A 121,538-nucleotide genomic window follows, 5' to 3' on the forward strand; every position below is an offset into this window, starting at 1 on the left:
CCATTATTGATTGAGCATCCAAATCACTCTGACACAGAGAAGCAGCCTTTATTTACAACCCTGGTGTAAAGCTTCAGGAAAGGAGTTGTAGAGATAGTATTCCACACCTAAACTTTTCGTTTCCAAGGAAACATCACTCCTGAGCTCATTCTAACACTTTAACCTGACACTGACCATGGGAGCCCTCTTTTGCTATCAGCCTGTCAAAATACTGTTTCATTCACATTTTGTCTCCACGCTTCCCTCAAATCCTGTATTAACTCTATACTTTATCTGGTCCTCTAGTATATAGCCTCCCTTAGTGTAATGGGTTAATAAACCTGTTTGTCAGATTACCGGTCTGTGGATGGGCTAAGACGGCATCATAATCGACCAGAGACTTGTGGATTTCCAGAATCCTATCATAACAATCTAGATAGTATGAGGGATACGACTATACAACTGTGGCAAGGGGTTGTTCAGTCACTAAGTTGTGCCCAACTCTTTGCGACTCCATGGACTGCAGCATACCAGGCTTCCCTGTCCTTCACCAACTCCCAGAGTTTGCTTAAACTCATGGCCATTGAGTCACTGATATTATCTAACCATCTCATCCTCTGGGGGAAAGATTAACAAATTTATACTTGAAATTTGGGCTTTCTAGGTGACTCAGTGAGTAAAGAAACTGCCTGCAATGCAGGAGACACAGGTTTGAACCCTGGGTAGGAAGATCTCCTGGAGGAGGGCAGGGCAACCCATTTCAGTGTTCCTGCCTGGAGAATCCCATAGACAGAGGAGCCTGGCAGCCTACAGTCCATGGGGTCACAAGGAGTCAGATATGACTGAAGATGAGCACACATGCACAAACCTGAAGTTTAGTTTCTTACTAAATCTAGCCATTTGTTAGCTTGAAATTTGATTCCATGCTGAATTAAAATGACTGAAATGTGAAAATAGCCCTTAAAGAAACTTAAAGTCTCATACAAAAAAAATAAGATACATGGCAAGCATTTAGAGAGAAAAACTTCCCTAAATAAGTGTTTGATCTAACAGAGTTAGCAACCCCAGAGGGCTAAATCCCTGGCCAATTCATACAATTCTGTAAGACCCAGCTCGAGCCTTACCTCCTCTCCAGAGCTGTCCCGAGTCCTTCCTTTTCCATACTCTGGTGTTACATCTGTGCCATGGCACACACCACACAATACTGTGATTGCTTGGTTACCTGTTTTCCCTGTTCATCTCAACTCGTTGAGAGCAGGTCCTTGTTCGTAAATTCCTAGCACCTGACACAATCCCAGGCAGAGAGGAGCTCAGTTAATGTTGATGAGCCAACAAATGAAGAGGAGACTGGGAGCAAGAAAACCGATTGGCAAGTGGTAGTAATGGTTCAAAAGGGATAGAAATGACCTGAAGCGTGACTAGAAGGAAATGATAGATAAATGTGGGACATTTGAAAGGAAGATTAAAAAAAAAAAAGATTTGTTAGTTAAGTGGAAGTGGAAAACAAAGAAAAATTTTAAATCTCAAAACTACACAGGAAGTGGATATCACAACCGGAATAAAGGAATCCTAGACTATTTTGCTGAGCTTTTTTGGTTTTGATTTTTTTTCTTTTTTTGTTCTGTGCAGTATGTGGGATCTTAGTCTCCTAAGGATGGAACCCGTGCCCCCTGCAGTGGAAGCTCAGAGTCTTACCAGCTGGACCTCCAGGGAAGTCCCTATTCAGCTTTAGAAAAGCACATTTCTCAAGGTCCTAGGACAGTCCAGGGTGCTTTCAGACATTCAGAATTAGAGTCAAGGCTCAGAATACACTGGGAACCATTAACATTGAGGCAAACTCTAAAAAGTGGATGAACTCTCCCCTGAGGAAGAGACTATGCACTGACTGGTTGAAGGACTGAAACTTGGAGAATGAAGTGTTCTAGAGGAAAAGAAGCAAAAAAGACAACAGAAGGAACACATTCACAGTATGCTGGACACCAGTGGAGACGGGCTGCCTGCGGGTAACAGGAAGACAACCCAAGAAAGTCACCTGAAAAACCGTAACAACTTGAAGTTCAGCACGATAGTGAGTTATAAAATACAACAGTTGCTTACATCACTGGCTTTCCTCCAGCTGTTACCTGTGAGAAAATATAATGGACAAAAGATCCAATTTTCAATGGCAAAAACCAAACAAAAATACCTGGCAGTAAACTTTGAAAATGTGTGGTAATTTTTACTAATTTACAAAGACCAAGAGATTTTAATAATGAAGAGATGCGGTAGATGGGAAACATGATAAAATGAAATGTTAGTGTCCTCCAAATGGACACATTAAATAACAATTTAAAGCCAGAATAAATTGCAAGTGGACCAATGAGGTATTTGAAAAATAAAGAAAAAACAGATAAAAGCAGCATAAATAGGGAGAAATGGAGAACATTTTCTAGGCATAATCCCAAAAAGGACTTAAAAAGAAAGGATTGACAGTTAAGACTATGAACAAACCTGATCCTAGAGTCCAAGCCACACAGCTCAGGCCTTTAAAATGTCCTTTTCAGTCCTTGGATCTGTGATCATTACAATCCCCCCTTCCCCACCCACCACAAACACGCACCACACCAACCCCACTGCCAACCCTGGCCTGAGCAGATGAATCATCTGTAAGGACTCACCAAGGATCTTCACAGTCCCATTCTAGATAGATCAACACTGCAGATTTTCAACTTCCAAAACCACTCTCAAAGCCTTGTGATACAGCTAGCCCTCAGCTCTGGCTGAGAAATAGGATCAAGAGAAAAAAACAACCAGGCCACAGCTGCTGCTGCTAAGCCAAAAGCCAAGATTTGACACCACTAGTGTTTGGGCTGAGGCTGTTTTGGCCCTAGAAGTAACAGCAACACACCCCACCTGACCAAAAGTAGAGACCAAAAGCAGGAGAAAGACAGTAGCAAGTACAAAACCTATTAGGGTTTATGTTCAAATGTTCTCTGGCTTGTTTTTTCCTTGGCCATTAAAAAAAAAAAAAAAAAAAGTCTATCATAGTGGTTCTCAACTTTCAGAGTGCATCAGAATCACCTGGAAGGCTTTTGTAAAAAGATAGCTGGGTCCCACCCCCACACACCCCCGCCAAGTTTCTGACTTAGTTGGTTTGGAGTAGAACCTGAAGGTTTGCATGTCTACAGGTGAATTAAATCAAATTCTAAAACATGTCAAACCAGTGACTTCCTTAATGGTCTAGTAGCTAAGACTCCATGCTCTCATTGCAGGAGGCCAGGGTTCAATTCCTGGTCAGGGAACTAGAGCCCACATGCCAAAACTAAAAAAGATCCAGAATGCTAAAACTAAGAGCTGGCACAGCCAAACAAATAAATACTAAAAAAAGAAAAAAAAGACAGACATGGAGGAAAGCTATGTGCACATGTGTCTGTATGTTTAAATAATCACTTTATATTAAATCAATTATACCAGAAGTGTTTTTCAGGTACTTAGCCCTATGGTAGGTAATATCTTTTCCAGGTAGATCTAAATTTATTATGACTAAATAGAGGAATTCCTTGGTGGCCCAGTGGTTAGGACTCTGCTTTCACTGCCGAGGGCCTGGGTTCAATCCGTGGTTGGGAAACTAAGATCACAAAAGCCCCACAGGGTGGTCAAAATGAAGAAATAAATAGAGTTACAAATATTTCATATAAATGTGTGAATTTTAATTGTCTAGTTATGACTATCGGAGAAGGCAATGGCAGCCCACTCCAGTATTCTTGCCTGGAAAATCCCATGGATGGAGGAGCCTGGTAGACCGCATACAGTCCATGGGGTCGCAAAGAGTCAGACACAACTGAGCGACTTCACTTTCACTTTTCACTTTCATGCACTGGAGAAGGAAATGGCAACCCACTCCAGTGTTCTTGCCTGGAGAACCCCAGGGATGGGGGAACCTGGTGGGCTGCTGTCTATGGGGTCACACAGAGTCGGACACGACTGAAGTGACTTAGCAGCAGCAGCAGTTACAACTATAATGTGTATCATAGAGATATCACTTACATATGTCTCAAATCTTACTAACCAATAAAAATTAATAATACTGGGACTTCCCTGGCAGGCCAGTGGTTAAGACTCCACATTTCCACCACAGGGGGCATGAGTTCGATCCCTGGTCAGAGAACATGGCCACATGCCATGTGCCATGGCCAAAATCCAAAATAATAATACCTACCTTAGTTTACTATGCTTTATAAAACCATAGATGTTAACACAAAAAAAGCAATTCAGAATTATGATTAAAGGGGGCATTTGCCTTTTTATTAAAAAAGCAATTGCTCCTTCAATAGCTGAATGACTAAAACTGTAATACATCCAGAAAATGAAATGTAAAAGGAATGACCTACTGACACATGCAATGATTTGGATGGATCTCAGGGCATTTACATTGAGTGAAAAAAAAAATTCTCAAAAGACTATGTATTGTATGAGTCCATTTAGATAAATTCCTCAAAATGGTAAAATTACAGATATGGAGAATAGATTATTAACTACCAGGGTCTAAAAATAATACTCGAATGCCAGGTAGATAGATCCATAAGCAGGCAGCATGAGGGAGAGCTTTGTGGTAATGGAATAGGTCTGTTTCTTGATAGCACTGATGGTTACAGGAATCTATACACTTGATAAAATGACACAGAACTATACATGTATGTTGCACCAATGTCCATTTCTTGGCTTTGATACTGTACTATATCCATATAAGATAGAAGCATTGGGAAACTGGGTAAAGAATACATGGAACTCTCTATACTATTTTTGCAACTTCCTATGAATCTACAATTGTATAAAAATTAAAGTTAAGAAAAAAAAAGGGAAGTCGGGAATTCCCTGACAGTCCCATGGTTAGGACTTGGTGCTTTAACTGCCATGGTCCAGGGTTCAATCCTTGGTAGGGAACTAAGATCCTGCAAGCCACATGGTAGAGTGAAAAAAACAAAAAAAAGAAAGAAAAAAGTTAAAAAGCAGCTGCATATCTATATAACAAATTTAGAAAGCAATTTTTTTTAAAGAGACAATTTAGGGGCTTCCCTGGTGGCTCAGTGGTGAAGAATCACCTGCCAATGCAGGAGACACGGGTTTGATCCCTGGTCCAGGAGAATCCCACATGCGCTGAAGCAACTAAGTCTGTGCGCCACAACTATTGAGCCTATGCTCTAGAGCCCAGGAACTGCAACTACTGAACCCATGTACCCCAGAGCCCAGGCCCGCAAGAGAAGCCACCACACTGCAACAGAGTAGCCCCTGCTCACTACAAGTAGACAAAAGCCAGCACAACAAGGAAGACCCAGCACAGCCAAAAAATAGACCATTTAAATAATAAAAATCATTAGTTACCTAGGAATTGTTCAGTCACTAAACCATGTCTGACTCTTGCAACCCCATGGACTCCCTGTCCTCCCAGTTTGGTCAGATTCATGTCTATTGAATCAGTGACGCTATCTAACCATCTCATCCTCTGCTGCCCCCTTCTCCTTTACCTTCAATCTTTCCCAGCATCCGGGTCTTTTCCAAAGAGTACCTGGAGCTGACTGTGGCTCAGATCATGAGCTCCTTATAACCTACAAAATAAGTCTTTTTAAAAGGTATTCAAGAGTGGCATGTAAAAAATTATAAAACTTCATTGAAACATAAGTGGAGCAATATCATGTTCATTGATAGGAAGATTCAATATTGTAAAGATGTCAATTTCTTTAACATGACCTAAAGATTAAATGAATTTCCAATTAAGATCTCAAACAGGTTTACAGAACTTTTACTAGTTGCTTCTAAAATGTAATAGCATGACTTACCATAAAGCCACAGAAATGAACATGGTACACTGCATTGGTACAAAACCACCAACCAATAAAACCAAATGGAGAGCCCAGAAGTAGATCCATGCACACTTGGAAATTTGATAAGACAGAGATGCCATTTAGGTCACTGGAGAAAGAATGGACTTTTCCATAAAGAGTGCTAAGTATCCACAAGGAAAAAAGGAATCAGTGATAGATAAAATAATTAGATATGAGTAGATATTTTGGAAACATTTCAAAGAAAATAGAGAATATCTGTGACCTCAGGGTTAAGAGAAAGCTATTAAACAAGACATAAAAAGTGTTAACCATAAAATGACAAATTCGACCATCTTAAAAGACCCTTTTTTTCATTAAAAGAAACTATGAGGAAGGTGAAATGAGAGCCACAAAATGAGAGAAAGTATTTGCAATATATCACTCACAAAAGTCTGCTACCCACAATGTATTTTTAAATTTATTTTTAAAAGTAAAATAAAAAACAGATAATAATCAGGAAAATAAAATTAAAATTGCAATGGAGAATTGGTAAAAATAAATATTTAGATTGGTAAAAATTAAATTTGTGAAGTACTGACAAGAATGAAGATTCTTATGGGAAGTTTGGGAGATTCTCAAATGGAATTTCTCTCTTTTTTTTAACGAATCCTGGCTCTGAGTCTTTTTTTTTGTTTGTTTGTTTGTGTCGGGTCTTCATTGCTGCACAGGCTTTTGTCTGTTTGGTGAGCAGCGGAGCTACTCTTCAGTTGCAGGCTTCTCATTGCAGTGGCTTCTCTTGTTTTTGTTTTTTTTTTATTTAATTACAGTTTTATTTTTCAAAATGTACAGTTGGTGGGACCTGTTCATGCATCTTCACCAGCAGCTAGGGCATTTCCACCCTTGGTGTGTCTGCTGTAAATCACTTGAGCTCTGTGCTTTGAAACCAGTTTAATAAGTCCTTTACTAAGGAGTTCCCGAAGGGCTGCCCTGGCCAGGGAACCACGAATCTGCAGTCTCTCGGAGACGGCAGCTGGAGTTACAAGCTTAGAGTTGGCAACTTCTTTACAGAGTTTGTCACATGTTGCTTTGTCAAACAAGACTAGGTTATTGAGCTTGTCCCGAACTTTGCCTTTGGACCACTTCTTTTTGGCCTTGCCCCCAGATTTGTTCACTGGATCTTTGTCTTTCTTGGTCGACTTTCCGGCATCTCTCTTCTTCTTCTTGTCCTTGGGCGGCATAGCGAAGCCCAGAGAGCAGCTGCGACAACTGCCGCCTCGCTAAGATGTCAGACAGAAAGGCTGCGGCGGCTTCTCTCGTTGCAGAGCACAGGCTCGGGGCACGCGGGCTCGGTAGTTGATGCTCCCAGTCTCTAGAGCACAGACAGGCTCAACAGTTGTGGCACATGGGCTTAGTCACTCCTCGCCAGGTGGGATCTTTCCAGATCAGGGATTGAACCCATGTCTCCTGCACTGGCAGGCAGATTCTTCACCACTGAGCCACCAGGGAAGCCTATTAAATGGAATTTCTTTTGTTTCCCTCGTGGATGTAAATTGGTATAACTATTGTGGAAAATGATTTGGCACCAGCCTGAAAACTAAACATTCACATACAGTATAACATACAATTAACACTCCCAGATTTAACCTTAAAATTCTTGGAAATATCCATCAAGAAATGTGTATAAGAATGTTCAAAGCGTCAATGTTTTTAACAGCAAAATAGGAAGAAAAACAAACCAAATATCCATCTGCAGTAAAGTAACTCTTCTTCTCAATGGGGAGGTTTCAGCTCAAATACCACTTAATTAGGCCTTCTCCAAGCTCTATTTAAATTTAACACACACACTCTCTTATAGTAGCTACCCCCTTAGTTTCACATCAAATCACAACTCCCAGTTACCATCTAAAGTCAGTGCATTTTTTTTTAAAGGTCGTCTTCTCACGGTGGACAGTAAACTTCATGAAAAGAACATGTGTCCTTTCTTACTCTGTATGTCTAGGCCTTAGCACAGAGTAACACTGAAAATAAAAAGGAAGGTGAAAGAGAAATCAAAAAAAGAGGGGGGATAGTGAGGTGGAAAAAGAAGAGTTCATTGAAAACTCACCTACCAAAACAGAAACAGACTCACAGACATAGAGAACTGATTTGCAGTGTTAAGGAGAAGGGGAAAGGGGGAAGGATGGGTTGGGAGGCTGGAGTTAGCAAAGGCAACTATTATATATAGAATAAACAAGGTCCTACTGCACAACACAGGGAACTATATCCAAAATTCTATAAGAAACCATAATGGATTAGAATACCTATCTATGTATCTGAATCACACTGCTATAGAGCAGAGTACAATATTGTACATCAACTCTACTTCCATAAAATTAGGTGGTTTTTTTTTTAAAAACAGTTCATTGAGATCTCAGACAAAAAGGGAAAGGGAAGCCAAGTTATAGAATCTTCCACATGAAATGGAGCAACTCTGTATCTGGAAAGTATGCTCATCATTTGAAGAAGGACAGAAGAAAGACAAGACTTCGTAAAACAGGAAGAAAAAATCAAAATTGTGGGAGGAGGATCTGGAGGGTACAGAGTAATTCAAAATTGTTTCCGCTTTTGAGCTTAAGGTCTTACTCTTGCTATCTGAGGGGTGGGAGGGCAGCATATTCCCATTGGAAGACAGTAGGAAAAAAGATTTACCTTAATTGAAGTGTGATTTATCATCAAGTTTGCTATTGCATAAAATAAAGGATGACAATTGTTATGGGCTTAATTGTATCTTCTCAAAATGCGTATGTTGAAATCCGAACCCCTGGCGCATCATAACGTGACTGTGCTTGTAGACAGGATCTGTACTGAGGTAATTACCATAAAATGAGGTCACATAGGTAGGCCCTAATCCATTATAGCTGCTTTCCTTATTAAGAAGAGATGAGGACAGACCTGCATACACACAGAGAAAAGTCACGTGAAAACACAGTAAGAAGGTAGCCTTCTGCTAGTCAGGGAAAGAAGACTCAAAACAAAAACAAAAAACCAAACCTGCTGACCTTGATCTTGAGCTTTCCACCTCCTAAACTGTCAGAAAATACATTTGTTGTTTAAGCCACCCAGTTTGTGGTATTTTGTTGTGGCAGCCCTGGCAATACATCACTCTGAATAAATACTACTCTGCCTAGAACTGCTTTAATGCAAAAGAAATTTTCCTGTGCTTCCCTAGGTCCCATTAGCCAACACCTATTAAAAGATGATAAAAATCTGTCATGCTATTAAGAATTATTGAAATTGCTTAATTACCTGAGTATGGGATGTTGATAAACTACTGCCAACTTTCTGTTCCCTTACTGATCTATAGGAAGACTCAATCAAATCCAATTTATCCATTTCATACTGCAGGCAGGAAGCCCAGGGCCTGCAAGCTTTTCCAGAAATGAAAACATACAAGAAAATGCCTGAGATCTAGGCATGAAAAGGGCAGACACCAATTTAAGAAAATTAAACTACAAAATTAAAAAATGTTCCATTAAATTCATATATAAACTTAATTTTTCATTTTAAAACATATAAATTTCCTTATATTTGAAAATAATTAGTACGTCAGATTTTTACATTTCTCAAGAATTCTCACATATACATGACTGCTTAAACCGCGTATCAAATCATTAATGAGTCAACACAATCAATTAATTTCCAAAACAAGGGTAATCCATGCAGAAAGTTTTTTGAGAAAAGATATTCAACATTGGATATGCGTACATCTTAATATTTGATGACACGGGGTAGGGTCTCCCTTTTCTCCTTCCATTCCCTAACTGCCTGCCTCCTTCATTTCCAAATTACATAACAGTTCAGAGGAGGGTGGCAGTGACCCCTGCAAGGGAGGGCTAGGGGACTGTGAGGACGAGACATCTACGGGTAAGGAGGATACGGGGCTCAGAAAAGAAGCAATCACAGGAACTTCCCTGGTGATCCAGTGGTTAAGAAACTGCAATGCTTCCACTGCAGGGGACAAAGGGTTCATGAATGATACACGTGGAAACACAAAACAGAAGCATAGATACATCCTGGCAGGAGGCTTCTAGAGAGCAGCACCTGGCCTACATCCAGCAAGAAAACAGCAACCTCAGTCCCACAACCTCACAACTTGCAGTAGCTTGGAAGCGCAGCAGTTAGTGAAATCTTCCCTGGGCAAGTCTTCAGATGAGAATACAACCTGGCCAACAACTGAATTACAACCTTCTTGGACCCTCAGTAGAAGATACTACTAAGCCATGCCCAGACTCCTGACACAATGATAGTAGGACAGAAAGAGATCTTACAAAGCTACAGTAAGACAAATACAAGGTTAAAATAAGTAGACTAGTAGTGTTATTCTCTAATGTATTATCTGGCAATATGTTGAAACATTTAAAAGTATATACACTGAAACACTTAAAAGCATATATATTGAAACATTTAAAAGTATACGTATTGCTTTCAACTGGATTTTTGTTGCTCAGTCATGTCCATTCCTTGCAACCTCACAGACTGCAATAGGCCAGGCTTCCCTGTCCTTCACTATCTCCTGGAGTTTGCTCAAACTCATGTCCACTGAGTCGATGATGCCATCCAACCATTTCATCCTCTGTCACCGCTTCTCCTCCTGCCCTCAATCTTTCCCAGCATCAGGGTCTTTTCAAATGAGTCAGCTCTTTGCATCAGGTGGTCAAAGTATTGGAGTTTCAGCTTCAACATCAGTCCTTCCAATGAATAGTCAGGGTTGATGTCCTTTAGGGTTGACTGATTTGATCTCTGTGCAGTCCAAGGGACTCTCAAGAGTCCTCCAGCACCACAATTCAACTGGATAGATATCAGCATATCACAAAAATGATCAACTATGATATTAAGACACCAGAAATTTCCTAGAAGCAAATTCTTTATCATTCTTCTGCCTCCATCCAATTCCTACAAACACCACACTATCACTGGTTCCAGTTCGCCTTATGTGTAGCCTTTTAGAAAGTGCAAAAGGCAGGGAGGTGGAAAGGATGTTTTCCCTCCTGGAGACATATCGTTCTCTGAGGAAGAAAGCAGAAGTCCCCCTCAAGCTCTGTTGAGCCCTGACCTCTGTGGAAAAATCACTGCTCTTCTCTAATCTTATCCTGATTTTTTTTCACTCTATCACATCTCTATTAAAATAACAAGAGGACCCTGAGCTTCCTAATGTTGTTTTTGGAAAGAGTCCAATCATATTTTTTTTAAAAAGCTAAAATGTACAGATGCCTACACTGCAATTTCCTCCAAGCTGCCACTAGTGGTTTTTCTATTATTAAAAGCAAAAACAAAACATATCATGGTTGCTTGCAACAGTAATTCTGAAATAAATGGTAGCACAAGAGACAGCAACAGAATTTTTAAGTCTAAAGCTAGAGGGTGAGTATGCTCTTCCTTACCACAAATTTCTATTTTACTATGTTAACTCATTAAGTTTAGAATACTCGTAAGTACCATCCTTCTAACGAAAGACCTATGTTAATTACCCAAGGCACCCCCATACTAACTCTACCTAATTTTAACAGTTACTAAATATTGTTCACTCTATCCTATGGGATAGAAGAGAAATAAACATACTTCTAAGCAAAAAAATATAGACAGAAGTGAGGAAACAGTTTCCAGTTTAAGTACACCAAGGGTATATCCAAAATAGAAAATAAAAGTAGCACTCTGAAACAAAAGTTACCTGTAACTCTAGAACATTTTAATTCTATAGAACTTTAATAAATAAAAGGCCCCAGTTTCCAAGTATCTATCAAAAAAAGGAATGAATAATGAATCCCATCGGAACTGGGGAAATTTTCTTTTTCTTTAAAGGAAGTGGAGGGATGAAAGCAGATAACCATTTTCTTTCAAAAAGATAGACAAAACACTGCTTCCTCAAATAACCACTCAGAATGTCACTTGAGATGAGTATGCAGGAAGAATACAACTGTATTTTGCTTTGTATACAGTATTGGGCAATTAAATGCCAACTTAGCTATTTAGGAATGGCTTGCTAAAACGTTGAAAAAATGGAAGACTTCATCCTTGTCATAGACTGCCACTTCAGTGGAACATTCGGTGCACATGACTGGGTGATAGATTTCTTCCACATCTGTCTCTGCCTCCTCCGCAGCACCTTCTTGGTTAGACTTCATCTTCTTATGGCCTCGCCTTTTCTTCCTGTTCTCTGGGGGTTTGTATCTCAGAATCTCTTCCTTGTTGACAGAACAATTCATTACAAACATTGCTCTATATTGAGTTTTATATGATTCATGCCTAAGAGGAAAATGAAACGGAGAATTTGGATTTATGTTCTATTTTAATAGTTACACATTTAGATAAAAATTTAAGACTATCAAAAACTTACTGAAATACCAACCAAAGTTAAAACATGAGAACAAAACAAGAAATTAAAAAACTATTAAGAGTTATTTTAAGAATAAGAAGGGACCTGTTACAAAAATAGATAATAAAGAATGAATATATTCTATTGCTCTAAAGCTAACTTTTACCTCAGTAAAAAAAGTTTTTGATTTGCTCTTCCAACACAGAAAGAGAAGAAAAGTTGTTGGAAACTTGAGAGGTAATGTTTAAAAAATCTTTGACTGCATCTTTTCCTGTTGTGGCCTGAGACTCTGCCCTCCTCTCATTACAGGTGGTGCCATTCTGGTCACTATTTTAGTAAAAGCTACAGTTTTAAAAGCTTAAAGAGCATCTGACTTTATAATGTCCATTCTTGGCTTCACTCCAATAGTCTAAAGAATAAATAATGCTTTCTTTGTTCTCCTCAAATAACTTAATGTTTTCCTACTTTCCTTGACTTAGCAAGTTACTTTCCTTTTCTCCCCCTTAAACCTCATACAACAGAAATATCTATTCGGCTAAAAACAGGAGTCAAGTTATGCCTCCACTGGTTCTAAACGCTGATCTTATCCTCTTCCACCAACCACCAGGCTGGTGCTTCTTTAGGTGAGACCATAAAAATTACATTTATACTCCACCATATTGGAATTCTGTATTCATAGGGAACACAATTTTTACCAAGACCAATTTCTACTGTTAGATCATGAAGCAACTTCTTTTGGGTATAGGAATCCTGTAACATAGCAGCATGGTTTAATTTAAAAGAGAAGCAACAAGTACAAAGGTACTTTACTTTTTCTTTATTTCCTATTCTAGGTGTCAATTTATATACAAAAAGCTTAAGAGTTCAAATGGAGAGTACAAAAATTCATTGTTGCAGATGATCAGAAACCTCAAATTAGCTAGTCAGAGTAAAACTACATCTGGCTACTCAGTGACTAGAACAAATCTACCACCTGCATCATCATTTAGTTTGATGTTCTAAATCATTAACCTGATTTAGAACATGGACTAAGACATTTATAAGGCTACTGGAAAAAAAAGGAGAGGAAAAGGGCAAGAGTATATATGGATTAATAGAATGAAGGGGTTAAAAAAAATACATGATCTTCTCAATTGATGCATCAAAAGCATTTGAAAAATTCAACACTTTCATAATAAAAACACCCAAAAACTAATAGAAGGAAACCTCCTCAATATAATAAAGGCCATATATGAAAAATTCATAGCTAACATCATACTCAATGATGAAAGACAAAACTTTTCCTCTAAGACAAGGAACAAGACAAAAAATACCTGATTTCATCACTTCTATCCAACTTGAAAGTTACAATAAGTGCAATTAGGTAAGAAAAAGAAATAAAAGGCATCCAAACTGGAAAGGAAGAAGTAAAATCTTCTCTGTTCACAGATGACATGATATTATATGTTTAAAGTTCTATAAAGATTACACAAAAAACTATCAGAGCTAATAAATAAATGCAGCAAAGTTGCAGAGTGCAAAATGAAGACATAAAAATCTGCTGTTTCTATACACTAGCAAAGAACAATCCAAAAGGAAAGTAGAATAGAGATTACCAGAGGCTGGGATAGGTAGGGATGGAGAATGGTGACTTACTATCTAATGGGGAAACAGTTTCTGTCTGGAGTGATGAAAAAATTCAGGAAATGGAGAGTCATGATGGCTGTACAACTGTAACTGTAGTTCATGTCACTGAATTGCACACTGGAAGTCAGGTACACACTGCTATATTTAACACGGATAACCAACAAGGACCTATTGTATATAGCACAGGGAACTCTGCTCAACCTTATGTGCAAGCCTGGATGGGAAGGGGTTTGGGGAAGATTGGATGAATATATGTATATGGCTGAGTCCCTTCGCTATTCATCTGAAACTACCACAATATCGTCAATCAGCTTTACCCCAAAACAAAATAAAAAGTTTAAAGTTAAAAAAAAAAAAAGGTTAAAACAGGCAACAAGATAAGAGTGTCCATTCTCACCACTCCTATTCAATATATTTCTAGAAATCTTAGTCCAAGCAATCAGGTTTAAAAAAGAAAAGGTAACCAAACAGAAAAGAAAGAAGTAAAATTGTCCCCGTTTCCAGATGACATGATCTTATGTATACAAAACTCTAAAGATTCCAACAAGAAAATGTTAGAACTAATAAATTTAGTAAAGATTCAGGATACAAAAGCAAACAACAAAAATCTGTTGCATTTTCACTAACAACAAACTGAGAAATTAAGAAAACAATGTTATTCACAATAAAAATAATAAAATACTTAGGAATAAATTTAACCAAGGAGGTGAAGGATCTATACACTGAAAACTATGACAGTGATGAAAGAAAGTGAAGAAAACACAAATAAATGTAAAGATATCCCATGCTCATATTCTGGAAGAATTAATACTGCTACAATGTCTATGCTACCCAAAGCCATTTTATAGATTCAATGCAAACCCTATCAAAATTCCAATGGCATTTTTCATAAAGACATAAAAAAATCTAAAATTTGTACAGAACCATAAAAGACCTCAAATAGCCAAAACAATCTTGAGAAAGAAGAACAAAGCTAGAGGCATCACACTTCCTGATTTCTAACTATGCTACAAAGCTATAGCAATCAAAACAGTATGGGACTGGCATTAAAAAAAAACAGACTCATTGATCAACAGAACAGAACCAAGAGCCCAGAAATAAACCCATGGATATACCATAAACTAATATGTGGCAAGGGAGTGAAGAATATTCAATGGGGAAAAGACAATCTCTTCAATAAATGGTATTGGGAAAACTGGATATTCATAGGCAAAAAAATGAAATTGGATCCTTAACTTACACCACACACAAAAATTAATTTGAAATAAAGACTAAAATTTAAAATTGAAAAACTCCTAAAAGAAAACATAAAAAATAGCTCCTTAACACTGGTCTTGGCAATGTTTTGGAGCTGACACCTAAGGCACAAGCCACAAAAGCAAAAATAAGCAAACGGAACTACATCAACCTAAAAAACTTCTGCACAGCAAAGAAACAATCAACAAAATAAAAAGGCAACCTATGGAATGGGAAAAAATATTAGGAAATCATGTATCTGATAAGGGGTTAATTTCCAAAATATACAAGGAGCTCAATATGAAAAATCCAATTAATAAGTGGGCAAAGAACTTGAATAGACATTTTTCCAAAAAAGACATACAAATGGCTAATGGGTACACAAAAAGGTACTCACTATCACAAACCATCAGGGAACTACGTATCAAAACTACTGTAAGATTATCACCTCAAAACTACAGTAAGATATCACCTCATAGAATAGATATCATCAAAAAGACAAGAGAACAAAAGTGAACCCTTGCGTACTATTGGTAGGAATGTAAATTGATACAGCCACCATGAGAAACAGTACAGAGGCGCTTCAAAAAGTTAAAAGTAGAACTGTCATATGATCTAGCAATTCCACTGTTGGGAATGTACACAAAGGAATGAAAACACTGTCTCAAAGAGATACCTGAGCCCTCGCCTCAGCCAGGTGATCAAGGTCAGCATTAACAGCCACACATCATGTTGATAGCCTGTTGCCTATGATGTAGTGTGATGAAAATGGCACTTTACTTCAGTGCTCTTCCTCCCAAAAACCCATCACAGCATTATTTACAACAGCCAAGATGTGGAAACAACATACATGTCCATCAATCGATGAATGAATAAAGAAAAAAAGGTATATACACACAATAGAATATTAATCAGCCATGAAAAAGAAAAAAATCCTGCCATTTGTAACAACATGGATGAAGCCTGAAGGAATTATACCAAGTGAAATAAGGCAGAAAGAGAAAGACAAATAGTGTATGACCTCACTTACATGTGGAAATTGAAAAAAACAAACAAACAACTGAACTCATAAAGTTGGTGGGGGAGGATAGGTAGATGAAGGTGGTCAAAAGATACAAACTTCCAGTTAAAATGATTACGCTCTGGAAATGCATGCACAGCATGATGACTATAGTTAACAACGTGCTGCGCTTAGTTGTGTGTGTGTGTGTGCGTGCATGTGTGTGTGTGTGCGTGTGTGCACGTGCGCGCTTAGTTGCTCAGTCATGTCTGACTCTTTGCAATCGCATGGACTGTAACCCACCAGGCTCCTTTGTCCATAGGGATTCTCCAGGTAAGAACAGAGTGGGTTACCATGACCTCCTCCTGGGGATCTTCCTAACCCAGGGATCGAACTCAAGTCTCCCACTGTATTACATACTTAAAAAATGCTGAGAGTAGATCTTAAAAGTTTTCACCACCAAAAAAAGGGAACTATGTGAGGTGATGGCTGTTAACTAAGCTTATTGTGGTAATCACCCTGCAATATATTTGAATATCTAATCATTACACTGTATACTGTATATCTAAAGCTTATATAATGGTATATGTCAATTACATCTCAATAAAGCTGGGAAAACATTTTTTTTAATTCTTAAATGGTCTAGCTGACAATAAATTGAATATTCAAATGAAATACTCTTACAGCAACATTTTTAAATGCTTAAAAATAGTAAATTTTATATTATCACAACAGAAAAAAAATGAGTCTATTTGAGAGATTTCATCATCCTACAACATATATGCAGTTTTACTGAATCCTTATCAGCACTGGCAAGTACTTTATTAAAAAAGCTAGTCAAAAAAAAAAAAAGCTAATCAGACTACATATAACCAAAATTATTTGTATAAAGATTAGTCAAGCAGCACAAGGGACATATGAGGACAGAACTTTATCAGAATTCCTAAGTACGTCAAAAGTCTGTTTCAGATTTAAACGAGGACCACCAAGGTTGTATCTCCACGTGTGTGTGTTTGTGTGTATGTGTGTGTATGTGTGTGTGTATGCATGTGTGTGTATGTGTGTATGTGTGTGTGTGTGCGTGCGCACATGTGTGTGTGTTTGTGCGCGCGCGCGCGTGTGTGTGTGTGTGTGTGTGTCGTCACCCTTTATCAGTTACCTCTGGCAATCAAGACACAGTGTAGTCATGCAGGCAGGGCAATTCAAGACAGCGTCGCTGTTCGGAACAGGCTGCTGCTGTTGACGTGGTCGGTGCATTCCAAAACCATGGTACCTAGAACAGAAAAAGAGAGACGAAGGGTGAAGCACATTAAACCCAGATCTTCCTTTCTAATGGCACTTTCCAATAAAAGAAACCAGAACCCTTTAGAGAAATGGTTAATTCTAGGAATGAGGCACGTAAGGTAGACCTGGAACATTCTGTAGTGCCAGAAAGTAAGGCAGTGCCCCAAAAGAAAAAACAAAACCAAAAATCCACGAGACAAGTATGTTAAAGGGGCACAGGAGCCAACTCAAAGAGCCCCTGATGACTGAAATCAAAACAATTAGAGCACTGAAATAAAATAGTGTTAAATTATAAGCAAAGTATAAATAAATACCCATGACTCCATGCTGACATAAATGACTTAATATGTAAATAAATGGGGGAGAACAGACACATCTCCCATATGTAAGAACTACAAATAATTTATGAAGATACTCTCCCCTCAAGGAGGTGGAACATAACTCCAGACTCCTTAAGTCTAGACTAAATATAATGACATCCTTCCAAACAGAAGGTACAGAAAGGTGTGGAAAGAGTAACTTTACAGCTAAGGAACTAAATCATGTTTGATAGTATGTACCCTCGATACGAAGTGATGAAAATGGCACTTTACCTCTGTGGTCTTTCTCCCCAAAATCTCTAGTTCCAGTCTGGTCATGAGAAAAGCATTAGATAAATTCCAATAGGGGAGCCTCCCACAATATTCCTGATCCATGCTCCTCAAAACTGTTAGTCATCAAAACCAAGGAAAGTCTGAGAAACTCATAGCCAAGAAAAGCCTCAGTAGACATAACAACTAAATGTAACATGGTATGCCAGATGGGCTCTTGGAAGAGAAAATGGATATTAGAATAAAAACTAAGGAAATCTGGGAATTCCCTGACAGTCCAATGGTCAGGACTCCAGTAGTCAGGTCATCTTGCTATTGGTGGGGGGGAGTAATAAGGAAATTCTCTGTATTACCAGCTGCATTTTTCTGTAAATCTAGAATTATTCTAAAAAAGTTTACTAATTAAACACACACACATCAATAAAGCTACTTTTAAAAAGCGAGTACCGTAAGCTCTAAGTGCCTAAGAATCTTCCTCTGTTTTGTCCCCTTCTGTATTTCAAGAGTCTGAAACAGTGTCTGGGATATAGTAAGTGCTCAACAAATATGTGCTGATTGAAAAAATAAAGTATGAATCTACTCACGAAGACACTAAAGTATAAAAGGATATATTCTTAAAAGGGGCTTATGGAAAGAAAAAAAAGGGGGGGCTTATGGGAAACTTCAAAAAACTGAACTGCAAAACACAAAATCACTTGGCATTACTTTCTAAACTCTTTTATGTGGGGAAAAATACTGAGAACATGTGGTATATATTTCATAATTGTTGTTAAATACCTCCAAATGCTTGAAAATTTTCAAACCCCAAGAAAATAACTAAATTATTCATTCAACAGATAGTGAGTATCCATATGACAATGTGCAAGATGCTTGGGATACAGCACTGAACAAGACAGGTATGATCACTGTCCCTGTGGTGCTTAAAATGTACTGAATTCACTACCTGAAGAGGGTTTCTGTGGTCCTAAAAGGCAACTACTGCTTGACATAGGAATGTGAGTAAGATACTAAAATGTTACTTCTCAAGATTATGTAACAATGAAAATACATTCCATCTTAAGTCACTGACAACGTATGTTACCAGAATCAGGAGCTAGATCATAAGCCCCTTAATTATTTCAACAGCACTTGTAGCACTTAAAATGTTCATTTCACACTGTAGGTGTGAAAACTACTCTTCACATAAATGCAAGAGGCAGCTTTAAGTGGTGCATGGGTGAAACTGGGAGAGGAAAAAAAGACAAAGTAGGAGGGTGGAAGCTAAAAGGTGGTGCACAAAGACCCACACAGCATCACATTCCCTCTGGACTGGACAACATCCTGGGCCCCACCCTCGATGAATCAAAACCTCCTAGAGCAGGACTCAAGGGTTTGCATTTCACTCTCACCAGGAGATTCTGAAGCTCAGGCAGGCTAGGGTAACATTAGGTAACAGTGATAAGCTTTCAGCTTTCATTTTTATGATAAATCGATCTTTATGAAATCAAATTTGAAAGAGAGTATGGTTTTCTCTTGGAATGATGGAAATGGTTTGAAATAAACATAGGCAGTGGTTGCACACCTAATGTTCACACACTGTGAACACACTAAATGCCACTGAACTGTTAACTTCAAAATGGTTAACATTATGTCATGTGTTTTACCTCAACTTTAAAAAGTCAAATTTGTAAACATGATTCAAGTATTCAAATAGAAAACATAACATCCACTCTTAATCCACATAAACTCTTTTACTTTTGGCCATGCTGAGGCATGCAGGATCTCAGTTCTCCAACCAGGAATCGAACCTCAGCACCCTGCAGTGGAAACATGGAGTCCTGACCACCGGACCCCCAGGGAATTTCCTACATGAACTTTTAATCTCTAAGTAATTTTATATTGCTTATTTGAAAAAAGTCAGGTTTGTTTCTTGAAGGCAGAGACTTGATTAGCTACAGCAGTTTGAATTCAACAACAGTTTTTACAAAATAAATGGTCTAAAGAATGTATACATGTATATAACTGAGTCACTTTCCTGCAGCAGAGATTGGCATAACATTGTAAATCAACTATATTGTTGCTGTTCAGTCGCTGAGTCGTGTTCAGCTCTTTGTGACCCCATGGACTGCAGCACGCCAGGCTTCCCTGTCTTTCACTATCACCCAGAGTTTGCTCAGATTCAAGTCCATTGAGTCCATGATGCTATATTTCAAATAAAAATAAATAACCAATGGCCTGACTGAAATTTGCTTTTCATTTTCAAAATATTCAGTAGTTTTTCTCTCAAACTTTCTTTATGCAAGTCTGCATATCGAACCCGGGTCTCCTGCATTCCAGGCAGATCCTTTACCATCTTAGCCACCAGCAAAGCCTCTATGAACATACACACATACACTCAAAATGTGTACAGTGAAAATCATCTTTTAATCATTTTCCCTAAAGATTTGAAATATTAAATTTCTTACCCTCGTCTCTGTGCATCAACCCAGGCCTGATCTCTGTTATCTTTTTCAGGATCATATAGTAATTCATCATTTGTTGGAATTCTGTGTTGTTTCTTCTTTTTTTTCTTGGTCTCTTGTGCTAATTTTGAAAATGTTAAGAATATGGCTAAGTAGCATGTCTTAAAATTCACACCTCTTTTACACAAAATGAAGAATCCTTTTTCCTAAGGTATACATTTTTTCTATTTTCCTAAAAAAAATTTTTTTAAACTACTCCTCCAAATAAAGTTCAGAACCGAGTTCAAATAATGAGAAGTCAAGAGTCTCAAAAAAGCCACTCAAATCAAGTCAAGAATAGACACTAATTTTTTTTTTTTTTTGCTGCACTGCTTGGCTTACAGAATCTTAGCTCCCAGACCAGGGATCAAACCCAGACTTCTAGAAGTGGAAGCATGGAATCTCAACCACTGGACCACCAGGGAATTCCTTAGAAACTATTTTTGATGTCTTAAATTTTCCATAAGTTCTCATATATAAAATGCTACTGAAATCACAACAAAAATGAGGTGGGGGGGGGGGAACCACTAAGATCATCTACATACACTAGACCTACCTGAGCAGGTCAGTATTTATGCAACAATATATAAAAATATAAAATCATTTCTTTACCTTATAAATATGTATGTATTCCATCATAACTACTGATATAATTTAGTTTTATATTGTCATTATATTAAACTTTACTCAAAATTTACACAAAATCAGGGGCTTCCCTGGTGGTCCAGTGGTTAAGAATCTGCCTTGCAACGCAAGAAACACCACTTCCATCCCTCATCTGGGAAGATCCCACATGCCACAGAGCAACTAAAGCCTCAGCCCGCTGCCTAGAGCCTATGCTCCACAACAAGAGAAGCCACTGCAATAAGAAGCCCACTACCACAACCAAGAGTAGCCCCTGCTTGCCGCAACTAGAGAAAGCCTGCATGCAGCAACGAAGACACACTACAGCCCCCAAAAAATAAATTTTAATTTATATAAAATCAATTTCAAAGAACAGAGAGGTTTATTTTTTTTAAAAAAGCAACAACTTAGGGAAAATTCTACAAGAGAGTAAAATCTAGAAACTATCTGCAGTTGTGAAAGCAAATGCTACTGTGCTAAAGGACCCTGAAGGAAAAGGAGGCCGAGAGCCTTCAGGAGAGAGATACTGAGTCAGGACTCTCTTCCTCTCCCCAGATGTGCCTCTGCACGCCGCCCTAGTCCCAGGTCCTCAAGTGTGTGTTTCCACCTGTTCTATGTACAATCCTGCTTTTGTTTTCACATCAACTGCCTGCAATTTCTTAAAAGATAAAACTCAAAGGGAAAACCTAATATCAAATTGCTAGGTAAAACGTCTTTCATAAAATATAACTGCTAAACCTGGTAAACGTGTTCCTTACCTGCTTTGTCTTCATCTTCAGAATCAGAATCAAAATATATATTGTCATAGTACTTCGTCGGAGCTGTTCCAACTATCCCATCTCCTGAAGACCCTAGTCAAACCATAAAAGAAATTTAAAGACTGAAACATGCAGAATTGACAAGATAGAAAACTCCATACATTCTTCCATCACTTCAAACTGCTATCGGCTCATTCCCAATCTCATTTCAGTGGAAAAATACTTTCACGTCAATGACTTACTGGAGTCAGTGACTTACTGGATTTCTGTGCCCTATGCAATTACAGAGAACTTCTCATCCTTGAATAAGTGTTCCAAATCATGAGAAAATTATTCTCCTTCCCTTGCCATAAAGAGACTGAAAGCACATGTGATAATGATAAAAGCACATCTAATTAAACAAAACAGCCATATTTTCAAGTTACCAGTATAGATATCTCTACCTTTCAGCCATGCAGTCTACTGTAGAGAACAGGAAATAAACATCTTGTTTGAAGGGACTTTAGAAAAAAGCAGATAAGCGCTCTACAAAGAGTCAGGAGGAATGAGCCAAGGACATGTCCCTCCTCTCCTCAGTCATGCCCAGTGCCATGACATTACCTACACTTACGTCATCATACGCCTGCACCCCTAATTCTTCCTCTTAATTAATATCTGCCTTTGCTTTTATCATTATCATATATGCTTTCAATTCTTAACAGTTAATATACAGAATAACAACATGGAAACCAATGCAGAGGAGTCCTACTTTCACAAACAGTTTTCAAGTCAGGTACATTTTACATAACAGACTATGCATCAAAATCAAGTGTATTTCATTACTTACTAAAATAAGACAGGAATTTGTGGTGACACATTACTCAATCTGCTCTATCAGTGCTATATAACCTAAAAAGTACTCCTATAAGTTAATGTGTCTTTCTTTCTTTATCCTAGGGTAAAAAGTACAACAGGAAATCATATAAGTAAACAACGCTTAACAGTCTCTTTCCAGCACCACAGGAAAATTCTGCACTAGCAATGAAAGAAAACTACACTCAGGTTGCCAAGTGCATGTATCCATTCACTCAAGATGTGTTTACTGGGCTCTGACTGAAAGTGCTGGGGACACAACAGAACGCAAAAAGGCTCTCAGCCATGATGGAGCTTAGAAAAACATCTATGTGAAAAGCTAACTCAAAGTTTACCTGCTTCTAGAGAAGATAACTTGTCCTCCATTGTTTTTATGGTAGAATTTAACTCAGCTTCCATTTCTTTTTCAAATTCATCTTCACTAGAGGATTCACTTTCCCCAGTAAGGCATTCTCTGATAAGTTTTCGTTTTTGGTCAGGAGTTCCATGTAAAAGCACATCCACCTCATCTTCAGAACTAGAACACATTTAAATCACAAAGAACATGAATATTAAAGTATTAAAATAACTTAAAACACCTATCATTCCACTGCCCAACAATTTTAAGTTTTATAAGGTTGCATTGGATTCAGCTGTCATTACATCCAGCTCTTCTCACTTCAACCATTTCTGCATATTTCCAAACATAGTTTTTAATATCTGCATACCGTTTCCTCTTACAGATGCGGTATAGTTATTTGTCCTTGCTATTAAACACATACAATGAATAGCTCTGTATATATAATTTTGCTTCTATTGATTTCCTTAGGTTAAATGTCTAAAATTAGACACAAACATATTTCTGACTTCTGGAATTATCACATTACTTTCCAAGTGTATTGCACCAATTCATAATTCCATCAGCAATGAAAATTTTACTGGGCATTTGTTTTAAACTCTGGACACTTAAATAAAACTTAATATATATAACAGACAGCTAATATATCCACACAAAATGTTAACAGACAGTAAGCAAATATCACAGTTTAAAAGGCACAATGCTACAGAGAACTATAAAAAGAGAGAGAGAGACCTAAATTATATTCCAAATTCTCCTGAGCAATTTATGCCAATTTGGCCTTTTGTGCCTGGGTCTCCCCATCAATAGCAGTATGGAATTAAACCAGGTATCAGAAGAAATGAAATGTTATCAAGATGAAATGCCTAAGACATTTCTAATACAGTCAATAGTACATATATAATGTTCAATTATTCATGGTGTGATGAACAGTTACAGACTATTCATGGGTTTTGCTTCACTATTTTTCTCATCTATTAACACACCAGAAGGAGGTAAGTAAGAATAATACAACTCATGCCAATCAATTTTGCTAATGACAGAGGCCTTATTCAGATTTAATCCCAAGAAAATTCCCCATCCTGACTAGCATGCTCCCTTTCTTCATCACCTCTATATTCACTCATGTTCTCTGCCTGGACCACCATGGCCTAAGGATCTCCAGGTCTCAAAACTCTTCTGCTTCCTTCCACCCTGAACCCTGAGGCCAGCATGTTATTCCTAAAGAACTCTTATCACATCACTCAGTCAGTCAGTTCAGTCGCTCAGTCGTGTCCGACTCTTTGCGACCCCGTGAATCGCAGCACGCCAGGCCTCCCTGTCCATCACCAACTCCCGGAGTTTACTCAAGCTCATGTCCATCGAGTCGGTGATGCCATCCAGCCATCTCACCCTCTGTCGTCCCCTTCTCCTCCTGCCCCCAATCCCTCCCAGCATCAGGGTCTTTTCCAGTGAGTCAACTCTTTGCATGAGGTGGCCAAAGTATTGGAGTTTCAGCTTCAGCATCAGTCCTTCCAATGAACACCCACGACTGATCTCCTTTAGGATGGACTGGATGGATCTCCTTGCAGTCCAAGGGACTCTCAAGAGTCTTCTCCAACACCACAGTTCAAAAGCATCAATTTTTTGGCGCTCAGCTTTCTTCACAGTCCAACTCTCACATCCATACATGACCACTGGAAAAAGCATAGCCTTGACTAAACGGACCTTTGTTGGCAAAGTAATGTCTCTGCTTTTTAATATGCTATCTAGGTTGGTCATAACTTTCCTTCCAAGGAGTAAGCGTCTTTTAATTTCATGGCTGCAGTCACCATCTGCAGTGATTTTGGAGCCCAAAGAAATAAAGTCTGACACTGTTTCCACTGTCTCCCCATCTAATTTCCCATGAGGTGATGGGACCAGATGCCATGATCTTAGTTTTCTGAATGTTGAGCTTTAAGCCAACTTTTTCACTCTCCTCTTTCACTTTCATCAAGAGGCTTTTTAGTTCTTCTTCACTTTCTGCCATAAGGGTAGTGTCATCTGCATATCTGAGGTTATTGATATTTCTCCCAGCAATCTTGATTCCAGCTTGTGCTTCTTCCAGCCCAGCGTTTCTCATGATGTACTCTGCATATAAGTTAAATAAGCAGGGTGACAATATGCAGCCTTGACGTACTCCTTTTCCTATTTGGAATCAGTCTGTTGTTCCATGTCCAGTTCTAACTGTTGCTTCCTGACCTGCATACAGGTTTCTCAAGAGGCAGGTCAGGTGGTCTGGTATTCCCATCTCTTTCAGAATTTTCCACAGTTTATCGTGATCCGCACAGTCGAAGGCTTTGACGTAGTCAATAAAGCAGAAATAGATGTTTTTCTGGAACTCTCTTGGTTTTTTGATGATCCAGCATATGTTGGCAATTTGATCTCTGGTTCCTCTGCCTTTTCTAAAACCAGCTTGAACATCTGGAAGTTCTCGGTTCACGTATTGCTAAAGCCTAGCTTGGATAATTTTGAGCATTACTTTACTAGCATGTGAGATGAGTGCAATTGTGCGGTAGTTTGAGTATTCTTTGGGATTGCCTTTCTTAGGGATTGGAATGAAAACTGACCTTTTCCAGTCCTGTGGCCACTGCTGAGTTTTCCAAATTTGCTGGCATATTGAGTGCAGCACTTTCACAGCATCATCTTTCAGGATTTGAAAGAGCTCAACTGTGCGGGGAGCGGCCTGAACCAAAAGGCTGACTCTGGGAGCTGCCTTGATCCTCCAGGGTCTGTTCGCAGACATAGCTCTCTGTCCCGCCACCCCTCTCTGGAATTTATTATCTAAGTTAAATCTTAACAGAACATTAGCAAGCCTTGAATGCACACATGATGCAGATGGATAAGCCTTTCTCGACCACCCTTAAGATAAACGGGATGCCCTTCTTAACCCTTGATGTTATCAGAGAGTTCTGGTGATTGTTATCTCAAAGTGATGTATATGGAAAAATATTTTCTCTTCTTAAGATTCTCTTCTTGGTTTAGTATAAATGTAACCCTGAGAAATAAAGAATCATCGCTGACTGCAGCGATCCTCTCGACCCCATCTGTTCTTTGTCTTTATTTCTTAGCCTAAAGGAATGCGTAGTGTTGCTCGCTGAAATCTTCCGGCTGGCCCGGCACAACTGGAATTCCATCACATCCACTAACTTTGTTCGTAGTGATGCTTTCTAAGGCCCACTTGACTTCACATTCCAGGATGTCTGGCTCTAGGTCAGTGATCACACCAAAAGTAGGAAGTCAAGAAACACCTGGAGTAACAGGCAAATTTGGCCTTGGAGTATGGAATGAAGCAGGACAAAGGCTAATAAGAGTTTTGCCAAAAGAACACACTGGTCATAGCAAACACTCTCTTCCAACGATACAAGAGATAACTCTACACATGGACATATAATCAGATTGATTATATTCTCTGCAGCCAAAGATGGAGAAGCTCTATACAGTCAGCAAAAACAAGACTGTGGCTCAGATCATGAACTCCTTATTGCCAAATTCAGACTTAAACTGAACAAAGTAGGGAAAACCACTAGACCATTCATGTATGACCTAAATCAAATCCCTTATGACTATACAGTGGAAGTGAGAAATAGATTTAAGGGACTAGATCTGATAGACAGATCTGAGAGCCTGATGAACTAAGGACGGAGGTTCGTGACATTGTACAGGAGACAGAGATCAAGACAATCCCCATGGAAAAGAAATGCAAAAAGGCAAAATGGTTGTCTGAGGAGGCCTTACAAATAGCTGTGAAAAGAAGAGAAGCGAAAAGCAAAGGAGAAAAGGAAAGATATCCCCATTTGAATGCAGAGTTCCAAAGAATAGCCAGGAGAGATAAGAAAGCCTTCCTCAGTGATCACATCACTACCCAAATCCAAAAGAAAATCATCCATGACCAAAACTTTGAGTACAGCATTCAAAAGAATCTTCCACAATCTGGTTTCAACTTATCTTTTCAGCCTTATCTTTCACTATTACCCTTGAACTACCACAGTACTCTTCAACTGGGGGCAATTTTGCCTCCTAGGGAACATCTGGCATAGCTAGAGATGTTTTTGATGGTCACAACCAGGACGTGGGAGGAGGGGTTACCGGCATCTAGTGACACATTTACTGCCTGCTGTAAAAGGTGCATTCTCCAGGCCCAAGTGGTCCTCGGCTATGACACCAACCCGCTGAACATGCAGCAGCCATCTGGGCCTCTCCAGGTAACTCCTATTGACAGGAGTTGCAAGCAAGAGCAACCAACACAAACATGCTGCTCAGACTGCTTGCTCTACTATGAGGTGCCTCTTACTCGGGAGACTCATGTGTCCTGCCAGCTTCCATGAAACAGTAACAGGCGATAAAGGATTCACTTTTAGATAGAGTAAAATCAAATCCTGACAGACATCTCTTAAACACCTAACACAATCTCCCTTTCGAAAACAAGCACTGTTTTCGCCTAATAACATTGTTTTGTTTTCAAAGTATTTATATTTACAGTTACCTTATCAGTTGCAACTATCACAGGAATATAAAGTCTCCTTATAAATATTTAACTGCATGGGAATTCCCTGGTGATCCAGTGGCTAGGACTCTGTGCTTCCACGGCTGGGGGCCCAGGTTCAATCCCCGGTTAGGGAACTAAGATCCCACAAACTGTGAGCCAAAGAAAAAGAAGGCATTTAACTACAAAAATGTAAATTGACTTAAAGAAAAATATTAAATAAGTAATAACAAGGGTGAATATGGGAATGATAATGGAAGAATAACTCAAGTTCAGGAAACACTGAAACCAATCAAACTGAATTACTAATTGAGGCCTACTTTCACAGACTGGGCCCATAAGTGAAACTCTTCATAAGGGAATCCTGGAATCCATCCTCACTTCCCACAACAGAAATCTTCACAGCAGTCTGATCTCCCATGCCTATAAACCCTCCCCAGGATAGTATGAGGAAGCACTGTGATTAAAAGAAAAACAGTTTCACAGAAAACTAGTCGGACAGAATATTTTAAAGTTTATGAACAGGATCTGCTGACAGCTTTAAAAATGGCTAAACTTGCCTGGAAATCTCTAGTCAACATAACTGCAAGTTTCCCTCAGGTAGGATTAATCGCTCCCTTCTGGAAATTCCCGTGGAACTTCATCTGTAACTATCCCAGATCATCTTTTTCTACAGCGCTCTTCTGCAATACACGTTTATTTCCCAGACATATGTCTCACAAGATACGTATCTATCTTATGTCACCTTACTTTACTATTAAACCTGTCGAAGACAATAATTTTATGTCTGATCTCTGTAGCCCACAGCAAGCATTCAATAGATGCTCAACAAAAAAAGAAAGAAAAAAAAAGGTTAATTATCCCCTAATTTCTGTCTATGGCAGTTTAACCTTCATGATGTTCAATTCACAGTAAGTGAATTGAATCCCAAGTGCCTCACAACTAACTCGCGATATGCTTGTTATACTTCCTTTTTATAAACGAGAAACCGACGATAAGGGACTCGCCCTCAGTCACAGTGCTGGTAAGCTGCATAAGCAGGATTCGACTTCACGGCTTTTGAATCTTATGCGTAATTCCAGAATACAGACTATAGCCCTTCCCTGCGCCAATTTCGATCCTGCCCCCCTCCCCACCCCCGTGACTGCAAGACCTCACCAGAACCCCCGGCGGAGTCCCACAGACGACAGCGGGGTGCAACAGGGTCCCGAACAACTGGACGGAGTATCCGCACGGGCCCGACAAGCGCAGCGAGTCGGGAGGCTGAGGTCTGACCTTGGTCCGAAGCCTCGGGGGCCGGGGAGAGGCAGGGGGACGCGGCGGGACAGGGGCCCACCTGCTCAAAGCCGGCTCCTCGTCGCTAGGCTCCTCAACTGCGTACGGGTCATAGTCGTCTTGGAGGCGGTTCATGGTGGCGGGCCCCTCCGAAACCATCCACAAGCGTCTGCACAGTAACTGTTTACTCCGCAGGTCCCTTCCCTAAAGTGCTCCGACACAACTTCCGCCCCAACTTCCGCCCGCACTTCCGAGTCCTTTATGCGCGCCTGCGCGGATATTCCCAGCGAAGGGCTGGTACGGCTGGCGGGTTCCGAAGTCCTGCTGCTGCCTTCGCAACAGGAATATGTTCCTACTTGGAACATAGGAAACCGCTGCCTTATTACTGGAAGTTGCAGTTAGCACCCTCATAAGTGGCAGTATGTGAGATGAACACTCTACATGCCGTGTTTCACGTAGTGACGTGAAAAAGCTGAAATCTATATGCTGAGGGACTTGTATCCTTAGATCAGGACCAGTAGATCTCCAGACACTAGCATTCGGCGTCCCTCGAATCTCGTCGCCTGAAACCCTTCTGCCTTTTTTTTTTTTTTCCTTCTGCCTTTTTTTCACATGCAACTGCCTTGCTTTCACTGTTCTCCCTTCTCAGTCTGAAATTCCGCCCTCGTCTGTCTTCCAAAAAGTTGCTAAGCTGTCATTACTTACTTCCTAATTTGCCTTTCTTGACCTCTTCTTAGTCCCGACCTTTTCTCAGCCCTTACCTTACACATCCGCTGGATGTGTGAGATCAGACAGATGACAGCGTCTTGACTGGGAGACCGTTTCTTCTGTTTCTCTACCAGCCTACACTCAAGTTTCTGCCCCCTTAAAGACAAGTGTCCCCTCTTAATGATCCAATTCAGATGACTACTCTGTCTTATTTAATCATTGCCCTTTCCTCTGATACTTCGTCGGATTTCCACTTGTTTGGCTAGATACCTCCGCTTGCTGCAATTCAATCAATGTAGCCCCAAACTGGCGCAGCATCATTCACCCCATTCCTATGCCTCAGCCAATAGCTACTTTTGACTCAATTGCTGCTTTTGCCACTTCCTGACGTCCTTAGAGTTGCCACAGACTGAAAGTCTTGGAATCGATTGGACTCCTTTGTCCCTCCTTTCCCGACAAAGGTCTGTCTAGTCAAAGCTGTGGTTTTTCCAGTGGTCATGTATGAATGTGAGAGTTGAACCCTAAAGAAAGCTGAGCGCCGAAGAAATGATGCTTCTGAACTGTGGTGTTGGAAAAAAACTCTTGAGAGAGTCCCTTAGACTGCGAGGAGATCAAACGAGTCCACCCTAAAGAAAATCAACCCCGAATGCTCATTGGAAAGACTGATGCTGAGGCTGAAGCTTCAATCCTTTGGCCACCTGATACAAAGAGCTGACCCATTGGAAAAGACCCTGATGCTGGGAAAGATTGAAGGCAGGAGGAAAAGCGGTGACAGAGGATGGTGAGATAGTTGGATGGCATCACCGACTCAATGGACATGAGTTTGAGCAACACTGGGAGACGGTGAGGGACAGGTAAGCCTGGCGTGCTGCAGTCCATGCGGTCGCAGAGTCGAGCACGACTGAAACAGTAAGTGATTTTATAGATATCATATTTGTCTTCCCCTGATCTGCTTTGTATAACCTCTAACACCTATTCAGTTCAGTTCAGTTCAGTCGTGTCTGACTCTTTGGGACCCCATGGACTGCAGCACCCCAGATATCCCCGTCCGACTCCGGAGGTTTACTCAAACTCCATGTCCATTGAGTCGGTGATGCCATCCAACCATCTCATCCTCTGTCGCCCCCTTCTCCTCCCGCCTTCAGTCTTTCCCAGCATCAGGGTCTTTTCCAATGAGTCAGTTTTTCCCATCAGGTGGCCAAAGTATTGCAGTTTCAGCTTCAGCAGCAGTCCTTCCGACGAAAGTTCAGGACTGATCTTCCTTAGGGTGAAGTCCAAGGGACTCTCAAGAGTCTCCTCCAACACCACAGTTCAATTCTTCGGCGCTCAGCTTTCTTTATGGTCCAACTCTCACATCCATACATGACTACCGGAAAAACCATGGCTTTGACTAGAGGGACCTTTGTTGGCAAAGTAATGTCTCTGCTTTTTAATGTGCTGTCTGGTTGGTCATAACTTTTCTTCCAAGGAGCAAGCATCATTCAATTTCTTGGCTGCAGTCACCATCTGCAGTGCCGGTCACTGTTCCCATTGTTTCCCCATCTATTTGCCATGAAGTGACAGGACCAGACGCCACGATCTTAGTTTTCTGAATGTTGAGTTTTAAGCCAACTTTTTCTGTCTTCTTTCACTTTCATCAAGAGGCTCTTTAGTTCTTCTTCGCTTTCTGCCATAAGGGTGGTGTCATCTGCATATCTGAGGTTATTGATATTTCTCTATTCCTTTCCCGATTTGGAACCAGTCTGTTGTTCCATGTCCAGTTCTAACTGTTGCTTCCTGACCTGCATACGGATTTCTCAAGAGGCAGGTCAGGTGGTCTGGTATTCCCCTCTCTCTCAGGATTTTCCAGAGTTCCTTGTGACCCACACAGTCAAAGGCTTTGGCATAGTCAATAAAGCAGAAGTAGATTGTTTTTCCTGGAACTCTTGCTTTTTCCGATGATCCAACCAACGGATGTTGGCAATCTGATCTCTGGCTCCTCTGCCTTTTCTAAGTCCAGCTTGCACAGCTGGAAGTTCAGGGTTCACTACTGCTGAAGCCTGGTTTGGAGAATTTTGAGCATTATTTTACTAGCCTGTGAGATGAGTGCCCTTGTGCGGTAGTTTGTGCATTCTTTGGCATTGCCTTTCTTTGGGATTGGAATGAAGACTGACCTTTATCCCGTCTTGCGGCCACTAGCTGAGTTTTCCGAATTTGCTATGCCAGCACGTTCACAGCATCATCTTTTAGGATTTGAAATAGCCCAACTGGAATTCCATCACCTCCACTAACTTTGTTCCTAGTGAAGGTTCCTGAGGCCCGCCGGACTTCCCATTCCCGGATGTCTGGGTCTAGATGAGTGATCACACCATCATGATTATTTGGGTCGGGAAGATCTTTTTTTTTTACTGTAAACGCCTACTCAAACTGCTGCAAACTCCACAGAGACACTTTTCCCACTTGCCCGGGTAATGCTGACCAAAAAACCCACACTAGTCTGGAAAATGATAAAGTTTTCTAAGCAAATTGGTCTCCCCTGGTGGCTCAGAGGTTAAAGCGTCTACCTGCAACGCGGGTTGAAACCTGGGTTCCGTCCCGGGGGGGGTCGGAACGATCTCCTGGAGAAAGAGATGCCACCCCACTGCAGTATTCTTGCCTGGAGAATCCCATGGACGGAGATGACGGGTGGACTACAGTCCATGGGGTCGCAGAATCAGACGCTGCCGAGCGACTTAACTTGCGAGGAAAACTAAGTACAACTGGAAACCCGACCCAAAAGACCCCAACAAAACCACAAAGAAGCGCAGCAGTCATAAAAGCCACTTGACCGGCTGTAGAAGCTTGCTGATGATACAGCTGTTCTTGTTTGGTCTGCTCTTCCATAAACCACGTTAATCAGGGGAAAGCGCGAACGCAGTCCCCCACTACCACAAATTATGCAGTCGAGTTTCCCACATTTGGGGAAATCGCAGGGGTCAGCACATCCGGAGTGCAATGGATAAGCCTCGCCCTGGGAAAACCACCTTCGTGATCATGGTATCTCCCCTGCCAGGTAAGTATGAGTTGCCTTCCACCCACCGCCCAGCACCCTCGAGCTCGTCTCACTTTAAACGCACGGTCACTTCCCTCGCACCACCTCCGCGCCCTCGGCCCGGCCTCGCCCACCCGGGGAACAACCTCAGGAACCTCCGCGTGGCCACACGCGGGACACCGAGGCCCGGGGGGAGCGGGCCCAGCAGGCTCTGCGCGCCGCTCATCTGCATACGCCACGCCCCCACGCCGGCTGTGTGACCAACCAATCCCCAAACTAGACAACTTCCCTTGAGGTTTCTGCGCCCCCGGGTCTGGGCGCGCCGCGAGAAGGCGCGACCTGCAGGCGCAGCCCGGGAAAACAGGAGTTCTGAGCGGCCGGAACCCCGCATTTGAGAGAGGGGCTGTGAGTCGCGGCTCCGTTCTAGTCTCACCTTCCGATTTTGTTTTCACAGCCAGACCGAACTCATCCCCACTGGGCATGGTTTTTATGAGGACCTTTCCCACCCCCGACCCCCATTAAATATTTAAGTAAGAAGATTTCCGCAGTCAATTTAAAAGCGATCGCTTTATTCGTAGTGTCTTCCTGAGGTGGCATCTCCATCAACTACTTCGACATATATCTGCTTCAAGATACACAACTAAACCAAGTGAAACTTAAAGGGAAAAAAAGTCAAGATTCTAACCTTGAAGAAAATAAACCACGGCAAGGTACAAACTTCTTCCACTTTGCAAGCAGTACAGTGCTTGAGTCAAGTATATAATACTGGCAAATACAAAGTTTTCCATTTTATTTTGCTGTTGCCCTGCGATTTGCAGGATCTAGGTTTCCCCACCAGCGACTGGGCCTCTGCTCCCTGAAGTGCAAGCACCATCGAAACTCTACCTGTCTGTCAAAATCCATTTGCAAGCAATGGGTGGGTCAGTAACTAGATAGAAAGATCCTTTAGGATTCCTTTCAGCCATGAGATGCTGCACTTAATGGTAACTCCAACTGTGCGATTGCTGTGATATCTTCCAGATTCTCCCTCTGCTTGCGCGCTCTGTGCTTTGAAATCTTGTAGGATAAGGTACTACTCACATGCTATATATTTCTCTGGTTTTATTAGTTTTTGGACTGTGCCTCTTGACTTGTGAGATCTTAGTTTTCCGACCAGGGACTGAACCCAGACCCACTGCCCTGAAAGGGAGGAGTCCTAACCACTGGACTGCCAGGGAACTCCCTTCCCTGGTTTTCAACTATTGTTCCACCCAACTCTCTTGGGAGGTACAATACTCTCCCATGAGTCACAATGACATGAAAGAGACACCTGTTAGGAAACCCATTTTTCTTTTTCTGAGAATTGTGGCCCTCCTCAGGGCCACAATTATATCCATATTCATTCTGATCCACAAAGTTATTACTTATTTACTCCCATAAACTTAAAACTAAGAATTAGAAATGCTAAAGAGTTGGTTTTGAGTCTAGGCCTGGTAACAGAACAAGTAAACTCAGGGGCTGAGCCTGTCAGTTTTTGGTGGTTACATGCGCTAATGCTCTAATGATAAACAAGCAAAGGGAAGCAGGAGTATGTAGCAAACTGAAACAAAGAGACTTTCCCTGACCCCCTTGTCAAACACTGGAAGCCCTCAACCCCAACCCTTCTCTCCATCGTGTCTTCTCTATCCCTTAATCCACTTTCCCCCTTCTACTTCATGTTACTTGTTTGCTTACTTCCGTCTCCCTCTTCCATTACTATATTGCTGCACAAAAATATCACCCCCCCAAAAAAAATCACCCCCAAAGTTAAGAGTTTTGAAACAAAAACACTCATCTATTTTCATCCAAATCTGCGCTTTGGGAAGGGATTTCTCTCTTCCCCAATGTCTGGGGTCACAGTTTGGGACTGAAACCTGTGTCCCTTTTACATGCATGGCTCTTGGCTTGTGGGATCTTACTTCTCCAACCAGGAACAGATTGGAGACAAAACTTTGGTCTTCTGTTGAAGGAGAGGATTGGTAGGCTGTGACCACTGGTCTTTGAGCTAGATTCAGGCAACCATTCCCCTGTCCTTGGAATGTACCCTCTGCCTACTACTCCCACAGTGGGAGCTCTCCCAAGGAAAAAAACCTTGAGGAAGTAAGGTGTTGTTGAGACCATCTGAACGGCATACCTGACAACCCAGTTAAGGCCTTTGTATACACTTTTAAGACTTGGCAGGCAGGGTTAGAGATCTACTCCTCTTTCAGCCACCCAAGACAATCTTAGTAAGTTCCCTTGCTTCTTAGACCTGCCATCTACCAATTTAGAGTGGCCTACCTCTATCTTTACTCTCTCCTTAGGGAGGGAGAAGAGTCAGGTTCTAAAGCAGCAGCTTCCTCACAACATGGCAGCCCCAGAGTTGTCAGCCTTCTTACTCACAGCTCAAGTCTGCCACACAAAGTTCTCAACACAGAAGGAAGATGCAAGGCTTCTGCTGACCTAACCTCAGAATCCCTGAAAGTCACCTGGGCCTCATTCTATTGATCAACCTAGTTGCTAAGATTCCAGGGGAGGGATAGATTCTCAGTAGGCAAAGTAGCTGGGATATAAAATGTCTCATTTACTATCTAAAAAATTGTTTGGAATTCCCAGACAGTCCAGTTGTTAGGACTCTGTGCTTGCACTTCAGGGAGCAGAGGCCCAGTCGCTGGTGGGGAAACCTAGATCCTGCAAATCGCAGGGCAACAGCAAAATAAAATGGAAAACTTTGTATTTGCCAGTATTATATACTTGACTCAAGCACTGTACTGCTTGCAAAGTGGAAGAAGTTTGTACCTTGCCGTGGTTTATTTTCTTCAAGGTTAGAATCTTGACTTTTTTTCCCTTTAAGTTTCACTTGGTTTAGTTGTGTATCTTGAAGCAGATATATGTCGAAGTAGTTGATGGAGATGCCACCTCAGGAAGACACTACGAATAAAGCGATCGCTTTTAAATTGACTGCGGAAATCTTCTTACTTAAATATTTAATGGGGGTCGGGGGTGGGAAAGGTCCTCATAAAAACCATGCCCAGTGGGGATGAGTTCGGTCTGGCTGTGAAAACAAAATCGGAAGGTGAGACTAGAACGGAGCCGCGACTCACAGCCCCTCTCTCAAATGCGGGGTTCCGGCCGCTCAGAACTCCTGTTTTCCCGGGCTGCGCCTGCAGGTCGCGCCTTCTCGCGGCGCGCCCAGACCCGGGGGCGCAGAAACCTCAAGGGAAGTTGTCTAGTTTGGGGATTGGTTGGTCACACAGCCGGCGTGGGGGCGTGGCGTATGCAGATGAGCGGCGCGCAGAGCCTGCTGGGCCCGCTCCCCCCGGGCCTCGGTGTCCCGCGTGTGGCCACGCGGAGGTTCCTGAGGTTGTTCCCCGGGTGGGCGAGGCCGGGCCGAGGGCGCGGAGGTGGTGCGAGGGAAGTGACCGTGCGTTTAAAGTGAGACGAGCTCGAGGGTGCTGGGCGGTGGGTGGAAGGCAACTCATACTTACCTGGCAGGGGAGATACCATGATCACGAAGGTGGTTTTCCCAGGGCGAGGCTTATCCATTGCACTCCGGATGTGCTGACCCCTGCGATTTCCCCAAATGTGGGAAACTCGACTGCATAATTTGTGGTAGTGGGGGACTGCGTTCGCGCTTTCCCCTGATTAACGTGGTTTATGGAAGAGCAGACCAAACAAGAACAGCTGTATCATCAGCAAGCTTCTACAGCCGGTCAAGTGGCTTTTATGACTGCTGCGCTTCTTTGTGGTTTTGTTGGGGTCTTTTGGGTCGGGTTTCCAGTTGTACTTAGTTTTCCTCGCAAGTTAAGTCGCTCGGCAGCGTCTGATTCTGCGACCCCATGGACTGTAGTCCACCCGTCATCTCCGTCCATGGGATTCTCCAGGCAAGAATACTGCAGTGGGGTGGCATCTCTTTCTCCAGGAGATCGTTCCGACCCCCCCCGGGACGGAACCCAGGTTTCAACCCGCGTTGCAGGTAGACGCTTTAACCTCTGAGCCACCAGGGGAGACCAATTTGCTTAGAAAACTTTATCATTTTCCAGACTAGTGTGGGTTTTTTGGTCAGCATTACCCGGGCAAGTGGGAAAAGTGTCTCTGTGGAGTTTGCAGCAGTTTGAGTAGGCGTTTACAGTAAAAAAAAAAGATCTTCCCGACCCAAATAATCATGATGGTGTGATCACTCATCTAGACCCAGACATCCGGGAATGGGAAGTCCGGCGGGCCTCAGGAACCTTCACTAGGAACAAAGTTAGTGGAGGTGATGGAATTCCAGTTGGGCTATTTCAAATCCTAAAAGATGATGCTGTGAACGTGCTGGCATAGCAAATTCGGAAAACTCAGCTAGTGGCCGCAAGACGGGATAAAGGTCAGTCTTCATTCCAATCCCAAAGAAAGGCAATGCCAAAGAATGCACAAACTACCGCACAAGGGCACTCATCTCACAGGCTAGTAAAATAATGCTCAAAATTCTCCAAACCAGGCTTCAGCAGTAGTGAACCCTGAACTTCCAGCTGTGCAAGCTGGACTTAGAAAAGGCAGAGGAGCCAGAGATCAGATTGCCAACATCCGTTGGTTGGATCATCGGAAAAAGCAAGAGTTCCAGGAAAAACAATCTACTTCTGCTTTATTGACTATGCCAAAGCCTTTGACTGTGTGGGTCACAAGGAACTCTGGAAAATCCTGAGAGAGAGGGGAATACCAGACCACCTGACCTGCCTCTTGAGAAATCCGTATGCAGGTCAGGAAGCAACAGTTAGAACTGGACATGGAACAACAGACTGGTTCCAAATCGGGAAAGGAATAGAGAAATATCAATAACCTCAGATATGCAGATGACACCACCCTTATGGCAGAAAGCGAAGAAGAACTAAAGAGCCTCTTGATGAAAGTGAAAGAAGACAGAAAAAGTTGGCTTAAAACTCAACATTCAGAAAACTAAGATCGTGGCGTCTGGTCCTGTCACTTCATGGCAAATAGATGGGGAAACAATGGGAACAGTGACCGGCACTGCAGATGGTGACTGCAGCCAAGAAATTGAATGATGCTTGCTCCTTGGAAGAAAAGTTATGACCAACCAGACAGCACATTAAAAAGCAGAGACATTACTTTGCCAACAAAGGTCCCTCTAGTCAAAGCCATGGTTTTTCCGGTAGTCATGTATGGATGTGAGAGTTGGACCATAAAGAAAGCTGAGCGCCGAAGAATTGAACTGTGGTGTTGGAGGAGACTCTTGAGAGTCCCTTGGACTTCACCCTAAGGAAGATCAGTCCTGAACTTTCGTCGGAAGGACTGCTGCTGAAGCTGAAACTGCAATACTTTGGCCACCTGATGGGAAAAACTGACTCATTGGAAAAGACCCTGATGCTGGGAAAGACTGAAGGCGGGAGGAGAAGGGGGCGACAGAGGATGAGATGGTTGGATGGCATCACCGACTCAATGGACATGGAGTTTGAGTAAACCTCCGGAGTCGGACGGGGATATCTGGGGTGCTGCAGTCCATGGGGTCCCAAAGAGTCAGACACGACTGAACTGAACTGAACTGAATAGGTGTTAGAGGTTATACAAAGCAGATCAGGGGAAGACAAATATGATATCTATAAAATCACTTACTGTTTCAGTCGTGCTCGACTCTGCGACCGCATGGACTGCAGCACGCCAGGCTTACCTGTCCCTCACCGTCTCCCAGTGTTGCTCAAACTCATGTCCATTGAGTCGGTGATGCCATCCAACTATCTCACCATCCTCTGTCACCGCTTTTCCTCCTGCCTTCAATCTTTCCCAGCATCAGGGTCTTTTCCAATGGGTCAGCTCTTTGTATCAGGTGGCCAAAGGATTGAAGCTTCAGCCTCAGCATCAGTCTTTCCAATGAGCATTCGGGGTTGATTTTCTTTAGGGTGGACTCGTTTGATCTCCTCGCAGTCTAAGGGACTCTCTCAAAAGAGTTTTTTTATGTCACTTATATGTGGAATCTAAAAAAAGGAAGTCAACTTATTCATAAAACAGAAACAATCACAAACAGAAAACAATGCTGGGCATCGAGGGGGAGTAGGGAGAAGAAGGGAAGGCAAAAGACAGGGGTAAGCTAGTAGTATGGGATTAATAGTTATAGAACACCAGAAAAAATAAATAAAAGCTTACTACATGGCACATTGAACTATATTCAATATCATGTAATAACTTATAATGGCAAGGAATCTCAACTGTAAACCTGAAATTAACACAAGGTTGTAAATCAACTAGTTTAATACATAAAAAATTTTTAAAAGAATGTGGAGGGAATTTCCTGGCAGTGCAGTGTTTAGGACTCCACGCTTTCACTGATGGGGCAAGACATCAATCCCTGGTCAAAGAACTAAGGTACCGAAAGCTGTGCAGCCCGAAAACAAAAAGAGCAGATTTTTTACATGTACAAGAGAACCCCCAAAGGAAGATGAATACCCCTAAAGTGGCTAAGTGGTTCTTTTTATTGGTCCTGGTTCCTTTTGCTGAAGAATGATATTTAGAGACCAAAATCTGGTTCCTCTTGATGAATACTGGTGTGTCACTGCTATTAAGTCCTGTACCTATTTTACTCAAGGATTATATTCCATTATTATCATTACCTTGATTTGGCAGTGGGACTCCTTTGAAACTGGCTCCTGTGCAGATGATGTGCCCCGAAATCAGTCATCATGCATTTCTTCATTTTTCCAGGCTTGCATTTTCCCCTACTAAGAGCCTCACCTCCGGTGGAAGCTGATGTGCCTCTCCGCCCTCCTGCCCACCATGACTTCATGTGGTAGCGAGGCTTCCTGCAGAGTGATGGAGAAGGCTATCAGGCTAAGAGCAATGAGCACATCCAGGCTTAACCAGGCCTGTAGGTATCCAGCCTTGGCTGCCCTCCTTCGCCCACCAACCCCGATTCCTGGGCATAAGTGGTTGCTTCCTTGGCAGAGGTCAAGCTTCTGTGGACTTCCTGGAGAGGGGGCTGGAATCCAGAGGGAGGGGCAGAGGGCACGGATGTCCAGGTTGGACTCTGCAAACATTTCAGATCCCACTGGGTGTGTGCCCACCACCCAAGACTGCTAGCCCACCCAGCAGAAGTCCTCCAGAGGCACAGCAAGCCACAGTGAAGAGGCCTTCCCTCAGCCCGGTGTTGCCACTCCCTGACCAGGCAGCGGGCACCTCTGCCCCTTTGAGGTTGGGGGGACAGTGCCTCAGAGTGCCCCTGCCAGTCTCTGTGCCACCCAGACCAGAAGGGTTGGCCATGCTGGTCACCAAAACCTACACCCCTTCCCACTTCTCCAAACCCAGGTCACCAAGGGTTGCACACCTCCACATCATTCAGGAATAAATCCAACAAAGGCCTAAGGTTCTTTCTTTTGGCCCCATCTGCTGGTCTTTACATATGGTATCATTTGAGGCTGGGGTCTCCGCAGCCGCAGAGCAACGCTCCCCCCCCCCCCTTTCTGGAAGGGCACCGTTCAGACTGCAGCGGCACAGCGCCCTAGGCCCAGGGAGACTCCAAAGACTCCAGGTCGGCACATGTCAGTTAGCAGTGGGACTATGAAAAGGGCTGAAACTAACAGGGGGGTGACCACAGGAGTTTGCCAGGAGAGGACAACAAAGCAGAAACACAGTCTCCAGTCTGATAGGCAGTTCAGTTCTGTTCAGGCGCTCAGTCGTGACGGACTCTTTGCAACCCCACGGACTGCAGCACACCAGGCTTCCCTATCAGCAACTTCGGAGCTTACTCAAACTCATGTCCATTGAGCCCGTGATGCCATCCAATCATCTCATCCTCTGTCTTCCCCTTCTCCTCCCCCCTTCAATCAGAATCAGAACCAAAAAAGGGCTTGTGGCCTCAGGGGTCGGGGACAGCAGCCCCAGGCCCCTGAGGTTTCAGAGAGCCACACTGCCATCGGCGTTCTGCTGAGAGTCCTCTGAGATGGACTCGAAGTGTAAGCAGAGTCTCCTGCGTTTCCCTCCCACAGGAAGGGAGGGAGAAAGTACCACTCCCTGCTGTTCTCTGTACCCACACCCAAACCAGTCTGTCCCCAAAGTGAAGCTGCTCCTTCTTGATGACAGTCCAGCCCATTTCCTTCTGGGTGCTCTCTCCACTTCCTCTTCTTTCTCCCAGTTTAGCCTTAAGGACCCAGCACTAAAGTTAGCCACCCGCTCAGAACCAGGTGGTCCGTGCAAGGAGGTGGATTTATGTGCCCCTCATGCTGGTATCTCCCCACCTGCCCCCATCCCACCCTCCACCCGTCTCCCTGCCATCAGCCCCCCTTGCTCCCGACTCCGGGCTCTCTGAGCTCCTGTCTGTGCTTTTGCTGTCATCTCTCCTCCATCAGATGTAGCAGAATGGTGGAGGCGCTTTTCCCACCCTTCTACACAGTGGGAGCAATCCTTGTTATTTCCACAGGAACTTGAACCTTCCAGCGGCTACAGGGATAGGTGCAAAGGCCTATGAAAGCTGAGGCTTCCCCGGGGGCCACCCGTGTCCTCAGACGGACAGGACACCTGAAGCAGCCGCCAAATTTCTCATCAGCACAGTCAGGCCCACTGAGAGCCCTGCTGACTTTTGCTCCTGCGGGCGTCTACTTCTACGTAGGAGCAGGGTTGGCAGTGGTTCGAAAGATCTCGGGGTGGCAGCTCTGCCCCGAGAGATGGTTGGGAAGGTTTCCTGTCTCCCCAAGTCTGCACCTGCAGAGACCATATGAAAGACAGGCACGGAGAGACAGAGGCTGGGAGGCTGGAAGACTGTGAGCTTCCTTGAGGGGCAGAGCCGGGGACTGAGCCGGCATTGAGGGGGTTTCAGGAAGGGTGCCCTGCTGTCCCTGACCCTGTGACGGCCTGGGTGCTTGTCGGCCTCGCTCCAGGGCTTTTGGTGCGCAGCAGCTGTTTGGAGGGCCTGGGCGGGAGTGGGGCCGGGGCGGGAGTGGGAAAGCGAAGAAAAGTGCAGAGGGCGTGGCCCGCGGCGGAAGCCACCGCGCTGCGGGCTTGTGTGCGGCCTGCGGGCAGGAGTCCCCAGGCCACGGCCAACGCGGGGCTCTGAGGGTCCCCCAAAGGCTTTCCCGCCTCTGGCCATGGAGGAAGGACGCTGCGCTGCCGCAGGGTGTCGGGCGGGGTAGAGGCGCCGGGGGCGGGGTGCCTTTCACTGGGGAGCAAAAGTAACCAGCACCTCCTTCGAGCCGGAATCGAACCAGCGACCTAAGGATGACCACACGTGTCGGATCTACAGTCCTCCGCTCTACCAGCTGAGCTATCGAAGGGTGCGCGCCACCAAGCGGCCGAGGACCTTCCTTTTTCCGGAAATGCCGCAACACGACACTGGGACGCTGGTAGGAAGCCCCTTTGAAGAGAGCCATGCGCGCGCCGCCAGGGCGCCGGGTGCGGGTGCGAGGACCCGTCAATCCTGCGGGGTGGCTGCGGCCCGGCCGTGCTGGTGGCTGGCATCCGGGCGGCGAGTTTCAAGACGCCTCGTGTTCTCTTCGCCGTCCCTCTTTCTGCAAGTGGGGACCACGGCCTGAAAGCTGGGAAGAGGTCTAGGGGAGAGGCGGCGAAATGGATGCGCTCGCGGGGTGCGGAAGGCCGAGCCGAGGAGACGGGCACAGCGGAGCCGGCTGCCAACCGCCTAGGCAGCCACCTGGGGCTCTTTAAGTGCCGTTAGTTAAAAATACTCCTTTGCTTAAAATTATATTTTTTTACTGTGGCACGTTGTGCCACCCTTCAAAGCCAGCATCATCTTGCCTGCATTCCGCAGGTCTCCCGTGGATCTCCCTGCTTTCTCTCTGCCACCTTTGCGGCCAGAGTGATTTTCTCTCCTTTCCTAGGAGTGTGGGGAAGAGGGGTGGGGGTGGGGTGTGGAGGATTTAGATGAAGCTGCTTCTCTTCTGAAAACTTCTGGTTCACTCAGACTTGAACCCTTACAAAGGTCTAGAAGACCCTCAGTTCTTGTCCCCATGCAGTCACCTCTCTCAGTTTCGGTACCACTCATAAATTTTGTTCTGTACTCACGACCTTCTTACTTTCTCCAGACACTGCTCTAACTGACCTTTTGCTAGGGATGCTCTTCCCAGACAGCCCCATGACCAGTCCCCTCCTCCCTCCAGGCTGCTCACATTGTTACCTTCTCCAGGGAGCCTCCCCTGACCATCGAAATCAACACAGCAACCTGCCTGCTTACAGCAATTCCCCATCTCCTTTCCTTCCTCGTTTTTTTCCCCCTTTTTTCATAGCTCTTAACACCCAACATACTAATTAATTTGCCTACTGTGACTATTGTCAGTTTTCTCCCACCTCCACACTCCTTTCTCTAAAATATGATATCTAAAACATCTGACGTACATCTGAAACTAACACAACGTTGTAAACAACTATGCTTCAATTAAAAAATAAATTATGAAAAAAATCCTCTCTGAGAAAGTCCAATACCTGACGCAGGCCCCTGTCATCCTTTTTCTGTCTTCCCTTTTTGGCCGCGCTATGCTGCATTTTAGTTCCCCGGCCAGGGTAACCCGTACCCCCCGCCTTGGGCGCTCGGAGTCTTAACCACTGAACCGCCAGGAAGGTCGCTTGAATGCCCTTTGTTACAGCATTCATTTAAAAGGGCTTGCAATTGTGAAGATGGTTCTCTTACAGCCCAGAGGGTCTCTCTCCAAGACTCGGAGCCATTCCTTTGAAATGTAAGCAAGAACGGTAGGGCCTGTGTCTCCCACTTTCTGTGCGAGGACCCATCCTAACCTCAGTAACTGCCCGCTGACAAACTCGGCCGGCCTGCCTCTCTGCTGACCAACTCTGTGGTTTTTCACTGCTGCCTCTTCTGAGTCCCCTCGCTCTCGTTCTCCCTTTAAAACGCTCCGACCCCCTCGCCCATTTCGGAATGGAGCTCGGTCAGCTCTTTCCCCTGCTGTCAGTATTCACTGAAGCAAGTCCGCTTTCACCACGTTCTCTGCGGTCTGCTGTGTTTCTCTTTGACCGAGTCAGATCGGAAAGGGCCAGAGGACACCTGGGGGGCCGCCCAGTGTGCACGCTGGGGCAGGGCACGGGGGTCGGGGGCGAGGCCCAAGGCTCCCGCGCTCCGGGAGCCCCCGCCTGATGCGGTGGAGTCGACCCCTCGCGCTATCACCTGGTTTTCTCTCTGCAACAGGACCCCGGGCTTTCCTTCCGGCATCACTAGGATAGGCTACATATCCCGAAGCACTTTCGTCCCTTTTACTTAAAAAGACACCGTGAAGAAACATTACCACGCTTTCCTATTAAGGCGGCTTTAGCGCTTAACGTCAACCGGCAAATAGGTCTTTCCTGAGCTTTCCATGACTAGAAGATGAGTTCAGACAGGCGAGGGCAAAAATGGGCTGACATTTTTTGCTGAAAGGAAGGTGAGACCAGACCCGAGCCCCGACCCACCCCCTCAACTGCGGCGCACCGCGAGCTCGCGTCTTCCCAGGTCCCCCCCGACTGGCCGCCACTCGCCCTCGCGCTCCCCTCACGAGCCACCGGCGAGTCTCGGGTGGGGTTAGTAGGTCCCGCGCCCCCACGTGGAAGAACAGGACATCCGGGACATCCCGGCAGGGGGCGTGGCGTATGCAGATGAGCGGCGCGCAGAGCCTGCTGGGCCCGCTCCCCCCGGGCCTCGGTGTCCCGCGTGTGGCCACGCGGAGGTTCCTGAGGTTGTTCCCCGGGTGGGCGAGGCCGGGCCGAGGGCCGCGCGGGGGCGGAGGGTGCGGAGGTGGTGCGAGGGAAGTGACCGTGCGTTTAAAGTGGGGCGAGCTCGAGGGTGCTGGGCGGTGGGTAGAAGGCAACTCATACTTACCTGGCAGGGGAGATACCATGATCACGAAGGTGGTTTTCCCAGGGCGAGGCTTATCCATTGCACTCCGGATGTGCTGACCCCTGCGATTTCCCCAAATGTGGGAAACTCGACTGCATAATTTGTGGTAGTGGGGGACTGCGTTCGCGCTTTCCCCTGATACTTATTGTTACAAAAGGTAGATGTAATTCTTTAGGTGTTGTTATGGCTTTCCCGTTTTGTTTTTTTTTTTTTAGGTTCACATACATCTTTATTAATCAAAAAGGGAACCACTACAATCAGTACATTTTTGCCAGTGAAAAATAAGTTTGTTTATTGCTGTAGCATAAAAATTCGTGCTTTGGGATTTGAGTGACTCCTGGAAGGCATTTTCTCTGCAAAAAAGGCTTTCCTGTTAAGTGTTTCTTCTTAAGTTTTGCTGAAAAAACATATTCTAATGCAATCTAACCTTGCAGTTTTTGAGCTACTTGAGATTTCATATAGTCGTGGTTTTTTTATTAGGGTTCTATGGACTACGTGTAGTAATGTTCCTTGGCAGGTTTTGCTCAAATTTCTTTTTGTTTATTGAATGGCTATCAGGTTATTTCCTGATGAGTCCGCTGTTTACATCAGGTGGACAAAGTATTGGAGCTTCAACATCAGCCTTTGCAATGAATATTTCGAATTGACATTTTTGGGGGTTGACTAGTCTGATCTCCTTGAGGTCCAAGAGATTCTCAAGAATTTTCTCTATCAACACAGTTAGAAAGCATCAGTTCTTTGGCGCTTGATCTTTCTTATGGTTTAATTCCCACATCTATAGATGACTAGGGGGAAAAAACATAGCTTTGACTATCCAGGCCTCTGTCAACAAAGTGATGTCTCAGCTTCTAAATACGCTGTCTAGGTTTGTCATTTGCTCTTTCCTTCCAAGGAGCAAACGTTTTAATTTTGTGGCTTCAGTCACCATCTCCAGCGATTTTGGAGCCCAAGAAAATAAAATCTGTCACTGTTTCCACTTTTCCCCCATCTATTTGCCCTGAAGTGATGGGACTGGGTGCCATGATCTTAGTTTTTTGAATGTTGGGTTTTATTTAAGTCAGCTTTTAGAGTTAACGTCTTATATTTAAGTCAAGTACTTATATTGACTGAAGCAAGTATATATTTTAAAATGTATATAGAACAGTCATTTTGCTGTACAGTAGACTGACACAACATTGTACTCCAATTAAAATTGTTTTGTGTCAAATTTAGCGCTTGAGTACATGGATTCAAGTTAGATTTACTTTGATATTATAAAAAGTAATGGAAGTGGTCTTGGTTTTGCCCTGCCAATCATCACCAATGACAGTTGTTCGACTTAAATACAAACCATGTCTGAGAGTGCAAAGTGGCATTGACTGGAAACATGTAACTGAAGGAATCATTACCTTTTCAGTACAGCTCAGTTCCAATGTCAGTTATTCCAGAAAATTTAAGTGTCAATTTTTTTCTCCCTTTCTTCTGACAACAGAGATGTAACTTCTCAGAAGATTGGCATTCTTCCCCATCTGTGTCAAAGGGTATGGTGGCTTGCTGCTTGATTTGTATATGCTTAACCTGAACTATCGGAGAAGGCAATGACACCCCACTCCAGTACTCTTGCCTGGAAAATCCCATGGACGGAGGAGCCTGGTGGGCTGCAGTCCACTGGGTCTCGAAGAGTCAGACACCACTGAAGTGACTTAGCAGTAGCAGCAGGAGCAACCTGAACTATGAATCTTTGGTGAACTTTATGTAAAATGTCAGTAAGTTATTTTGATGTGTGATCCTTTGTTCTGAAAAATATATGTGACTGTGCCTTCAACTTCTTTCTCAGAGCTTATCCTGGGTTATAGTCCTCAGTTTGACTACAATAAAATTCTTTTTTCTTTTTTTTCTCTTTTTTCTTCTTAATTTGATTGTCAAGTTTTGTTAATTGTTCTCTATCTCAAACTAAAAATGTGTCATTATTTGCTAAGGCTTAGCTCCATACATGGATTTGTCTCTGTGTGGAGGGCTTTTCCAGGGCAATATGAGATAGTCACTCTTTTTTTTTTTTTCTCTTTAGATAGTCACTCTTGGCCATCTTCTTTCAGGAGGTACATAGTTACCAAATTAGGGGCCTTTTTCTCCAAGGAGCTCCACCAACATGGCATCTATAGCACAGGGCATGATAGCCTTTAATATGCACAGTAGGTCTCCCCAGTAGGTTAAAAGGAGAAAATAAGAATACATGTTTCTCAAGCTTGTTCTATATGAGAACCATGGAGGAAAAGGAACAAGTAGAAAGGTCGCCCAAAAAACCAACAGTTTCTACTACACTATCACCAGATGGAAAGTAGAACATTTCCAAGAAATTGAAAAGTAGAACCAGTATCTATGAGAAAAGACAGGGCTATATTAGGCCAAAGAAAAGTTCTTGACACAACATGGTTTGGAGTCTGGATGGTCCATCCGTAAGAGAGCTGAAACCAAAGGTTAGACATAACAGCAAATCTGATCTGCGCCTGGATCTATACCAACACCTGCTGAGACATTTCAATCATCAAACTGCTGATGGAAATCCGTGGGGATACAGCTCTTCTGGGTACAGTGCTGTAATTTCTCCCAGCTTACCTTTGGCAGGAAAGGCTTCAGGAATACCCACTGACACGGTCTGGATGGTTCTTTAAAGATCTTAGTTCTGCCGCAGTCATGAGGGCTGACTTCCCTTGGTCAAGAGTACCCTGTGTGGCGGGTCACTGGGCCCCTAGTGTTCCTCCATCAAAGCCGCTGTCTTCTGGTTCCCTGCTGCAGCCAGCGCACACCCCCACAAGCAGGGCTGGTAACTGAGAGCACGCTGTGGAATACTTCTGCAAATTTGCGTGGGTCTTTCCTAGGGCACAGAAAAAGAAGCCTGTAAATGGTGAATATCAGCTGGTGAGAAGGGCATGTGGATTCCTATTGTTTTGCAGGGGGATAAGGAGAGTTGAGGGCTGGGTAGCTTTGCTGGCAATCTGATTAGGAAGGGCTGGTTTAACTCCCATCAAGAAAAGGAAAAAAAAAAGATATGACACATCAGTTTCTTTCCCCATGCTGGATTTATCAGCCTAACCTTTTTTGCTTGCCTTTTTCTAAGTAACTGATATGACTGCTCTCCATCCTGTGCCCTTCAGAGGGGACACAGTGTTTTATCTGAGTTCTCGGTTATCCCTGGATCATACATCTGAGTCATGTCTGCTGTCCTAACTACATGGTGTGTGTATGATAAGGGACTCTTGGAGGTGGAATTTGGACTGACATGAAGTGGACTCTAGGCTGGGCTGGAGAAACACAAATCCATGTTCTTGAACACAGCAGCTAAAGAAGTTGTGTCTTTGTCCACTTTCCCTCTTCTCTGGAGTTGATTTAAGGCTGGGAGGGATAAAGGGATGCTGGAGGCCCAGAGACAGCAGAGAAAAGAGGAAGAGGGTAAGAGAGTCCTGGGAAACAGAAACCATCATTCTCACATCCGTCTCCCATTGTTCTCAATCTTTCCTTCTACCCTAAAAAATTATTTAGTATTCCTCTTAGAATGATATTAATTCTTTCAGGACCATAATCCACTTGCTTGGGATGAGGCCCTTCTTAGAACCTGTACAAACACAAAAGAACCAAATTAAAGGAACCATCCACAGGCCACTGTAACACTGGATTCTCCTATGCATACCCATTCCAAACTAGAGAGAGACAGATGGAGAAATCAGACTTTAAAAAGCAAGACATGACCTGCAACAGATCTGGTTTCATATATATATACACACACCCGGGGGCTTCCCGGGTAGCTCAAACAGTAAAGAACCTGTCTGCAATGCAGGAGACTTGGGTTTGATTCCTGGAATGGGAAGATCCCTGGGAGAAGGAAATGGAAACCCACTTCAGTATTCTTGCCTGGAAAATCCCATGGACAGAGGAGCCTGGCAGGCTACAGTCCATAGGGTCACAAAGAGTTAGACACAACTGAGTGACTATATATGTGTGTGTGTGTGTGTATACACACAGACATATTTCTTTTACCTTCAATGCTAATAGTGATCCTGAGAATTGTAGAACCTATATTATCCATGCTTACTTAATATGTTGATATTGAAGCGGGTGGTTCCTCTAGCTAGAATTTGAAAAGAGCAGAGGGCTAAAAAAGGGCTTTTTTTTTTTTGCCACACCACATGGCATGCATAACTTCCCCTAACAGGGGTCGATCAAACCCATGCCCCCTGCACTGGAAGCATGGAGTCTTAACCACTTGACCACCAGGGAAGTCCTAAAAGGGAGACTTTTAAAAATAACTCAGGGTCTTTTCTTACCTGACTATTGTGAGACCACAAGATGTTTACCTGATTCAGTCAAGTCAAGAACCGCCAAACCAACCCTTGTCCTCGATGCCAGACCACTGAGAATACCATCTCCTGTCAAATCAGGGAATCCTCTCCACAAAGGTAGAAAGAAAGAAAACATTTTTACTGAAAAACTACTAAACCACATTGTAATGTGCATCACAAGATATGCACCAAATAGACTGCGAAGACAGGATATCACTCAGTTTGGGCTGCCATAATAAAACACCATGGACTGCCAGAGAGGTTTGAATAATAGGAACATTTCCCAGTTCGAGGAGCTGTAAATCCAAGACCAAGATATCGGGCAGCTTTGCTTTCTCATGAGGCCTCTCCTTGGCGTGCAGCTGTCCCTCACATCTCCAATTAAGGACACCAGTCATATTGAATTAGAGATCCACCTTTATGACCTCATTTTAATCTTAATTTACCTCCTTAAAGGCCCTGTCTCCAAATACAGTCACATGAGGGTTAGGGCCTCAACATTTGAATCTTGGGAATGATACAATTCACCCCATAACAATAAGAATGTTGCCTGTTACACAAGCAGGCAGATACAACTCATTACATATATGTCTTCAAGAACTTGTCCTCAATAGGAGGACTTGACAGCAGCATTTGCTACACAGTGCATCCTAAATTCAACTGGTAAGTGGAGTGGCCATCCATGTGCCTTTATCCAAAAGGAAATAAGACTCGTATCTCCGTGTCAAGCATGTCCTTACAACATGGAGCCAGCCACTATTTAGCTAAACCCCCTGAGGTAGAGGGAGATGGGACACTAACTACCTTCTTTAACGTTCACATTTCAAAAAGATGGCTTCAAAGGCCCAAGACAAACATTCTTAGGTTGCAACACCGACAAAAGATTTCTTTAGCTGTTAAAAACACTATGTATCTATATACCTCAAAAGGACAGAACAGGTATTTGCAAATTTTTTAAGAAATGGGGAGGACTTCCCTATTGGTCCAGGGGCTAAGATTCCACACTCCCAATTCAGGGGGTCTGGGTTCCATCCTACTCAGGGAACTAGACCCCACACACTGCAACAAGGATCCTGCCAGCCAAAAAACTAAGACTGGCACAGACAAAAACAAAAGAGTAAACAGTTTGAGAAAGAAGTAAATATCTTTCCCTTTCTTGCATAGGGGAATTTTTTTTTTTTTCTAATTTAGTATTCATCTTCCATTACACATGTCACATGTCCCAGTGCCTATGATGGCAGAGAGCCTGGGCCATAACCGACTTGGATGGTGAAGTGAGTGAAAGTCACTCAGTCGTGTCGGACTCTTTGTGACCCCGTGGACTATGCAGTCCATGGAAGTCTCCAGGCCAGAATACTGGAGTGGATAGCCTTTCCTTTCTCCAGGGGATCTTCCCAAGCCAGGGATCGAACCTAGGTCTCCCACATTGCAGGCAGATTCTTTACCAACTGAGCTATCAGGGAAGCCAGGATGGGAAAGGGCAACATTATCACTAGAGGAAAGGTCCATATCAGGATGGTGATTCCCTCTTACAATGGCAGTCTCCTGTTTCTTCCTGGGCAGTCAGGAGACTATACAGCATTTACGAAAAACCTTAGCAAATGGCCAGGGTCTTGCCTGGTCTTCTGAGTTCATCAGAAGCACAAGTCCCCTGTTTTGGAAGGGCCTCATAAACAGGCCTTTGCTGTCATCACATGCTTACATCTTGAGAGTGGGGATAATGCTGTCCCAGCCCCTTCCAAAAGCCTAGAATTTGTCCAGGACTGTGTATTAGATACTCTCTACCCGCCAACCCTCCAGGACAAGCAAATGACTGGCAACTTACAGAACCCGGTCCTATCCAATGAGTCCTTCCAAACCTCACAACCAAGTTATTAATCACCTGCAGCACCAGATTAGAACCTGTTCACCATCCACTCCTCTCCAGAGAAGCCAAGCCCACTGCTACAGAAGCTCATCATCTTCACTCACTGCTAAACCTTCTTTGCATAGACATGGAACTTGCGTTTTTCACCTCAAAAAAAATCTCAAAAGTACAAGTCAGTCTTTTGCCCCGACGTTCTCTCTCCTGTTAGGAAAACGCAATTGATATTCACTCGGGGGGGCGTGGGCGGGTGAGGGGGTATCAAGCGATAGAAAACAACTTGATGGCAAACAAATTAGAAAGCTTAAAAGAAAACCCTTACAAGAAAACAAATTAAAAAAAAAAAAAATCAACACGGTTTAAAAGGAGACGATCACAACCTATTCAAAGTATGGGACAAAGAGAAAAATGTCAGACATACAAAAATACACGTGTACAGTTCAGTTGCCCAATCGTAACTCTTCACGATCCCATGATGCACACCAGAGTCAAACCACCGTAACTCCTTAAAGAACTCGCAGAGGTCCAGTCAAATCCATATGTAGTTACTCCGTGTAGACCATTTAACTCCCCAACCCTCTATCAGCTCTTTAATCTTTCCCAGCACCCAGAGACTTTACGTGTTCCTATGCTTTGTAAGATTTCACAAACACAACAAAATCTTCAGCAAAACTGTAAGAGTACTGAAGAAAATCAAAAAGCAACAATAAACGACATCTAGCCAAATCGTGTTCTTAGAACCAAAAAAAGACCCAGGGGAAAGCGCGAACGCAGTCCCCCACTACCACAAATTATGCAGTCGAGTTTCCCACATTTGGGGAAATCGCAGGGGTCAGCACATCCGGAGTGCAATGGATAAGCCTCGCCCTGGGAAAACCACCTTCGTGATCATGGTATCTCCCCTGCCAGGTAAGTATGAGTTGCCTTCTACCCACCGCCCAGCACCCTCGAGCTCGCCCCACTTTAAACGCACGGTCACTTCCCTCGCACCACCTCCGCACCCTCCGCCCCTGCGCGGCCCTCGGCCCGGCCTCGCCCACCCGGGGAACAACCTCAGGAACCTCCGCGTGGCCACACGCGGGACACCGAGGCCCGAGGGGAGCGGGCCCAGCAGGCTCTGCGCGCCGCTCATCTGCATACGCCACGCCCCCTGCCGGGATGTCCCGGATGTCACGTTCTTCCACGTGGGGGCGCGGGACCTACTAACCCCACCCGAGACTCGCCGGTGGCTCGTGAGGGGAGCGCGAGGGCGAGTGGCGGCCAGTCGGGGGGGACCTGGGAAGACGCGAGCTCGCGGTGCGCCGCAGTTGAGGGGGTGGGTCGGGGCTCGGGTCTGGTCTCACCTTCCTTTCAGCAAAAAATGTCAGCCCATTTTTGCCCTCGCCTGTCTGAACTCATCTTCTAGTCATGGAAAGCTCAGGAAAGACCTATTTGCCGGTTGACGTTAAGCGCTAAAGCCGCCTTAATAGGAAAGCGTGGTAATGTTTCTTCACGGTGTCTTTTTAAGTAAAAGGGACGAAAGTGCTTCGGGATATGTAGCCTATCCTAGTGATGCCGGAAGGAAAGCCCGGGGTCCTGTTGCAGAGAGAAAACCAGGTGATAGCGCGAGGGGTCGACTCCACCGCATCAGGCGGGGGCTCCCGGAGCGCGGGAGCCTTGGGCCTCGCCCCCGACCCCCGTGCCCTGCCCCAGCGTGCACACTGGGCGGCCCCCCAGGTGTCCTCTGGCCCTTTCCGATCTGACTCGGTCAAAGAGAAACACAGCAGACCGCAGAGAACGTGGTGAAAGCGGACTTGCTTCAGTGAATACTGACAGCAGGGGAAAGAGCTGACCGAGCTCCATTCCGAAATGGGCGAGGGGATCGGAGCGTTTTAAAGGGAGAACGAGAGCGAGGGGACTCAGAAGAGGCAGCAGTGAAAAATCAGAGTTGGTCAGCAGAGAGGCAGGCCGGCCGAGATTGTCAGCGGGCAGTTACTGAGGTTAGGATGGGTCCTCGCACAGAAAGTGGCAGACACAGGCCCTACCGTTCTTGCTTACATTTCAAAGGAATGGCTCCGAGTCTTGGAGAGAGACCCTCTGGGCTGTAAGAGAACCATCTTCACAATTGCAAGCCCTTTTAAATGAATGCTGTAACAAAGGGCATTCAAGCGACCTTCCTGGCGGTTCAGTGGTTAAGACTCCGAGCGCCCAAGGCGGGGGGTACGGGTTACCCTGGCCGGGGAACTAAAATGCAGCATAGCGCGGCCAAAAAGGGAAGACAGAAAAAGGATGACAGGGGCCTGCGTCAGGTATTGGACTTTCTCAGAGAGGATTTTTTTTCATAATTTATTTTTTAATTGAAGCATAGTTGTTTACAACGTTGTGTTAGTTTCAGATGTACGTCAGATGTTTTAGATATCATATTTTAGAGAAAGGAGTGTGGAGGTGGGAGAAAACTGACAATAGTCACAGTAGGCAAATTAATTAGTATGTTGGGTGTTAAGAGCTATGAAAAAAGGGGGAAAAAAACGAGGAAGGAAAGGAGATGGGGAATTGCTGTAAGCAGGCAGGTTGCTGTGTTGATTTCGATGGTCAGGGGAGGCTCCCTGGAGAAGGTAACAATGTGAGCAGCCTGGAGGGAGGAGGGGACTGGTCATGGGGCTGTCTGGGAAGAGCATCCCTAGCAAAAGGTCAGTTAGAGCAGTGTCTGGAGAAAGTAAGAAGGTCGTGAGTACAGAACAAAATTTATGAGTGGTACCGAAACTGAGAGAGGTGACTGCATGGGGACAAGAACTGAGGGTCTTCTAGACCTTTGTAAGGGTTCAAGTCTGAGTGAACCAGAAGTTTCCAGAAGAGAAGCAGCTTCATCTAAATCCTCCACACCCCACCCCCACCCCTCTTCCCCACACTCCTAGGAAAGGAGAGAAAATCACTCTGGCCGCAAAGGTGGCAGAGAGAAAGCAGGGAGATCCACGGGAGACCTGAGGAATGCAGGCAAGATGATGCTGGCTTTGAAGGGTGGCACAACGTGCCACAGTAAAAAATATAATTTTAAGCAAAGGAGTATTTTTAACTAACGGCACTTAAAGAGCCCCAGGTGGCTGCCTAGACGGTTGGCAGCCGGCTCCGCTGTGCCCGTCTCCTCGGCTCGGCCTTCCGCACCCCGCGAGCGCATCCATTTCGCCGCCTCTCCCCTAGACCTCTTCCCAGCTTTCAGGCCGTGGTCCCCACTTGCAGAAAGAGGGACGGCGGAGAGGACACGAGGCATCTTGAAACTCGCCGCCCGGATGCCAGCCACCAGCACGGCCGGGCCGCAGCCACTCCGCAGGATTGCCGGGTCCTCGCACCCGCACCCGGCGCCCTGGCGGCGAACGCACCGGTCTTTTCAACAGGGCTTCCGACCAGCCCGGACGGCCTCATCTCGGGCGCCCCAGTGTCGTGTTGCGGCATTTCCGGAAAAAGGAAGGTCCTCGACCGCCTGGTGGCGCGCACCCTTCGATAGCTCAGCTGGTAGAGCGGAGGACTGTAGAGCGATACGTGTGGTCATCCTTAGGTCGCTGGTTCGATTCCGGCTCGAAGGAGGTGCTGGTTACTTTTGCTCCCCAGTGAAAAGCAGGGGAGGTTCTAAGCAGGTGGCTAACTTTAGTGCTGGGTCCTTAAGGCTAAATTGGGAGAAAGAAGAGGATGAAGTGGAGAGAACACCCAGAAGGAAATGGGCTGGACTGTCATCAAGAAGGAGCAGCTTCACTTTGGGGACAGACTGGTTTGGGTGTGGGTACAGAGAACAGCAGGGAGTGGTACTTTCTCCCTCCCTTCCTGTGGGAGGGAAACGCAGGAGACTCTGCTTACAGTTGGAGTCCATCTCAGAGGATCTCGGCAGAACGCCGATGGCAGTGTGGCTCTCTGAAACCTCAGGGGCCTGGGGCTGCTGTTCCCGACCCCTGAGCCCACAAGCCCTTTTTTGGTTCTGGTTCTGGTTGAAGGCGGGAGGAGAAGGGGAAGACAGAGAATGAGATGATTGGATGGCATCACGGGCTCAATGGACAAGAGTTTGAGTAAGCTCCGGGGGTTGGTAACGGACAGGGAACCTGGTGTGCTGCAGTCCACAGGGTCGCAAAGAGTCCATCACGACTGAGCGCCTGAACTGAGCTGAACTGCCTCTCAGACTGGAGACTGTGCTTCTGCTTTGTCGTCCTCTCCTGGCAAACCCCTGTTGGTCTCAGCCCTTTTCATCGTCCCACTGCTAACTAATATGCGCCAACCTGAAGTCTTTGGAGTCTCCCTGGGCCTAGGGCGCTGTGCCGCTGCAGTCTGAACGGTGCGCTTCCAGAAGGGGTGGGGCGGGGGGCGTTGCTCTGCGGCTGCGGAGACCCCAGCCTCGAATGATACCATCTGTAAAGACCAGCAGATGGGGCCAAAAGAAAGAACCTTAGGCCTTTGTTGGATCTATTCCTGAAGGATGTGGAGGTGTGCAACCCTTGGTGACCTGGGTTTGGAGAAGTGGGAAGGGGCGTGGGTTTTGGTGACCAGCATGGCCAACCCTTCTGGTCTGGGTGGCACGGAGACTGGCAGGGGCACTCTGAGGCACTGTCCCCCCAACCTCAAAGGGGCAGAGGTGCCCGCTGCCTGGTCAGGGAGTGGCAACGCCGGGCTGAGGGAAGGCCACTTCACTGTGGCTTGCTGTGCCTCTGGAGGACTTCTGCTGGGTGGGCTAGCAGTCTTGGGTGGTGGGCACACACCCAGTGGGATCTGAAATGTTTGCAGAGTCCAACCTGGACATCCGTGCCCTCTGCCCCTCCCTCTGGATTCCAGCCCCCTCTCCAGGAAGTCCACAGAAGCTTGACCTCTGCCAAGGAAGCAACCACTTATGCCCAGGAATCGGGGTTGGTGGGCGAAGGAGGGCAGCCAAGGCTGGATATCTACAGGCCTGGTTAAGCCTGGATGTGCTCATTGCTCTTAGCCTGATAGCCTTCTCCATCACTCCACAGGAAGCCTCACTGCGACCCGAAGTCATGGTGGGCAGGAGGGCAGAGGGGCACATCAGCTTCCACCGGAGGTAAGGCTGTTAGTAGGGGAAAATGCAAGCCTGGAAAAGTGCCGCTGTGGGGGAAAGTGAAGAAATGTAGTGAAATGAAGTGATTGATTTGGGGGCATATCAAGCACACAGGAGCCAGTTTCAAAGGCGTCCCACTGCCAAATCAAGGTAATGATAATAATGGAATATAATCCATTGAGTAAAATAGGTACAGGACTTAATAGCAGTGACACACCAGTATTCATCAACAAGAGGAGCCAGATTTTGGTCTCTAAATATCATTCTCCAGCAAAAGGAACCAGGGCCAACAGAAAGAACCACTTAGCCACTTTGGGGGGTATTCATCTTCCTTTGGGGGTTCTCTTGTACATGTAAAAAATCTGCCTTTTGGGTGAGGGGCTGAACAGCTTTTTGGATTTTAGTTCTTTTACCAGGGATCGATGTCCCGCCCCATCAGTGAAAGCCTGGAGTCCTAAACACTGGATCCCCAGGGAATTCCCTCTGGGTTCTTTAAAAAATTTTTATGTATTAAACTAGTTGATTTACAGTCCTGTGGTAATTTCAGGTGTACAGTTGAGATTCTTTTCCATTATGTTATTATAAGATATTGAATATAGTTCAATTGCTATATAGCATTATCTTGTTTTTTTATATCGTGTTCTACCGATTAATCCCACACTCCTAGTTTATTCCCACTGCCCCAGTTTTGTGATTGTTTTCGTTTTATAAATAAATTGACTTTTTTTTTTTTAAGATTCCACATGTAAGTGATATAAAAGACTCTTGAGAGTTCCTTAGACTGCGAGATCAAACGAGTCAATCCTAAATGAAATCAACCCTGAATATTCGTTGGAAAGACTGATGCTGAAGCTTCAATACTTTGGCCTCCTGATGCGAAGAGCTGATTCATTTGAAAAGACCCTGATGCTGGGAAAGATTGAAGGCAGGAGGAAAGCGGGTGATATAGGATGATGATAAGATGGTTGGATGGCATCCCAACTGAATGGACGCTTTACCATATGAACCACCAGGTAAGTATAGATACTAGATGTGTCTTTTTCTGGCCTTTACATACTCTTGTTGCTGTAAACGGCAAACCTTCTTTTGAAACGTTTTAATTCAAACGGGAACCCTTTCCCCACCTACCCAGGTAACACAGAAAGAAAAACTAGAAGAGTTTGAAAAATGATAGGTGCTTGCTAAAAAATGAGAGAACTTAAAATATAACTTAAAATGACAAGTTGTTTCACTAAGACATTACTGCGTCCTAAAATACAGTAACTGAAAAAGAAAAATCCAGCTAACTGCGTAACAACAGCATAACAAAACACAATACGAAAACGAAAACTTATGAAACACAAAACCAATTGACACACCGCATAAGCCAACAATATGATTAGTTGATCTCATCTATCATTGAAAAACCAGTTTATCAGGGGAAAGCGCGAACGCAGTCCCCCACTACCACAAATTATGCAGTCGAGTTTCCCACATTTGGGGAAATCGCAGGGGTCAGCACATCCGGAGTGCAATGGATAAGCCTCGCCCTGGGAAAACCACCTTCGTGATCATGGTATCTCCCCTGCCAGGTAAGTATGAGTTGCCTTCTACCCACCGCCCAGCACCCTCGAGCTCGCCCCACTTTAAACGCACGGTCACTTCCCTCGCACCACCTCCGCACCCTCCGCCCCCGCGCGGCCCTCGGCCCGGCCTCGCCCACCCGGGGAACAACCTCAGGAACCTCCGCGTGGCCACACGCGGGACACCGAGGCCCGGGGGGAGCGGGCCCAGCAGGCTCTGCGCGCCGCTCATCTGCATACGCCACGCCCCCTGCCGGGATGTCCCGGATGTCACGTTCTTCCACGTGGGGGCGCGGGACCTACTAACCCCACCCGAGACTCGCCGGTGGCTCGTGAGGGGAGCGCGAGGGCGAGTGGCGGCCAGTCGGGGGGGACCTGGGAAGACGCGAGCTCGCGGTGCGCCGCAGTTGAGGGGGTGGGTCGGGGCTCGGGTCTGGTCTCACCTTCCTTTCAGCAAAAAATGTCAGCCCATTTTTGCCCTCGCCTGTCTGAACTCATCTTCTAGTCATGGAAAGCTCAGGAAAGACCTATTTGCCGGTTGACGTTAAGCGCTAAAGCCGCCTTAATAGGAAAGCGTGGCTATGTTTATTTACGGTGTCTCTCTAAATAAAAGTGACAAAAGTGCTTCGGATGTGTAGCCTAACCTAGTGATGCTGGAAGTAAACTCGGGATTCTGTGGCAGAGAGAAACCAGGTGAGAGCGAGTGGTCACCTCCACCGCATCAGGCGGGTGTTCCCGGAGCGCGGTGCTCCAGGGCAGGAGCCCTGGGCTTTGGGCCGCGCCCCCGCCTGCTGCCTCAACGCGCAGACCCTGGGCGGCCCCCCAGGTGTCCTTTGGTCCTTTCCGATCTGACTCGGTCAAAGAGAAACACAGAGGACCGCAGAGAACGTGGTGAAAGCAGACTTTATTCATGAGTACTAACAGCAGGGGAAAGAGCTGGCCGAGCTCCATTCCGAAATGGGCGAGGGGGTCGGAGTGTTTTAAAGGGAGGATGAGCAGGAGGCTCAGAAGAGGCAGCAGTGAAAAACCACAGAGTTGGTCAGCAGAGAGGCAGGCCGGCCGAGTTTGTCAGCGGGCAGTTACTGAAGTTAGGATGGGTCTTCGCACAGAAAGTGGGAGACACAGGCCCTATCGTTCTTTCTTACACTCCAAAGGAATGACTCCCAGCCCAAAGAGAGACCCTTTGGGCTGTAAGAGAACCATCTTTACAATTTGCAAACCCTGTTAAAAGATGCTCTAACAAAGGGCAGTTAGGCGACCTTCCTGTCGGTTCAGTGGTTAAGACTCTGAGCTCCCAATACATAGGGGCAGGGGTTACCCTGGCCAGGGAGCTAAAATGCAGCATACAGAAGCCGAAGAAGAAAGGAAAGAAAAACCGGAGATCAGGGGCCTGTGTCGGGTGTTAGATTTTTTGAGACAGGATTATATATATTATATATACTGTAGACTCTAGTCGCATGTTATTACAAAATATTGAGTATAGTCCTGTGTGCTATATACAGTAGGTCCTCTTTGTCTCTTTTATATATAGTAGTGTGGATATGTTAATCTCCAATTCTGTCTTCTCCGCACCTTTCCCCTTTAGTAACCCTAAGTTTGTTTTCTATGTCTGGGATCAGACAGACATTTTAATGGGGGTGGAGGTCAAGCCAGGGACAGGACCTTATGCTGCTGAAAGCCAGGCTTGAGTCTGGCCAAGTCTCTTAGTGCAGGAAATGGTTTGGAGGGGTTGCTACCTGCTGAGAGTTCTGTAGTTCTCAACTTACATGCTCTATTTTGTGATCAAAGAACATAATTCTGCGCATCCCCCTGGGCAAACCCTGGCTCCTGGCCCCTTCTTTTATATCCTGATCTCCTCTTTGACAGTACTGGGCACTTTTCCACTCAACAACTATTTATTGAATACCCCATGCCAGACACTGTTCAGGAATTTGTCAACAAAAAGGCCTCTTGATATTCATATTTTACTTAGAGAAAGGGGTGTGGGGTGGGAGAAAATTGACAAGAGACACAGTAGGTAAATTAACTGGGATGTTAAGAGCTATGAAAAAGGAAAAAAAAAAAAAACAAACAAGGAGGAAAAGAGGATGGGAGTTGCTATAAGGAGGCAGGTTGCTGTGTTGATTTCGGTGGTCAGGGAAGGCTCCCTGGAGAAGGTGACAATGTGAGCAGACTAGAGGGAGGAGGGGACTAATCATGGGGCTGTCTGGGAAGAGCATCCCTACCCAAAGTTCAGCTAGAGCAGCGTCCAGGTGGGACTGTGTCTGGAGAATAGCAAGGCGGTCCTGAGTACAGAACAAAATTTATGAGTGGTACCGAAACTGAGAGAGGTGACTACGTGGGGACAAGAACTGAGGGTCTTGTAGACCTTTGTGAGGATATAAGTCTGAGTGAACCAGAAGTTTCCAGAAGAGAAGCGGCTTCATCTAAACCCTCCACACCCCACCACAACCCATTCCCCACTCCCCTAGAAAAGGAGAGAAAATCACTCTGGCTATAAAGGTGGCAGAGCGAAAGCAGGGAGATCCTGCGGAATGCAGGCAAGATGATGCTGGCTTTGAAGGGTGGCGCAACGTGCCGCACAAAAAATACCATTTTATTCAAAGGAGTATTTTGAACTAACGGCACTTAAAGAGCACTTAAACGGCACTTGAACGCTCTCTTCAAAAGGGCTTCCCACCAGCCCGGACGGTCTCATCTCGGGCGTCCCAGTGTCGTGTTGCGGCATTTCCAGAAAAAGTGAGGTCCCCGGCCGCTTGATGGCGCGCACCCTTCGATAGCTCAGCTGGTAGAGCGGAGGACTGTAGATCCGACACGTGTGGTCATCCTTAGGTCGCTGGTTCGATTCCGGCTCGAAGGAGGTGCTGGTTACTTTTGCTCCCCAGTGAAAGGCACCCCGCCCCCGGCGCCTCTACCCCGCCCGACACCCTGCGGCAGCGCAGCGTCCTTCTTCCACGGCCAGAGGCGGGAAAGCCTTTGGGAGACCCGCACAGCCCCGCGTTGGCCGTGGCCTGGGGACTCCTGCCCGCAGGCCGCACACAAGCCCGCAGCGCGGTGGCTTCCGCCGCGGGCCACGCCCTCTGCACTTTTCTTCGCTTTCCCACTCCCGCCCCGGCCCCACTCCCGCCCAGGCCCTCCAAACAGCTGCTGCGCACCAAAAGCCCTGGAGCGAGGCCGACAAGCACCCAGGCCGTCACAGGGTCAGGGACAGCAGGGCACCCTTCCTGAAACCCCCTCAATGCCGGCTCAGTCCCCGGCTCTGCCCCCCAAGAAAGCTCACAGTCTTCCAGCCTCCCAGCCTGTCTCTCCGTGCCTGTCTTTCATATGGTCTCTGAGGTGCAGACTTGGGGAGACAGGAAACCTTCCCAACCATCTTAATCTATTTGTGGGGCAGAGCTGCCACCCGGAGATCTTCGGAACCACTGCCAATGGAACATTAGTAAATGCGATGGAAAGAGAAGACTTAAAAGCAGTTGCTCATCAGGACTTGCTCTTATTTGCTGTCCTGAGACCACCATGAGAAGAAGACTGACTTATCCTATTGGAGGATGAAATATGGGAGTGATGATGAAATATGTCTGCTGAGGCCCTTAGACCAACCTGCCCCAACTGTCCCATAAGCTGATTGAAGCTGCATAAGTGAGCCTACATCACTGCCACAGAACTGCCCAGCTGAACCCAACTGCAGCTGATAACCCGAAGGATGGTGGGCAAATAACATGGATGCTATTTTTTAAATTAACTAATCACTTTATTGATTTGCCTGAGTCAGGTCTTAGTCACCATTGCCTAGGCTTAGTTTCTCTGCAATTCTTAACCAGGGGACCAGGGAAGTCATCCACATGGTCACTATTTTAAATTGCTAAGTTTTAGGGTAATTTGTTACACAGCAGTAGATGACTGATACACCACCTTAACCAAATAATGAATGTTAGCGCCATCAATAACTGAATAAACTGGCATCACATGCTTCCAATGTGATGCCCATGGGAGGACACTGGATTAACTTGATACGGCTATCATAATAAAGTACTACTATCTGGATGGTTTGAAACAACAGAAATTTATTCTTTCACAGTTATGGAAGTTAGAAGTTCAAAATCAAGGTGTCAGCAGGACCATGCTCCCTCTGAGATTCTGGGTAGAGTCTGTCCTTGCTTCTTCCTAGCTTCTAGTGGTGACAGTCAATCCATGACTTGCATGACAAGTCACTGCAAGACCACCACTACAAGACCACTGCATCTGTCCTTTGTCATTACATGGCATTATCCTCATATTATCTCTGTCCTTATACAGCATTTTCCTCTTATAAGAGAAATATTCTTACTCGATTAGGACCCACTTTACTGACCTTTTACTGAAAGAAAGCTGAGTGCCGAAGAATTGATGCTTTTGAACTGTGGTGTTGGAGAAGGCTCTTGAGAGTCCCTTGGACTGCGATGAGATCAAACTAGTCAATCCTAAAGGAAATCAGTCCTGAATATTCATTGGAAGGACTGATGCTCAAGCTGGAACTCCAATACTTTGGCCACCTGATTCAAAGAACTGTATCATTAGAAAAGACCTTGATGCTGGGCAAGATTGAAGGCAGGAGGAGAAGGGGACGACAGAGGCTGAGATGGTTGGATGGCATCACGGATTCGACGGACATGAGTTTGAGCAGGCTCTGGGAGTTGGTGATGGACAAGGAAGTCTGGCCTGCTGCAGTCCATTGGGTCACAAAGAGTCGGACACAACTGAGTGACTGGACTGACTTACTGACCTTACCTTAACTTGATTATATCTACAAAGATTCTATTTCCAAATAAGATCGTGTTCATAGGCAGGAGGGATTAGGATATCAACATGTGGTGTTGTTTTTTTCCTGGGTGGGGGGGGAGGACACAGACATAATTCAACCTGTAAACGGATACAGTATCATTTATGTTGTCTACCTGTCAAAAAATACATACTTGAATGTAATTATGAGGACATACAGGACAATTTAAAACCCAAAGGATATTCTACACAATAATAACTGGCCTGTAATTTTCAAAAATGCCTGCATAATGAAATAAAAAAGGGCTGAGAGTTATATCAGATTAAAGAAGGTTAAAAAGTCAGGATACATAATGTAACACATGATTCTGAATTTTCCTTTGCTATAAAGGATTACTGGGAGAATTGAGCAAATGAATAATGTCTATAGAATAAATAACGTATTAATGTTAATTTCTTGATTTTTATAATTACACTGGGGTTAGGTAAGAAAATCCTCTATTTTTAGGAAATATACACTAAGAAAGAAAACTTCCGGAGACAACCAATAATCAAAAAGGGTGCTTGGGACTTCCCGGGTGGTCCAGTGGTTAAGACTCTGTACTTCCACTGCAGGGCGCGGGGGGGTTGGGGTGGGGAGCGGGGCGGCCGCGCGATTCCATCCCTGTTGGGGGAATTAGCATTGCCCCCACCAGACATCTCGGCAAAAAAGAAAAAAGGGTGCTATAACACGTGTTCTAGGATCTTTGAGCAGTCAGGGCCTCAGGAAGCCTTCCCTAATCTTAAAATCTCCAGTCATGCCTCTCGCCTCGCTTTGCTACCTAGCCCGGACCACCCAGGAGCGCACAACAGTTCGTTCAGTCGTTTTGCTCATGGTTGGGGAGGAGCCACTTGATTCCGAGAAATAATCTCGGAAGAGGAAAAGACAAATCTGGCGGTTGAAAAGGGCAGCCTAGTCCTTCAAGAGGAAAACGTGATATTTGCGTGCATTTGATTTTCAGGGACCATTCAACACCCCACCCAGCCCATACACATCTACCCCTTGCAGGGACGGGTTTGCCCTGATAGTCTGTTTTTCTTTCGCTGTTGCAAGATTAGAGTACTACATAATCTGAAAGAAAGATCATGGACGAGGATTAAATTTCATGCTAAATTTAAGACGAAACTCTGCTCTTACTATTTAACATCCGATTGACATCCTGTTGCGTGTCAATTTCAGTAAAAAGAAGGTGAAACCAGACCCAAGCCCGGATCCACCCACCCACCCACCCCCTCAACTGCCGGGCGCCGAACGCCGCGAGCTCGTCTTCCCTGGTCCCCTCTGCAGGTCCCGACTTGTCGCCACGCGTCAGGCACCCCCTCCCCCCATCGAAGATATCCGCGCGTCTCGGGTGGGGTCAGTAGGCTCCGCGGTCCCCAAGGTGAAGCAAAGGACGCCGGAGACACCCACGCAGGGGCGTGGCGTATGTAGATGAGCAGGCGCGCAGAGGTTGCTGGTCCCGCTTCAGCTGGGCCTGCGCGTCCTGCGTGTGGCCACGCGGAGGCTCCTGGGGTTGTCTACGGCTGAGCGAGGCCGCGGCGACGGGCGTGCAGAGGCGGAGGGCCCGGAGTGTGCGGAGTCGGCTGAGAAAGTGACCGTGCCTGGAGGATGGAGCGAGCGCGAGAGTGCTGGGCGGTGCGTGGGCGAAAACTCATACTTACCTGGCAGGGGAGATACCATGATCACGAAGGTGGTTTTCCCAGGGCGAGGCTTATCCATTGCACTCTGGGTGTGCTGACCCCTGCGACTTCCCCAAATGTGGGAAGTTCGACTGCATAATTTGGGGTAGTAGGGGGCTGCGTTCGCTCTTTCCCCTGGTAATTGTGAATACAGATAAAAAGGGACTTATTTGGTGTCTGGAGTATGTGTGTTTCAGTGTTTTATACCCAAAGGCATTTGTAGCGGTGCTCTTTTGTGTCATTTAAGTTTTCGTTTTCTGCTATAAACTTGCTTTCCGTTAGTTATCGTTGTTGTCCAGTGCCTCAGTCCTGCTGATTCTTTGCCACCCCATGAACTGCACCATGCCATCTATCGAAGTGTCCTCAAACTCACGTCCATTAAGTCGAAATGATGCCATCCAACCATCTCATCTTCTGTCGCCCCCTTCTCTTGCTCTCAGTCTTTCCCAGCATCAGGGTCTTTCCCAGTGGTAGCCAAAGTATTGGAGCTTCAACTTTAGCATCAGTCTTTCCAATGAACATTCAGGGTTGATTTCCTGCAGGATTGACTGGTTTGATTTCGTTGCTGTCCAAGGGACTCTCAAGAGTTTTCTCCAGCACCATAGTTCCAAAGCATCCATTCTTTGGCTCTCAGCCTTCTTGATGGTCCAATTCTCACATCTGTATGTGACTGGAAAAGCCATAGCTTTCTATATGGACGTTTGTAAGCAAAGTGATGTCTCTGCTTTTTTAATATGCTGTCTAGATTTGTCATAGCTTTTCTTTAAGGAGCAAGCGTCTTTTAACTTCATGACTGCAGTCACCAACCACAGTTTTGGAGTCCGAGAAAATAGTCTGTCACTGTTTTTCTTTTTTCCCCCATCTATTTGCCATGAAGGGATGGGACCAGATGTCATGATCTTTTGTTTTTTGAATATTGAGTTGTTGTTTTTTTTTTAATTTTTTTATTAGTTGGAGGCTAATTACTTCACAACATTTCAGTGGGTTTTGTCATACATTGATATGAATCAGCCATAGATTTACACTTATTCCCCATCCCTGAATATTGAGTTTTAAGCGAGCGTTTTCACTCTCTTCATCAAGAGGCTCTTTAGTTCTTCACTTTCTGCCATATGGGTGGTGTCATCTGCATACCTCAGGTTATTGATATTTCTCCTCCACCTGATAAGCAGTGAAAAATCAATTTCTTGACAGCTTTCCTTTTACACCCCTATGTGCCCACTGGGGAAAAAAAACTCTCATCCATTTGGAGCCTCACTGGCCTCAGGCAGGCTTGACCCACCTTTTTTCTTCAATGATTTCCTCTGTCACCCTCCTTGCTCACCACATAAACTCCTAATCCCTCACACCCTTGGTTCCCACCACAACCAGCAGTGACTCCCCAAGCCACTTCCACAGACCAGGTTGCTCCTCTTCCTCTCGAACCATAAAGCGTCTCCTGAGGGAAGCCATTTTGTCCACTGCTGTCCTGTCTCTGCCACTAGATGTCTTCCTCTGGCACCTTTGCGATGGTAGGTTTTATGAATGCAACAACTCAATCACTAGCAGTGAATCCAGGGTGGGCTATTTTTAAGAGAGACTAGCACTGAGCTATGGAATAAATGTTTCAATTATTCTGGAGGTACAAAGTAAATTTTTTCCACATGACTTCAAAGCAGTAACACACATTCTTTCCCAAGACCCTTGGATAGTAATTAACTCATTTATACATGTATTTATTAAGCACGCCTCACCTCCCCACACTCATAATTGTTGCCTCCAGTTTACCTCCATCCCGTCAAGCATTCTAAAATGTAAACCAAAAGGTCAGGGGATGTACTTTCCACTGTACTCCCTTCCTAGAAAAAGGCTACCTTGGTAGAAACAGATTAGTTGATGGCTGTATAGAAAATTGTGAACTTCCTATTTTTTAGCATTGACACAGCATCTTCACATTTCCAAAGCACTGTACCAACATTTATTAATCCTCACAACACCCCTGTGAGGTAGGTCAGTATATCCTTCATGGTGGAGAAACAGGCAAAGAGGTCAAATGAACCTTGTGGTCTGAGGCCACAAAGGCAGCTGGTGAAGGGACAGCCCCTGAATCCAGAGGCTGGGGCCCTCCACCCCACGTTCACCCAATGGTGGGCATCACAGGGGCATATTCTCACCAGTGAAGGGGACACGGAGGACAAAACACAATCTCTCAGCCAACACAAACATGGACAATTCAAACGCGCTAAGGAACAACAGTAACACAGAGGAACATTGAGCAGCACACCAGTGAGGCCAGAGACAAGCAGCCGAGGAAGTCTGGAACCACAGTAACGAGCCCTGAGACCCAGGCAGGCGGTCTTCAGAATGGTTTGCAAAAACAATTAGGAACACACTGGAGGGGTGACCAACCCAAATGCCTGTGGTTTCTACATGGGAGACAACTTAGAGTGGAAAAATCCAACCACTCAAGCTAATTTTAAACTGGGAATAACATAATGGTCATTCACATTAGAAAGGTCAATAATATTTGTAAAGTAGCTACTGACATTACCTTAACTTTGTACCCTAACTTTTATTCCAAATATTCCAACTTTTCCCCACGGACAAGTGCTATTCCCTATAGCAGGCCTCTTTCTCTCTACATACCGATCTATACTCTGGCATATGTCTCATGGTTAATTGGCTGAGCTAGAGGTGGAATCCTGGGAATCGTAACAGACCAGAGTCTCTGTTCCAGTTTTAGAGACAGCGGTCTCTAACCTGTCTCTGTCCAATTCCATCTTACAAGAAGTGCTCAAAGCACCCAGAGAAGCAGTTCATTCTTCTGTAAAGTGGTGAACTTGGTTCCATATGCCATTTTAAAAGAAATAAAGAAAAGCTAAGACCTGCACTGTAAAAGCATAGTATAGGAGTAGATTATAACTACTCCAAATTTTAGAGTGATACAATGACCACAGAGTTAAAAACTATCACTGTTATCACTGTTTATTTGACAATAGTTGGTTTAGTCTACAAGTTTAAGGCAAACATACTAATGCATTTGCTTTTCTTCAGAAATCATACTTATAAAGAGTACATAAAGCCTGTCCCAAAACTTCTAAGCAACGTTCATTAATTAAAATAAGTCTGATTAAGATGCTTTACCAGGATACAAGAATGAACTATGGTGGTGTATAATGTTTTTTTTTTTTTTTTAACAAAAATTTTAAAAAAAGGTAACGGCAATCCTTATCTTCGTTTAAACCATGTATTTTGGAAAGGGTTAAACTTCAGAAATTATTTAAAGGTAAATAAGATTGGCAGCCAAAAGGAATACTATTCATAAAATAAACACAGTTATAGAGGCTACTTAAAAAAGACAGAACTCTGGACTTCTGAAGAGGAGGAGGGCGTGATGATGGGAAACTGTCCAAGGCGCAGGTGCCACCACGCAGCCCGCAGACCCGTGGGTGGCACTGATCCATTATTTTTCAGAAAAAGGGAGAGGAGATGCACTCTGTCAGCTGTTTCTTTCATTTCCAGTGAGCAGTAAATGCCTAACATCATTAAGAAAAAATAAAATCTGAAGGAAGGCAGCCCTTTTTAACTGGAAGGCAAGAGTGTGGCTTATGTGTCTCCATTGAGCACTGCCAGGCAGTTCTGCAGCAACTGTAGATTACCCTGAAAAGGAAGGGAACAGAAACAGTGAGGTTCAAATAGTGTGAAAGTGTCTTACTGAAAACACATGGCATTAGAAATCACATTAAGATACCAGAATTGTGAGAGCAATCATTATGTAGAAATAAAGGTTTAAAGACATAAAATTATAGAATCTGTTCCATGCACAATAATATTTTCCACATACTAGATGCTTCAGTAAGTTTCTATCTAAACCAATATTAATATTTGGCATGCTCTAGTGAGGGTTATAAAATATGCCCTTTGTATACAGATTAAACTACTGAGCATGTTCTGATTGTAAGGCAGGTTCTTATTCTTTAGCTATTAAAATATGTTAGCTTAGACTTATAGCAGTTTTATAAAAATAGTAAGATCACACAGAAGTATTCTACAAAAGTCTTACCTAAATGCCCATTTATAAAACATGTGAACTGGCATCCAAATTTAGGAACATACAAAAGTAAATTTAAGTATATTTATGTTACAGTAATATATTAACAGGAGTGAAGGAAATCTCCTTAGAAAGTCAACTAAAATGTATAAAGATGGAATTACAAAATGACCATTTGGCAGTCATCACAAATTAACTGACTCAGGCAAAAAACATGAATGGATCCTATTATGAGACTTAAAATGCCAATACTGTAGCAATTAGCTATGTACAGCTGCATAATTAAAATTTCTGTTAATTAAAATTAAATAAAGCCTCAGTCCCTCAGGGGCATTATCCACATTTCAAGTGGTCAACAGCCACACGTGACTGACGCCAACCACACCGGGCAGTGCCAAAGAGAGTACTTCCACCTCGGCATGACGTTCTGCTGGCCGGTGCTGGCTGAGTGCCGGGGTATTTAACAGTCTCAAGTACCTCCCCACAGAATACCTCTTAATTCTAAAGTATAAAACAGCAACTCAGCCACTGTGAAGCCTGCCGACATCACTTTAAGCAAATGATCAATGTTGTACATTGCCAATAAGGCAGCTAAACAACAGCATGTATCTCCTCACGTGCGAGGCAATGAGACCATCTGAACATTACTCCTGTGTGGGACACCTTCCCAGAGTGCAGAACACAAACCCAGGCATCAGACACACCCGAACTGAGGGACATTCTAAGGGGCCTGTATCCAACACTACGAAGCACAAAGTCAGCAACTTCTCCAGACACCAGAAGTCTAAGACGACAGGTGCACTGAATACACACAATCTCTTCAGTCTCCTTTTGCCATTAAGGACATTATTGCCACAACTAGGGAAATGTGAATACAGGTCTCTGGGTTAGATAACAGAATTATGTCGATACTAATTTCCTCACCTTTATAACTATTTTAAGAAAATTACTTGGGTTTAGGAAATTCACAATGAAATGTGTAAAAGGAAGAAGCACAGTATCTGCAACTTATTCATATGGTTTAAGACAAAAATAAGTGTGTACAGGGGTGTGTGTGTGTAAAGAGAAACAGGGAAGAAGAGGGAGAAAAGGACAAAATCGATGTGATAACATGCACATTTGGGGAGTCTGGGTGAAGAGTATTCAGGAATTCTTTGTACTTTCCTTGCAACATTTCTGAAAGTCTAAAATTAAGTGAAAATAAACAATTTTAGATGTTTAAGTAACTGTCAATTTTTGGCCAGTATAACAACAGAACTGTGACAAATGATTCTAAGCCTGCCTATTGTTATGAAATTACCTTTTTACAGCTGCATCCCTCAACGGGAACCACTAAGTCACAAGATGTATGTGCTGCAGGCTGGCACCTGCCGAAATGCCCCACAAAGGGGCACCTTTCTCTGCACCTACAATAGGCTATGTGGGGACTCATGTCACACCCTCACAGATGGCTCATCATTTTCTTTTGTTACTGCCCCTATCACACATTTTTTATTTCCTTAATAAAGAATCTGAGTCTATTTTCAAGGACACAAAAGTGACCTAACTATCGACTTTTCTGTTATAACTAGACTTCAATTATGTGGTAAAGTCATATATGTCAGTTATAATAAAATCCAAAGTAGTTTCAAACATCTTGCTGTAAATTTAACCATTATCTACTCTTTCTGGAATGGTTTACTTGGATTCTGGGACCAAAATGAGATTTTGTTCAGACTTACAAAATCAGTAAGAAATCTGAGACAACAGAGTTCTCCCAGCTCAGCACTCCTGACGCTGGGGCTGTGTGATCCCCTCCTGTGGGGGCTCTCTGGGGCATCGGAGGATGTTGAGTAGCAACCTTGGCCTCTGGCCTCTACATAACCTACCCATCCCGATTGGTGACAACCAGAAATGTCTTCAGAAATTATTAAATGTCTTCTGGGAGGCAAAATCACCACTAGTTCAGAACAACTGGACTAGAACAGCTGTGAGAAACTGGCACCCAAAGAACACACCTCAGAAAGGATTTGAAAAAGTACAAAATCTGGAAACCAGAGGCTAACACCAATCTATAGCATGGGTCAGCAAACTTTTTTTGTGAAGTGCTAAACAGTAAACATTTTAAACTTTCAGAGACAATTTGATCTGTTTCAACTACTCAACGTTGCTGCAGTAGTTTGAAAGCAATCCTAGACAAAGCGTAAGTGAATAAGCTTGGCTGTGTTTCAATAAAACTTTATAGGTTAAATTTGAGTTTCATGTAATTATCATGTCAAGAAATATTATTCTTTTGATCTTTTTATAATCATTTAAAAACATGAATGTTATTTCTGACTCACAGGCTGTACAAAAACAGGTTATAGTTTGTCAACTCATCCTTAATCTATAACAAAATCCGTGATAGTTTATAACCTCCATTAAAAAGAACATAAACAGTGAACATCAGAAAACCAAAACAGGCTCAATCCTAATGTCCTTCACAGATAAAATGGAGAAATAATGGTGGACAATAGTATAAGTGAATTCATAACTATTCAAATAAATATAACCAAATAAATATTAATTAATAAGTTAATTTCAATTAGTATAGAAAGAACAGAAGGGAACTAAAAGTTTTTTGGTGCCACTTACTTTTATAAATTAGATTAACAAACACTGATTCATTTAATCCTGATCAACCTTTTAAATCAAAACTTAGATGAAGACATAAAAAGGAAGTTCATGCAAATTGCAAATATCAAACAACTGACAGGAAAAACTAGTGTAATAGCCAAATACTACATGATCAAAGCCAAGTTTCCAAAAGATATCAATGAGGTGGGCTACGATTAGCAAGCTAAAATTTAACAGACACACATGTGGCCTACAATTACATTTTTAAAATAAATGCTCAATAAATGAAAAAGTTCTAGAGATCCAGTGTACAACAACGTGAATATACTTAACACTACTCAAACTTTACATTTAAAAATGGTTAATTTTATGTTATTTATCACAAAAATATGAATTTGAGAGTAACATATACACACTTTTTTTTTTTGAAAGTTGCTCAGAAAAAAAAAAGTTGCTCAGTTGTGTCCAACTCTTTGCGACCCCATGGACTGGTCCATGGAATTCTCCAGGCCAGAATACTGGAGTGGGTAGCCTTTCCCTTTTCTAGGGGATCTTCCCAATCCAGGGATCAAACCCAAATCTCTCCCATTGCAGGCGGATTCTTTACAAGCTGAGCCACAAGGGAACATATACACGCTACTATATATAAAATAAACAACAAGGACCTACTGTATAGCACAGGGAACTATACTCAATATTCTGTAATAACCTATAATGGCAAAGAATCTGAAAAAGAATATATACATATATGTATATAACTGAATCACTTTTCTGTACACCTGATCTCAACATAACATTCTAAATCAACTATATACTTCAATTAAAAAAACGTGCTGCAACAAGAAATGTGTACAATAATCATTTCACACACGCAAAAGTGTTCCCATTTTCGGGTATAGTATTTTAAATAAGCAATGACAGTAGGGTAAAGAAAATTTATTTTTTTAACTAGTCAAAAAATGATACTGTTTCTCCATATTATGTACTAGAGTCTTGCAGAGCTGACCATTAGAGACACTGCAGATACTATTCTTGCTGAAATTAGATAAATCTTTAAAATCCCTCTCAAGTCTAAGATTTCCTATTTTTAAAATTAGTATAAAGTATCAGAACAGACTCATTTCTAAATTTTAAGTCACTTAAATTGTTAAATCTTTAGTATGACACTACCTTTGCATGCTTCAGTTCTAACTCTGCCAGTTCCACTAAATTTTTTCTGAACGCAGCAACTCTTCTTGTCTTAAAATCTATAAGTTCTGTGAATAAAACAAATTAGGATTAACTACTTGTATAACAGTGTAAAACATACCTGATGATTAAAGGTTAATATAAGAGTACCTTGTTTTGCAGATTCAGATATTTTTTCAAATTTCTGACAACATAACTGTTGGGATGTTTCAGCCTGCAGAACATCTTTATTTTTCGCTCTTGCTTTATCCAGTGCTTTATTGGCATTTTCATAATCCACTAATGACCTAGATCTTCGATAGAGGAGATCCTATAAAACAGAATGCTTCATGATAACATATGCTGCTGTGTCTAGTAGCTGCTGCCAACCTCCCTCGCCCACCCCAACAACCATCATCGGAGCTAACACTTACACCCTGAATGCCACAGGTCAGTTACTCTTCTAAGTTTTTTTGGTAACAGCTTTACTGAGGTATAACTCATATCACCATATAATTCACCCATTTAAAGAGCACAATTCAACGGTTAGTATGCACACGGAGTTGTGTACCCATCACTACACTCAATTTTAGAACATCTGTCACCCGAAAATAAATCTCACATCCATTGGCAGTCACTCTCCATTTCCTCCCACAGCCCCCACCCCCAGTCGTGGACAACTATTCATCTGCTGTCTCTACAGATTTGCCTATTTTGGACATTTCATTAAAAAAGGAATCCTGGGCTTCCCTGGTGGCTCACGGGTAAAAAATGTGCCTGCCAATGTAAGAGATACGGTTTCCCTCCCTGATCGGGGAAGATCCCACATGTCGTAAGACAACCAACCCCATGTGCCACAACTACTGAGTGTGTGCCCTCGAGCCCGGGAGCCACCACTCCTGAAGCACGTCCGCTGGAGAGCCCGTGCTCTGCAAAGGAGAAACCACCACAAGGAGAAGTCCGTGCACCCCAAGGAGAGAGGAGCCCCAACTCGCCACAACTAGGGAACAGCCCAAGACCCAGCACAGCCAAATAAACAGATTTCTTAAAGGAATCACTTCATACGTGGCCTTCTGTGCCTGGCTTTTATTCATTTTTTTCCTTCTTTGGCTGCTTGCCTTGTGGGATCTTAGCTTTCTGACCAGGGACTGAACCTGGGCCCTCAGCAGTGAAAGAGCAGAGCCCTAACCACTGGACTGTCAGGGAACTCCCGTCTGGCTTTTTCACTTAGCATAAAGTTTCAAGTTCATCTATTTGTAGCATGAATCAGTATTTTCATACCTTTTACTGCTAAATATTTCACTGTATGAATACACCACATTGATTTATCCATTCATCAGTCAAAAGATTCAGTTTGTTTCAACTTTTTGGCTATTTCATAAAAATGCTGTTACGAACTTGTGTGTTGAAGCTTTTCTGTGGATGTGTTTTCATGTTTCACTTCTCTTTCACAGCTCATTATTTAGAAGTAGAATTGCAGGGTCACCTCGTAACTCTATGTTGAACCTCTTGAGAAAATGCCAGACTACTTTCAAAGTGACTGCACCATTTACATTTTTCCACCAAAACTATATGAGGGGTCTCATATCTCCACATTCCTGTCAACACTGTCGTCTTTTTGACTAGAGCTACCTAGTGGGTGTGAAGTGGTAGAACACCATGGTTTGGATGTGTACTTGGTGGCTCAAATGATAAAGAATCTGCCTGGCATGCAGGCAACGCGGGTTCAATTCCTGGATTGGGAAGATCCCCTGAAGAAGGGAATGGCTACTCCCTCCAGTATTCTTGCCTGGAGAATCTCCATGGACAGAGGAGCCTGACAGGCTACAGTCCATGAGGTCACAAAAAGTCAGACACGACTGAGAGACTAACACTTTTCTTTCCCTGACAGTTCAAAATACACAAATAACTCTTTTTTTTAAACAGGTAGCGCATCAAAGACACAGAGATGGCAAATAAGCTTGTGAAAAGATGCTTCACATCCATCAAATGTTATCTGGGAAATGCAGATTAGAACAAGGTTATCACTACATGCCTTGTTAGAATGGCCAAAATCTACAATACTGATAATACTAATTGCTGGTGAGGATGTTAAGCAACAGGAATTCTCATTCATTCTGGTGGGAATGCAATGATATAGCCACTTTGGAAGACAGTTTGACAGAGCAAACTCTTTTATCATATGGTCTAGCAATTACCCTCCTTGCTGTTTATTACTTGAAGGAGTTGAAAACTTATGTTCACACAAAAACCTGCACATGGGTGTTTACAGCAGCTGTGCTCATAACTGCCAAAACTCAGAAGCAACCGTTCAGTTAAGGGTACTGGATAAACAAACTTGATGGACAGAGGCTATTAACTGCTAAAGAGATAAGAGCCATCAAGTCCTGAAAAGCAGAGAGGAAACTTAAACGCACGTTACCAAGTGAAGAAACCAATATGAAAAGACCCAACAATATGTTATTTTGGAAAACGGAAAAACTACGGAGGCAATTAAAGTATCAAAAAGTGTTAGGACGAAGGCGAATGAACAGATGGAACACAGGATTTTTGGGTAGGAAAACTATTCTGTATACTTATGGCACTACACACTTGTCCAAATCCACGGAATGTACAACACCAAGAGTGAACACTAATGTAAACTGCAGTCTTTACTGTTGGGCTTCTTTCACTCAGCAAATTATTTTGAGAGTGACCTATCTTGTTGTATATATGCATAGCTTATTCCTTTTTATTGGTTGAGCAGCCTTCCCTTTTATGAATATATTACAAACAATTACATATTATAATAATAAGTCTTCAAAAGTGAACAATTTATTTTAACCCTGCCCAACCAATGTTAAGTAGTTCATAATACACAATCTGACTGATTTAAAACAAATTCGATATGGACAGTATATCTCTAAGTACTTAAGTCCTCAAAGTTAAAAGGGTTATTTATAATTTGATGAGAAATAAAAGAAGGGTATTCAAAGCACCAGTGACCAGATGGGAATTTTCTGTACATCTCAATTCATAAATTAACACTGAATTGGAGTATCTGAGTCACTAAGATTTCAGTGCTTTAGAAGTTTTTGTTAAACATTTTCTTGATTAGTAAGAGTTTTAGTTTTACACATGGACAGATTTCCAAAAGGAAATTTGAGATGCCTTAAAATAAAACATATCCTTGTTTTATGACTCTCACCCTCAACAGAGGGCTTCCCTGGTGGTTCAGTGGTAAAGAATCTGCCCGCGATGCAGGAAATACAGGAGACGTGGGTTCGATCCCTGGGTCGGGAAGGTCCCCTGGAGGAGGACATGGCAACCCACTCCACTGTTCTTGTTGGGAAAATCCCAAGGACAGAGGAGCCTGGCGGGCTACAGTCCATGCAGTCATGAAGAGTTGGACACATTGAGCAGACACCCGCAACAGAGGACTTAGACAGGCCAAACTAGGAATTCTCTAGCTGTACAACTGTTATTTGGGCGTTTTCATTTTGTCTTTGCAGGTATTGCACCTGGCTAAATATACCAAATTCAAAGAAAAGTTCCAGACAAACTGTATCAGAAATTAATAGAGGAGACTTTAATGTGGGGTTCTGTAACCTACAAGCTATAAAAGGAGGGAAAAAAAAAATCACACTTGAAAATATAATTTAAAATCAAGAGATTAAGTCATCTTAAACCATCTTAAGTCAAACAACTTCTAAGGAGATGATGGGTTTCTGTAAAGCAGTCCATTTTAAAAAACAATGAATAAAATTACCTTAGCAGCTTGGGATTCTCTTAAGTAATATTTTAAAAGGTCAGAAAGCTTGAGGTCCTCATCAGCTGACACTCGTGCTTCTATTTTCTAAAATAGGAAAAAAAAAATTAAGTATTTGATCAGTTCTTACATTCTACACTCAGTACTTTCTTTCTTAATTATTATAAAAAAATTAAAGATATACCATACACAAAAATAAACTCAAAATGGATTAACAATCTAAATATAAGACCAGAAACTATAAAACTCTTAGAGGAAAATATAGGCAGAACACTCTCTGACATAAATCACAGCAAGATCCTCTATGACCCACCTCCCAGAGTAATGGAAATAAAAACAAAAATAAACAAATGGGGCCTAACTAAATTTAAAAGCTTTTGCACAACAAAGAGAACTATAAGCAAGGTGAAAAGGCAGCCTTCAGAATGGGAGGAAATAATAGCAAACGAAACAACTGACAAAGAATTAATCTCCAAAATATACAAGCAGCTCATGTAGCTCAATATCAGAAAAATAAATGACCCAATCAAAAAGTGGGCCAATAGACCTAAACAGACATTTCTTCAAAGAAGACATAGAGATGGTTAACAAACATGTGAAAAGATGCTCAACATCACTCATTATCAGAGAAATGCAAGTCAAAACCACAATGAGGTACCATTTCATGCCGGTCAGAAAGGCTGCCATCAGTCTAGGAAAATAAACGCTGGAGAGGGTGTGGAGAAAGGGAAACCCCTCTTACAGTGTTGGTGGGAATGAAAACTATAGTATAGTCACAATGGAGAACAGTGTGGAGATTCCTTAAAAAACTGTAAATGTAACTGCTATTCGACCCAGCAATCCTACTGCTGGGCATACACATCGAGAAAGCCAGAACTGAAAGAGACATGTGAACTCCAACGTTCATCGCAGCACTGTTTACAATAGCCAGGACATGGAAGCAACCTAGATGTCCGTCGGCAGACAAATGGGTAAGGAAGTAGTGGCACATATACACAATGGATTACTCAGCTATAAAAAAGATTGCATTTGAGTCAGTTCTAATGAGGTAGAGGAAACTGGAGCCTATTATACAGAGTGAAGTAGAAACACCAATACAGTATATTAACACATATATATGGATTTAGAAAGACGGTTGACGATGACCCTATATGCAAGACAGCAAAAGAGACAGATGTAAAGAACAGACTTTTGGACTCTGCGGGAGAAGATGAGGGTGGGCTGACTTGAGCTATTAGCACTGAAACATATATATTACCATATGTAAAACAGATGACCAGTGCGAGTTCAAAGCAAGAAGCACGGCACCCAAAGCTGGTGTTCTGGGACAACCGAGGGATGGGGTGGGAAGGGAGGTGGGAGGGGGTTCAGGACGGGGGGACACGTGGACACCCATGGCTGATTCATGTCCATGTATGGCAAAAACCACAATATTGTAAAGTAATTAGCCTCCAATTAAAAAAAATAAATAAATTTTAAAAAAGAAAAACAAATGAATTAAAAAATTAAAGTTATAAGTAACTACAGTATCAATTCCTATTTAAGCTAAGTTTCCTTTCATTCTATCTATGAGCCTGTTAGTTGTCTTTGTATGTAACTGACAAAAAAAAAAAATTAACAGAAAAATGATGAGATCAAATGAGATTAGTGAATTTATGGAAGGACTCTATATTTGACTCAAGTTCTTGGCTGCTAACTAGTTTCAATATCATCTTTTAGGTTCACCTGTACTTTTCTATTCATTTTAATAGCAACTGATATATACACATGACTATAAAGTAATAAGAGGCTGGCAGTAGTAATGGACTAGGTAATTCAAACCAATCCCCCTGCTGCAGACAGCCACAAAACAACATTAAAACATTAACAAAATGTGCCTGAAGATGCCAAAGAGTAAAAGTAAAAAAAAAAAAAAACTAAAGCAGTGTGGTTAGTCTGAGGTGAGGTAAAGTGGGAAGCAGCCATGTCAGACTAAAAAGATGAGAACTCTTCGTTCACTCTCAAGAGACAGAGGATAAAGAATGTATTATGTCAACCAAATCTAATATGGGAACCTCATTTGGATCCTGACTCAAAGCAAGTCCACTGCAAAAAGCCACTTATAAGATAACTGGGAACATTTGTAAAACAGATATTGATGACACTAAGGAGAATCACTGATAATCATCCTGCTACATTAAAATTGATTCTTAGGTGCTCGCTTCGGCAGCACATACACTAAAATTGGAATAATACAGAGATTAGCATGGCCCCTGCGCAAGGATGACACACAAATTTGTAAAGCGTTCCATATTTTTAATGGAATATCACTCAGCCATTAAAAAGAATACATTTGAATCAGTTCTAATGAGATGGATGAAACTGGAGCCCATTATACAGAGTGAAGTAAGCCAGAAAGATAAACACCAATACAGTATACTAACACATATATATGGAATTTAGAAAGATGGTAACGATAACCCTATATGCAAGACAGAAAAAGAGACACAGATGTATAGAACAGACTTTTGGACTCTATGGGAGAAGGCGAGGGTGGGATGATCTGAGAGAACAGCATCAAAACATGTATACTATCAAGGGTGAAAGAGATCACCATCCCAGGTTGGATGCATGAGACAAGTGCTCAGGGCTGGTGCACTGGGATGACCCAGAGGGATGGGATGGGGAGGGAGGTGGGAGGGGGGCTCAGGATGGGGAACACATGTAAACCCATGGCCGATTCATGTCAATGTATGGCAAAAACCACTACAATACTGTAAAGTAATTAGCCTCCAACTAATAAAAATAAATGGAAAAAAAAATTGATTCTTAGGAAACAACAAGTTCTGTAAAGCAATCATCCTTAAATTTAAAAATACATTTTAAAAACTGATTCTTATCTTTAAAAGAGACAGAAATGTACACAAAGGGCAAAAAACAATAAATATGGACTTTTTGGAATAAAATAACTTTAATGCAGAAAATGTTAACATTAAGAAAATCTGTATGCAGGACAAGCAGCAACAATCAGAACTGGACAGGGAACAGTGGACAAGTTCAAACTGGAAAAGGAGCACGTCAAGGCTGGATACTGTCACCTGCTTATTTAACTTCCATGCACAGTACATCATGCAAAATGCTGGGCTGGATGAGTCACAAGCTGGAATCAAGACTGCTGGGAGAAAGAGCAACCACCTCAGATATGCAGATGATATCACTTTAATGGCAGAAAGTGAAGAGGAACTAAAGAGCCTCTTGATGAGGGTGAAAGAGGAGCATGAAAAAGCTGGCTTAAAACTCAACATTCAAAAAACAAAGATCATGGCATCTGGCCCCATCACTTCATGGCAAATAGATGGAGAAAAAGTGGAAACAGTGTCAGATTTAGTTTTCTTGGGCTCCAAAATCACCACAGACAGTGAATGCAGCCACAAAATTAAAAGACGCTTGCTCCTTAGAAGAATAGCTATGACAAACCGAGACAGTGTATTAAAAAGCAGACATCGCTTTGCCAACAAAGGTCCGTTTAGTCAAAGCTATGATTATTCCAGTAGTCATGTATGGATGCGAGAGTTGGACTATAAAGAAGGCTGAGCGCTAAAGAATTGATGCTTTGGAACTATGGTGCTGGAAAAGACTCTTGAGAGTCCCTTGAAGTGCAAGATCAAACCAGTTAATCCTAAAGAAATCAACCCAGAATATTTATTGGAAGGACTGGTGCTGCAGCTAAAGCTCCAATACTTTGGCCACCTGATTCGAAGAGCTGACTCACTGGAAAAGACCCTGATGCTGGGAAAGACTGATGGCAAGAGAAGGGGGCGACAGAGGATGAGACGGTTGGATGGCATCACCAACTCAATGGACAGGAGTTTGAGCAAACTCCAGGAGATGGTGATGGATAGGGAAGCCTGGCTTGCTGCAGGTTCATGGGGTCGCAGAGTTGGACAAGACTTAGCGACTGAACAATAACAAAAGGAAAGGAAATCTGGGTGACACATGTACAGGAATTCTTTGTACTATTCTTGCAATGTAAGTCAGGAATTGTTGTTTAAAAAAAAAAAAAGTTCTATACACCCACCAGAACAGCTAAAGTAAAAAAAGATACCAAATTTTTCTTTTTTTTTTTTAAAAGATACCAAATATTACAACCCTGTGCAGCAGCCCAGTGCTCACATTCATTCTGGTGGGAATGTAAGCTGGCACAATCACTTTGGGAAACAGTTCACCTACAAAAGTTTTTCACATGGGTATCCTATGAACCATCACTTCTCCAAGTTACATACATTCAACAGAAATGTATACTTATGTTCAGCTGAAGATAAATAAAAAATGGTCTTAACAGTACTCTGTGTAAAGTACCTCAAACTGGCAACTATCCAAATGCCCACCAGTAAAACAAATAATAAGGTGAGGTGTATTCTTGCAGTGGAAAACAATACAGCAATAAGAATGCAGGAACTATACCTACATGCAACACCAATGAATCTCATGTATATAACAATAATTAAAAGAAACCAGACAAAGAAGAATATATATTGCATATGTATTTATATAAGATATGAAAATAAAACTAATTTTTGCTGTTAGAAGCTAGGACAGTGGTTAGTCTTGCAGGAGGTGGTGACTCAGAAGGCAGGTGAAGGGGGACTCGGGCACCTGAATTGCTGTAATGCTCCATTTCTTGATCTGGGTATTCATTACATGGGTGTGTGAAATAATAACCTTTCACTGAGCTGTACGTTTCTGTTATGTGTTTTTTTCTACATGTATAGTATACTTTAATAAAAAGTTAGAAAAAACTTTCTGGAGAAACAAACAACTTCCTGATATGTTAGTTAATATTGGGTGCTTTTAAATGGGGCTCCTCTCCTGCCATTAAGAAGTAGGGTGTGTGTCCTCTTTCTTTGAATCTGGGTTCTAAGACTGCTTGGCCAATACAGGAATGATGCCACCCCAGTTTCCAGGCCCCAGCTTCCTCTTCCCATCATTTGGGATGCTCACTTTTGGAACCTCTTTACCATGCTGTGAAGAAGCCTGAGCAGCTCCATGGAAAAGCCACATGTAGGTGTTATAGCCAACAGCCCTAGCAGAAGTTCCAGCTGCTAGCCAGTATCAACCCTCGGACACAGGAATGATAGAGCCTTCAGATGATTCCAGGCCCTGGCCTTCATAACCTTCCTGTGGAGGTACATCATGGAGCAGAGGCAACCATCTCTGCTGCACCCTTTCTGATTTCCTGAACCAGAGTTCACTGGCTTAACCAAATGGTTGCTGTTTAAAGCTATTGATTTTAGGATGATGTGTAACACAGCCATAGTAACCAGAACACCATGCACATGCTAACGGAAATAAGAATTTGGGGGTTATCAAAATGTGCCACCGGGACCTCGGTCAAGAGAAATGCTTGCTGCAAGGAGCATAGCTGGCTGGCTAATAGCCCCAACTGCAGTATCTCTGGATCTGGAATCATGTTCATACCAAAGTTATGTTCGACCCTTCCCACTCAGCCCATTTTTGCCTGACACAGAACTCCTCTAACGGGCAGCTCTGGCTTAGGGACTCACCTGTGACCTGGATGAAGCTTTCTTAGAACTATGCTGAAGTCTGAAACCCTGCCTAGACAGTCCTCTCTCCTCTCCCTCTCCTTTCACGGTGCAGACCGGCACTGTCATCTGAAGGCTCCTCCTGTCTACTCCTGCTCCTTCCTTTTTGCTTTTCACAATAAATCTCTTGTGCATCTAATCCCATCTTCACATCTGCTTTTGAAAGAACTGGCACATAAGGCTATTTTGTGATAGATCCCTATTCTTTTGATGTAAATGCATAGATTCAAGAAAACTACTATATCTTCCCAGAAAATGCTCACTGGTACAAATATCAAAGGCAGAATAATGGGCTATATGGACCCCAGTATAACATTTATGTATTTAAGAACTTGTTCCTTTGGCAGAGAATATTATTTCTTTCTACTTGTCTTCACTACACATAGCTCAATTGACAAGATCATGATGAAAGCAGACTTCTACAATGGACTAGCCACCACCAATCTTAATTAGCTGCTGCTGCTGCTGCTAAGTCAAGTCAGTTGTGTCTGACTCTGTGCGACCCCATAGACGGCAGCCCACCAGGCTCCTCTGTCCCTCGGATTCTCTGGGCAAGAATACTGGAGTGGGCTGCCATTTCTTTCTCCAAAGCATGAAAGTGAAAAGTGAAAGTAAAGTCGCTCAGTCGTGTCCGACTCTTCACAACCCCGTGGACTGTAGCCTACCAGGCTCCTCTGTCCATGGGATTTCTCAGGTAAGAGTATTGGAGTGGGGTGCCATTGCCTTCTCTGCTTAATTAGCTAAGTACCATCAAACATTTAGTAAACATTTTCACTATTCTATCAATTTATAAAACGTTAAATGTTATTTAATGATCATAATGATTATAAATAAACACAACCCCTGAAAACCAAGACTGTATCAGTATTAAATTATTATTACAATGAATGAAAACTTCATGTAGTTATATATTTGCTTTATACTGATACAACTCACTTTTAACTCAGTATGTCATGGGGGATCAAAAACAATAATCTTGGTAAAGTTATAGTGAACCCAAGGTTTTCTTCTAGCTTACAAAACCCCCAAGAAAAAATGATTTTTTCATAAAAATAAACCCAGTTTCCTACTGAACACATTTTCTGATCAAGAATTTGAACTTTTACACCACAACAAAAAATGAATTTCCTGAAAACCTCATTATTTTCAAATCTGAATCTGCCTCTTCATTCTTCTAAAGTATAATTCATTTTCCTCAATAAAGCTAAAAACAGTCCAACAAGTTAAACACTATTGTAGACATTTAAACTCCCAAAGGTTAATTAATAGTACTTACTCTTGTCTTATCAAACAGTTCTGAAACTTTAAGAAAAAACCTGAAAGGGAAAAATATTTCATCATAAGCTATCTTTGAAATAATTTTCTATTGCAAATGTTCAAAGAACATACCCCAAACCATATTAATAATGAACATTCTTACCTCATTACAATAATATTTAATGATTTTTTTCACTGCAGACTTCATCTAGTTCAACAAAAATCTTTCTTTGTACAAGCACCCATATAACAATTCCCCTTGATGTACTGTTATAGAAAATCCTCCCATTTCAAGGTAACAGTCTAAGCCATACATTAAAAACTTTGTCTCGGGAATTCCCTGGTGGTCCAGTGGTTAAGACTTCATGCTTCCAATGCAAGGGCCTAGGTTCAATCCCTGATCAGGGAACTAGATCCCACATGACACAACTAAGACCCAGTGCAGCCAAATAAATATATTAAATAAATGTTTAAAAAAAGAAAACCTTTGTCTTAATATCCTTTAGTAATATGCCGCATAATATTAAATAAGGTATATACCTTTAAATTACTACAGAAGTACAGAACAATCACATCCAAAGAACTACATTTTAAATATTTTCAAATAGAGCGGCTTTGTTTTGGAAAACAACAGAATAGCCAATTTCTATTTCAGAACTCACTTTCACTTTTTTGGGGGGTGGGTAGGGGGGCTACACTTGCAGCTTGCAGGATGTTCCTGACCAAGGACTGAACCGGGGCCACCTCAGTGAAAGCCCGGACCCTAACTGCCAGGTCACCAAGAAGTCCCCACTGTTGCTTTTAACTAGAAAGTCCATCTTTCAAATGCTGATGCCAACTAAAAAAATATCCCAATGCCAAACTATTAAAGGGCATTCTGTAAAATATGACAGACAATGTTATATTTGGATTAGGGCATATACTATTGAGAGCTGAATTTTATGAACTTCACTTTACTAAAAAGAACTTGCTTTGACAGATTTATGTAAGATAACATATGGTAAGGTGCCTTTTTTTCCTTATCAAAGACTTAAGAACTAACTCTTTGGGAAGGTAGCATGTTAATTAGTTAATTAGTAGGCTATGGTATCCTGCTTTGCTGAAAAATTTGATCTGACATGTCTACTGAGACAGGATATACAAGAGAAAAGTTCAAGAACGTGGTTTAGAGAAGGGCACGGATTATGAACACAGTTTTTCCTCTTATAATTTTAAAAGTATGTCTGAGCTATTTTCAATGGAGAGTTAAGTTTAAACAACATTACACCAGCAACTAAGATTTATGGCTAGATTAAAACTTCAGTTCAGTTCAGTTGCTTAGTCGTGTCTGACTCTTTGTGACCTCATGGACCGCAGCACACCAGGCTTCCCTGTTCACAACCAACTCCTGGAGCTTGCTCAAACTCATGTCCAGTGAGTTGATGACGCCATCCAACCATCTCATCCTCTGTCGTCTCCTTCTCTTCCTGCCTTCAATCCTTCCCAGTATCAGGGTCTTTTCCAGTGAGTCAGTTCTTTGCATCAGGTAGCCAAAGATTAAAACTTGGCCTCCAACACAATATATGTTAATATATATATTCTAATTCTAAAATAGCATTTCTTATTTAAAATAAACTTTATCAAAATCTAAGTACATTTTAATATAAATTCTGTTTCTCTCTCACACACACAAATTGGCAAATTTTCATCAACTAAAACATTGTAAATGTTAAAAATTATATATACTAACGTTGATTTTTATTTCTTGGATTTAAAAAAGTAAGAGAGAAAAGGAAGAGAAAAATAACACCAACCTAAGTTTATAAAGAAGCTCTATACCATCAATGTGTTTTGACAAAAATATTCCAAAATGCCTGCTGGGTCAGCAGAAGTGTGTGTGCCTGAGCTGCCAACAAAAATTTTGTTTTATTTAATGTTTTAAATCAGAATCCTTACTTGCATATATCTGTAGAATCCTGAGTTCCTAAAGCATATAATGAAGAACCAATTCTATTGTAATCATCTGCAGCACCTATGGAAAAAGTTTTAAGGATTTAATATATTTATTCATGGATTAAAAAATAGTTACTGAATACATACCTGCCAAAAAACGTGTATGTAATATGAGATACCGAAGTCTAGAGAAAGAAACGACACAAACTATAATACATTATGATGAATATGGAACGGGAAGTAGCCATAAACTACTTAAGGAGCAGGGGAAACACATATTCCACCTGAGGACGTTAGGGAAGGCTTTACAGACACTACAGCAGCAGTTGAAATTGCAGGGTGAGGAAATCTTTCCTAGGCAAAGTGGAGGAAAGAGCATTCTAGATAAAGAGAAGGGCCTGGAAAAAGACCAGGGAGACATTCAAGAGCAAAGAATATTCAGAGAGACTTCTGGGTCTATAGCACTGTACAGTACAGAGGGTTATTTTTTTTTAAGTAAAACAAAAAAAATTAAGTATTTACTTTTTTTTTGTTCTTAAGGAAACCACTCAGACAGCATTCTCTCCCAAAGGAGGAGGAGAATAATCATCAACAGCAAACAGCAACTGCAAAAGCCAACGCCACGAGCTGGCTTCACGCTGAGGAGAGAATGCTGTGTGAAGTGTGTCTCCTCGTGGTTTCCGGTGCTCTGCATGTTCAGAGAAACTTCTAGAGTAACAAACAATAGAAACGATCCCTGAAAGTACAGTGTTAATATTTACTATTTTAAAATAACAGTATTAAAACCATTATGTGTTAACATAATATTTAAATGAAAAATATTTAAAATCAATTAGCATGTGACACTTGGATTTTTGCAAATCTCTTTTGTGGGTCTGCATTAATAGTCAATAGCTCCATTCTCTTATCTGCTTCTGCATTCACTGTACTGTGACACAAGATTTTTGCTCAAGTATGTGGGGGGAAAAAAAATCCAGCTTCAAACAGGTATGTCATTGGAAAAGCAGGAGGCATTTTACTAATATTTTCAGATAACTGTGGATACTCTACTCAACAAGCAGTAGTTTCTTTAAGGGTGAGTCACACTGGGGAACCTAAAGTCCTATCAATGAAGTCTGTGTACTCCATCACATTAAATCCCAATGATATGTGATATTTATCCCAAGAATATAAGATTGGTTTAGTAACTGAAAATCAATCAACATGATTAATCATATTAACAGACTAAAAAAAAAAAACTGTATGGTTATCTTAATTGCTGCAAAAAGAGTATCTGACAAAATCCAACATTCATTCCTGACTCAAACCTGCTAAAAGACATCTAGGAAAAACCTATATCTAACATCACAATTAAGATGGATGCTTTCCCCACAAGATAAGGAATAAGGTCAAACTGCTTGCCCTCACCACTTTTACCAACATGGTACTAGAGGGTAAAGCTATAGTATAATGGTCAAGGAAAAGAGATAAACATCATTCCAACTGGAACGGAAGAAGTGTAACTGTTTTTATTCGCAGAAGATCATTTATATAGAAAATGCTAAGGAATCTACAAAATAGGTAATGAACTAATAAGTGAGTCAATTTAGAAAGGCTGCAAGATATAAGCTCAATGCTGAAAATACAATGTATTTCTATCTATTGGCAAAAAAAACTAGAAAGTGAAATGTAAAAAATACATCATTTAGAATCACATCAAAAAAGAGATCTAACTAAAGATGTGTAAGAGCTTTACAAAGGAAGCTAGAAAAAATTGCTGAGAGAAGACCAAAGTAAACAGAGATATACCCTGTTCATGTATCAGAAGAACCAATACTTTTGAGATCTTAATCCTCCCCAAATTGATCTATATTCTACACAATTCCAATAAAAAATCCCAGCGGGCATTTTTGTAGAAAATGATGAGCTAATTCTAAAATCCATCTGAAAAAATAAAAAACCTAGAGATGCCAAAGCAACTTTGATAAAGAAGAATAAAGTTGAAAGACTTACACAAGAAAAGAAGTTCAATATCATCAATCACTGAAATTAAAACCACACTGGCCTAGCAGAATGGATAAAATTTAAGAATGCCTTTGTTGGTGAGGATATGAAGCAGCTGGAATTCTCGTGCACAGCGGGTAGGAATGCAGAATGATACAATCATTTCGGAAAAATGTTTGGCAAATTTTTTTTAAAAAGTTAATTATACACTTACATTTGACCCAGTCATTCTACTTCTAGGTACTACCCAAGAGAAATGAAAGCATATGTTCATACAAAGACTTACATATGTCAGCTTTATTTTGAACGGGTGAAAGCTAGCAACAATCCAATTGCCCACCAACTGCTGAATAGACAACTGTGGTATATCTATACAATGGAATACCACTCAGCAATAAAACAGAATCAACTACTGATGCATACAACAACATGGATGAAACTCAAACTAATTTTGTTGAATTTCAAAGCCAGACCATAAAAAGTACATATTGTAGGATTTCATTTATATACAACTCTAGAAAATGCAAATTAATCTACAGAGACAGAAAGCATTATCAGCAGTGGCCTGGGGACAGGGACAGGATGGAGGGATTACGAAGGGCCACAAGGGGACTGTGTGTGGTGATGGACATGTTCATTATGCTGTCTCTAGTGATGATATCATACACGTGTCAAAACTTATCCAATTGTAAACTGTGAACATTGCAGCTTATTGATAGCAATTACACTTCAATACAGCTGTTACAAAAAACCATTAGTCTATGGTGTACTTAACATGACTTTGATCACTTAGAAAATACTGGTTCAATGAATCACACAGTTCTTCCAAATGCAGATGCACTTCAGTATTTATATACTTTTTATAAAGTATCACACTCAGTAATATCACCATCAATCTACTCAGACAAGTCTTTAATTACTGAAAAGCAAACTCATGGTGACTGATACAAGTTTTCCAAGATTCTAATAATTGCTGGAAAGCTTGATTTTAATCATTGTCAACAAACACTGCCAGTAGTTTTCCATGAAGTGTGAGGCTCATTTAATTAATTTTTGATAAAATGTCTACCAAAACACAAGTCTGCAAAAGAGGAGCTTGTCTGTCAGTTGTTCTTTCAAGTAAAAATGGTATTGAAAAAAAGCAGACAGTTCAGTTGCAACTCAGTTGCTTTTCTAGAAAGAACCATCATACATCCATAGGCAAAGTGCTTTATGCATACCTCCCAATCCATCATTCAGAATATTAAAAAAGTATACTCAAGGGAGGAGACTTTCAACAAGTAATAAATTTCACTGCTTCATCAAGGACATTCTTAATTGAATTTTTAAAATTTTGAATGCACTGTGGGAAAGAGTACAAAGACTATTAGTATTAGTACAGTTTGGTGCCACTGCTTTGATTTATCCTAGAGAAAGTGAAAGTTGTCCTAAGACACCAGCAATTTATCCACCACGGCTTTTGCATCGTTCGTGTAAATGTCAACATGGTGAAAAGGACAAAAAAAATCATCCTAGTATTATTATGAAAATAGTTTTGATCTCACAGACTTGCTTAAAAGAGCCTTGAGATCAAAGCTTCATAGACCATAGTTTGAAAATCACTGCCCTATATCAAGACTTTTACAAACTGTAAATAACATAACAACTTGATAATTATTCCATTAAACAATGTAAACTTGAGCCACAGAGAAAAACCTTACTTTTGTGGGATCTTGTCATCCTATCAGATTTAGCAGATGCATCCTTAACTCGGTTATGATATTCTAAAAGGAATGTTCGTTCATGCTCAAAGAAATCATCTACATCCTATGGGATCAAAAGAAAATATGAGCTTTTTTCACTTATTTGCTTTAATCTAACATATAAATCACTTTGCTACCCTTATAATCATAAAAGATCATCATTTAACAGCATAGCCATCTGCTAATAATCAGACATTACACTGATTTCACCAACAAGTTCAAAACAAGTTCAAACTTCAAAAACATCTATCAGGTAAGAAGTCTTCTACAGCAGAAGGCTTATGGTCCCATATGGTCCAAGCTCCCATGTTGTACTCGAACCTATTCCAGCTTGTACTCTCCACTACAATCCTGCTTCTCCAACACATTTATTTCCTGCAGTGGGAGTAATCAATTGCTTTTGAGAAAAAAAAAAGGAAAAAAAAGCCTGGCAGACAAGTAGAAATCTGCTTTTCTTGGTCTGTTACGCATTTTATGGACCATTCCTGAATGCTGCCAAGCCTCAGCCATTGGCCCTCTCTGATTGCTTTCGGGAAGCTGGCCAAATTAGCTATCTGGGAGCAATTTTCGTATTAAACACTGTTTTCAATCTTTTTTGGAACAAAGCTAGAAATCCATTAAAACTAAAAACAATTAACTACTTTTTCCCTTCTAAAATAGCAATTGTTTACTGAAAAAGCACCAGCTGAAATGATGTAACTTAAGACCCATATTAACAGAACATAGTAGCGAAAGTTAGTGTAACAAACTAACTTAAATGTGACTTAAAATCTGTTAATTCATGTGTACTAGTTTTCTTAACTAGTACACGCGAGGTCTATTGGAAAAACAGAGATAAAACTAACTTGCAGAGTTGTAGTGAAGATTAATGAAATGTGGGCTACCAAACACCACACTGCAAATGTTCAAAAAAATGTCAGCTATTACTTTAATAAAATCATCAAACTCATAATCAATATAGTGGTTTATACTTAATGTTAATCAAAAAGTTCAACATAAGCAGCATCAAAATGGAAATAATCTGAAAACAAAACAAAACAAAACAGCCTGAATCATTTTTTGGTCTCACTGCATGGTTTGTGGGATCTTAGTTTCTTTTTTTTTTTTTTGGATCTTAGTTTCTTAACCAGGGGTTGAACCCACTGCCCTTGGCAGTGAAAGCGCCGAGTCCTAACCACTAGACTGCCAGGGAATTCCCATGTCAACTCTTTATTAAAGTAGCCACAGGACATGCACTGTCAACATATCAACTGCCCTGTCTCCACAAAATCAAAGTATAAATCAAACAGTACTTTACACACAAGTTTTAGTAGATATATTTATAAAAACAGGCAATGATGATAAAGCATTATTTATTGCTTTATTATTTGCTTAATAATATTATTATTGGAGTACAATATACCATCATATGATTCTATATAAACCTTGAAAATACATTTTGCAATAAACATTTTTTTCAATATTTTAATGGTAACAGTTGTCAGAAAAATCAATTCTTGTATCATTTTCAGGCCATCATTAAGAAAAATCTAAGTGTTATCTAGGTAATTGTAAGTACATGCATACCTATCATCTCATTGTTTCTAAATCTAACTCAGTCTTTCTAACAATCCTGTAGCTAGGTAGCATTACTAACCACATTTTCAAAATGGGAAACCTGAGATTTAGAGAAAGAAAAGTGACTTTTCTCAAGGTCAAGTAGCTATTATGAGACAAAACCAAAACTTCAACTGAGCTCTTCTAACTTCAAATCTGAACCCAAGTCGGCCCCTAACATTTGTAAAGCCAAGGCTAAGTGTACAAACAGGCAGCCCCTCGGCGCCCCACCCTGTGACTCTGTAAGGCACCCAGAGGGACCTCACGTGCATGTGGCCGGACAGCCACTCCACCCTGCACACCGCTCTTCTTCCCCTGCTGGCCCTCTTCTCCTTGACTACCTGTGGAGGACAGACCACCAGAGGCACTGTCTACTCACCAGCAGATGAATTCAAGGATAAGTCCAGGCAGGACTTGAAGGCAGGCTCGGAATTTGGGCAAGAAAATGTGAGGTTCTAGGTAAGGAGAATGGTCTGGTTTGGAGGACAGGGGTGTAGGCTCTGGGTTGGCAAATCCCCTTGGAGCTGCAGACCTATCACCCCTTAGAGAAAGGAGCTCTCTGAAGAGGGGAACTCAGGGCAAGCGGCCCAGTTTCCCAGGCCTAAGAAGTCTACTATTCAAACTTCTCTTTCATTCCAATATAACTGCCTACACATCGGAAAATCTCAAAGTATCTCCCTCGTAAAAGAAGTAAATTCTCAAAGCAGTACCTCTGTTAACCAAATAGTGTCTTACCTTTACTCCAGAAACAATTACTCCATCTGCTGATTTAACCATGTTTTTAAAGAAATCTTCAAGTTTCTCTTTTTTATTTTTTCCTCGCACACTCAACTGAAACAAAGGTAAATTTAAGTTAGTATTTCTTTTAAGATCGTAAATGAGAAGTTAATACCTCCTTTATTCTCTGTCGTCAAAACATCAATCCCAAAAGGACTCCAGTTTTTAACTTAATAAAATGGCAATTTCATTATGTATGATCAGTAATTTTCAAATTCTGGGAACTTAAAGGAGTTTGGCTTTACCCACAAAGATTCAGGTTCAGCTGATCAAGGCTCAAAAGTGAAAGTGTTAGTCACTCAGTTGTGTCTGATACTTTATGACCCCATGGACTATAGCCTGCCAGGCTCCTCTGTTCATGGAATTTTCCAGGCAAGGATACTGGAGTGGATTGCCATTCCCTTCTCCAGGAGATCTTCCCAATCCAGGAATCAAACCCGGGTCTCCCACATTGCAGGCAGTCTTTACCGCTGAGCCACCAGGGAAGCCCCCCAAATTGTATAAGTACAGTTGATAATTCTGCTCTAAGGAGCCCTTTCATCATACTTTGTCAAACACTACTACATCATATAAAGTCAACTAAAAATTCAATCAGGAGTTTCTCTGAACATGTAAAATTTATTGGAGTACAATATACCATCATATGATTCTATAGAAACTCTGAAAATGTATTTTGCAAATTTTTCACTCTGAACTCCAAATCTCATCTCCTGACCTATTTTGGGGTGAGCAACTCACGAGACAAAGGACACAAAAGATGACTCTGAATGGCATGAACAGTGTATATCTAAAGGCAAAACTGAGAAGCAGTCAACTCTGACTTTACCACTTATTGCATCAGGGCCCCATGAAGGAAGATCTCATCTAATGTCCTTTTCTGCTGCTGGCTTCAATACTCACACTTAAGTAAGTGACTCACAGATCTCTATCACTATGCCTCGGCTCTTTTCGAATCTTAGATTCTATTTCCAATTGCCTCCATCATATTCTTTACATATATATTCCGCTAACCACACATTAGAATATTTTTAACAGTATCTATTACAATCTGATCTCCAAGTTTTCCCTCTTCTTGGTTTCCTATTCATGGTTTTCCCATCTATACAGTCTCTCAAATTCTCATCTGTTCCCTAAAACCCCATCAGTTCAGTAGCTCAGTCATGTCCAACTCTTTTCAACTCCATGGACTGCAGCATGCTAAGCTTACCTGTCCCTCACCAACTCCCAGAGCTTGTTCAAACTCAAGTCCAACGAGTCGGTGATGCCATCCAACCATTTCAGCCTCTGTCCTTTTCTCCTCCTGCCTTCAATCTTTCCCAGCATCAGGGTCTTTTCAAATGAGTCAGTTCTAGGCGTCAGGTGGCCAAAGTACTGGAGTTTCAGCTTCAGCATCAGTCATTCCAATGAATATTCAGGACTGATTAGCTTCAGGATGGACTGGTTGGATCTCTTTGCAGTTCAAGGGACTCTCAAGAGTCTTCTCCAACACCACAGTTCAAAAGCATCAATTCTTTGGTGCTCAGCGTTCTTTATAGTGCAACTCTCATATCCATATGTGACTACTGGAAAAACCATAGCTTTGACTATACAGACCTTTGTTGGGAAAGTAGTGTCTCTGCTTTTTAATGTGCTATCTACGTTTATCATAGCTTCTCTTCCAAGGAGCAAGCATCTTTTAATTTCATGGCTGCAATCATCAACGGCAGTGATTTTGATGCCCAAGAAAATAGTCTGTCACTGTTTCCATTGTTTCCCCATCTATTTGCAATGAAGTGATGGGACCAGATGCCATGATCTTCGTTTTCTGAATGTTGAGTTTTAAGCCAGCTTTTTCCCTTTCCTCTTTCACTTTCATCAAGAGGCTCTTTAGTTCTTTGCTTTCTGCATATAAGTTAAATAAGCAGGGTGACAATATACAGCCTTGACGTACTCCTTTCTCATGTTGGAACCAGTCCATTGTTCCATGTCTGACTTTAACTGTTGCTTCTTGACCTACATACAGATTTCTCAGGAAGCAGGTCAGGTGGTCTGGTATTCCCATCTCTTTAAGAATTTTCCAGTTTGTTGTGATCCACACAGTCAAAGGCTTTGGCATAGTCAATAAAGCAGAAGTAGATGCTTTTCTGGAACTCTCCTGCTTTTTGATCATCCAACGGATGTTGGCAATTTGATCTCTGGTTCCTCTGCCTTTTCTAAATCCATCTTGAACATCTGGAAGTTCACAGTTCACATACTGTTGAAGCCTGGCTTGGATAATTTTGATCATTACTTTGCTAGTGTGTGAGGTGAGTGCAATTGTGTGGTAGTTTAAAAATTCTCTGGCATTGCCTTTCTTTGGGATTGGAATGAAAACTGACCTTTTCCAGTCCTGTGGCCACTGCTGAGTTTTCCAAACTTGCTGGCATATTGAGTGCAGCACTTTCACAGAATCATCTTTTAGGATGTGAAACAGCTTAACTGGAATTCCATCACCTCCACTAGCTTTGTTCGTAATGATGTTTCTTAAGGCCCACTTGACTGGACTCCAGGATGTCTGGCTCTAGGTGAGTGATCACACCATCGTGGTTATCTGGGTCATGAACATCTTTTTTGTATAGTTCTTCTGTGTATTCTTGCCACCTCTTCTTAATATCTTCTGCTTCTGTTAGGTCCATAGCATTTCTGTCCTTTGTTGTGCCCATCTTTGCATGAAATATTCCCTTGGTATCTCTGATTTTCTTGGAGATATCTAGTCTTTCCCATTCTATTGTTTTCCTTTATTTCCTTGCACTGATCACTGAGGAAGGCTTTCTTATCTCTCCTTGCTATTCGTTGGAACTCTGCATTCAAATGGGTATATCTTTCCTTTTCTCCTTTGCCTTTCGCTTCTCTTCTTTTCTTGGCTATTTGTAAGGCCTCCTGAGACAACCATTTTGCCTTTTTGCATTTCTTTTTCTTGGGGATGGTCTTGATCATTGCCTCCTGTACAATGTCATGAACCTCCAGCAACAGTTCTTCAGGCACTCTATCAGATCTAATTCCTTGAATCCATTTGTCACTTCCACTGTATAATTGTTAAGGGGTTTGATTTAGGTCATACCTGAATGATCTAGTGGTATTCCCTACTTCAATTTAAGTCTGAATTTGGCAATAAGGAGTTCATGATAGAGCCACAGTCAGCTCCTGGTCTTGTTTTTGCGGACTGTACAGGGCTTCTCCATCTTCAGCTGCAAAGAACATTATCAATCTGATTTCAGTATTGACCATCTGGTGATATCCGTGTGTAGAGTTATCTCTAGTATTGTTGGAAGAGGGTGTTTGCTATGACCAGTGCGTTCTCTTGGCAAAATTCTGTTAGCCTTTGCCTTGCTTCATTTTGTACTCCAAGGCCAAACTTGCCTCTTACTCCAGGTTATCTCTTGACTTCCTACTTTTGCATTCCAGTCCCCTATGACGAAAAGAACATCTTTCTTGGGTGTTCTAGAAGATCTTGTAGGTCTTCATAGAACTGTTTAACTTCAGCTTCTCTGGCATTAGTGGTTGGGGCAAAGACTTGGGATTACTGTGATACTGAATGGTTTGTCTTGGAAACGAACAGAGATCATTCTGTCATTTTTGAGATTGCACCCAAGTACTGCATTTCAGACTCTTTTGTTAACTATGATGGCTACTCCAGTTCTTCCAAAGGATTCTTGCCCACAGTAGTAGATGTAACAGTCATCTGAGTTAAATTTGCCCATTCCAGTCCATTTTAGTTCACTGATTCCTAAAATGTCAATGTTCACTCTTGCCATCTCTTGTTTGACCACTTCCAATTGATTCATGGATCTAACATTCCAGGTTCCTATGCAATACCGTTCTTTTATTGTTCTTTACAGCATTGAACTTTACTTCCATCACCAGTTACATCCACAACTGGGCACTGTTTTCACTTTGGCTCCGTCTCTTCGTTCTTTCTGGTTATTTCTCCACTCTTCTCCAGTAGCATATTGGGCATGTACTGACCTGGGGAGTTCATCTTTCAGTGTCATATCTTTCTGCCTTATCATATTGTTCATGGGGTTCTCAAGGCAAGAATATTGAAGTAGTCTGCATTTCCTTCTCCAGTGGGCCACATTTTGTCAGAACTCTCCACTATGACCCGTCCATCTTGGGTGGGCCTACACGGCATGCCTCATAGTTTCACTGAGTTAAACAAGGCTGTGGTCCATGTGATCAGTTTGATTAGTTTTCTGTGATTATGGCTTTCATTCCGTCTGCCCTCTGATGGATAAGGATAAGAGACTTATGGAAGCTTCCTGATGGGAGAGACTGACTGTGAAGGTATGAAAGTATGAAAACCCCATACCTTTCACTAAAAATCTTGACACAATCTACAACTTCTTTCTTTTTCCTTCCAAAATCACACTTAGAGCATCTCTTCCATACTTAAATAAGTTCACAGAGTTTCATAATGCTCAGAGACTGAACGCCAATCCCCTTAGCAAGGTACTCAACACTTTGAAAAAACGTGGTTCAGGTTACCTTTCCACCTCCCCCCAACCCCCAAAGAGCCTTATGCTCCACACTGTTGTCAAAAGAGGCTCTGAACTCTTAGGTTCCTCTGTATTTGAAATGGTATCTCCTCTCCCACCAAAAACTCTATTCAGACTTTAACATTCAAAATAAAAGGCATCTCTTCATGAAACCCTTTCAAATTCCCAGTTAGAATTCACTGCTCTATCTTAGGCCTCTCAAAGCTCTCCAGCTTTTTTTTAACCTTATTTTTTATATTAATTATTTCACTAATTCACTCGTTTAATAACAAACCATAATGAATGTAATATTATAACCACGCACTGTGCTGGGTGTTACAAATATTAAGATGATTAAGAGGTGGTCCCTACTCTTAAAGTAACTTATGGTACAGAGGAGGTCAGAGAGAAGCAAACATATAATTACACACAGTATGAGAAGTATAGTGTTAGAGCTACTGATGGGGTATTAGCGAAGCATCCAAGGAACTCAATACGACTGAGGGGTTGAGAAAGTTAAGACTGGAGGCTGACTGACCAGTCAGGGTCAATAACCCAATAACCCAGGCGAAGGTTATGAAAGTCTGGACTAGTCTTTTGGTCTAGTGATGGAAGGAAGTATGCACATTAAAATGAGACAGAGAATCTGGTGACTCCTGATAGGAATAGACAAAAGGAGTCCTGAGTAATTTTCATGGTGGAAGGGACTGGGAGTTATTGATGCCTTCTTTGAGATAAGACAGAGAGTACAAAAGGAGGCATGGATTTAAAAGAAGGGTTCAGCTGAGGGTAAAAGGCCAAGGGATACCTAAACGGAGGTTTTTCAGGAGGCTATTTAATGAATAGTGCTGGGACTCGGGAGTGATACAGTTGGGGCGAGGGGAGCGGCCAAGCGGTGCTGTCCCATGCAGCTTCTGGGATCTTAGTTCCATGACCAAGGATCAAACCCGTGCTCCCAGCAGTGGAAGCACAGAGTCCTAACCACTGGACCACCAAGGAATTCCCATAGATTTCTAAGTTAATAGCATATCAGAATCGATGGAGCCACAGAAGCAGGTATTAAAGAGAATTTACAGAATTAGAAATCTTATATAGACTTGTAGAGAACTCAGTGAGGAACCGTGGAAGAATCAGATTTAAATGAATGGATATATAGAGGGAAAAGCCCATGAAGCAGACTGGGAAGCAGCCATAGAGTTCAGAGGTGAACACATCAAGACGGATTCCCATAGATCCACAAGAACATGGGAGTCAGCATAGCTAGAAAGGTATCTCAGTCAAAATGGAAAAGCATTGATGTATTTCACCACATTAACAGAATAAAAAACATGATCATCTCAACAGATGTACTTTTTCATGATAAAAACACTCAATAAACTAGGAACAGAACTTCTTTAAGCTGACAAAGGGTATCTAGGTTAAAAACCCACACTTAACATCACACTTGATAGTGAAGGAATAAGTGCTTTTTCCCTAAAGATCAGGGACAGAACACGGATGTCTGCTCTTATCATTTCCATTTAACACCGTACTGGAGGTTCCAGCCAGGGCAGTGAGGCAAGCAAAATTTAAAAAGGCATCCAAATTGGAAAGGAGGAAGTAAAAAAGAAAAAAGAAAAGAAAGCTATTAAAGGAGTGTGGCTGCCAAGGTGGTTGAAGGCTATGGGGGGATACAAGAGGTTCGGGCATTTGCTTTCTGACTGGGTCCACTCCCAGTGAACAAGGTCATTATTTGATCATGAAGAATTATTGAAATTAGCTTTAATGGAAAATGACAGAGATCTGTCTAAAGTCATAACACTGCTAGTAGTGATAGAACAGGCATTCTAGGCAAGGTAAGAAAGAAAGAAAAACAAAAGGGCTATTGACAGGGTCAAAGTGCAGGAGAAGTCAAGGGTCTGGGTGCAGCAGTGAGTCAAAGAACTCCAGTGGGAACAGGGAAAAAGGAAGTTGTGAGGACAAGGCTATGTTTGGAGTCCATCATATCAGGGTTTAAGAACTCGGGGGTGAGATGAGGTCCTCAGTGTGGTCACTGATGCCATAGGAAGAAATGAATGAAGGTTAGGAAACATCTGTCTTCTGCTAAAAGTATGAGTTAATCTTGGCATCCAAATAGAGACTCCAAGATCTGTATCATCCACCCACTAAAAAGATTTTTTCCAGGACCACGAATGAAGAAACCTCTTGAGGCAGGGAGGGAGGAAAATCAGCAGCAACCAGCACTGAAGGAGGCAGGTTAAACAGATCAAGAGTCAATGATCAACCCAAAAGTAACTGGGAATTCTTTACCTCAAGAACTTCTCTGGAATTCTGCATAAGGCTTCAGAAGCCTCCAAACTCAAATTTAAGAAACATTAACCGATTTAATAACACTATTTCTTAAGAAGTTCACAATTCAGGATCAAAATCAATATCCCATGCAGTAACATAGTTTAGCATCATTTAAAAAATTAATCTACTCAGGTTCTACTGAAATACTGGATCATCATTAAAAAAGAGTCATATTAAACTGCCTTGAAAAATCAGAACATTTTATAAAACGTATTTATAAGGCCTTAAGCCTTTTCTAACAATTCCCTTTTCCTTCCAATGACTCTTTAAAAATAAACCCTGATCACTGCTTTGATCAATTCAATACTCACATCTTGATTATATTCCAGGAAAACATGGAAATTTAAATCTTTCCTCAAAATGGGATGTGCAGCCACACGACACAGAAACACTTCATGCATTGCAACCGTCTTCTTGAATATTGCCAAATACTCACTAGAAATAATACACAAAATTAAAGGTAAAACACTGCAGAAAAACACCCGCAAGTTTTTTAAGCAAATACTAGGAATTATTCTAAATGCAAAACTAGAGGCACAAAGATATATTCCACGTAAACAAAGGTTTTTAGTTGAACTGTTAACGAAATATATAAAACCCAGCTCTGAAAAGATTTCATGCTAGTTAATAGTATTTATTATATATAAATGTTAATATTTTTAGGTTTTATGAACCTTTCTTCCTATGCAAGTTGATGTTAAAGGTAACTATAGGGCTTTTTGTTTTCAGCTTCAGAGAAAGTATACTACAAATTATAGCATACAATTTTAATGATTCAATTTCTAGATAATTACTGCTTTTAAACACCTTCATACAAGTAAATAAATAACACAAACCTCAGTAAGCATATTTTCAACTTAAATAACTATTTTCATCTAAAGACCCAAGCACACAAGAAAGAAACACACCATGGAGAGACTAGTGTTTTCCATTACATTGAAGAACTGTGTTTAAAACATTTTAATATCATCAGTGAATCACAGCGATCATATAGTAATACATGTCAGTTTGGAAAAAAAAAGACACTCAAGGAAAAGGCCCAATATTCTTGCTTCAATTACGTGCAAGGAGGTTAAGTTTTACATACCAGCAAACCAGCAGGACCAATGTTGGGAGAAGTTTGATCTCTGTGAGGGTAGTCATTCAGTGAAGACAAAAAAGAAGGATGCAGAGGATGGAGGTAGCAGTAGAATAAACCCAAGGTTCTCTGTTATCCAACCCCTAACCAGACCACAAAAGAATCATGATCAGGGCCACTGGAAAACCACAGGTTCAATATTAATGTGCGCTGCCCATTTCCAGCTTTCAGGCTTATAAACTCTAGAAGTTGTACCTGTCCACTATCAGGCTACTGCTTGCACTCAGTATTGACAGAATTCTTAAAATATCTGTCACCTTACCCTTTAACATGGAAGACCTACTTTGTTAACTTCTCTTGTCAAGAGTTTAACATTCTGAAGAAGAGTCTAGTAGCAGCATGAATATATGCTTAAAAACTGAAATTCAGTGGAAGAGGAGAGAAGGAAATGCACAAACAGGAGAAATGATCAGAAAAAGTGATGGAGGTGATGGTAATGCAAGGAAAGTGATTTCCTTGTTTAACTCTCAAAATACAGAAAAACAATATGCAGCAATCCAAAATTATTTCAAATGTGTAAGGGGAAAAACTGTATTTTCAGCGAATATACTAAAAATGAAATAGAATTTTTTCAAGAATTCAATGTATGTCTAGTATGTCAATGTATGTCTAATACGTATGTCAATGTATGTCTAATAATCATTTAATAAAAAACACTAAAAAACTATATTCTCTCATTGCTTTGCTCCTATTCTTTTCCCTTCAGGCAGAAGCCATAGGCAGACAAATGAGGGGGAAAATTACACACACATTCGCACACACACACATACACACACACACTTTTTGAAAAAGAAAGAAGAAAATATCCAGAGTTGCTTAGTGCATACTTATATGAGAAACAGAAATCCTGGTAGAATGCACTTGTCCAAACAAGAGAACCAGGTGGGTAATGACTGAGGCCTTGTAAATAAAAATAAAAGGATCTACATGTGTGTTTTAAAAAATCATTATTTCCCTTTCTACTATCTTTTATGAACTTGTGGATCTTTTGTTTTCAATCTTCAGAGTTTATTGAAAATAGCAATTTAAAGAATTTTACAATGCAGACAATTCTATAATTTTCCTGTAGGCTCTGATCATGATAGTTAACACTGGTTGTATGGCTTCCTGCATCTTCCAGAAAGGGTCACTGTGATGAAATGATTGAAAGGATGGGATATCAGAGAGCAGAGAAACAAAAACAAAAACCAAACAAACAAAAAAAGGGCATAAAAACAAGCACAAATAACAACAAAAGTCACATACGCTTCCAATTCCTGTTTCATCTTCGTGAATTCCTCCTTTGTCATAGATCCTTCTCCTTCTCCAAGTTTCTGCAGTTTCTCCCTTGAGGCATCAAAATCAGGTCTTGGTGGTGCTGGAGGGATCTGTCACAGAATAAAATCACTAGTTTTGTTCTGACTGTGCCATGCAGCAGGAGGATCTTAGTTCCCAAAAAGGGATATATCCCACACCTCCTGCAGTGAAAGCACAGTCTTAACCACTGGACCGTCAGGGAAGTCCCCTAAACCACTAGTTTTAAAGATTTTTATTTCTCTCAGTATTTGCACTATCGCCACCACAAAAGACTTGTCTCATCGGTTCTCCCTTGAGCTGGCCCGCTGTTCTAACAGCATCTCCCACTCTAATAAACTTTACTTCCCTCTCAAAAAAAAAAGACTCCTGTCCGATAGAGCTAAAGACATCCTGAATGAATGAGGAATATCCTAATTAAGGTTAGAGAAGTTGATTAAGTCTAGAAATTAAGATTCGTGAAGTCCTTAACACCAAGGAAGAAACAGAGCGCAGCACTATCTTCTGGTATCAGATCAGCAGCACCCAAACTTTAGGAAGAGGATACGTCAAGGCTGTATACTGTCACCCTGCTTATTTAACTTATATGCAGAGTACATCATGAGAAACACTGGGCTGGAAGAAGCACAAGCTGGAATCAAGATTGCTGGGAGAAATATCAATAACCTCAGATATGTAGATGAGACCTTATGGCAGAAAGTGAAGAACTAATGAGCCTCTTGATGAAAGTGAAAGAAGAGAGTGAAAAAGCTGGCTTAAAGCTCAACATTCAGAAAACTAAGATCATGGAATCCAGTCCAATCACTTCACGGCAAATAGAGGGGGAAACAGTGTAAACAGTGGCTGACTTTATTTTTCCGGGTTCCAAAATCACTGCAGATGGTGATTGCAGCCATGAAATTAAAAGATGCTTACTCCTTGGAAGGAAAGTTATGACCAACCTAGACAGCATATTAAAAAGCAGAGACATTACTTTGTCAACAAAGGTCTGTCTAGTCAAGGCTATGGTTTTTTTCCAGTGGTCATGTATGGATGTGAGAGTTGGACTATAAAGAAAGCTGAACACTGAAGAATTGATTCTTTTGAACTGTGGTGTTGGAGAAGACTCTTGAGAGTTCCTTGGACAGCAAGAAGGAGATCCAACCAGTCCATCCTAAAATAAATCAGTCCTGGGTGTTTACTGAAGGACTGATGTTGAAGCTGAAACTCCAATACTTTGGCCACCTCATGTGAAGAGTTGACTCATTGGAAAAGACCCTGGTGCTGGGAAAGATTGAAGGCGGGAGGAGGAGACGACAGAGGATGAAATGGTTGGATGGCATCACTGACTCAATGGACATGAGTTTGGGTAAACTCCGGAAGTTGGTGATGGACAGGGAGGCCTGGCGTGCTGCGGTTCATGGGGTCGCAAAGAGTCGGACATGACTGAGCAACTGAACTGAACTGAACCCACTCTTTAGTCTGTAGACTCCTATGTGACAACCTAGAGCTCTCAAATGTATATGCACATAAGCTCTAAGTACACACTAATTAAATGTGTTGCAAATATGCATGCTATTTTTCCAAAGTATGTACATGGTATGATTGGAGTGTACCAGAGGCAGAAAGCACTGACTCAACTACAAGAGAATAAGGCACAGACGAATGACTAACCTCCCCCTAGTCTCCCACAGTGAGGGGGAAAGTAAGCACTTACCCTAAATAAAAATACAAGGTCTGAAAGAGATGTATCACTCAAGGGAATGATATAAGAAAAAAAAAAATCGATCTTAGAGGAAGAGCCTGCAAGTAAGAACTGTGAAGGGGAAATGATGGAAAGCAAAGATAGCAAGTTAGCAGAAGGAAAGGTGAGTAGGGGGAAGTTAAAACAGCAACGACCAGAAGAAAAGGACTATATCAAGGAAAGCAACAGAGAAGGGAGCACCCGGTACAGACTGGCACATGTTCATTGCTGCCCACACACGACATCTACTGTGTGCCAGGCGTGATGCTGGACGACCAGCACATAAATAAGGCATGGTCTTGATCTTTGAGGACGGTTTAATCTATGAGAAAAAAGTAGTAAGAAAATAACACCATACAAGAAGGTGAGGGGGAAAAGGGTGGAAACAGGAGAGCTTCCAGGCTAGTAAACACACTGACATGCTGGGAAAATGGAAGGTGGTACATCCTGGCAAGGGCATGAGGGTTCTGTGCCAACCCTTCACCCCAATATCTCATCCTATGCATCTCTTCCACTGGGCTGTTCCTCAGTTGTTTTCTTTATAAAAACTGGCAATTAACAACAACAAAAGCACTGCCTCTTGTGCACCAAACTGGAGTTGTAGAAAGAAAAAAAAAAAATGCAAATGACTGAGAGTAAGGGCCACAAGGATAAAGATGGAATCAGGTCAGGATGATTTCAAGGAAATCAAATGAAACAGTTCCAGAAATCTGAGTGTGGTCAACAGCTGAGGCACACCAGGTGCATATTCACATTAGATATTCTCTCAGGAGCCCTTCAACTCTAAACATCTGTCTACCTAGTGGTTCAAAACCAATATGGTCTGTAACACCTCCTTAGTTATTACCCCCCAGGACAACAAGCTCATTTCAATTCTAATAAACAGTAAGAATTTAAGTTTATATGAGGGAGCGTTACATATCGATATTGCCACACTCCCAAACAAGACAACTTGGGATAAAAGGTGGCAGTCAATTATGTTTCAGTCAATTTTTTAAAAAATTACATCAGTTCACTTGAAGTGTTGAATAAGATTTCCACACATAATGAAGTATCCAAAAAGCTCCTAGAAAATAGGATTAAAATGGAACCTCAATACTTACAATGTAACCTGCATAGTCTTCATTTTCAATGAAGGAATCGTGAAGCCAGATAAATTCTTCATGTTGTCGAACAACAGAAAACTCGTTCTGTTTAAAATTTGGCAATGAGCTCTGCAAACACAGAGATTCTCTCAAATGAAAATTAAGATTAGACTATATAAGCTTCTACGAACATTTTATACCTTATTTTCTAAACTTAGTCTTTAATGAAAAATAAGCAGCAGTGAATTATATATAAACTAAAATACAATTTCTAATTATGCTAAAAACCAAAATTCTAGTCATATTACATATGTAACAGCACAATAATTAAAATAAGTAAAAAGTAAGTAAGTAAGTAAAAAAATCCCGTTTACCTTTGTGTGAACAGTGAATTTTACTTTGTCTCTCTCACTCAGAGCATCAGAAATGTCCACCTGCAGAGCAGCATCACTCTGAAGATCTACATTTATTGCTTTAAGCTAGAAAAAAATAATACCTCAGTGAAAACACTATAGGTTTTTATGCAAATTCATTCTTCTCCTAGACAATAAGAAGTGCAAAAACAAAAAACTAAAATAGCGAATCTTAGATCTAACAAGTATGCAAGTTCATTTAATCTATCTTTTTTTGGGGGGCGGTGCTTTGGGTATCAATTTTCATTCTACACCTTTCAACTATCTTTTGTATGAGTCAATGTGCTAACTATGATTTACTATAGTTTCACCCAAAAAGTAAACTATTTTCCAAAAAGATGGTCTTTTACAAGTTCAAGTGTCCTAAAATTAAGAAACGTATCTACCTTTAAGAATAAGAAAGATAATAAAAAGAATAACGGCCAATCATTTAAATTTTATTGCTTATTTTAATTCAGGAATATATAATAAAATTAATGCAGTTAAACATATTATATATATGCAAAGTGCTAAGAAAAATGCTAACAAATAATAATTAACTCCTGTGATATGTATTAAATTTTACTCTATAGCTTCAGTACATTAAAAGAATTGGGTATATTCCCTATTTAGTGCTTCTATTTACTCATCTACGAGAAGACTTCACTCATAATTCTAACCGCAATTTTACTCATTCTTAAATATCACTCATTTTTCTTCCCTTTTAAACAGATTAACATTCTAATATCTTAGGGTAATTTGGAGATTTACAAAAGAAGCAAATACACTAAAAGATAAAATCAAGTCTTAGCCAGATGCAAAGATACGAAATATTAAAAATCTAACTAATTAGCCTGCTTCCAACACTCTAGCTGTACAAGCAGGACTGCCTTTGGAATCTTCCCGAATCATTAGGGCTTCAAATTTCAATCATGATGCAAATGGAAAAAATGCTAGAAGCAAAACTGTTCACTCTATGATCTCAATTATATTTTTTAAAAATGCATACATAAAATTATTATGTATAGGAAATACAACAAAATGTGAGTTGCAGTGGATTTTCTTCTATGTTCTTTTATTCTCCCAACTTTCCACAATATGCATGAATTACTTTTATAAAATTGGAAAAAAGCCTCTAAGAAATTTTGTGACTTATTAAAAAGATGATTTTTGTGAAGTTTCTCATTAAATAGAGTTGTTTATTAGTAATGAAAGTAAAATGCTATTTCACTTTTGCACTACTGGTTCTATATTGAGTAGACGTATTTTTAAAAAATAAATAACATTACAATCTAACTTAACAATCACAGAAGAAATGAATCATTATTTAAAATGCATGATACTATCTATGATGGCCTTTAACAAAAACTTTATTGGTAACTTTAATAAGTTTATACTGAATTTAAATTTCAACCAGCAATCATATTTTTAAGTTAACACTATAAACTTACATAAAAATGTTTTAAAAATCACTATTGTACTCTGCTACATGTAGCCATTGTCTGATAAAAGAAATTAAAGGCTGTCCTGGATTACAAAGAAATTTTCTTTTTCATTTTCCAATTACCTTCATTGCTTCCACAATACTGGAAACATTAGAGTCTCTGTTCTTTGGTTTTCTTGCTTTTATTTAGTCTTATCAGGTCTTCAAACTGTTTCCTACCTCTTCTCTAACCTCTTACCTTAATTCTAATTTAAGAAATCTGTTTCCTTATTTCTTTTTATTCATATTGAGGCCACTCTTAAGATGTTTATTGTGGTCGGCTGAATTAGAGCTCTCCCAAAGACATCCACGTCCAAATCCCTGTGGATGTGACCTCATATGGTAAAAACAACAACAAAAAAGATGTGGAGTTTATCCTGGATTACCCAGGTGGGCCCTAAATACAATTACATGTATCTTTATAAGAGGGAGATTGGACACAGACAAAAGGAGAGAAAGCAACTTAACTAAGGAGGCAGAGATTAGAGTGGTAAAGCCACAAGCCAAGGAGTGCAGGCGGCCGCGAGAGAGCTGGAAGAGACAACTAACTCTTCGCTAGAGCCTCAGGGAGCGTGGCCCTGCCAACACCTTGATTTCAGCTCAGTGATACTGATTTCAGACTTCTGGCCTGCAGAATTGTGAGAGAATAAAACTCTGTTGTATTAACCCATCACGTTTGTGGTAACTTGTTACAGCAGCCCCAGGAAACTAATAAATTTGTCTTATGGATTTTGGAATAGCAATCTTGGCAGTCCTTCATTAATGTCTCCCTGCCTGGTCTAGCATTTCTCAGACACAACTGGCAAGATCAGCTTGGATGCTTATTAAAAAACACAGAATCCTATGTGCTATCACAGACGTATCAAAACAATTTTCAGAATAAGCCTTAAAAACCACATGAGGGAACGCTAGTCTAGATTTTCCAGACTGTCTTTACATTCTGTCAAAACTTTGTCTCAGTTGCTAATATTTTCTTTTTAATGATTACATAAAAACATTTTGCCAGACTTCATATCTCTAAGTACATTTTAATTTTCAGGTTTATTTTTTTAACCACTGCACTATTAATCTGGAAACACACCTTTCAGGATTTCTACATATGAACAGCTGTTATTTATTCTTCCAATTAAAGATTATTTCAAATTATTAACATATTTCTCTGTCTTCTATTTCAGTATCCTTTTATACCACAACCACTATTTCCCTTTTTTTGCTTTGTTTTGTCTGACAGTAAACACTTGGCTTTTTAAAATTGCAACTCATCAATAAAAGTATTTCTATATACAAAAAAGTATACCTCTATTACACATTCCTATATTCCTATATATCACTTTTGGTCTTGTACTCTATTTTTTTAGGTACAGTTTACATATAATGAAATGCAGATTTTAAGGATATAACTTGAAAAGTTTTAACAAATAAGTAGATCATACCCTTGTAATCATCACCATAATCAGGATATGGAACATTTCCATCAGTCCCAGAAGTTCCCTCTACTTCTTTCTAACCTTTCTATAAATTCTCTTCTTGTATGCTTTACTAAAGCACCCCATATAATAGCCTTAACAGCTATTAATTCAACCTGCCATTTGCTTCTTTCATTCTTTTAACAGCTGAGTTCTAGAACTGATCTCAGGAAAATGTACATGAATTACAAATGTGGTCACAGCAAAATGCTGATGGTAAGATTCTGATTCTTCCTCTTTACATCTCATAAGTTCAGCTAAGTATCAGCAGAAGCATTCATTTTGATAGTGGATGTTCCTATGGTCAGTTCCCATATACACGTCAGACTACAATTTTTTTCCATTTCCTGGGCCTATGGAGAAGGATTATTTTGTCTGAACACAAGATTTGTTTCACACACATAAGGGTTTGCCAGCCAATAAAATCATCTCCCACATCAATACAAAACTCTCTGAAAGATAATCTGGATGGATAAACAAGGTCCCACTGTATAGCACAGGGAACTGTATTCAATATCCTAGGATAAGCCACAATGGAAAAGAATTAAAAAAAAAAAAGAATGTTTGTATGTGTAAGGGCTTCCCTGATAGCTCAGTTGGTAAAGAATCCACCTGCCCCAGTTCGATTCCTGGGTCAGGAAGATCTGCTGGAGAAGGGATAGGCTATCCACTCCAGTATTCTGGCCTGGAGAATCCCATGGACTGTATAGTCCATAGGGTCCCAAAGAATGGGACACAGCTGAGCTATTTTCACTACTATATATGTATAACCGAGTCACTTTGCTGTATTGCAGGGGTGGACACAACACTGTTAATCAACTATACTTCAATTTAAAAAAATTTAAAAAGAAAGATAATCTGATACCATATTTCATCAATTGCAGATGCATATTTTCCACATTTTAATGTATCTGAAATAAGGATGCCCTGTAATTGATGACAAATTAATAGTTTAGTTGGCTGTATTTTTTTCTTAGTGGTACATGTAAGAAAATATATCTTCCAATCAACTGCACCTTAGATTTAATAAAATATCGTATTGTAAATTTAGTGGGGTTTTTTTTCTTTCTTTCTTTTCTTGGCCCTGTTGTGCAGTTTGCAGGATCTTAGTTCCTCAACTAGAGATGGAACCCCACCCCATGCAGTGGAATCACAGAGTCCTAACCCTGGACTGCAGGGAACTTCTGTAAATTTAGTGCTAATTAGACACAATGTACACAGATTTTTGCCTGGAGAAGGAAATGGCAACCCACTCCAGTATCCTTGCCTGGAAAATCCCATGGACAGAGGAGCCTGGCAGGCTACATTCCATGGGGTCACAAAGAGCTGGACACGACTGAGTGACCTCACACATACACACACGCACAGATTTTGCAAGCAGACTATCTTCTTGGTTTAGAGAAAAATAAGTAATTTTAGGTAGCTTTTATTAAGGGGAGGAGTGAAGCAAACAACTGTGATTTATTAACATTTAACTGTGTGCAACTAGTCAGGTCAGTTTGAGGATATTCTAATTAGACTACACTCATCAGTTTAATCCTAATCTGGGTCAATAAACTTTGTACTTTCTTTTGTCAAACACTTACTAGGTTAAACACTTGTGTCATGGTCAAGAGAAAGCCCAGGCAGAGGAAATGGATTAAGCAACATAAATACACTATCCTTAGAAATATAAAGACACTGCCCTACAGCTAATAGATTAATTCTTCATGTATAATTAGTAAAGGCAACATTCACTACTAGTTTAGTACATTGATGTGTTTACACATTAAAGTATCTACTTTATGACACTCCTAAAAAACTATCTTTTTTCAGAAAAGTAAATACATGTACAGAGATAGATTGATGGGAGGAGGAGGAAGAAGGGAGCAAAGTAACTGACTTTTGTATTGCCACAGCTTCCCAACCAGTCTCTTGCTTCTGTCCTCTTTCCTCTTCAATCTACATTCCATATAGGGCCACTGGAACGATACCACTAAACTAGAACTCATTCCCCTGCTCAAAACCTAAGGGGTTCTCCCTTGGAGAAAAGCCTAGTCCTTACAATGAGCCCCCAGGCCCTATTCTTCTGGCTCAATGCAGCCCTGAAAGAAAGGTGCAAACCATAATAGTGCTAAGAAACTATTTCTAGAGAATTATAGTATAATCAGTGAAAAACCCCATGAGATAGACAGAAATTCTGGTTCTGGCCAAAATTTAAATCTATTTTACTCCTAGTCCAGTTAGGATTTAAAAAAAAAAAAATTATTATTATTTTTTTTTTAACTTGAAGTACAGTTGATTTACAACCAGTTATAATTTTGGAGATGGTGAGGGATAGGTAGGCCTGGTGTGCTGCAGTCCATGGGGTCGCAAAGAGTTGGACACGATTTAGTGACTGAACAACAACAAGTAATTCTGGAAGTCCTGTAATGAATTATTTCCATTATTATACCCAGTATACTCAGCAGTCAAATCAATGGTTGATATACATACACCTTCTGGAAACTAGATTTCATCTACCATACCAGAAATAAGTCACTTGATGTCACTCCAATACCTTTCTCACCGGTCTTGTCAACTCTCACTGCTCTTTGCCATACCTGACTTGCAAACTCCCACCTGGAAGATCAATTCAATCAACATTTTTTGCTTTCTGAGCTGAGTGTGGCTAGAGAAAAGTCACAACTGTTTGTTGCACTTGTCCACTACAAATTACTGGTCTCAAAACTGCATTAGATCCTTAAAATCATTCACAGTCCTAGGCCAATCTGCTCAGCTCCCCTTCTGACTCCCTGAGCAACTACTCCAAACCTTTCCTGTCTCAAGCCTCAGCCACATTTCCACCCCTATGCTCAATAAGGGACACTGCCTCCCACATCTCCAAAAAATAAACACCAGCAGCTGTTACCCCTTCAGACCCATCAATAAATCTTTCTACAAATAGATTTGGACTCAATGCCTCTGCTTTCTCAGAAGACATGGTGTCCTACAGAGAGCTGAGCTTTCTGGCCACCTGAGCACATAACCTTCCTGTCTGCTCTAGCACTGCTCTTCTAGTCAAATTAAGCCTGGTCTCACAAAACCTCCACACAGTGAGGACCTAATTTCCAAATCCAATACTTTGCAGTCTTCTTGACCTCTCTTCGGTCTTTTGCCTTGATGATCATTCTGACCCTTTCCCTTAAAACTCTCAGCTTCTGGGAATGCTTCTCATTCTCTTCCTGCCCATCTCAGCCCCGTCAATTAGTCCATTTTCTCCCCCTGGCATGTGAATCTTGTTTCCTCTGGGTATCTAGCCTTCATAACCTCAGCCATTCTTGACTAATAACTCCTGAATTTATACCTTCAACTTACATCTCTTATTCTAAGTTCCCAATCATAATTTCAAGTTACCAACTAGATACATCCATCTGGATGTATCTATTGTTTAGGGTTTATGTATTTATTGCTTAATACTTATTAAACCACCGAGCGCCTTCAGTATGCCAACCGCTGCCGGAGGTGCTAGGGTGAAAAGACACAATCTTTGTCCTTTCAGATCTTAGTTTGTGGTTTTGGGGGAAAGAGTTTAGGCACTTCAAATCTAGCATATCTGAAAACCAAACCTATTATCCACCTTCTAACTCTCCTCTCCTCTCCTATATTCCTCATCTCCTTCTCCTCTGCCCAGCCCATGTATTTCTTAAGCCACTATGCCCTGTCCATTCTGTCTCCTAGACATCTCTTTGCTATGTCCTCTCCTTCATCCCTTTTCCCACTGCATGGCCTTAGTTCTACCTTTAACATTTCTCATCTGGACTGCCACAATGGCCTGGTAACTGCTTTCTGCAAGAAAAGCATCTTCCACACTGGAGTCATCTACAATGCTATATGTCCTTCCCAGCTAAGAACCCTCAGGACTTTCCACTGGCTGGATTTTTTATCATTATGCACTTTATCTGTACTACCAGTATTTACTCCTGCCTCCAATGAGAACCAGTGCTGCAGGTGGAACCAAATGACTTATCTACACATGTTATCTTCTCTGCTGACTAGCCCTCCCCTTCCCTAACAGCCTACACAATTTCTGATCAACATTTAAGGTTTAGCTCCTTTAGGAGACAGCACCACAGTTAACGGGATTCCCTGGTGGCTCAGCGGTGAAGAATAGACCTGCAATGCAAGAAATGCAGGTTTGATCCCTGGGTCAGAAAGATCCCCTGGAGAAGGAATTGGCAAACCACACCGGTATTCCTGCCTGGAGAATCCCATGCACAGAGGAATCTGGTGGGCTACAGTCCATGGGGTCACAAAACAGTTGGATGTGACAGCCCAGGACCCATAGTTAGATTCCCTCTGAGTTTGAATCTATTTCCTACTGGCTGTAGGAATCTGGGCAAGTTACTGTCTAAACCTGACTTTTCCTTTCCAAAGTAGGAATAACAGAAGCAGTTACTTCACAAGGATTTGAGAAGTGAGTTAATATATGGAAAGTCCCTGGCATGCAGCAGATGCTTCAGCAGTGCGTAGCTATCGTTACGTCATCACCCTCCTTGGGACTCCCTCAGCACTTCACCCTAAGTCCCATACTACACTGCCATGGTCCCAGCTTTCTCTTCTTCCTCTGCCAACATTCAACTTATCCTTTGCTAACAAAATCTATGTGACATTTTTATCTGAAATAACTATCAATAAATGTGAAATGTACTCAAGCTAAATGCTGAGAAGGTACAAAAGAAAATGTAGACATCTGGGCCAAGTCTTAAAAGATAAGCCAAATTTCATGTGGAAAAAAAGAGGTGAAGGGAAAAAACCACTCCATAACATTGACAAGCATGCATAAAACAGACATTAGAAAGGGCAGACGTGCTTGACAAATAGTCTAGAATATGCCTACAGTGTGTGTGTTGGGGAGGGGGTGTCTGCCGGGCCATCTTGAGAATGAAGTCGGCCAGAAAGGATGATGAACGGTATTCAACGCTAGCATAAGGAGTTTAGACCTTACTGCAAAAAGAACTGGGTCCAAGTAAGTGCTTGTGACTACTGGTGCCATACGATTCAATCACTTCAGTTAGATAAACTAGCAGTCATGTGAAGTCTGGACTGGAAAACAGAGACACCAGAGACAGAGACCAATAACAGATACTGCTACAAGCCAGGCAAGAGATGGCAGGGACCTCAACTGAGGTAAACAAAAGATGGGCTAAACAATATTTCTGAGGTGAAATTATCTGGCCTTGATGATTGTTCTGGTATGGGGATGAAGGATATGATTCAGAGGCTTCTTGGCCTGCAGGAATGGAAATGATATTAATGAAGATAAGAAATACAGAGGGAGGAGCAAGGCGAGGAGTCCAGGACAGGTGTAGTTCCTCCACCTGAAGTAATTCTGAAAACAATAAACATATTATTTAGAATTCAAATCAAATGCTAACAGAACTATGCCATCATGCTGGCACCTACTGCTCTATTTAACAAGGACATCAGAGCAAAATGTGTCCAGTTCAAAGGGCTCATTTGTTTACTAAATAATATGTTACTGTCCTGCCTTTGGGAAAGAAAAAAATACCCTATTATGTAGAGGTGTAACCAAAGAGATTAAACGTGACCAATATTTTCAATGCTGTGTATTCTTAAAGTCTGCTTTTTATGTTTCTCATGAAACAGTATTTTCTTAAAGCTCTAAGATTCTCTTCTGCTCCAAATATCATAATGAAAATTCAAGGCTGCTTATAAATGTATTTAAAAATACTGTCTTTAATTTTGCTTGCTTACTGCTTTGAATGAAGTGCTTACATTATTATTTTTGAATCTGTGATGTTCCCCTCTGCAATTTGTATCAAACAGGTATTTCATGCTTTCTCTTTATCAAGACTTTCTTAAAAGGCTGAACAAGACAATCTGAACTAAAAGTGCAATGCCTAAAAGTTCTACTAATCTATTTCTATGAAGACAAACACAATATAAGGAAATTTAAACAGGCCTGCAATTTCTCTTCCTGAAATGAGGAAATAGCAGGATAACTTTGTGCAGCCATAATCAAACTTCATGTACAACAGAATCTTCTTGTTAACAAAGTAATTTTCTTCCCTCCCCATCTCAAGAGACTGATTTACTAGACAGAGGGCCCAGAACCTTTGACTTTAGTTTTTCAAACACCCCAGGTGATTCTGATGCAAGTGTTTCAAGGAGACTGAGAAATATGTGCACTGGCTTTGATGTCAGCTACATGGTTTAAAGTCCACCTCTCCGACTCACTGACTATGTGACTTCAGACCATTTACTTAGTTTCCCTGAGGTTCAGATTTCTCCTCTGTAAAAGGGGATACTAAAAGCTTCACAAGAATGATGAGAAGATACAAGGAAACAGTGCTTACACACTGCTAACACACTCTCCAGCTGCGGCTATTACTAGGATACACCTAGTTCCACAGGACAAAAATAGGGAAGAACTGGACATTTAGACATATTCATCATGACATTCTAAATGCTTTCAAATTCATGGTAATGTTTGTTGGGTTTTTTTTTTTTTTTTTCCATTTCACATTAAAATTTTCATCTGCAAAATTCTGTAAGAATCTCCTGGTCACCCATGCCTTTCATCTCACTCTGCCTTTAATCTGCAATACATGAAAAGTTTCTGGACACATTACTTAAGAGGTTCCAGTTTGATAAGCAAATCTCATCAAAGCCATAAGGCTTGGAACACAAATATTCACCAGAAAATACTCTATTTTTCACATCAACATAAATACTCAAAAAATTAATACTTTTACTGGACATTAGGTTTTACAAGCTAGCAAATCCTGTTTGCTTTTCCTGTTTTGTGTAAACAGAGAAATGTATTAACTCCTCATCTATAAAAGTATACTGCACCCTTTGCATCTTTCTTACCATGTTAAAGCTTTATAAAGGTCATCAGTTAATACTATCTTATCTTTAATTTTTAAAAAAGGGAATAAAATCTTAGAAGAGTATTTTATCTTCTGCCAAAACTCGACTAACAGACGTGTCTCTCACATTATCAAAGATAAACAAGTAAAAGCAAAACAGCAAAGTAAAGCTCAGGCTGTTAAATGTGAAGGAACCATGGAACGCTGCTGAGTTGCAATCATGTATCAGTATCTTTCAAGTGCTCGGCTTGTACAAGGCACTATACAGATTACCACCCTTCAGCCAAGGTAAATGGGGGCAGAGTGGAAGGGAGGAATCACAGTTCTGAAGGCCGTTTCTGAAGGGAACTGCAGTTTGCCTCAAATCACCACCAAGGGGTCTCCGCAAAAGATGTGTCTTTTGGACATTAGGAAAAGTAAAGGTACTGTGGGCTACCAGCACTTTGCAAAATCTCGTAGGATACTGATAAGACCCGGCGACTGTAAAATCCCTTGCAAAAGGATAATTTACAACAAGCCAGCACTACAACATTTTAGAGAGAGAGGAGGGTGGGCGGAGACGGGTTCGAGAGGTCCCCAAGGGGAAATTCAGGGTGCGGGCAGGAAGGTCGGACAATGGGTTTCACAGACCCCGACTTGGGGCGGGGGGCGGGGACTGTCCAGCTCCGGCTTCCCCCTCCACTTCCCCACCTGCACCCGGAGCGGGCGGGGAAGGCGGTCCCCCGCAGGGTCGGAGCCGGGGCGGAGGGCCGAGAGCGGCCGCGGGTCCCCGGGAAATCAGAACCGCACGGCCCAAGGGAAGAAGGGCGGCAGGAGGGCGGGGCGCAGTGCGGCGAGGAAACCGAAAGGAGGCCGGCGACGAGCGGGTGCCGCGCGGCGGGGGACCCCCCTCCGGTAACCCACCCCAGGGCCAAGGCGAAGGAGGGGGTCCCGCGAGCCAGAAGAAGGCAGAACTTACTCCGCGGTCCTCCTCCGAGAGGAAGTCGGGGCCGTCGTCCAGGCCTTCCTGCGGGGTCGGCGGGGCCCGGCGCGCCGGGGAGAGAGGATGGAGCGGGGGAGACACAAAGGGAGACGTTAGTGCCCGGCCGGCGCGGCCCCCGCGCCCGCCCCGCGCCCGCCGCCCCCACCGCGCGCCCTGGGCTCGGCGCCGCGAACACCCACCATCATGGCTGCTCCGAGACGAGGGCCAGCGCAGGCGCGCACCGCACCGCGGGCCGGAGGGAGCCGGCGGCGGCGGCGGCTGCAGGCGGGCGGGGCGGGGCCGGCGGCGGGGCCTCGGAGCAGCTCCGCCCCGCCCCGCCCCTCCCGCCCCGACGCGGGGGGCCGGGGTCTGAGAGCGCGGAAGAAGGAGTCAGTGCCCTCCGCCCAAGGTCGTAGCATCCTAGGCCGAGAGCGCCCAGGCCCAGGCGCACGTGTCTGGAGACCGCTCGCGGCTGGCCGGTTCAGACCCGGGAAGGGCCGAAGGGCCACCCGGGGAGCTGTCCAGTTCCCTTTCCCTGAGGGCTGTAGCGAAAACCAAGCAAGTGCCCTCCGGGAGCCCCAAGAAACCTCTAGTTTTTGTATGGTGCCACACGATAATTAATCACAATTAATATTTTGCCCGTGGATGTTGTGGGAACCAAGGCTCTTTACACAGTCATTGGTCAGGGGCTGTAATAAAGCTTTTATTGCTGGCAAGGTAATAACTACCTCAGGGTGTGGGGCACTAATAGTTGAGCACTATATAAATGAGCTGTACACTCTACTAGAGTATTCCTTTTCTTTATACCAAGAACTGTCCCAAAGCCCACTCTACCTGTCCAGTTCTATAGCACCAGGTGTCCACAGGCACTTGAAACAAGACAAAATCATTCCTTACCCCCTGCTCCACTTCTTGTGTTACACAGAAGTGCACACACGTGTACAGACAAAAAAAGCAATCCTGCGTTTCCATTCAGTTTATGGCATCAGCATGTTCAGATGTTCAGGCCAGAAACCTCAAAGTCCCATTCAAGTCCTTCCTTCCTCTCCCTCAGTCCTCACACCATTTAGTAACCAAAGCCCATTACATCTATAGTTGATTATCTGCCATTACCTCTTACATTGGTCTCCTTCCTCCTTCCAACTCCCTTCCACAACAGTTACCCTCAGCATCTCTTGTCTGGCCTGTTTTTTAAAAACCATTTTTAAAAATTGAAGTAGAGCCCCTAGTGTATAGCATGGGCTTCCCTGGTAGCTCAGCTGGTAAAGAATCTGCCTGCCAATGCAGGAGACATGGGTTCCTTCCCTGGGTTGGGAAGATCCCCTGGAGGAGGAAATGGCAACCTACTCCAGTATTCTTGCCTGGGAAATCCCATAGCAGAGGAACCTGGCGGGCTACAGTTCAGTTCAGTTCAGTTCAGTGGCTCAGTCATGTCCAACTCTTTGTGACCCCATGGACTGCAGCACGCCAGGCCTCCCTGTCCATCACCAACTCCCAGAGCTTACTCAAACTCATGTCCATAGAGTCAGTGATGCCATCCAACCATTTCATCCTCTGTTGTCCCCTTCTCCTCCCACCTTCAATCTTTCCCAGCATCAGGGTCTTTTCAAGTGAGTCAGCTCTTCGCATCAGGTGGCCAAAGTATTGGGGCTTCAGCTTCAACATCAGTCCTTCCAATGAATATTCAGGACTGATTTCCTTTAGAATGGACTGGTTGGGTCTTCTTGCAGAAGAGTCTTCTCCAACATCACAGTTGAAGAGCATCAATTCTTTGGCGCTCAGCGTTCTTTATAGTCCAACTCTCACATCCAAACCTGACCACTGGCTACAGTTCATGGGGTGACAGAGTAGCACACAGTTGAGCAACTGATCATGAGCGCATACTGCACAAGAGGTCCTTGTGTTTATCTGCTTTATACATAGCAGTGCGTATATGTTAATCCCAAACTCCATATTTCTCTCTCCCCACCCTTGTCCGGCCCTTTGCAATACTCTCATAACTTCTCTTGCCATTCTATATATACCGCTGCCAGTTTTCCTCCTAAGACACAGATATTGATGATTATGTTACTACCCTGTTCAGTAATCTTCCCAGGTCTCCGTTATGTGAAGGTCCAGCTCTTCAGCCTGTGAGTCCCTATTTTGCCAGGCCCTCCCATCCTATCTTATTAAATTGAAGCTCTCAAAACAGTAATGGGTGTTTTTTGGGTTTTTTTTTTTTTTTTTGGTCAGGTTCCACGACTTGCAGGATCTTAGTTACCCAACCAGGGATTGAACCTGTACCCTCTGCAGTGAAAGCACACAGTCCTAGCCACTGGACTGCCAGGGAATTTCTACAAAACAATAATGTTAAACTTTCAGACATTTTCATGAGAAATTGTAGGTTTCATTTTATGTGTAAGGAGAATTGAGGCATAGAAAGATTTAAGTTACTGCCCCAACAAGGGTTATTCTCCAACATGGGGTGGGGGGGGGGGGGGAATGACTTTATTTTTTGTTTGTTTCTTGTTTCCCAGTGCAATGTAATAACTACTAGGGTGGTGTTTTTCACTGGGAGTCATGAGGCATCATGTGGTGTCAGTGTAGTGTGATGAAATGTCAGAAGGAATGTCCCAGTAACTTGTTGCTGATAAAATGTGTCAGTATTTCCCAATAATTTGTTTTTGGTTTTAAGATAATGCCTATAAGGTTACACTTCTTATGTGGAGACAGAAGCAAGGAGCTACAATTAATGAGCTCAGGATTTGTACACAACTGGTAGGAGGGTGAGGTGTGTTCTTGTGGACAAAGATCAAGAAGTGCCACATAAGATGATTCCAAATGCCTCTGTATTAACCAAGGGTTTTAAATTTCAATAATTAAGCCAAGTCCAGGAACACTATACAGAAACACTGAAATTCTCAAATGCCAAAACTTTAAGATCACTAGTTCTGAAAAAAAACAAAAAGGCAGGATTTAAGTTATGAGTAACTGGGACTTTCCTGGTGGTCCAGTGGCTAGGAATCTGAGCTCCCAGTGCAGGGGGCCAGTGTTCGATTCCTGGTCAGGGAACTAGATTCCATATGCTGCAAACTAAGAGTTCATATGCCACAACTGGGATTTGGTGCAGCCAAATGAAAATAAAATTTTAAAACAAGATATAAGTAACCAACTAAAATGATCAACAAAGGCATATAGTAATTACTGTAGCTAAAATCAATAGCTGAAAACTCGCATGAATAGAGAACTCAATCTTGAAACAATAAAGTTGTTCATTAACATTTGAGCCTTCCTTTCTGAGCAAAGGTCTCAAGATATATTTTGTAAATGATAAAAAAAAAAGGAGTTATAAGTAACTGATACTAACAACTATCAAAAAGACAGATATAGAAGTTCAGGAATATGAAAAGAAATTAAGGTAGAAGTTTACATAACAGATTTTTTAACTACCTGTAAAATAAATCAAGAAGATATTAAAGCTAAACCCCTTTCTTAATACTTTTAACCAAATAATCAATCTTCATCTTGTTTTGATAGATTTCTATGAAATTACCTACTTTATATAAATTTCATGAGCAAATTATGTTGAATCACAATTTGATTACGTCACAGATTCAACAGGAAAGTAAAATGTTATAATTATGAACAATTTCCCAGTGGTGTGCTTAAGCAAAAGGCATGCATTGGGAGACTTCCCTGGTGGTATAGTGGCTAAGACTCAATGCAGGGGTTGTGGGTTGGATTCCTGGTCAGGAAACCAAGATCAAACATGCTTCATGATGTGGCCAAAAAAAGAGACATGCATTGGAAGATTTTAAAGGAGAGTAAGATTTCAGAGAATAATGAATGAGTTACCTTAAAATTCTGGAAATAAACAGTTGTATTGGTGTTGAACATTTTTTGTCAAACAAAAGTTTTGTTTTGTTTTGTTTTTCTAGAAGAAAAACTTTAAACATATGAAATAGTAATTGTTTAAGTTAGATGAAGAAGGGGCTTCCCTGGTGGCTCAGTAGTAAAGAATTTGCCTGCCAATTCAGGGGATCTGGGTTCAATCCCTGGTCAGGGAACTAGATCCCACATGCCACAACTAAGATCCAGCACAACCAAAAAATAAGTAAATAAAAGAATAAATTTAAGAAAAAAAAGCTTACTATCTGTTTCCTTCTAGGAGTTTTATGGTCTCAGGTCTTATATTTAAGTGTTTAATCCATTTTGAGTTAATTTTTTATATAGTGTAAGATAGCGGTCCACTTTCTTTCTTTTGCATGTGGCTATTTGGTTTTCCCAACACCATTTATTGAAGTGCCAGATATTAATTGATGTGTTTTTTAAGGAGAAAGTTTAGAAAATAAATTGAAGATTGTCTTTTCACACACATATATCTCGAAAAGTAGATTGTGATTGCCAAGGACTGAGGGATGGGGAAATAGGGAATGACTGATAAAGGGTATGTGGTTACATTTTTAGGGTGATGACAATGTTCTAAAATTAGTGGTTTTGGTTACACAAGGTGGATATACTAAAAACCATGGAATCATACACTTTAAAAGGGTGAATTTTATGGTATGTGAATTATTTCTCAATTTAAAGAAGAAAGAAAGAAGTGATTTGGGGAATTTCTTTTTTAGGATCCTACAAATGGTTTTTTTTTTTTAAGAATGATATTCCAAAAAGTCACAGAATTCTTTTGTGAAAAGATAGCTGCATCTTTGCATAAAGGGAAGATGAGTAATGTTTACAAATCCCAGGCCTTGCTTGGAAAACCTGTTGCTTCCCTACTGCTTTCATCTTTTGTTGTTGTTGTTTAGTTGCTAAGTTATGTCTGACTCTTTGCATTCATCTTTTTAGGAGTAGCTTATCCCTTTGCTTAAGATCTAAGAGTACCTGGGCAAGAACCATTTTTCCAGCAAAGACTAATGGGGTTAAACCCCAGGAATCCTGTGAACTGGCCTCAGCCCATGGCTATATCATGGGAGTCTCAAGAATGGAAACTTTCAGGAATCAGAAAACTCTCCAAGCTTCCCAAGCAAAAGGCCTAGAAATCCCTCCAAATGGCTGAGCCTGAGGCCCTGCTCCTCCTTCTGTCTGTCTCTTCAGAAGTGTTGCTTGGCCTCAGCTGGCACAAGAGTATCCAGACACATGAAGTTCTCCACTTTAGGAGTCAGTTTAGACACTGCACTCAGCAGGAATAAAATGACAGGTCCAGGAACCCTTCGCTTAGTGGTGCTGAACTTTCCCTCTCATTGTAGGAAATAGAATCAGACTGTGTCTGGCCCAGAAAGGGGAGCTGCCTAGATTTTAGTCTGTGCAGGTAATGCAAGACCGCCCCTGTTCTCACTGCCTGAAGTTACTTCCCTCTTCATCTGTGCCTCCCCAACCTTCCCATCCTTCATGATGGGCCCAGAAGTCGCCTCCACCACCGCCCCTTCTTTACCTGGAATAGTTAGGAAAGAACATGGGCTTTGGGGACAGTCTCCTGTCCAAATCTTGGCCCTGTATCGTGTAACTGTGGGTGAAGAAAGTTGTCTTTCTGAGCCTGTTTCCTTGCTTCGTAATATGGCAATGCTCACGTAGACTCTGGAGTTAGATGGGCTGAGTGTAAATCTCACCTTTGCCATTTGATTATCATGGAGCCTCAAACACTTTTATAAGCTATTTTTGTTCTTTGGTTTCTACATTAAAATGGGAATAATAGCACATACCCACATACCTATCTCAAAGTGGTTGAAGAGGTTTAAAATCTTAGAAAGCACACAGAAGAGTGCCTGGCTTACAGCAAAAGCTCAGATATTTGTTTCAATGCTATTGTCATCATTTGCTTAGAACTATCTGTCCACTCGAGAGATAGTGAGCCTCCAAAACCATGTTTAAGTCATGGACAGTAAATCCCTGGTCACAGACGACTGGGCCAGAGAAGGACATCTGACTAAAGCTGGCTGGGCCAATCAGATTCTTCTGCGTAAGGGTCTTAGAGACATGCGGCAACAGAGTTGGAAGCCCAGTCATGTTAATGGCAGGGCCTGTCAAAAGAGGCAGGCACCCCAGAATACTACTGAGGTTCCTAGAGTTGCTCTGACCCCAGTCCATTAAGATGCCTGATGGTTTACCTTACTTTTGTATCCAGTGAGATATTCCAGCTCTCTTCCAGTAACATCTTCTTTGGTTAAGCTTTTGCTTACTTGTAAGGAAAAGAAGTCTCAATGAATACAAATATATGTACTTTTGTACTGTTAGTTAATACAAGTGCATACATAAATAAAATTTAAAGTTTAAGAGCCATATTATTTGAGATTATGCCAACTGCTTTAATCGATAAACCTAAAACTTCAATGATGTAACCCTATATGATTTACTTCTAACTTAAGCAAAATGTATTTGGCAGTGGTGGGGGTTTGGGGGGGCTATTTTGAGAGTCTCAGCTACACGAAGATTGGTATTCAGGAACTCAGGCCTCCAATCCTGGGGTTCTACATCCCTTTTAAGACAGTCATGGTGGCCACAGAATTCAGAAAATCTGTAGACTTGAATGGGAAAAAATTTACATCTCTATTTTCTCCAGCCTTTACTGTAGGCAAAAAATCTCAGTACCCATGACTGCCGTGGAGACAACTCACAGATATTTTCATGTTATACTACAGTTGTTACAGAATCTCAAAATAATGTTTATGTTCACTACTATTTCAAAGTCAAGGTAGCTACTAGATCTAGTTATGTAATGTGTTAAAAAAAGAAAAAGCACATAAATTATTATATCACAGTTTTTAAAACAAACTCCAATACCTATATTTCAATGTGATTTGTTTTCTTTATAATCCTGTTTTATGCATGTAAAACATTATTCTGGAATTCCACAAAATTCCTGACCAGTTCTCCTCAAAAGTACCTGTCAAAGTCATGAAAACCAGGGAAGACCAAGACATTGTCACAGACTGAAGGAAGCTGAGGAGACATAACCACTAGAGAGACAATGTGGTATCCTGAATTAGATCTCAGAACAAAAAAGGGATATTAATGGAAAAACTGGTGAAATTGGAATAAATTCTGGAGTTTACTTAATAATACTGTAGCAATGCTGGCTTTGGCAAATGTACTGCAGTAATGTAAGATGATGACGTCAGAGGAAACTAGAACTGAGTGGACAGCATGTGGGAATTCTGCTATTGCAATGGACTGAATGTTCATATCCCCCAGATCCATATCCCGAGCCCCACGGTGATGGTATTCAGAGGTGGGTTCTTTGGGAGATGATCAGTGTCCCCATGAATGGGATTAGCACCCTCATAAACAAGGCCCTAGAGAGACCCCACACCCCTTCTCCCATGTGAGGTTACAGTAGGAAGATGACCATCTTCCTATAGTAGGAAGCAGGCCCTCATCAGACACCAAATCTGCTGGTGCCTTGATCTTGGACTTCCCAGCCTCCAAAACTGGGAGAAATAAATTTCTGTTGTTTATAAGCCACTGGGTCTATATTTTGTAATAGCAGCCCAAATGGACTAAGATACTATCTTGGCCACTTCTCTGTAAATCTAAAATTATTCCAAAGTATAAAGTTTATGAAAAAAGAAAAAGGTTCTGAGAAGGAATGCAGGCATCCATGGTACAAAATAAATAGGAACGCCTGCCCAGGAGGTTCAGATGTTATTAAACAAGGGCAGAGAAAGCATCAGGATCAAATAGGAAGCTTTGGTGGCCCAGGCCTGGTAACAGGAACATCTCCTCTGCCCACATTCAGTCACATGGCCCCCTCCTGATGCAAGGGGTCTAGGAAAGGAGAGTAACCTCTGGGCTGAGCGGCAAGAACTCTGTGCTTCGGAAGGGCGTGTGACTCAGCTAGCCATCTGCCACTGGAGTTCAAGCAGCAGAGTCACAGACTTCCTGTCTACCAGTCAAGATTCTAACAGGAAACAGATGTCACACTCCTTAAGAGATTCAGAAAGGGTTCATTTACAAAGTGAAAAAGTTCAAGGTTGAGGGTGGGGATAAGGCAGAACTAGGGCCAGCAGAACCCACGCCAGCAGAAGTCCCCAAAGGACTTAAATCTTGAGGACAGGAATAAGTCCACCATAGCACAGGACAGTAAGGAGTCCTTAATAGATCCTCAACAAATATTATTAACTAAATTGCAATAAACTGGAATTTAAAAGCTGGGAAATATATATGGAATGGTCTCCAAGATAGATTGTAGGAATTTTTAACTGAGAGCTGCATATGGTATGAAATTAAAAGATAAAGAAGGGGAAAAAAGCTGGGAAATAACATTATAGAGTAAGGCTGATGATGAGCAAAAAAAAAAAAAAAAAGGTTAAAGGATGACTCCTTCAAGTGCAAAGAACTGAGTCAGACAGAACTGTACTTGAGTACTTACTCTGTCATTTCTTGGTGAAATAGGACTTGTTTTTATAAATATTAAAACACTGAATATAAATACATCCCTAAATTGTGTTTCCAT

The 121,538-nt window shown here is 42.1% G+C and overlaps 3 protein-coding genes and 12 non-coding genes across 16 annotated transcripts; 7 read left to right on the forward strand and 8 right to left on the reverse strand.

Annotated features, from left to right (window-relative positions):
• Nucleotides 1-6,124: 6,124 nt before the first annotated feature.
• LOC122706673 (40S ribosomal protein S25-like) lies at nucleotides 6,125-11,331 on the reverse strand. The gene has a single exon (XM_043922050.1). The coding sequence runs from the start codon at nucleotides 7,016-7,018 to the stop codon at nucleotides 6,644-6,646; it is 375 nt and encodes a 124-aa protein (XP_043777985.1). The 5' UTR covers nucleotides 7,019-11,331; the 3' UTR covers nucleotides 6,125-6,643.
• A 152-nt stretch (nucleotides 11,332-11,483) lies between these two features.
• On the reverse strand, nucleotides 11,484-28,919 carry LOC122706672 (E2F associated phosphoprotein). 2 transcript variants are annotated; one of them, XM_043922047.1, is made up of 6 exons: nucleotides 28,760-28,917; nucleotides 22,918-23,099; nucleotides 21,731-21,823; nucleotides 20,313-20,430; nucleotides 17,154-17,267; nucleotides 11,484-12,062 (listed from the first exon to the last, which is right to left on the reverse strand). In XM_043922047.1, the coding sequence occupies exons 1-6, from the start codon at nucleotides 28,855-28,857 to the stop codon at nucleotides 11,786-11,788; spliced, it is 882 nt and encodes a 293-aa protein (XP_043777982.1). In that variant the 5' UTR covers nucleotides 28,858-28,917; the 3' UTR covers nucleotides 11,484-11,785. The 2 variants fall into 2 exon arrangements, with proteins under 2 accessions (XP_043777982.1, XP_043777983.1); XM_043922048.1 differs by lacking the exon at nucleotides 20,313-20,430 and having other exon boundaries at nucleotides 12,028-12,062; nucleotides 28,760-28,919.
• A 3,362-nt stretch (nucleotides 28,920-32,281) lies between these two features.
• On the reverse strand, nucleotides 32,282-32,445 carry LOC122707134. Its single transcript, XR_006344657.1, has one exon. It is a non-coding gene; the product is annotated as a U1 spliceosomal RNA (small nuclear RNA).
• A 3,448-nt stretch (nucleotides 32,446-35,893) lies between these two features.
• Nucleotides 35,894-36,057, forward strand: LOC122707145. The gene has a single exon (XR_006344668.1). It is a non-coding gene; the product is annotated as a U1 spliceosomal RNA (small nuclear RNA).
• A 5,520-nt stretch (nucleotides 36,058-41,577) lies between these two features.
• Nucleotides 41,578-41,667, reverse strand: TRNAY-GUA. Its single transcript is given in 2 exon segments — nucleotides 41,578-41,613; nucleotides 41,631-41,667. It is a non-coding gene; the product is annotated as a tRNA-Tyr (tRNA).
• Nucleotides 41,668-44,202: 2,535 nt separating this feature from the next.
• On the forward strand, nucleotides 44,203-44,366 carry LOC122707156. The gene has a single exon (XR_006344679.1). It is a non-coding gene; the product is annotated as a U1 spliceosomal RNA (small nuclear RNA).
• Nucleotides 44,367-51,161: 6,795 nt separating this feature from the next.
• Nucleotides 51,162-51,325, reverse strand: LOC122707167. Its single transcript, XR_006344690.1, has one exon. It is a non-coding gene; the product is annotated as a U1 spliceosomal RNA (small nuclear RNA).
• Nucleotides 51,326-53,879: 2,554 nt separating this feature from the next.
• TRNAY-GUA lies at nucleotides 53,880-53,968 on the forward strand. The gene is given in 2 exon segments: nucleotides 53,880-53,916; nucleotides 53,933-53,968. It is a non-coding gene; the product is annotated as a tRNA-Tyr (tRNA).
• Nucleotides 53,969-56,855: 2,887 nt separating this feature from the next.
• On the reverse strand, nucleotides 56,856-57,019 carry LOC122707179. Its single transcript, XR_006344701.1, has one exon. It is a non-coding gene; the product is annotated as a U1 spliceosomal RNA (small nuclear RNA).
• A 2,753-nt stretch (nucleotides 57,020-59,772) lies between these two features.
• On the forward strand, nucleotides 59,773-59,862 carry TRNAY-GUA. Its single transcript is given in 2 exon segments — nucleotides 59,773-59,809; nucleotides 59,827-59,862. It is a non-coding gene; the product is annotated as a tRNA-Tyr (tRNA).
• A 3,591-nt stretch (nucleotides 59,863-63,453) lies between these two features.
• Nucleotides 63,454-63,617, forward strand: LOC122707202. The gene has a single exon (XR_006344723.1). It is a non-coding gene; the product is annotated as a U1 spliceosomal RNA (small nuclear RNA).
• Nucleotides 63,618-65,413: 1,796 nt separating this feature from the next.
• SNX6 (sorting nexin 6) lies at nucleotides 65,414-113,541 on the reverse strand. Its single transcript, XM_043921763.1, has 14 exons — nucleotides 113,308-113,541; nucleotides 113,105-113,152; nucleotides 102,326-102,430; nucleotides 101,970-102,080; nucleotides 99,096-99,217; nucleotides 97,024-97,147; nucleotides 89,847-89,942; nucleotides 87,474-87,579; nucleotides 83,794-83,869; nucleotides 81,878-81,917; nucleotides 75,020-75,106; nucleotides 71,443-71,602; nucleotides 71,275-71,360; nucleotides 65,414-67,118 (listed from the first exon to the last, which is right to left on the reverse strand). Exons 1-14 carry the CDS (start codon nucleotides 113,524-113,526, stop codon nucleotides 67,065-67,067), a joined length of 1,434 nt encoding a protein of 477 aa, XP_043777698.1. The 5' UTR covers nucleotides 113,527-113,541; the 3' UTR covers nucleotides 65,414-67,064.
• Nucleotides 77,213-77,316, forward strand: LOC122707069. The gene has a single exon (XR_006344600.1). It is a non-coding gene; the product is annotated as a U6 spliceosomal RNA (small nuclear RNA).
• TRNAW-CCA lies at nucleotides 82,196-82,267 on the forward strand. Its single transcript has one exon. It is a non-coding gene; the product is annotated as a tRNA-Trp (tRNA).
• LOC122707235 lies at nucleotides 84,334-84,542 on the reverse strand. The gene has a single exon (XR_006344754.1). It is a non-coding gene; the product is annotated as a small nucleolar RNA U3 (small nucleolar RNA).
• Nucleotides 113,542-121,538: the final 7,997 nt, after the last annotated feature.

The sequence above is a fragment of the Cervus elaphus genome, chromosome 13, assembly GCF_910594005.1.
Source record: "Cervus elaphus chromosome 13, mCerEla1.1, whole genome shotgun sequence".
Taxonomy (NCBI): domain Eukaryota; kingdom Metazoa; phylum Chordata; class Mammalia; order Artiodactyla; family Cervidae; genus Cervus; species Cervus elaphus.

Bases quoted from the DNA above. Each gene is read 5' to 3' on its own strand.
- LOC122706673 (XM_043922050.1), bottom strand. From the start codon at position 7,018: ATGCCGCCCAAGGACAAGAAGAAGAAGAGAGATGCCGGAAAGTCGACC.
- LOC122706672 (XM_043922047.1), bottom strand. From the start codon at position 28,857: ATGGTTTCGGAGGGGCCCGCCACCATGAACCGCCTCCAAGACGACTAT. The intron at 23,100-28,759 runs GTGGGCCCCTGT...AATGTGTTCTAG, and splicing joins GAGGAGCCGGCTTTGAGCAG to TTCTGAAGATGAGGTGGATG. The intron at 12,063-17,153 runs GTAACTGATAAA...TTTTCCTCTTAG, and splicing joins CTGTGTCTTGATTGCCAGAG to GCATGAATCATATAAAACTC.
- SNX6 (XM_043921763.1), bottom strand. From the start codon at position 113,526: ATGCTACGACCTTGGGCGGAGGGCACTGACTCCTTCTTCCGCGCTCTC. The intron at 89,943-97,023 runs GTGAGTATTGAA...CCTTTGTTTCAG, and splicing joins TCCTGGAATATAATCAAGAT to TTGAGTGTGCGAGGAAAAAA. The intron at 71,603-75,019 runs GTAATTTTATTC...TCTGTTTTATAG, and splicing joins GAGAATCCCAAGCTGCTAAG to GATCTCCTCTATCGAAGATC.